This window comes from Talpa europaea (assembly GCF_964194135.1).
Source record: "Talpa europaea genome assembly, chromosome: 12".
Classification (NCBI taxonomy): Eukaryota; Metazoa; Chordata; class Mammalia; order Eulipotyphla; family Talpidae; genus Talpa; species Talpa europaea.
The window spans coordinates 38027998-38172176 of record NC_140079.1 but is presented as its reverse complement, the minus strand read 5'-3'; the positions used below and the strand labels follow the sequence as shown (position 1 = coordinate 38172176).

At 37.9% G+C, this 144179-nt stretch overlaps 2 protein-coding genes across 3 annotated transcripts; one reads left to right on the top strand and one right to left on the bottom strand.

The window, feature by feature from the left end:
- Window positions 1-7913: 7913 nt before the first annotated feature.
- ANGPTL5 (angiopoietin like 5) lies at window positions 7914-14446 on the bottom strand (the record flags this gene model as incomplete). Its single annotated transcript, XM_084249953.1, is given in 9 exon segments — window positions 7914-8151; window positions 8154-8217; window positions 8221-8243; window positions 8246-8380; window positions 11256-11400; window positions 11403-11432; window positions 11436-11443; window positions 14337-14424; window positions 14426-14446. Coding segments are annotated over 9 exon segments (588 nt in total). The 3' UTR covers window positions 7914-8077.
- A 13940-nt stretch (window positions 14447-28386) lies between these two features.
- CEP126 (centrosomal protein 126) lies at window positions 28387-115156 on the top strand (the record flags this gene model as incomplete). Of its 2 annotated transcripts, none has more annotated exons than XM_084250577.1 (11): window positions 28387-28553; window positions 35576-35695; window positions 68828-68973; window positions 73557-73653; window positions 83606-83804; window positions 84620-86729; window positions 94397-94509; window positions 96824-96899; window positions 100629-100838; window positions 104297-104361; window positions 115094-115156. In XM_084250577.1, exons 1-11 carry the CDS (start codon window positions 28423-28425, stop codon window positions 115154-115156), a joined length of 3330 nt encoding a protein of 1109 aa, XP_084106703.1. In that variant the 5' UTR covers window positions 28387-28422. The 2 variants fall into 2 exon arrangements, with proteins under 2 accessions (XP_084106703.1, XP_084106702.1); XM_084250576.1 differs by having other exon boundaries at window positions 73542-73653.
- Window positions 115157-144179: the final 29023 nt, after the last annotated feature.

The window sequence follows — 144179 nt, the reverse complement described above, 5'->3', positions numbered from 1 at the left end:
AGTCTTCTTCTGTTCAAACCATTTTTTAAAATTAATTAATTAATTTATACAAGCACTGGGTACAGTCAGAAGCTCGGGAGGGTGAGAGAATTCACCAGAGCCAGAGTGGGGAACAGAACAGGCAGACTAACGAAGTACACTGCTGAGGGGAGCACAGCGGGGGGGGGGTTTGGGGGGGGCTGGAGATGTCTGCCCGCCATGTGGGACCCTCGCCAGCGGCTGGGGCTCAAACCAGCGCTGCAGAGGCTGCGGGCAGCTTTGCAGCCCAGTGCTCAAACACTGCGCCACCAGGGGAGGCCCCAAGCCAATTCTTGATTGTTTTGCTCATCTTCCTAGTGTAACTGACACTTGCCCCAGCCTGTTCCTTGCTGCCTTTCCCCATAGTTTTTCCTTACCTCTCCAGCTCCTGCCAACTTAGCGGGGAAAGTAGAGAGGAACACTGCTTCATACAGCTTGTACTGACTTAGAATGAGTTAAAGTGTAAATGTAGGTTTGGATGAAACTGGTCAAGATCTAAATGCACAGTATATTTATGACAAGAATAGTACTGCTAATCCTAATAAAATGTGATAGTAAGAAGGATTTTATTTTTGCAGCAAACTCATAACTCATAAAATAATGTAGAATTGTCTAGAAATCATAGGTTTTTAAATTATGTGAAGAATACATATTAATCTGTACAAAGTTATTCCTTGTAATTATCTTCAATAGAAATTATCTTTAGGGCACATAGTTAACCATTTAGAATGAATATAGAAATAAATATATTTCTGGAGCAACATGGCGGCGAGGAGACGCTGCAAGTAAGATCTCCCATTAAAAAAAGTTAATAGGGAGGAAAAGCGGCAGGTCCCAGTGAGAAGTGGGACGCGGAAGATAAACGGGTGACGCCAGCAAACTACCCGAAGAAGAAAGTTGCCATAAAAAAGGACTAGAAGGGAGGGAAGCACAGAACCCTGCTCCCCTCCCCCACCCACAGAGTCGGCACTCTCCGACCAGCAGAGAGGAGGAAAACAAACTAAAACTGTTAGGGGGAAAGGATGTCCTGAGATAATCCCATACAGGCTTTGTGGACCCCACCCGCACTTCAGACTAAAGCCATCAAGACTCTGGGAAAGACAAATCCCATCACCACCAAGGGAGGTGGCTGGGACCTGAGGGTGGAGTTGGGCAGCCAGGTTGGATATAAAAAACCAAACACGTGGGCCTTGGGCTCTCTCTGGCTCGGGATCGCTCCCCTCCTGGCTTCACCGCTCCTGGCTGGCAGCCAACTCTGAGAGCGCCATTTTGGGATTCCTGATCGGCGGATCAGGTAGGACTCATTTAAAACTTTGTCTCCCACTTTTCTCCCAGAGCTGTACATTTCCTCATTTGCCCTTCCCTTGTAAATAAACCTTTTAATAACCTTTCATGTGTGCCTGCAGTAGAGCATTGATAAGTCCTTTTAAGCGCGCGGGTGAGGACCCACAGTCAGGCACCCCGTTTTGTATCGGGGTTGCTCTACAACAAACCGACCAGCAAGAACAAACTACGCAGCAAGCAGGACTGTGAGTGGAAAGGAACTATTGCAGCCACCACACCCCGTGAACAGGAGCTGTGGAGAACCCTGCAGGATTCGCCGCAGCGGTGAGCGAATGGCTCCGGGCGCCATTAGAGAAGAACAAAGACCCCTGGAGACCCGCACACAGCCCCGGGCCAGCCGGTAAGCTTGCGCGGAAAAGCGGCTCGCTTGGCACGCTTGAAAAGCAAACGCAGACCAGATCGCGGCTGCCCAGGTCCCCGCGCCTGCGACCTAGGCTTGCGGGGAGACGCGCGGAGGCCCTCACATGGGTGAAAGTCCCTCACTGAGTAAGCAGGAACCAGGCGCCCAGGCACGGGAGCTGGGTGCAAAAGGCGCCATTCCCGCGCCACTGAACTGGGCTATAGCCCGCGTCCTGGACCTGAGGGCTTTGAACTGAGACCCAGGGCACAAAATTCTGGGCGTGGGTTCTCCACGACGGTGGGGCACAAGGCAGACACAGCACCCCAAAGCCGTTGAGGTATACCCTACCATTCTCGCTCTCTGTTCCCGGTCCCACGGGGGTGGGGGGGTTGAAAAACAGCCCCCAAGGACAATAGGAGAGATCTCTGGCGCCACCTAGCGACCAGAAAAAAAGTCACTAACACCCCATAGAACAGGGAAATTTCTTAAGACTTCTTGAAAAGGGCAGAAGGCTTCTGGAAGACCCAGTGGCCAGCTGGGAAGTTAGCCCACGCCACGCCTCTTCCAACCAGCAGTCTGAGCCCACAGAGGGAGCAGGCACCCACGACCGGGGCAGACCAGGCACGAAGAAGAGTGTGCCTGAAACCGGATGCGCAGGGACTGCGTCCCGCTTCGCCAGTTTAGGACAGGGACATTTCTTCAGTAAAGACGGCCTAAAACCAGCAGAAAGCTCCCCCAGAATCCAGAGATGGTTCCTGGAGGAGCCAGAGGGGAGCGGAGAAGTTCACGCAAGATGACGGCCAGTCCGAGCAACACAGTGTCCCAATGCATACGACAAATTAGAAAACAGACAGTAGGGAGTAGAAGAACCACACGCAACCTAACAACGCCTCAGGAAAGAAGCACACCACAAAAAGAAAACCACCCTCCAGATTTCAACGACAGTAACTTGGAAGAACTTCTGAGCCTTCCAGAAAGAGAATTTAAAATTGCCCTGATTAAAAAAGTGACAGAGGTCATAAAGGAAAACAATGATCAGAAGAAGGAAATTGAGTCCCTAAAGAGGGAAAACAATGGTCAGAAGAAAGAAATTGAGTCCCTAAAGAGGGAAAACAATGGTCAGAAGAATGAAATTGAGTCCCTAAAGAGGGAAGTAAAAGAAATGCAAGAGATCAAAGAATTAATGGAGGAACTAAAGAACTCTGGGAAAAGCAATGAAAGCAGAATAGATGAAATGGAAGAACGAATAAGTACTCTTGAAGACACAGAAATAAAAAGAACCAAAACAGAAAAGGAAAGAGAAGTACGAAGGAAAAAGAATGAAGAAAGACTTCGGGAACTATCTGACTCCATGAGGAAAGGAAATATATGAGAGTTATAGGAATTCCAGAAGGAGAGGAGAGAGATGTAGGAACAGAGAAAATATTCCAGGAGATAATTGAAGAGAACTTCCCAAATGCGAAGAAGGAGCTGAAAATTGATATACAAGAAGCAAGAAGAACACCAAACTTCCACGACGAAAGGAAAAACACAGCAAGACACATAATAGTAAAGTTCCCAAGAATCCAGGACAAGGAAAAAATAATGAAGCTGACAAGAGGGAAGAAACAGATAACATTCAAAGGAAAACCAATCAGGCTGACATCAGACTTCTCTGAAGAAACAATGTATCCATAAGATAATTCACCACGGGCAAGGAGAGAGTGGAGGGACATAGTCAACAGGCTCCAGGAAAACAGATGCCAACCAAGAATACTCTATCCCGCAAAGCTCTCCTTCCTCTATGAAGAAAGAATATGGACCTTCCCAGACAAAGAGAAACTCTGGAATTTCATTACAACTAAACCCCCACTCCAAAAAATACTACAAGGAATCCTAAAGCCAGAACCTCATAGGGACGAATAACAACGAAAGAAGACCAAAAAAAAAAAAAAAGTTATTAAAAGAATAAATAAAATCAAAGGAAAGACAAACACAATGGCAAATACAGATGCTAACATATCAATATTAACTCTAAATGTAAGTGGACTAAACTCTCCAATAAAAAGACACAGAGTTGCAGCCTGGATTAAGAAACAAAATCCAACCTTTTGCTGTCTCCAGGAAACACATTTAGCTACAAAAGATAAAAATAGGCTCAAAGTTAAAGGATGGAAAACAATCCTACAAGCAAATGGACCAAAAAAGAAAGCAGAAACAGGTATACTTATATCAGATAAAACAGACTTCAAACTCAAAAAAATAAAAAGAGACCCCAATGATCACTACATTATGATCAAGGGGACAATACTTCAAGAAGAAATAACACTCATTAACATATACTCACCAAACGAAGGAGCACCAAAATATATCAGACAACTGTTGTCCTCTCTGAAAACAGACATCAGAGAAAACACATACGTAGTGGGAGACTTCAACAGACCACTATCAACAATGGATAGATCAACAAGACAAAAAATAAGTAAAGAAACTAAAGCTCTAAATAAGGACCTAGAGCATTTGGGCTTAACAAACATCTATAGAACACTAAACCCCCAAAAAATGGAGTACACATTTTTCTCAAGCGCACATGGATCATTCTCCAGGATCGATCACATACTGGGGCACAAGACAAACATCAACAGATACACCAAGATTGAAATCATACCAACCATTTTTTCTGACCATGAAGGCATCAAACTAGAAATAAACCATAAAAAGAAGGCAACGAACTATCCTACCTCATGGAGATTAAAAACCACACTACTGGAAGACCACTGGACTAACGAGGAGATCAAAGAAGAAATTAAAAAATCCTTTGAATTGAATGACAAGGAGGACACTAATATCCTAAATGTATGGGATGCAGCAAAAGCAGTAATAAGAGGAAAATATATAGCAATAGACGCTCACATCAAAAAACAAGAAAGAACTCAAAGAAACAACCTAATCTCGAAGCTCAGAGATCTAGAAAAAGAACAACAAAAAAACCCCAAAACCAGTAGAAGAAAAGAAATAATAAAAACCAAAGCAGAAATAAATGAAATTGAAACTAAAAAAACAATCCAAAAGATCAATGAAACCAAGAGCTGGTTCTTTGAAAAAATCAATAAAATAGACAAACCCCTAGCCATACTCACAAAGGAAAAAAGGGAGAAAGCACAAATAAACAGGATCATAAATGAAAGAGGAGAAATCACAACGGACACAGCAGAAATCAAAAGAATAATCAGTAACTACTATGAACAGTTATATGGAAACAAGTTCAACAATCTACAGGAGATGGACAAATTCCTACAACTCTACAATCACCCAAAGCTAGATAAAGAAGAAATAGAACACCTAAACAGACCAGTTACAAGCAGCGAAATTGAAATGGTAATCAAAAACCTTCCCAAAAACAAAAGCCCAGAACCTGATGGATTTACAAATGAATTCTACCAAAGATTCAGAGAAGAATTAGTGCCTATCCTTCATAAACTCTTCCAAAAAATTAAGAAGGAAGGGACAATACCAAACACGTTCTATGAAGCCAACATTACACTAATACCAAAACCAAATAAGGACAACACAAAAAAGGAAAACTACAGGCCAATCTCCCTAATGAACACTGATGCAAAAATCCTCAATAAAATTTTAGCTATCAGAATCCAACAATGTATCCATAAGATAATTCACCATGACCAAGTAGGATTCATTCCAGGGACACAAGGATGGTTTAACATCCGAAAATCAATCAACGTTATCCAACACATCAACAAAAAGAAATATAAAAACCATATGATAATATCAATAGATGCTGAGAAAGCTTTCGACAAAGTGCAACACCCATTCATGATAAAAGCCCTTGAAATTCTTGGGATACAAGGAACATACCTCAACATCATAAAGGCCATCTATGACAAGCCAACAGCCAGTATCATCCTCAATGGTGAAAAGCTGAAAGCAATTCCATTAAGATCTGGAACAAGACAAGGATGTCCACTCTCACCACTGCTTTTCAATATAATACTGGAAGTCCTAGCCAGAGCAATAAGACAAGAGAAGGACATACAAGTAATCCAAATAGGAAAAGAAGAAGTCAAACTATCACTATTTGCAGATGATATGATAATATACTTAGAGAACCCCAAAAACTCCACAGAAAAACTAATTCAACTTATCAATCATTTCAGTAAAGTGGCAGGATACAAAATCAACACACGGAAGTCAGTAGCCTTCCTATACACAAACAATAAATCTGAAGAAGAAATAAAAAAAAAATCCCTTTTATTATCGAAACAAAAAAATCAAATATTTGGGAATAAATCTAACAAAAGAGGTAAAGGACCTATACAAAGAAAATTATAAAACACTGTTAAAAGAAATAGAAGTAGACACAAAGAAATGGAAAGACATCCCCTGCTCATGGATTGTTAGAATAAACATTATTAAAATGGCCATCCTACCAAAAGCAATATACCAATTCAATGCTATTCCAATCAAAATCTCAATGTCATTCTTCAAAGAAATAGAACAATTATTGATGAAATTCATATGGAATCACCAAAAACCCCAAAGAGCCAAAGCTCTACTGAAAAAAAAGAAGGAAATGGAGGCATCACACTCCCAGACTTCAAACTATACTACAAAGCCATAATCATCAAAACTGCATGGTATTGGAACAAGAACAGACATACAGACCAATGGAATCTAATAGAAAATCCAGAAATAAACCCACAGATTTATGGTCAACTAATCTTTGACAAAGGAGCAAAGACTATGCATTGGAGCAAAGAAAGTTTGTTCAATAAATGGTGCTGGGAAAACTGGGTCGCTACATGCAAAAGAATGAAGCTTGACCACTACCTCACACCATACACAAAAATCAACTCAAAATGGATTAAAGAACTAGACATAAGACCTGAAACCATAAAATACATAGAAGGAAATACAGGCGAAACACTACGTGATTTGCATATCAAAGACACCTTTACAGACACATCACCCAAAGCAGTGATAGTGAAGGCAAAGATAAACAGCTGGGACTACATCAAATTAAAGAGCTTCTGCACAGCAAAAGAGACAATAACAAAAACAAAGAGAAACCCCACCAACTGGGAGAACATTTTTGCACCCAACACTAATGATAAAGGACTGATCACAAAAATCTGCAAAGGGCTGATGAGACTCAACAACAACAAAGAAAATAACCCAGTCAAAAAATGGGCAGAAGAGCTAAAAAGAAACTTCTCTGAAGAGGAAATGCAAATGGCCAACAGACATATGAAAAAATGTTCAACATCACTTGTAATCAGGGAAATGCAAATCAAAACTACCATGAAATACCATCTTACACCAGTGAGAATGGCACATATTAAAAAAACTAGCAACAACAAATGTTGGCGAGGTTGTGGAGAAAAAGGAACTCTCCTGCACTGTTGGTGGGAATGCAAACTGGTCCAACCACTATGGAGAGCTGTGTGGAGATTTCTGGACCTACTAAACATAGAGCTTCCATATGATCCAGCAATTCCACTCCTAGGTATTTACCCAAAGGACACAGAAACATCAATTCCAAAGAACACCTGCACCCCTATGTTTATAGCAGCACTATTTACAATAGCTAAGCTTTGGAAACAGCCCAAATGCCCAAAAATAGATGACTGGATCAAGAAGATTTGGTACATATATACCATGGAATATTACTCAGCATTCAAAAAAGATAAACACATGCAATTTGCAGCAACATGGATGGCGCTGGAAAGGATCATGCTCAGCGAAATAAGCCAGAAAGAAAAAGAAAAAAACCGGATGGTCTCACTCATAGCAGGAATCTAGAAAATTTAAATAAGGGATCAGGAAAATGAATAACTATAAGAAAGTGAAAATCAAAATCAACAAAAAACTATGAGCCAGAGACACTTTTTGGGGGGTGGGTGCCCGGAGGGGAGGGATTGGGGTCAGAATGGGGCATGTGCAGTTGTATGGGGGAATATAAAAATAAAATTTATTATTTTAAAAAAAAACACTCCAAATTAAAAAAAAAATAAATATATTTCTTTCTTTAATTTTCCTAACAGTCTACTATGGTTTATATGTTCTGAAGAAAAGGGTAAGTCCTTGAATAGGATACCTGATTCCAGGAAGATAAGTTGTCAATTGTCATTTACTTAAAACAAATATTATTACAAAATGTTAATATTGTTAGTAGTAAAAACATAGTTAAGTCATATTTTCTTTTGTAAAGCTCTACAAAATTAAAGGTTTATATTTAAATACTTTACACCTAAATGTCACCTATAGTTAAATTTTGGCTAATATGTTTGAAACACTCAGGTAAAAAAGAAACTTTGTCAAGTCTTTAATGTATTATCAAAAATAACTGTGGAACATGCATTACACTTTATAATGAGGTTACTTAAAATATGGATTGTAAATTCTTCTAATTTTCATTAAAACAGATTTAATCTTGACAGGTAGGTTGTTTTGGTCCATGTGCCCGGTTGAATCCCAGTTGCAAGCAGCTTTCCAGGGAAGTTCAGATTCAGAAGACCTCACTGGTTGAACCACCAGCCAGTGAGGTACTGAGATGAGTGTAGCTCTTCACAGATGGACCACAGCCCAGGAGGGCAGGGCAGCACCCACCATTATCCACATCTGATGTGCTGAAAGGCACTGCATTCTTATCTTCTTTTCTGAAGCCCTGGAATGCATCACCTGAGAAATGACTAGCTGTGAAGGCAATTTTTGTAATTTTTTAAAATATTTATTCATGCATATAAGAACCAGGGTACAGGCCAGATGTGTGGGAGGGTGAGAGGATTCACCAGAGACAGAGCAGGGAACAGAACAGGAAGACTGAGTGAAACACACTGCTTAGGGGAGCAGTGGGCGAGATAGGAGATGTCTGCCACACCATGTGGGTATCTTCCAGGCCAGCTGGGATTGAAGTCGTGCTGTGGAGGCTATGGACAGCTTCACAGCGCTGTGTTCAACCATCTGCGCCACCAGGGAGGCCCCAGTTTTTGTAATTTTAATCGACCTTTACCAGACATTTTGCAAAATCATTGCATCTAGAAATAAGGAATGAATTCTTTTCTACCATGTATCAGACTAAGATCTCTCTTCCAGACTACAATACACCAAAACATGGTGATGAGTTTCTGAATGTGCTAGGCAATTTAGGGTGATCACCTGATATAAAATTCACATCCAAAATAGAAGTTTGGTTGTGTAAGCAAAATCAGTTAGTTTTAGGCCAGAAAACTGGCCTAAAAGTGGCAAAAAATGGTGTGTAGACCTGACATACTTTGGGTAAGATTAATGTGGCAGTTGGTCGTTTAGGAGAAGAGAAGAATTTACAGCAAATGCATCCTGCCATTTTACATCACTTCAGAGAGAGAGAGGTCTGATGAAGTTGAAATGTCTAACTTCAAGAAACTTCAATTCACACATGCAAAAGTTGTTTGATTTTATTTATGGCCACCAAATTTATATGAATGCCCAATTAAAAACATCAGCTATATTCCTAAAGCATTTCTTTTCTTCATTGTTCTCCAAAGATATATGGACTAACAGGAACAGTAGTTAATGCCAATTTTAAAGGGCTAACATTAGACGTTTTACATGCCATATCCCTGATATTTACCATCCCTTTCAAAGATTAAGTACTTTGGTGAATGCAATCCAGTGATCTAAGTGACAGGAATAGTTCTGTTTTGTAAAACCAGAAATACTGAGAGTGAAGCTGTAAAATTTTTAGAAAAAAAAAATCAAAGCCCCCACCTGTTTTCACTATGCTCCCACATACCTCTACCCCAGAGCTTCTGACTCTGAACTTCATGAGAAAAAAAGTGCTTGTAGAGAAGACTTACGTTCAAATCCCACAGTGCAGTAACTTCCAGAGTTTCATAAAGACACCACACTTCTAGAGCATTGCCTCCACTTTGTGATTCCTCCACAGATAGTTTCCTGGATAAACTCTTACCAACTGGGAGGGTTGTATATCAAATCAGCTCTACACCAAATTATATTTAATAAATTATTTTAATAAAATGCATAGATCCGGGCCTCCCTGGTGGTGCAAGGGGTTAAGATGCAACCTATGAAGCTGTCCACAGCTGTTCGATCCCCGACCAGGGAGATACCCTCATGACGCAGCAGACCTTTCCTGACTCGCCTGCTGCTCCCCTCAGCAGTGTGTTTCAGTAAATCTCCCTGTTGTGTTTCCTGCTCTGTCTCTGGTGAATCCTCTCATCTCCCACACCTCTGGCCACCAAGACCCCAGTTCTTATATGCATAAATAAATAAATCTTTAAAAAAATAATAAAAATAACAAAATGCATAGGTCTACTTTTAAGAAATAGTCCATTACAACTCAAAATCATATTTTCTAAGAGGGGGGCAGTTAAATAAGACACTTGGTTTTCTGAGAGAACCCAGGAGAATTTCTGTCAAATCTTAGAATCAGGGGTATCTGTCCTCATGGAATAGCTGTGTGGCTCAAGTTTATTGAAATGTGTGCGTGTGTGTTGAGGTTAGTGAGCTCATGAATTGAGTTCTTTTGACCACAGAAGTTTGGAGAAAGCCCCTGGATCCTTTTGCTCACAGACCAGTTCAGTCCCATGGAGAGAAGAGTGATGTTTCAGCCTTTTCACACTTGTCTTTTATTGCTTCAAAATTTCCTGCACAGGCTGGTGCATTTTTGAAAGTTCGGTTTCATATTTTTATTTTTGCTCTGAACTCAAAATCAAAATGGCCTCCCACCTCTACCACACACCTGATCCCGCTTAACACCCTGATTTTATCTATGTGTCTATCTTTACAGTCTATAGACACTTTTTTTATCTTGATTATATTATGTGATCAGCAGTTGAAGTTACTTAACTATTTTACTGGGAAAATGTAGCATAGGGAATAGCAATCTTGATGGCTCTGTAATAAAAAAACTGTTGGCATTATAGATCTTATTATCTAAATTAGATCCTAATTATCTTTCTGAGAAGCCCTACATTAGTTTTTCCTAACATAGCATGTTCTGTATTTTAGATTGCTATACTTTTAGAGAGAAGGCATTAAAAATAATATGTTCCCTCTATATCAAAATTTGAATTTCAGACATTCACCCAATGTCTCAAAACTGAACCACGTCAGCAGTCATAGATTCCAACCATACCAGATAACTTTGTGACTGGTAATATTCCTCCCTCTGTGCCTTGACACAAACTGCTCTCTTTGCCAGCATTCATTTGCCAAAAGCTTGCCCATTCCTCCAAGTACAGGTCAGTGGTTCTCGACTATACAGACACCAATATGTCACCCCCCCCCCCCGGCAAAAGCAAATATCTGGACTTACACTTAATCAGATTCTGTAGGAATGACTACTTTCTAAAATCTCCCCAGCTTGATTCTAACTTTAATCCCTTGTTGAAAACTATTCTCCCATGAAGAGTTTCTGGATGCAATCAGTTGGAATCATTTTCTCCCTCTCTTTAATCCCTGAAGCTCCATCACATAAATACCAAGAGATTGAATTACTTTTATCTTCACCTGCTAGTGAGTTTTCTGGATAATTTAAGAATAAAAAACTTACCAGCATTTCCTGGATACTGTCCTAAGTGCATTTTTAAAAATCTCGCTTCATCCTCTAGCCAAAAATTATCATATGATGCATAAGAGAATGTGTCATCTTCAGAATTCAGTGCCATATACAGCATAAAACTGGTTTTTTTTTTTTTTTTACTATATGAAAGGTCTTTTTTAGTCCTAGTCAAAATTCACCTGTAAAAATATGCTTTTAAAAATATATTTTAATACAAATTAGAATAACCCTTTAATATAACAAATCCTTTTTTGTGTGTGTGTTTCAGCAATTGAGATAGTTCACATAAATCATTTGAGGAACTTACAGCCCCAGCTCAGTTTATCAAAAGTATCACACACAAAAACACATCTTCCCACTTGTTTTCCCTAGATTGGGGATAGTTAATCTCTGTTTTGTTCTTAATCTCCCCAAATGAAATTTTTAAATTCACTTAAACATTAATTAAGAAAAGAAACAAGATTTAGGACCTCCCTGGTGATGTAGGGGTTAAAGTTTCAGCACTATCAAGCTATTGCCAGACACTTGTATGAGTTGGATCCCTAGCCAGGGAGCTACCCACATGGTGCAGCAGACCTCTACTGTCTCTCTCCCACTGCTCCCCTCAGCAGTGTATTTCAGTAGATCTGCCTGTTCTGCTCCCCACTCTGTCTCTGATGAGTCCTCTCACCCCCTGCACCTCTGGCCTACACCCCAGTTCTTGTATACAAAAATAAATAAAAATAAATCTTTAAAAAAAAACAAGATTTACATTAAAACATATCAACAATAAACAACAATAATAAAACAGTTGAAACATTATGACAGGTAAGCAAATTATGTATTCTGATGTAGTTAAGAGATTTAACCTCCAAAACAGCAGTTCCTCATGTAATGTTTTCTGAAAATGCTCAGTTGAAATTATTTTGTTCCATCTCTCAGACTTATGCTTTGTGGGGAAAAAAATATTCTGTTATAATGCAGCTGGCCAATTACTGACGAATGGAATCATAATGGAGCAACACTGGAGTATTCTCAGGTTTGGGGTCAATATTTCCAAGACAAGTGTAGATCCAGGAACAATTATTAAGCCCCACATTCAGACCAAATACTTCATACATGCATATTCTAGCCAATGCCTTTCTGCCTTGCTCCACCCATGTAGCACAGCCTAAATCTGTATACCCTGCTCTAGCACAGACCCCTCTACCTGAATCATGAAATTGCTGAACGAGGAGGTAAAGTTCTAGTCAAAATCTCAAGAGTTGGGGAACCCTGTGACAATTTTCAAACTATGAAAACTATAGCCAAGGTAGAATGTCCTCTCCAAGGCATTCACTGACATTTTAGCTACATGCCCAATTAGAAATGAAAAGTTTTCTGAAAATGTACAAAAAGAAAGGGGGCACAGGAAGTGAACTGGTCCCCCAGGGTCTACTTAATATCTCACAGCCTATGACTCTCCAATTCAGTGTCCCTGCCTAACACCAAATTTAAGAGTTAACAATATGTTTTTCTTAATCTCAAATCTATTTTTTAATATACCAAATAGAGAGCAATCTGTTTATGTGACAGATACCTGCCTGAACACCTTTTTACCATAACACATAATTTCCCCATAGAAATAGGCATAAAATAAGAAAGATAATAATTAACCACCTATTGATTTATGATTACTTAATTTCTGAGGAAGCACTGACTGAATTAATGATGAAAACTACAAGTATATTAACTGTATTCCATAATATACCATTTATTTGGCCTCATTCCTAACATTTTATTACATTTCCTGCCCCTCCTAAAATCACTGGCGTGCAGTAGCATTTTTAGTAGCAGGACTAACACCACTACTTACTGAATCCATAGGTGACATTATTAATGGGATGTTAAAGATTTTAATTATAAACACATTAAAATAATAGCATAAAAATCTTCAAAATCACCCAGAGATGTTCCAACTAATGCAAAATTCAATATTTTTCTGTCCAACCAGCAAAAGTGATGTTACCATGTAACAATAACATAAGAGAATTTTACAATTCTAAGGTTTACAATTCCTAAGGTTTACATTTTTCAAATTTTGAACATTGTGGTTTTTATTAATATTTTCAAAAAATGCTACTTCTAGTTCACATAATTTGAATTTGTACAGTCATGTACCTCAGTTTCCCATTTCCCTTGCTTGTGTACACACAGCACATGTCTCAGGAACCTCAGGGTCTGTGACAACCCTGCCCAACCAGCTTTTCGTTCTACAGATACTTGCTGAGTCCCTGGCAGAACCCTGCCAGGTGCACAGGAGACACTTTTGAATTTTCGCCGAAAGTGCATTCCAACAGGTATTGACAAAAGACTTCCAGATCCCAGCTGAGAGATCTGTTTATTTTAAATAATTTGACATATAAAGAGAGTTATTCAACTTATATTTGAAATCCACAAGGATTTGCTATTTTTACTAATGATTTGACTAATAGAGATATAATCTATATTTCACTGAGCATGATCCCTTCCAGCTCCATCCATGTTGCTGCAAATTGCATGAGTTTATCTTTTTTGATTGTTGAGTAATATTCCATTGTGTATATGTACCACATCTTCTTGGTCCAGTCATCTATTCTGGGGCATTTAGGTTGTTTCCATAGCTTAGCTATTGTAAACAGTGCTGCTATAAACATAAGGGTGCAGGTGCCCTTTTGAATTAATGTTTCTGTGTCCTTTGGGTAAATACCTAGGAGTGGAATTGCTGTATCATATGAAAGAAATAGAAAAATACCAGATGGTCTCACTCATAGCAGGAATTTAGAAAACCTAAATAAGGGACCAGGAAAAAGACTAATTAAAATAAAGTAAAAATAAAAATCAACAAGCAACTACACTACAGGGTGGGGAGGAGGGTGTAGGATCAAAACAAGGGGGCGGTGGGAATTGTATGGGGACTATAACCAAGATGAAAATGCACACATTGTGCAAAAATGAAAAATGATGTAAAATATATAAAATAATATAATATAATAAATAAATAAGAGAGATATAATCTATAGGTATAATACCAAAAAGAAGAAAAAAGATAGGGGACAAATAAATGAATTTAACTTGAAAGTTCACCAAATCCACCCAGATAGTCCGACCACAGTATTTGGAAATCAGAGACCCCATCTATTCTTTTCTGTATCATCATCCCATCCACTTCCTCTGTAATCCATATAAAACTTTATTTTCTTCTTTGATATAAAATTCACATTTCACCCTAAAGCCTAGAGAAAAAGAAGATAATTCCACTGAAAGTTGCAGTAAAATTATATATCGTTTATATATTCAAATTTTTTAATCTCCAGAAATATTATTATAACACAAACATATTGTTAGCATAATTATAGCCCCTGTATCAGTCATTTTTTTTAAATGCACACCGTGTGTAGCATTTTAATGTTATCTTTTTATTTTTCAACTCTACTTTTCAGTTGAGTAATATCAGTACTGATTAGATAAAGCAGATTGATATGTTTATTTACAAATTAACTATTTCTTTGAATTAAGGAAAAATTTCTTTGATTTTTTTTTTAAGTATTAAATATGCCTATGTGCCTGCTCCTGATTGCTCTTTCCCCCTGGAGCATGGAAGACCTGTGTTCAGACTGCAATTGCGCAGACAGGCATGCCTTGTGCATCGTCTCAACAGGAGCTGACATGTAAATTGTCCATAAGAAGACAGCCCCAGGGGCTCCCTACATGTGACAGAGGGAGAAACAGAGCAGTCCTCTCCGTCAGAAACTTCCTGCACAGAGACAGAGAAAGGCAGTGGGAAGGATCTAGGGAGCCAACACTTTCCCACAAAAGAGGCGATTATGCATCCCACTCATCACAAAATTAGAAGCCTTCCCCTTCCACATCTGTTCTGGTCCATTTTTGAATGTGTAGGTGAAATAATTTAGATAATTTTAAAATTATTTCCCACCTAATTCCCAATTTTTTGACATTTTGTCAATGGGCACCAAAAGATAATGTTAGTAACTCTGAGAAACTGATAGTATCTACTTAGAAAAAAATTATATTATAGTTTAGTAAGGACTATCAATAAGGTATAATATCAGTATCATAAACTTTTATATGCACAAAAAACTACCCAGAAAAATTACATACATAATTTTATATTGCTATATATAATATTAATTACATTGACATATAATATATTCTGTCAATGACACATAATTTCCAGTAGGAATTTCTTCTCAAAATCCTATTAAAGATAGACGTAAAACTAATTTGTTTCATTCAGTTTAAAAATGTATCAGCTTATCAACAGATTTTTTGCTTTAGTGAAAGTTATTTTTAAATTATTAATATCCTATACAATCACAAAAGATTACTTGTCACTCAAAGAAATGGCCATGGAAAGGAAGGGAAATCAAAAGTATTTTTAGTAGGCTTCAAGGCAGAGAACACTATTATTTTCTAATGTCCATCAGCTGATTAAAGCAGACAAGTTTGGTGCTTAGCTCTGCCTACTCTAAAGATAATATAAGCCCTTGCACCAAAGGGATTTACTTTAAAGAGCATAGAAGATTGAAAAACTCTAGTTCTTTTACTGGTTTATCATTTGAGCAAAGATTCCCAGACAAACAAAGTTATGAAACTGGAACTCTTACCAGTTTATTTTAAAATTTTAAATTAAAACATCTAAACATAAAACAATTGAAATTTTAAGTATAAAGTTGGTTGGATGCTTTTCCTATTTCATATAAGAGAAAACTTTACCTCAAATGAGTAACTAGATCCTTCTGGGTGGATAATATATAAACCACTTGGTGTTTTGGTGACAAAGTCAATGGTATCTTTAATATAGTACAATCTAAACCTAGAAAAGTAAAAACAGTTATTTAGGATATTTTCAAGTGTACGTTTATGACTTAATCATTATTTTACTATAGAGAACTGACAGTGCTATCTGAAATTGTTATAGTTTCCACTAAACGATACAGTGATTTTATTAACTTTTAGAAAGGAAAAAAATCTCAATTTTAGAGCTAAGGAGAAAATACATGGAAGAACTGGTATTAAGGAATTTATACTGCAAAAAACTTTTACTAATAACATATTCATGATTAGTATTCTATACTATTGAAAAGTTTCATTTGGGACCAACATTTATTTAACATTTTATAATTATGCATCTTCTTGCCCAGAAAATAATGCTTTTCAGAATTTAGCTTCTCTTAGGGGCATAATATGTAAAGGAAATCTATGAATGAGAAGAATGAATGAGAAGAAAACCCAAAGAAGTAGATTAACTGCAATGGACACATCCTTGACTACTCTCTTTGAGTAGTGGAATCACTATTATCAAGGAGAAAGGACTGGAAACCTGTCACCAAGAAGGAAGTATGCAACACGAGAGCCTGCTCTGGTGGCAATACATACAACTGTGCACCCTATAATCGCCTCTCCAAAACGTGCACTTCCCAAGGGATTGTAGACAGATTGTGTGGATATGGACATTACATTTTACTCTAAGTTGCTTTACTTTGCATTGTATTTATAAATGTAATATATCAATTCAACCCTTACAACATCAATTACCCAGAGAGACAAAATCATGACAGTTTGGGTCTGAGTCAAGTTCTACCCTTCCTAAGGGAGAACCATTAGCTAAGAGACTTCATGTGTAATATCATTATAATAATACACCTATCATTAACACAATGACTATGTACATCATAGTGTTATGCTGACAGCTTATGTGGTAAGGCATATATATGCAAAGAAAAAGTGTCTAGGGCCTCCCTGGTGGCACTGGGGTGAAAGACAGCACTATCAAGCTATCACCAGCCACTGCAGCATGACTTCGATTCCCAGCCGGCCAGGGAGCAGCCCACATGGCACAGCAGACCTCTCCTGTCTTGCCCGCTGCTCCCGTCAGCAGTGTATTTCAGTCAGTCTGCCTGTTCTGCTCCCCAATCTGTCTCTGGTGAATCCTTTCACCCCCACCCCCTGCATCTCTGGCCTGCACCCCAGCTCTTGTATCCATAAATAAATAAATCTTAAAAAAAAACTGATTTCCAAAAAAAGTTTATAAAAAAGAAAAAGAAAAAGAAAAAGAAAAAGTGTCTACCACACAGCAAAATACAGATGGTCTCTACAAAAGTTTGGCTTGCCCCTTGGTTTCCGGAAGACTTAGATTTGTTGCCTTTGTTCTGAATTGCTGAGACAGGCTTGAAATAACTTTATGCTCAGAGCTGTGACAGAAGTTTACAGTGAAGCACTTATCTGGGCTGGAACATGTGCTTTACCATCAGCATCTATATAACTGTGAACAGATTTAGATTGTTCTGGGCTATGTAATCTCCTCTGAGGATGATGATCATCAGAGCAAACCCTTATAATGCTCTTATTATGTGTCAGGTAATATTTTAAGAGCTGTATGCTTGTTTACTCATTTAATACTCATAAGAACGCACATGTTACCATGTGAGGTAGGTGCCCTAGGTGAGGAAACTGACATCAAGAAAATGGCGGATCAGGGACTTGAAGGCAGGTGGTCTAAGGTCAGAGTCTATCCTTTAATCACCATGTTATACCACCTCCCTAAGGGTGGTTATGGGAAATAAATGAGACATACTAAAATGATAAAAACACAAAATAACATGTGAAGGTGCTTGTCTTAGTCCCTGACACATAGGAGATTCTCTGTAACACCTTATACCCTTTCTTTTGCAAGGAAAAAGAAAGATCATAGACTAGGTCCTCAATAATACTTATTTGCTGGAGGCTTTCAGGTATTAGTTCACATTTGTAAAATTTATAGGGCATTTTTCTCAGAGACCCAATTTCCTATTAATTACACCACATTTTAGTACCAAAACTGCTCAATTCCAAATGATTCTGTCTTGTTTCTTTTTCTTTTCAAATTTTATATCCCAATTTAAAACATTTCAAACATGTCAAAGATGCTTTTTATAGGTGAGAGGAATTCTGAAGCTTTATTTTCTTCTAACTGGAGACTAATTCTTAGTAAGTGGTAAAAGGGAACCCAGAATGCAGTTATATAAAGTCATGCTATTTTCAACACATCCAGTTCTTCTGCAACAGCCATAGCTTTCAAAGAGCAGGAAAAACTTCCTGATTTAGGAAAGCGCACATTGTCTGGGTGGAAAACTGCTCCCTGGCATGCCTCCGGTAGGCTCCTCCAGCTTCCTAGATAAGAGTGCATTATGTTTTTAAACAGAACTTTCAAATGTACCACCTGCTCAGGAAAATTTGAAGCAATAAAAGACAAGAATGAAAAGGCTGAAACACTACACTTCTCACTATGGGACTAAACTAGTCTGTGAGCAAAAGACCTGGTCTGCTTTCTCCAAACTCCTGTGGTCAAAATGAGAACTCGATTCCTGAGCTCACTAACTTCAACACACACACACACACACACACACACACACACACACACACACACACACACACACACACACGAGGGGCTCCCTGGTGGTGCAGGGGTTAAATTCTCAGCATTATCAAGCTATTGGCAGCCACTGTGGCAAGAGTTGGACCCCTGGTGAGGGAGCTAAAGCACATATGGTGCAGCAGACCTCTCCTGTCTCACCTGCTGCTCCCCTCTGCAGTGTTTTTGAATAGATCTGACTGTTCTGCGCCCCACTCTGTCTCTGGTGAATCCTCTCATCCCCCATCCCTGCACCTCTGACCTACACCCCAGTTTTTGTCTGTATAAATAAATTTAAGTCAGTTTCCTTACACTTGACTTCACTGGCCACTCTCCACTGCCAGCCCCCTACCCCTAAACCTCTGCCCCCACCAAATCCAAATAGTTCCTCAGAACCAGGTGTCCTATCCTTCTTCCCTGACCTTTGCCACTTTTGCAGCATATATTCATCTTTCATGACTCATCCCTTGGGCCTTTATCATCTGTGAATTTCTTGGATGTCAGATCTCAAGTCTCAAATTTCTCTTTTGTGTATTATAACAGCATTCATAGTATATTTTTTCAATACCTTCTCTTTTTGCTCCCCTAGACCATATGCTCCTCAAATGAGGTGTTCTTTTTTCCTTTCTGTTTGCCTGGTGTTTACTATGATGCCTCTAACATATAGGTATTAAATAGATGTCTAGGTAGGACTGCATTAAAAAATTAAAAGACTGTCTCTCTAGCTAATTATATCACCTTATGTCAGTGTACACATGCACTGTTAAACATCCATATCTGGTTAGATAAATAATCCAAGGAAATCATATGTTCATCCATCAAATTTCTTAGTAGTTTTTTGGTACTTCTTGTATAAGAAACAATTGAATTTTGTAAATTTCCTTAAATCACAATAAAAAGTATTTGCTAAATATTGTATTGTTATTAAAAATAACTATAGTGAAAAACCATGAATATATGATCTTGAATAAATATTCAAGTAAACATATTAATATTTCATTCTGTCTAAAGACTCAGAGTTGTATATTCTAGTTAGTATTATTATGACTTAGGAATAACCAAGAAAATATGTTGTCAACATTTCTTAATGAAAATTTGCCTCGTAATAATTTATAGTATCCCAAATAATTTAATCTGAAATAACTGAGAGACAGTATCCTCAGTATCAGTTCTCATTTTAGAAGATGAGAGATATTGAAACAGGAAGCATAAAGAAAGAATTATACTAAGTGAAATAAATCAGAAGGAAAAGACATATATATAGGATGATTTCACTCACATGTGGAATATAGAGAAACAAAACAAAAGACCTGACAACACTAAACCAAAACAAATCCTACACATATGAATGCAGAATTGAGGCTACCAGAGGAGGGGGTACGGGTGTGGAAACAAAGTGGGTAGGGGGCCCAATGATCTACTGTGAAGAACTATTGGTACTTTATGGTGGCCATGGTGTGGTGACATAAATCTGATATAGGTGTGAACCTATATCCCTAAATCATATACAGTGTTGTAAACCAATGTTACCTCAATTTAAAAAAAAATCAATAAAACATTATACCATTATAAGGGTGTCCCTGGCGCCCCAGGGGTGAGCTCTCAGTGCTATCACCTAAGTTCGATCCCCTGCCAGGAAGCAAACACACATGTCACAGCAGACCTCTCCTGTCTCACCACTACTCCCCTTAGCATTGTATTTCAGTAAATCTGCCTGCTCTGCTTCACACTCTGTCTCTGGTGAATCCTTTCACTGGCCCCTCTTCTCACCCCGCACCAGGTCTACATTATAAAGAAAAATTAACATTATAAACAAACATTTACATATATGGAATTTAAAACCACATCTTCTCATGGTATTGAATGCATTACATTAGCTCTCACTCTGACATTGTTTTGAATAAAATGTTCTAATTCATATAGCTACTTTGAAATATGAAGTTTCTAGAACAGTTCCTTTTAAAACAAGTGAAATTTTTATTACCTACCAGATATTTCTTTAAAAATTTGTAATTTCTAGTTTTTATAATTTCTTTAAAAATTTGTAATTTCTTCATAAATTTTCCACAAGAAATGTGTTATAAGTAAATCCTCAGTTTATGGTCTCCACAGTTCAAAATTATTATCATTTAAGGAGAGCCTCAGCATTTCTAGTAAATACTTTTTCCATATTTGTGAGTATAATCAATCTCTCAGACTTCTAATATATATCTTGAAAACTGTATCATTATGCTTTCTTGATGCTAAGATAATATTGCTAAAATTCTTACCATAGAATGATGTATGTATGGCTTTTCCTCAAAGCAAAATGCATATATTTAAGAACACAAGTGAGGCCTGGGAAAGATACTTTTATTTTTCTTGGAGAAATGAAAAACTTCAATTATCAGTAAGCTCTCTGTGGAAAGAACTACAATGCAGAGTTTGGAAAGTGTACAAAAAACCCCCAGAAGCCAATACTTACTAGTTTCCATGCCCTTGTTTAAAGTAACACCTTTCATATGAAAAACAAGGTGGGCCTCCCTGGTAGCACAAGGGATTAAGACACAGCACTATGAAACAATCCACAGTCACATGGTGCAGCAGACCTCTCCTATCTCACCCGCTGCTCCCCTCAACAGTGTATTGCAGTACATCTGCCTGTTATGCTCCCCACTTGGTCTCTGGTGAATTCTCTCACCACCCCCCTGCATCTCTGGCCTTCACCCCAGCTCTTGTATGCATAAACAAATCTTTAAAAAAAATGCAAAACAAGGTGACCTCTAGAGATCCTGACATTTCAAGTTATATGAAATCTTTTTAATCACTACTTGCCTGATTTATAAATCCAGGCTTTGGGCATATAGGCAATAGCTAGATGATGAGATACAGAGATGACACATAGATAGATAGATAGATAGATAGATAGATAGATAGATAGATAGATAGATAGATAGATAGATAGACAGGTAATGAACTTGTAAAATCATAGTTTTATGAGTGCATTTTTTATGGTCTTGGAAAAATGCTTTTGATAAGACAGATATACCTCAATAATCAGGTTACATAAAAACAGGAAGGAAGGAGATATGAGAGATGTAGTAGGAAGAATATTAAATGAAACTATTTCTACAAAATACTAAGCAGAATTTAGTCAATGTGGACATCCAGAGCAGATAACTCAGATATAAAATATACTTCTAATTGAACTTAGTTTATCGATTATGATGATATTAACCACATCATTGCCAAATTTCTGGGACCCTTACTTGTATGTGTTAAATCTATAATGTTGAAATTTCAGAAATTTTGAACACAAAGGAACAATTGCTACTGAAAATGACAACTCTCTGATGATCAATGTCTGTGATGAGTCTTCAAATTCTACCTTACCTTGGCTCCTTCTCTTCTTTATATAATCATTACCTGAAAATTAAGAAGCAAAGGCAAACATGTTTCTGAGTCTTGTTTTCTCCATCTCCTTTCTTAGCCTAAGAATTACAGGGCAGTGAATAGACCATAGTTTCCACAATACTAGCAAAGTGACTGTACACAAGAGGCACTCAAATATTAATAAAGTGAAATTTTAAGCAAATTATCTATTCTCCTCAACTATTTTTTTGTTTTTTTTATAATAAGTTTTTGTTTATTTATCATACTTCAGACTTAATCTTAAGTGAGACTTTCTTTAAAAATTGCATTAATGAGCAAGAACCATATGGCTTGAGATGGAGATATTGCAAGAGTGGCATAAATCCAGCTGTCCATTTCCAGCACATAAGCATGTTTTATTTGCTGCTTAATTGTTTTTTGTAAAGGAATTTGCTTATGTGCTAAGTACACATAAAATATTTTATATTCTTTATGTATAGTTAATAAGAGATATTCCATCATCATTATTATTTCACGGGTACACAGTAACTTTCCTTTGAGTAATTCATATAATTTATAACCAAATCACAAGACCATTTATGTAAATATTTTGCATGCTTACTTAACAACCTTAAAGCTTGCCATGTGTTCACATTCATGGAGTCAAAAATAATTTATATGGGTCAGTTGTAATGAAATGGATTTTATTGATTTAATTTTCTGTTTATTCAAGCTGTGGAATTGGGAAGTGGAAGCACAAGAGGCTAAATCAGGAGAAAATATATATATGTCAACCTCAATTATCAATTATTTTTTGCCAATTGTATGAAATATATCTGTTGGGGGGGCAAAATGAAGCAAACTAAGGAAACTGGAGGAAAAATGTGCTCTGAGTGAATATGTGAATTAATATAATGCATTTCTTACTTTTAAAATGTCCTAATGTTTTAAATGATTTTTCTAATTACCTTTTTTTCTAAAATAATAAATTTTATTTTTATATTCCCCATACAATTGCAACCCCCCCCCATTCTGACCCCAATCCCTCCCCTCCCACCCCCCACCCCCCAAAAAGTGTCTCTGGTTCATAGTTTTTTGTTGATTTTGATTTTCACTTTCTTATAGTTATTCATTTTCCTGGTCCATTATCTAAGTTCTCTAGATTCCTGCCATGAGTGAGACCATCCGGTATCTTTCTTTTTCTTTCTGGCTTATTTCGCTGAGCATGATCCCTTCCAGCGCCATCCATGTTGCTGCAAATTGCATGAGTTTATCTTTTTTGAATGCTGAGTAATATTCCATGGTGTATATGTACCACATCTTCTTGATCCAGTCATCTATTTTTGGGCATTTGGGCTGTTTCCAAAGCTTAGCTATTGTAAACAGTGCTGCTATAAACATAGGGGTGCAGGTGTTCTTTGGAATTGATGTTTCTGTGTCCTTTGGGTAAATACCTAGGAGTGGAATTGCTGGATCATATGGAAGCTCTATGTTTAGTAGGTCCAGAAATCTCCACACAACTACGACTATTTAAACCAAACATTCTTACCTTTCATTCCACTGAAACTCTCAGAGTTTCTCCAATAAGCACTATGGGAGGGTTGGAAGTCTGGGATAGAAGGCCTGCATTTGAGGGGCCTACCTAGTGGCACAAGGAGTTAAGACCCAGCACTGTGAAGCTACCCGCTGCATCACAAATTCGATCCCCGGCCAGGGAGGTGATCCACGTGGCACAGCAGACCTCTCCTGACTCGCCCGTTGCTCCCCTCAGCATTGTATTTCAGTGATCTGCCTGTTCTGTTCCCCAGTCTGTCTCTGGTGAATCCTCTCAGCCCCCTGATACACCTTTGGCCTGTACCCCAGTCCTTGTATGCATATATAAATAAATCTTTTAAAAAAAAAAAAAAGGCCTGCATTTGAATCTCGATCCTTTACTCCTTTGCTCTGGGACATTGGCTATATGAGCTAATAACTTAATTACCTTTTTGTAGAATGGAGGATTGTTGTGTGAAGCCAGTAATTTACTGTGCACTAAGTTCTTTGCACACGCATATAAGGCAACAAGTACTTAGATGTGGTGATGCCATCATCATCATCATCATCATTTGACTCATCTATAATTCTAACATTGCTGGTATTATTGATGACCTTTATAATCTACATTATACATTACGAGTAGGGGCATATATTTTCTTTTCTTTTCTTTTAAAGATTTATTTATTCATTTATACAAGCACTGGGTACAGTCAGAAGCACGGGAGGGTGAGAGAATTCACCAGAGCCAGACCAGGGAGCAGAACAGGCAGAAGGACTGAAGTATACTGCTGAGGGGAGCAGCGGGTGGCAGGAGAGGTCTGTGTGCCATGTGGGACCCTCATCCGTCTGCTGGGGATCGAACCGGCAGTGCAGAGGCTGCAGGCAGCTTCACAACCCAGTGCTCAACCGCTGCGCCACCGGGGAGGCCCAGGGCATATATTTTCTTTAACCATAAATTTCTAGTTGAATTCTTGTGAAAATGGCAAGATTTTAGCAATTTGAAAGCATCCAGATGTTAAAATTCTTCGTTCTTTCACAGCTTGCCCAGACACAAATTTAGGAAAAATTTGAGCAAGAAAATACTTCAGCAGAAAATGGAAAAAACAGCCTCAGCCAAGATGAAAATGAAAGCTCACCACAGCTGCCTCACATGAATCAACAGTTCTAACAAGCACCCAATCAGGTAGTGTGTGAACATGCCATGTAACCATAAAGGGGTTATAACTAGTTTCCTTTATAAATAGAAGATAATTAATAATTTATAACATCATGTTAATAAAGTTGGCGCCTCACATGCAAGATGTTTGAAAGTCCACTATTCCTCTTCCCACTCAGAACCAATTTCTTCCATTTCAGTAAGTGGCAATACCCTTTATTCACTCCCAAGTCTGAGAATGATATTTGATTCTTTCTGGTGTTTTTTTGTTTTTGTTTTTTTTTCATTCTTATGCAAGGGCCATTCATCAGCACATCCTATTAACTCAAGTTAAAATGTTGAACACTTCTTAGGCCTCCCTGGTGGTGCAAGGGGTTGAGCACAGCCCTATGGGGTGGTCCGCAGCCTCCGTAGCAAGGGTTCGATCCCCGGCCAGCCAGGACGCAATCCACATGGTGTAGCAGACCTCTCCTGACCCGCCCGCTGCACCCCTCAGCAGTGTATTTCAGTCAGTCTGCCTGTTCTGTTCCCCACTCTGTCTCTAGTGAATCCTCTCACCCCACCCCCACCTCCTACCCCACATCTCTGTCCTGTATCCCAGCTCTTGTATGCATGGATAGGTAAATCTTAAAAAAAAAAAAAAAAGTTGAACACTTTGCTTGCCTCCATTGCTACATTCGTAGCCTAGATCTCCACAATCTCTCCCTTAACCTAAAATAACAACATTTGTTTTTGTTTCTAGTCCTGTCCCTTATAATCTAGTTTCCCTACAGCAGCTAGAGTGATTCTTTATTTAAAGGTTAATTAGATATTACTTTCCTACTCTAAGTTCTCCAGTGGCTTTCACTCCATTGGAAGATATATTTTATATTAATCCCTTCCATATTAGATAAGTCCCAGTGAATCTGAAGTAGTTCTCCAATCTCATGTCCTAGCACAGTCCTCTAGTTCACTGCTCTGGAACCACTGTTCTGGTCTTGCTCTTTGAACATATCAAATATAATTCTGCCCTCAAAGCATCCTCTGTCTGTAATATATTCTTCATCCAGATATTTGGATGAAGGTTAGCCTCCTTTCTATATTCAGACCTCTGTCCTAATTTCCCCTCCTTAGAGGCCTTCCCTGAGTATCCTATCAAAAATAGAACTGACACCAATTTCTATCCCCCTACATTACTCCATTTTTCTTCATAGCATTTTTGCTACCTAATATATTCTAGTGAATAAGAAACAATAAGTACAAGCTTTATGAGTACAGGGTCTTTGCCATTTTGCTCACCACTGTATCTCAGCACCTAGGAAGTGCTTCACACTTAGAAAATACTCAATATATAATAAAAGAATGAATTGTTTTCTGGTCCTGAAGTAGGGAAGAATTAAGCAGTATGTTTAATTCAGCTATTTCTTCTAACAAAATGTATTGACTTTAGTATATTATTCTTTTATTGCTGAAATCATACTTCTTTCCTGTTGAGAAAAAATTATGTCTTAAAGTTATCTATTTTCCAAATATCTAAAGGGCTTGTTTATAGACTACAGGATATACAACTTTTTAAAATGTGGGATGCTGATTTTTTGAAGAAAGAAGTAATATAAAGGTCAAAAATAGATTCTGATTAAAAAATTTAGCAATATTGTGTTTAAAATTTCTATTCTTCATGATTATATTGTAAAGCAATATTTAAATGAAGAATGATTACATGAGCAAGCATTTGTGGGCAACTGAGAAACCTAGTCACATTTCTTAATGCTAATATACCATGCAAGAAAGTAATGAGATACCTACACATTACAAGATGCCAAACTAATAGCAAAATTTATATTGCAAATAGCAGCCACAATCTTCTCACTTTTATTTGTACTTCATACTGCCCCACTTGGCTTACTGTTCCTAAATGTGCCCTGGAGAAACACACTTGTGATGCTAGCAATGGGAAATGAATCAAGGTCAACACCCGTGGCTAGGCCAGTTTAAAACTTGCCAAGATAGTTAATTGTCCATATGACCATATCTAACCTTCCTTTGCCAAGATTACATATTCGGCTCTGCAGCATGGTTCTGAAGAGGGCTTATTATGCCTTTTGAGTTTCAAATCAAAACTGGATTTGTTGTGGCACTTAAAATCTTAACCAGAGCACATTCCAATTTGAGTCATTGCATTCAATTTTGCAAACTGTTTTAAATAACTTCAACTGGAAAATTTTGTTATTTGAACTCTGAAAATGAGCAAATTGATTCTTAAGGACAAGGCATTTGGATAGTGGGTGAGTGATTTTTATTCAGTTTGTACATTCTGCTTCCAATCTGGGTTTTTTTCCCACCAAAAAAAAACAAAAAAAGACCTGGCTGTAACACTGTCGTTTGTATGTACTTTTACAGTGGAACCCAACAAATTGTTTCAGCTTATTTTCAAATTTTCATTTGCATAGTTACTATAATTATGACTCAAAAACCGATTCAATTTTCCATACCTCTTGAAACAATTTCAAAAGGATGATCTCTTTTTGGCGTATCATCCCAGGAGATTGCTAGATTAAATCTGGCTTTCTTTCTTTCCAGGACTTCTATGCCTTGATGGTCTATTTCCCGAATCTGGCAGCAAGGCATGCACCAATTGGAGTCTTAGAAACGCTGGCCTTATTAGTAGGGATGCAGCTATTGTGGAGTGGATGGGAAAATTCAGAGAAAGGAAATTTCCACTTTACAAAGCTTTTTCCTTTTTTAAAAGAGATGATGTTTCAGAATAGTGATGCCCCGGAAAGGTTCGCAACTGAAACCCCACAGCAGGATTCGGTAGTTAGCAAGCCCTACACCGAACGATGCCCCAGGCAATCATTTCTGAATCCCCTGTTGGCCTGCATCTGGGGATTTCATATCTCACTGTCTTTCATCGCTCGCAATACACCCACAAAAACATCCTCTCAAAAGAGAAGAGAGAGGGCCTCCCAGGTGGCGCAGTGGGTTGAGCACCGCACTGTGAGGCTGTTCGCAGCCTCTGGAGCGCGGGTTCGATTCCCGGCCAGCCAGGGAGCAACCCACATGGCGCGCAGACCTCTCCTGCCGCCCGCTGCTCCCCTCAGCAGTGTACTTCGGTCCTTCTGCCTGTTCTGCTCCCCAGTCTGTCTCTGGTGGATTCTCTCACCCTCCCGCGCCTCTGACTGTACCCCAGTTCTTGTATAAATAAAAAATTCTTTAAAAAAAAAAAGACACCTAAGCTTAAAAAAAATAATAAAATAAAAAGAGGAGAGAGAACCGAGGCAGGATCCAGCGCGCAGCTCAAGCCCTCCCCTCCCGCAGGGACGCGGGTCCCCGCGGACGCAGGTTCCCACCATCGCAGCCCCCGGGCGGAGGCCGCCGGCGCCTCCTATTGGTTACGTCAGCAGACGCCACGCCCCTCGCGCCCGACGCCCTGGTTTCCGTCGCGAAGGACGCGGCGTCGGTTGGTTGTCAAGATGGCGGCGGCGGCGGTGGGGTCGCTGCCGCCACCTCTCCCATCGCCGAGCAAGGTCGTCGCCGCCGCCGCTGCCGCCACTACAGTCGCCGGCGCCGCTGCGCGGGAACCAGAGCTGTCGCGACCAACGCTTCCGCGCCCGTGACGCGGGCCCTGAGGGACGGAGTGCGGGGAGGGGCTGGGGGGAGGAGGAAGCGGGGCTGCCATGACGGAGGCGCTGGGGGCGAGCCCGGAGGCGGCGCTGAGGTGAAGGATGCTGGCCGGGAGGCCGGGGGCCCGGAGCGCCGTCGCGGGGCTGGCCGCTGAATCCTCCTCGGACCCCCGCGACCGAGCCCTCCTCATCCCTCGTTTGAGCGGCGGGCGGCAGCGACCTGGCGCTTATCTGTATCCTTCCAAGCCGCGGCTGCCGGGGTAGCGAGCGGTGTGGGGCGCGGGGCCCTTCTTTCCCCCCATCAGATTCCCTTTTCACTGACGCAGGGGGTAGAAACGAGCCAGTCATCTTAGTGCATGTATTTGCTTCAGCGACTTTGCTCCCCTAGTCCTGAGATTATACCATTTTCTACTAGTTGATGACCGCTTTCCCCGCCACCGTGTTGTCCTGTCCTAATTCATCAACTTTGGTGTAAACGTCCTTTGCAAATTTAAAATAACACCAGTCATATGTTCTGTGGGGATTGTTTCCTTGCCTTGTGGAATGATAGTCTTTACTTCCTATTATCTATCTCCTGATTAATCACGCAGCTCGCGGGGAATCCACGCATAAGTAAAGTGTTTTTTGCTGTCCTGAACGGGTCCGTTTTTATACTCAACCTAATACACCCCTAATTCGTTTACCAGAGCTGCTAAAGCCTAGCATAGTTGGGTAATTTGTTTTGTTTTCCATCCTTTGCCCAGTCTGTTGTCAGAGCGACAGCGGAGAGGAAAGCAGAAGCGCTTGTGGACCTGGAATCCCATACGCCGGATTCTGACTTTTTCCTAAAAAGTGGTGGAGACCAGCTTTGATGTTGCTGTGGGTTGCATTCTAGAAAATTGACAGTACAAGAGTTTTGTTCCTTCAGCGAATGATATGATGATTAGAATTTAACTTTTGTACTGTCAAAGGACTTGGTTTACAGCGATGGTGCCATATAATCAGGAAACGGGGTATCATCTCTTTCCAAGTTAACCCCTTCATTTTCCTATCTTCGTCTTACCCTTTTTCTGGGATGTTGCCATTTTAACAACAAATCAACTGACAATATTAATTGAGTGCCTGCTTTTCGGCTTTACTGGTCTCCGAGCTCAGAATAGGATACTAGTGAGGAAGAAAGGTATGTACAGAGCTTCCCTAGTGGCAAAATATCCCTTATCTAATCATGCTTTCCTCAAGCTTCCATCCCTTTTGTCTTTTCCTTTTTTTGGCCAAGTTCTTAAAATGATAACCTGTAATAACAGCTACATCATTATCAACATGAACTTTGCCTTCTGCCCTTTCTTCTCCCCACAACTGAACTCTTAAAAGCCTACTGTGAGGTGGGCCTCCCCGGTGGCGCTGCGGTTGAGCGCTGGGTTGCGAAGCTGCCCGCAGCCTCTGCGGTGCCGGTTCCATTCCTGGCTGCTTCCCGGCCACCGGAGGAGGGTCCCGCATGGCGCGCAGACCTCTCCTGCCGCCCACTGCTCCCCTCAGCAGTGTACTTTGTCAGTCTGCCTGCTCTGCTCTCCGCTCTGACTCTGGTGAATTCTCTCACGTTCCCATGCTTCTGACTGTACCCAATGCTTGTATAAAATAAATAAATAAATCTTTAAAAAAAAAAAGAGTTTAAATGTTTAAAAAAAAAAAAGCCTACTGTGAGGCAAATTGGATTATTTTCCGTGTGGATTTGATTCTCTTCCCTTGACATTGTATTTTTCTGGACATTGAATTCCTGTCACACTGACCCTGATTTATCTCTAAATCAGAAATTAAGGAAGCACTGTAAGTGGCTCACTGACAAGTAGTGTCATTCCATCATTTTCATTAATGAAATAGTAGTAGATTTAATATTTTTAGTTTATGTGGTGTGAACATTGATACAAAGAAAATGTTTGTAGGTAGAATGTAGCTGTATGTTAAATGAACAGAACCAAATGGACTTAATTCCAGAATTATGACAATTTCCTGTAAAGAAATATATTACTAAAACATTTAAATACTAACTGTGGTTAAATATAAATAATATATTACTAAAAATATACTTCAATAATAATATGATTAAATATGAAAATTTGGTTAAATTTAAGAAAGTCGTAAATGATCATTTCAATAGATGTCCAAGAGGCTTTGATAAGATCCAACAACTTTTGCTGGTGTGTGTGTATATGTATGTGTGTATGTATATATATATATATATACACATACACATATATATATATACATACACATTTATAGACTATCCATATATATCTTTTTTTCTAGTTTATGTATATTTTGCTAGCATATCGTATATATATTAATTTATGCATTTTTTAGATCATTGTTCATTTTTGTACAATATTTGCTTTCTCTTCTCAGGTGTAGACCCCATAAAATTCCCACCACCAAATCACTCATGAACCATCACTATAGTCCCTTGTGCTTTCCCCTCCCCTTTTCATCCTTCTCTTTCCCCCTCCCCTGCAGAATGTCTCAGATTTATAGTTGCCTGTTAATTTTGTATTTTCATGTATTTTTTTTTCTGATCCCTTATTTGGTTCTCCTATATTCCTCCTATAAGTGAAACCATCCAGTATTTTTCTTTTTCTTCTGACTTATTTCACTGAGCATAATCCCTACCAGGTCCATCTATATTGCTGTGAATGGCATCTTTTTTGATTGCTGAATTGCTGGAGACCAGCTCCAGCTAGATGTCGTGTCAGGGATCTCAGAAAGGAGAGGACGGCGTCGGGGGGAAGTGGAGTGAGGTAGGAGTGAGGTAGACACAGACACCTTATTTTGTGCAAGTATCTCCTACTGAGGGTCTCAGCAGGTCTTTATTTATACCTTAAGGTGAGTGGTGAGATTACATCAGCATAAGCATCAAAGCAGAACAGAAACAATCATTACATATTTTCTCATGAATATACAAAGACCCTCTTGATCTCATACTACAAAAGGACACTTCTTTAATCTGATGAAGAAAATCAACAGGGACAATTACTCTCCTAGGTACAACTCATTTTCTAACATAATCAATTGTCTAAGACAGTACAATGTTCAGTAACAAGCAATCATCCTGTCAAGCCTTCCTAATTTTGGAGTAGACATGAAAGTTCATTGTTATGCTATATTACTAAAATCAACCCATTCTCTAGTACTCAATTCATCTAGCCTATTTATCAATTACTTCAAAGTGATCTAAAGTAGCTCATCAATACTGTCTAGTTCTACAGAAATCTAACTTTTAACTAGAAATACCTAACCTCCACACACCCTGCGAACCGTTGGCCTTTTGCATACACCAGATGTATTGTTGCTACAAACAGGTACCCCCCAGGTTAGGCTATGGTTTCCAAGCACAGCTGGTTCAGGGCAGCTTGTTCTCCATAGTTCTCAGGGCCAAAACATTTCTTTCCTAACTATATTTTTAACAATTTTTACTTCTTTTGTGATAGTTCATGCGTAAGAACAATAAGCCAATTGTCACCTGGGTCCAAGTTAGGTTTTCACATGCCAATTAATAACTAACTTACTTCAGCATTAACCAAGAACAAAGAGGAGAGCATTAGCAGGCGTTGCCATGGAGACTCCCTAGTTCAGATCTTCTTTGGGAAGTGCAAGAACTCCCCTCTTCTGGGAAGTACAACTTTCCCTCTTGGGGGAGCACAGGAACTCCCCGCTTCTCGGGAGTCTCCCCCAATGCCCTGACCATGTCAAGAGACAGCATGGGAGGCACAGCCTGCCGCACTGAATAATATTCCATTGTGTATATAGACCACATCTTCTTGATCCAGTCATCTATTTTTGGGCATTTGGGTTGTTTCCATATCTTACCAATTGTAAATAGTGCTGCAGTAAACATAGGGGTGCAGGTATCCTTTTGAATTAATGTTTTTATTTCCTTTGGGCAGATTCCTAGAAGTGGAATTGCTGGGTCATGTGGTAGCTCCATTTTTAGTAGTTTGAGGAACCTCTACACAGCTAGCCATTGTAGTTGGACCAGTTTGCACTCCCACCAGGAATGTAAGAGAGTTCCTTTTTTTCTACATCCTCGCCAACATTTGTTGTTGCTAATTTTTTAAGTATGTGCCATTCTCATTGGTGTAAAGTGGTATCTCATTGTAGTTTTGATTTGCGTCTCCCTGATTATAAGGGGTATTGAATATTTTTTCATATACCTGTTGGTCAGTTCCATTTTCTCTTTGGAGAGGTGTCTGTTTAGTTCTTCTGCTCATTTTTTAACTGGATTGCTACTTTGTTTTTGTTGAATCCTGTGAGCTCTTTGTAGATCTTTCCCATCAATCCCTTATCAGTTGTATGGCATGCAAAAATTTTCTCCCAGTCAGTAGGCTGCCCCTTTGTTTTGGTTAATGTCTCTTTTGTTGCACAGAAGTTTTTTAGTTTGATGTAATCCCAGCTGTTTATCTTTTTGTTCACTTTCTTTACTTTTGGGGATCAGTCTTTAAAGATGTTACTGAGATGCATGTCATGTTTATATTGGGATAAGGGAATTCTTCTGAACATGATAAAAAGACTAAATCAACAGTATCATTATGTTACTAGGTGAAAAAAGCACTTTTTATGAGATTTATTTTGAATGATCTTGGTGTTTGTTAACCATTGTATACCTGTTACAAAGTAGATGCTCGAATTTACTGAATGAGTGACTGAATGGAGAAACACAAAACAAACAAAAGAAAGAACTGTAGTTTTGAAATAAGCAAGTGACTTGATGAAATTTCTACACGTGATTTCCTAATATGAATTCAGTACTCAGGGACCTTCCAGTTTTCTGTTGAAACTTTTTATCACTTGAATTAGAATTTCCTGATTCTAAAAAATATAAAAGAATCAAATTGTATAAAGTTCATCTGATTAAAACTAGCTAAAGTTCTATCATTCTGATCTCTTAGAATTCAAGATAAAAATAGGATGGTTTAAAAAAAGTGAAAGCTCATGTCCCCTTCATACAATGTCTTTTTGTCTCATAAATATCTCCAGTCTTTCCCTCCTTTTTATCCTAGCACACACACATGCCTCCCTTTCTTTATAGTCAGTTTATAATCTATTCTTATTATCTGTTATACATTTTACTATACATCTCTCTCCACTCCAGCATCCTTGGTTCTTTGCATATGTTTTCTTCTGCCTCAACTACACAGTAACTAATATAGCCCTACTTCTCTACTTTTTCCCTCTAATAATAAAAATACTGTCAGAAAAATCACAAAGCTAGACAGACCCCACAACAGAGTGATGGTTTCCATCTTCACACAAACAAGAGCTGGATTCTCATTCTTCCTAATGCCTGTATATGCCAGATCTTTATCACCTCTCCCTCCTAACACCTCCCCGCCCCCCACTCTGATTAGCCGGTCTTAACTACTTCAGATTGCAGTGGAGGCCATAAATTCCTTCAGGTCCCTCCCAACAAACAAACTCTTTTTTTTTTCCAGGTTCATTGATGGCATATCACTTTTATGATAGGAGTGAGTCCATTCATCTGCCCTATTATGTTTATCACCTGCCTCTTTTAGTAGCCCTGGCTTATAAATTATCCTACCTTTCTTACACAGGTCGCTTCCACTATCCAAAAATAGAACATTCCTACTTGATATGATTTGGTATGCTACTTTTTGAGTCTGGGAACCCTATTACCATTAATTTATATGGAAAAAATTTGAGTATTACCAAACCCTCAAAATACACTACCAAATCATGCCAAGTAGCAACATTCTGCTTCTCATATCTAGGGAAACCTGTTGTTTATTTTCAACTGTCTTCTTTCCAGATAGCCTTAACATGTTTACGTATGACATCTTTAAAGTTAACAGTAAGAACCCTTTTAACTATGTTCTAAAACCTCCTATCTCCAAAACCTCTAAGCAGTAGTCTAAATTCATTGACACTACTTTGAGTTACACTTTGTACTACTTCCAAAATAAACTTGAGCTGATTAAAATGGCATACTTATAAAATGTAAATTAGAACTGTCAAAATAAAATTTCACAATTTTCATGTGTTTGGAAGTATAGTAAATTTGCTTTTTGAAATATAAGAAAATAAAGTAAACCAACATCACCTCATTAAAAAGTATAATTTAATATATTGGAAACCATAAAAAACAAATTTCAAATGAAAATATTTCAAAGATTATTCTTTTAAAAATTTATCTAAGGACAATATCTGCACTACCATAGAAGCTTAGTATTTATGCTTTTCTATGTATTGAATTTATTGAAATTAATTCAGTAGTTCTCAATACATGAATGTCCAGTGACTATGAACTATGACTATGAACTATGCCAAAAAGTAGTCAAACATAGAAAATATCCTATTTTTGTACTAATATATAATAAAACATTTTCTACCTGGTCTTTCTTTAAAAAAAGGGTGGGGGAGCTGGGAGGGTAAAGTACTGTCCTCCACTCAGGAGGTTTTAAAATTTGTGTATGTATATTTCTAATGACAGAAATTTTCATGACCCTCTTAAAAATCAATGTGTCTACATGGCACTAGAAGTTATAAAAATATATACACTTTTCAGTATCTCTACTGAGCGTTTTCTCCAAATAAATGATTCAGCAAGTTTTTACTAAGTCGTTACTATATAGATCACCATGCCAGCCACTGGAGTTAGGGAAATGTAGAAGAGATACTGATGACACTCCTGAAGATGTCAACTCCTCCCATGGGGGTTGAAGAGGCTTCTAATGGGAGAACACTTGAGGTAGCCCTAAACAAATGAGTAGTTAGCTATGCATGTGCTGAGAGATAATGACATGCTACATAATGGTTCTGTTCATAAGTATCTCAGAGATATGTTGAGAAATGAAATTGAAAAAATTATAAAATGCTTGGGATACTAGACCAAGAATTTTGGAATTTGCTATGTAAATTTAGGGTGTTTTTTGAGAATAGCAAAGACTGAAAAATCTAGTCATGTGCATTTCATTGGTTTTGGCAAGTTTCATAATAAAGAAAAGTTAAGTAGTCTTGACCAAGTTCATAATGTTTAAAAGTAACGTTTTTTTTTTCCCCCAGGAAAAGTGAATTATTTCTTCAGTTCTAATACCAAGTCATTTTTTTTTTAATATAAAACATTTGCCAGTCATATGCTACCATGAATGTGTACACATACTCGTTCCACAAAAATTCATTACATCATTTATATGGGGCAGTGATAATATCAATTAACAATGGCAGTCATCCACTAAAGACCTTTAAAGTCCTTAACTTTATGTAATATTAGAGATATGAAAATCCACCTGAACAAAAATTTAGAAGAAGAACGCCAGATATTATTGCAGCAACAAAAAATATGTCGAAATCGAGCACGTAAATATTTTGTGGAGTCAAACCGGAGGAAAAAGTAAGTGTATTTTGTTCAGAAGTGAATAAATACAAAATCATTAGAAATTAATAATTGCTCAACTTTGGAACATTTTACTAACTTAAGTCAGGACAGTGCTTTATCTATAAACACTGTTCAAGATTTGTGTGACTTTGTAAATGTTGTTATTGCTTTTCTGCCTAAAGCACAAAGATTGTGGTGTGTTTAATATCTAATTCCACCAACTGTGATAATATTAGTCTTTTTTTGTCATAGAACTTATTATAATGTCATAAAGACATCTTAAAATGATGAAAATGTTATATTCTTTGTTTTTCAATCATTCCATGATAAATTTAAAAATTACCGATTAGTGTTTAGTATACTTTGATTTTAATTTATAGTTCACTTATATGTAATTTTTGTATATGTCCTACCCTCATACATCTGATCAGAAAAGTGGGGTGAAATATGAATAATGGGAATGTGATTTTTAAAAGTCTAAAAATTACTGTCATTAAGAGCTTTCTCATTTAAAATGGAAATAAAAAATGAAAACTGCTTGATATTTTTCAAGATATGTTTGAATTACCAGACTTAAGAAAGAAGTTGTGTCATTTTTTTATTGTTATTTCTGCTATGTTGTCCATATTTCTACAATACATGAATAGAAGAAAATCCCTAGAGTTTATTAACTACATCATTGGGCATATGTTGAAAATCCCATTTGGGGAATACAAAATTGTTTACCTGTAATTTTTCTCTGGCATTATATCTCTCTTTAGATTAACTCTTTCATTGACTGGCATAGTTGAAATTTTTTTAATGAAGCTTGTTTTTGTTTCGTATTTGTATATTCCTGTTTTTCTTCTACCTTTTAGTTCCTAAAGTGAATAATAGGTATGTAATAGGTGATGAATAACAATAAATAATCATGTTGTAAAGCTTATGAGCTTTAAAGTCAGAGATTTAGGTTTAAATCCTACCTCCATAATTTAGAGTAAGTAATTTAATCTCTTTGGGTCTTAGTTTCTCATCTGTGATTGGAATTAATATTTATTTCAAAGTTCTTACCTGTCTTCTTGACAGAATTCTGATCTAGAAAATACAGAAAAGAGATTTTGGTTTGAAATTCTAGGACGAAGAACATTTTCCACTATAAGCTTATGTTTTATTTTTCTGTTACCCTACAGTGCTAAGACACAAAATGTTCTTTTTAAATACTAATAATATCTATGAGAGTAATATGTGCACTTCTGAATTTCAGAATATGTATCATGGCCTTTTTTTGGTCTTGCCATTATCTATCCATTTGCTTTACATCATCTCAGTTTATGCTTTCCACTCACATAATGAACACAGAGTTGTATTTTTTTTCCTACAAGTGGAAACAGTCTTCTTAGACTAATATGGAAGCAGTCTCCTTCCACTGTTTCTCAGTTATACATTGTCAGTGCTGTGTCCTAAGTAGAACTCAAAGGAAAATATCGGTAGCACTAAGTGCTCTTTATTTCCATAAATAGCTTAAAATGACATACTTTTTTTTTTTTTAAAGATTTATTTATTTATTTATTTATACACGCACTGGGTATAGTCAGAAGTGCGGGAGGGTGAGAGAATGAGCCAGAGCCAGAGCAGGGAGCAGAGCAGGCAGAAGGACTGAAGTACACTGCTGAGGGGAGCAGCAGGCGGCAGGAGAGGTCTGCGCGCCATGAGGGACCCTCCTCCAGTGTCCAGGGAGCAGCCGGGGATTGAACCAGCGCTGCAGAGGCTGCAGGCAGCTTCACAACCCAGCGCTCAACCACTGCGCCATGGGGTGGCCCAAAAATGACATACATTTTTAATACATTCATGGTTATTAAGTATGGCTGTCCTCTAATACTGTCTTAAAGGAATATTTTTGTGCCAGAATTGGTCAGTTCTGCAATAAATTTGAAGCACTAGAATATTGATTTAGTCTTTATAACAGCAATCACACTATTACCTACTATATATTTTAGCACCTTGATGGGCTGGTCATTGTACTGGATGCTTTACATAGTTCCCACCACCATCTCTTACATTCCCTTGTCCTTTCCTTCTCCCTTCTCTCAACCATAGAGCCTTAACAGTGTTTATTGATGTCCACTAATTTTTAAGGTATTTTACATTTTGAATCCTCTGCCATGTAAAAGTCTAGTATTTGTTTTTTATCATTCTGACTCACTTTACTACACGTAATTATCTCAAACACCCTTCATTTTGTTGAAATTGGCTGTATCTCATCTTTCCTGTGACTGAAAAGTATTTACTATGGCATAGTGTAGCTAGACCACATCTTCTTGGTCCATTTATCTGTTGATGGACATTTAATCTGCTTCTCTGTCCTAGCTATTATAAATAGTGCTGCAATAAATATTGTTAAGCATATAATTTCTTGTATTTATGGTTTTATGTTCTTTGGATAGATGTCCAAGAGTGGGATTTTGGGGTTGTATGGTATTTCCATTTTTAGTGTTTTAAAGTAAATCCAGATTGCTTTTCATAAAGGTTGCACTCTTTACATTCCCACCAACAGTGTAATAGTTTATTAACATCCTCTCCAGCACTTGTTGTTGGGTGTCTTTTAAATACGTGTCATTCTCACAGATGTGAAATCGTATCTCATTGTGATTTTAACCTGCATCTCTCCTATTGGAAGCAGTGATGAACTTTTTTTTTCAATGGCTTTTGGGTATCCTCTTTGGTGAATTATCTTCTTGTATTTTCTTTCCTGTGCAGAAGCTTTTTGACTTGTTTATTTTTGTTTTTCCTTTGCTAGAGTTGAGTCATCAAAAACATCTTTTGTTGATATTGTGGAGTATTTCACCAATGTTTTCTTCTATATATTTTATTGTTGCAGGCCTTATGTCTAACTCTTTATTTCATCTGGAGTTTATTTTTGTGTATGGGATTAGCAACTGACCCAACTTAATTCTTTTATGTGTTACTTTCCAATTATCCCAGCACCATGTATACCCTCTCCCCATTGTATGATAATAGCTACTTTGTCATCATATAAGGTACTGATATGTATACTTAGATTTATTTCTGGGCTTTCAATTCTGTCCTGTTGATCCATTGTATCTGTTTTTTGTACCAAATCCATATTGGTTTTAGTACTCTTGCTTTGTAGTAAAGTTTGATATCAGGTAACAGGATGCCTCCATTTTTCTCCTTTTTTTTCAGGGTTACTTTTGCAATTCTAGGCCTTTTGTGGTTCCATATAAATGTCAACATTTTTTATTCAATTTATTTGAAAAATATTGCTGGTATTTTGGTGGGGATTGTGTTAATTAATTTTGTTTATCACTTTAGCTAAGATAGTCAGCTTGATTATATTGATTATTCTCCCCATACACAGGCATGGGATAATCTTCCATCTCCTTGTGTTGGTATACAAGTCCTTTAATAGCATTTTGTAATTCTCATTAATAGATCTTTTACTTCCTTAGTACTGGCTTAGTTCTGAGGTATTTAGTTCTTTTTGAAGCAATTATAAATGGAGGTTTTTTTCCCTTAATCTTTTGTGTTTTGTTTGTTGTTTATAAAAAGGCATGGATTTTCATATGTTGCTTTTGTAACATGCCATTTTGCTGTATTTATTGTTTCTAATAACTTTGATGACATCTTTAGGGTTTCTATATTCAGTGTTTCACCTGTGAATAATGATCATTTCATTTCCTCTCCAACTTGGGTTTCCTTTATTTCCTGTTTTGTCTGATAATACTGATCTAAACCTCTAGTGCTAAGTTAAACAGAAATGGTGACACTTTCAGTTTTTCACCAGTAGGTATTATATTGATTTGTTTTATGCCCTTTTCTATATAGAGGTAGGTTCCTTCTATTCCCATCTTGTTTAGAGTTGTTATCATAAGTAGGTGGTGAATTTTAGAAATGCTTCTCAGCATCTGTTGATATTGTCCTGTGATTTTTAAAAAAGATTTATTTATACACCATGGAATATTACTCAGCATTCAAAAAAGATAAACACATACAATTTGCAGCAACATGGATGGAGCTGGAAGGGATCATGCTCAGCGAAATAAGCCAGAAAGAAAAAGAAAAATACCAGATGGTCTCACTCATAGCAGGAATCTAGAAAACTTAAATAAGGGACCAGGTAAAAGAATATAAGAAAGAAAATATCAAAATCAACAAACAACTATGAACCAGAGACACTCTATGAGGGGGTGAGGGGCGGGAAAAGGAGGGTTTGGGGTCAAAATAAGGGGGTTGTAATTGTATGGGGAATATAAAAATAAAATTTAAATAAAAAATATTTTAAAAAAAGATTTATTTATTTATGCATACACGAACAGGGGTACAAGTCAGAGGTGCAGGGGATGAGAGGATTCACCAGAGACAGAATGGGGAACAGAACAGGCAGACTGGCTGAAATACATTGCTAAGGGGAGCACCGGGCAAGTCAGGAGAGGTCCGCTGCACCATGTGGGTAGCTCCCTGGCCGGCAGGGGATCGAACTTATGCTGCAGAGACTGGATATCTTCACAGTGCTGTGCTTAGCCCCTTGCACCACCAGGGAGGCCCTGTCATGTGATTTTTATCTTTACTTTTGTTGTGACATACTACACTGATTGATGTATATGAAACCATCCTTGCATCCCTGGGACAAATTCCACTTAATCATGGTATATAATCCTTGCGATAAACTGTTGAATTTAATTTTTTAGTATTTCATTGAAGATTTTTTTGTCAGTGTTCATCAGAGATAATAGTCTAGAATTTTCTTGTGCTGTCTTTTTCCAGTTTAAGCGGTAGTGTAATGTTGGCATTTTAAAGTATATTGGGGAACATTAGTCTTTAGCTCTGAGTCTATGCTTGTCTTTGTTGGTATGGTGGGTTTCTTGCTAACAACAGACGGTTGAAACCCATTCATCCACTGTACACCTTTTGACTGGTGAATTCACAATTTATTCATAACATATTAAAGGAAACTGAAAGGAATATAGGATATTTGCAAATTATTTTTGACCATTTAAAATGTCATAAAGGACAGCCATTTATTCACTCAACAAAGATTTACTGGGAAACCTCAAGGTTTCAAATACTTGTGGATAAAAATTAAAATGCATGATTCCTTCCTTCAGATTACTAATAGTGAAGTAATAAAAGATGAGAGTGCTGTTCAGTAAATACTATGATAGAGTAACCAATAAAGTATTATAGAAGCACATCTCATAGTACTACAGAACAAGAAAGAATTCCTTAAAGAATAAAGTCTTATCAGATAACCAGGAGTTAGCCAGGGAACATGAAGCAGGAAGGTATTTTATACAATGAGAATAATATGTGAATGATCTTAATTTCATTAAATATAAGACAAAATTTATATGTGATTTATACTCAGGAAAACATGGAAGAGAGTCAGGAGATGAATCTATAGAGTTACTAAGAGATATTTCATGACATACTTTTGTGCTAAAGAAATCAAATCCCAATTTAGGACTGACTCTGATGCTATTAAAAGAGCAAAATCAAAGAAGTGTCATGATTAGATTTATATTTTAGCTCATTATATAGCAAAGGAATAGAGAATGAATTGGGAGCACAGACTGGAAGCAGAGAGCAGGTGGAATGCTCTTATACTGAACGAAGCAAGGGAACGAAGCAAGCATTTCCATCTACAGAAATGGAATATCTGTAGATGATGCAAACTTTAACATCTTTAGTATAAATCTTTCTAAATTACAGTGAACCTTCCTTTAATGCTTTATATAGATTTTTGATAAATGTGCTTGAGCTTCATGTAATTATGATGAGCATAATTATGGTAAGCATCAAATGTTTTGCTGTTTTATAACTCTCTTGCCCTTTATTTAGCTTACATCAGTAGGCCTTAAAAGTAAACTTGGTGAGTTTTTCTATCAAACTTTCTCTCTCACTATTAACTATAATTTCTTTTAATTATATTCTTTATTTTGAGATAATTGTAGATTTACGTGCAATTAACATAGACAATACATAGAGATCCTGTGATACCCTTTACTGTTTTCCCCAGTGGTAACATCTTGCAGAAATTATAGTTCAGTCTCAAAACCGGGATAATGACATTTATACAGTTAAGACACAGAACATTTCCATCACTACATAGGTTGCTCTTTTATAGCTAGCTACATCTACTTCCCTCCCACACCCACAGTTGAGAAATCACTAATCTCTTTTCATTGCTACAGTTTTTTTTTATTTCTGGAGTGTTACATAATTGAGATTATACTGATGTGACCTATCAGAATTGGCCTTTTTTTAGTTAACACAATTCTCTAGGTTTCATCCGGTTGTTGTTTGCACCAGTGGTTCATTTTTATTGCTGAGCATTGTCCCAGGGTTTGTTTAACCATTCACCAGTGAAGAACTTCTGGTTAATTTCAGTTTGGGATTACTGTGTTTAAAGCTGTTATAGTATTCCTGTATAGGATTTCATTTGAACATTAGCTTTTATTTTTCTGGGAGAAATGACCAATACAATTGCTGGGTCATTATGTGGTTGCATGTTTAGTGTTTTAAGAAATTTTCAAATGTTTTTCAGAGTGACTTTACCCACCAGCAATGTAAGAGTAATTCAGTTTTCCACATCCTTACTAGTGGTGGTGATGCTATTTTTATTTTAAACATTCTTACTGTTATATAGTAATGTCTCACGATGGTTTTAATTTTCATTTCTCTAATGGCAAATGATGTAGCAGTCTTTTCATGTGTTTATTTTCCATCTGCTGTCTTCTTTAATGAAATTCTCTTAATGGCCTTTATCTTAATTTTCATGAATTCCAGTTTGTCAGCTTTTCTTTTTATGGATTGTACATTTGATATCAAGTCTAAGACCTTTACTTAAACCTAGATCCTGAAGATTTTCTCTTTTCTAAAAGTGAAACAGGGTGGAGATGGCCACAAAGGAGGCCTGATAGATGGAACGGCCACCTACCTGCCCAGGCTCTGAGACCAGAAAGCCACCAAAAAGCCCTAAAGGGCAAAAAACCAAAATCAAGAGCTATAGCCTAACAAAGGACAGTGCCCAGTAAGAGGACAGGTCACTGTCTGTGGGTTCTTATCCACGTGCACAATTGCAAGAGACCTCACGCTCCAGGAACAATAACCATGGGGTTTATTTTTCAAATGGGAAACAAAGAGCTCACTATATCCTAAAGTGGCGGCTATCTCACTCAGGTAGTATCAATGATGGTCGCCACCAGTCACCAGGAGTGCTGGATAGCACCAGTCAGTAGTGATGGGCACTACTGGTCATGCCCAAGCGGTGTCAGAGACACCCAGAGTTAACAGGTCTTTGTGAGTTTCTGGGTCATCCCAACAACAAACAGCTCTTCGAGGCACTAGTCCCTGGGCCTTTGGTGCTCCTCTCAGGCAATGTCAGCGACAGGACCAAAGCCCAATTCGTGACACGGTCCTTTGGCTTCTCTTCCCTCTGCAGAGGTCAGCTCCTGGATGCATCTTATCTTCTTTCTTCAGAGTCTCTGGAACCATCTTTCTTTCTTTAGGGGCTGGAGTCGTCTTCTCCTCTTTGGGGGGTTGGGGGGAAGGAGGCTGGTGTCTTCTTTCTCTCTGCTGGGGTTGTCTCTTGTATTCTCTGGAGGCTGGTGTCACGTTGTCCCTCTCAGCTCCCTCTTACCCTGGCTTATATCCTCTTTCAGGGTGCCCCACCCACAAGTCTGATTGGACCATTTTTCGATCCTGTGGCTGATTGGACCATTTACCAATCAGCAATAGCACCAATAGCACCTGATTGGTCCATTCCGCAATCCAGGAAGTACGCTTTACTTGAAAGGGCTCTGAGGAGCAACTGCCACAGCTGACTTGTGGTGAGAGACTGGGTTCTGATAACAAAATTCTGATTGGACCATTTAGCACCAATCAGCTCCTTGCTCACACCTGATTGGTCAATTCCACAATCCTGGAAGTGCACTTTTACATAAAAGGTCTCTGAGAAGCAACTGCCACAACTGACAAAAAGGCAGTTACTAAGCTCTGAAGAGCAACTGCCACAACCGAATTGTGGTGGAGCAGCAGGTTGAAAACACCACTGCTCTTGCTGCCTCCCATGGCTGAGGCAGCTGGGTTCCAGTAACAAAAGTTTTATAGCTTTATTAACTTTTTATAATTTATGGTTTTATAAACTGGGCCTACATATGTAAGCTGTGAGACTTAGGCCAATATATTTTTGGGAAAAAAAATCCTTTCTTCATGAGTTGTTTTTTCAGCCAAAAAATGAGCATATTTGTGGTTTACTTTTGGGTTCTCTGTACTATTAGTCTATATGTCTGTCCTTCTATACTTCATATCAATACCACACAATTACACAATTTTGATTAGTATAACTATATAAGTGGTTCTGGGAGAATTGACATCTTTTCTATGAAGACTCGCCTAATAAACTCACTAGGTTTTTAAAGTTTCAGTTGTATTTTTCAGTTTTAAATTTTTTGATTTGGTCTTCTTTAGATCTTCTATTTCTTTTTTGAAATTTTCAAATTTTTTAATTTGCAAACATTAAAACAGTTGCTCAATGAAGCATTTTATCATACTGTTTTAATACCTTTTTTCAAATAGTTCTAACACTTCGGTCATCTTCATGTTGGCATCTGTGGATTGTGTTTTTCATTCAGTTTGGGATCTTCCCAGTTCTTGGAAGGCCAAGCGATTTTTTTTTAATTGAAATCTGAACATTTAAATATTATGTTGTGAGACTCAGGGACTTACTTTAACCTTCAACTTTAACTAACTCTCTGGCACTGACAGAAAAAGAGAGTAGGAAGGGGAAATATACCTCATTACTGACTGATGGAGGGGGAAGTATAGATTTGCCACTCAACCTCTGGTGACATCAGGTTTGGGGTAGGGAACCTTAACAACTAAGGAACAACATGGTGGTAAGTTTCCTGAATTTTTAATAGTTTATACATAATACACTTGGAATAGAAGAATTAGGCAACGTGAAAATGTCAACAGATTGAATAAAAATTTTAAAAAAGCCTCAAGTAAACTTGCTGTCTCTAGTCTTAGCACCTGAGAAGACAACACTTACAGACAATATCCTTGATATTTCATCCAAACATCACAGAAAACAACTGTGGTCCCTGTCCCATCCATGCCAGAAAAGGCTGAGTAGGAAGCCTAGATTTCATTTCCACCCTTGCTAGGTACCCCAACCCTCCTGCCAGAATGGGGTCAGAGAAGCTGAGTAGATTTCTGGGGTTTCATACTTATCTGGTGATAATGAGGCCCTCTTCTGCCCAAGTACTAACAGAGATTACATCATGGGGCAAGTGAACTTCTACCCACCTGGCTGCTTGGTAAGATGCTGTCTTTGGAGGCCTGTGGAGAGGGATTTTCCTCACCATCTGACATATCTATATAAAGTTGTAGCTATCTAAATTTCAACTATGTCTCTATCCGGAAAAAGGAAATATGTCACCAAAGGACTACTCTCCAGTTCTTCCTGTGTCTCCTGTGCTCCTAATACTACAGTTTGGTTTCTCTTGTTAAAGTTGTTGCCATGATGGTTATTTGTTCACTTTGTAAGTTATTTACAACAGAAGAAAGTGATACTGCATAGTTGTGGATTCCTAGGAAACCAAGACAGTTTGGCATATGATTGTTATTTGATGAAGTAGCTCACTTTGAGCCAAGGTTGTCTATATCTTTCCTGAGGCAGAATTTCACATGTTAAACAGACCCTTCAAAAAGTTGCTAAGGCTCATTATTTACAATACCCAAGACACACACATGCACACATTTTGGAATATTACTTAGCCTTAAAAAAAAAAGTAAATTCTGGAGGTAGGAGAAAAGGAGAGATTGATCAAAGGAAGGGTGCAAACTTTTTGTTATGAGTAAGTTATGAAAACCTAAAGTACAGCATGGTGACTGTGGTTAATAACAATGTATTATATACTGGAAATTTGCAAAGATCTTAGAGCCCAGTTGTTCTTACCACAAGAGAAATGGAAACTGGATCATAGTAACCATTTCATAGTGTGTACACATATCAAAACATCATACTGTATGCCTTAAATATATACTTTTTTTTTCAAAAATAATTAAATTTGAAGTTACTGCAGTAGAGCATGTTCTGTGAAAAGAACTAATTCCAGGGTTGATGGGAAGTAGCAACATACTCTTCCTACTCTGAATTCTGTAGAGATGGAGAAGGTATATTTTTCATTTTTATATTAGGAAAGAATTATACTCCTAGGGATTTACCCAAAGGACACAAAAACATTAATTCAAAAGGATACTTGCACCCCATGTTTATTGCAGCATTATTTATAATGGGCAAAACATGGAAACAACCCAAATGCCCAAAAATAGATGACTGGATCAAGAAGATGTGAGATATATATATATATATATATATATATCCATATATATATATATATATATGGAATACTATGCAGCAATCAGAAAAGATAAACTAATGCCATGTGCAGCAACATGGATGGAGCTGGAAGGGATAATGCTCAGTGAAATTAGTCAAAAGGAAGAAGAAAAACATCAGGTGGTTTCACTTATAGGAGGAATACAGGGGTACCACATGAGGGATGAAGGGAAAAAATAATAATAAAGCTAAAAAAAAAACAAGCAAACAGCAATAAAAAGACAACTACAAATCAGAAATGATTTTCAGGGGAGGGAGAGAGAAAGAGAACAGGGCAAGGACAGGAAGAGCACAGGGGACTATGGTAATGGTGCATGGGTGAATTGGTGGTGGAAATTCTATGGGACTACACCTGAGAAAAGTCAGCAAACATTGTAAAAAAATTAATTAAAAAAGTTGTTCAAAGAAATAGAACAATTATTGATGAATTTAATATGGAATCACCAAAAACCCCGAATAGCCAAAGCTTTCCTGAAAAAAAAAAGAAGGGAATGGAGGCATCACACTCCCAGATTTCAAACTATACTACAAAGCCATGATCATCAAAACTGCATGGTATTGGAACCAGAACAGACACACAGACCAATGGAATCAAATAGAAAATCCAGAAATAAATCCACAGATTTATGGTCAACTAATCTTTGACAAAGGAGCAAAGACTATGCATTGGAGCAAAGAGTTTGTTCAATAAATGGTGCTGGGAAAACTGGGTCACTACATGCAAAAGAATGAAGCTTGACCACTACCTCACACCATACACAAAAAATCAACTCAAAATGGATTAAAGAACTAGTCATAAGACCTGAAACCATAAAATACATAGAAGGAAATATAGGCGAAGCACTACATGATATTCACATCAAAGACATCTTTACAGACACATCACCCAAAGCAGTGATAGTGAAGGCAAAGATAAACAGCTGGGACTACATCAAATTAAAGAGCTTCTGCACAGCAAAAGAGACAATAACAAAAACAAAGAGAAACCCCACCAACTGGGAGAACATTTTTGCACACAACACTAATGATAAAGGACTGATCACAAAAATCTGCAAAGAGCTGATGAGACTCAACAACAACAAAGAAAATAATCCAGTCAAAAAATGGTCAGAAGAGCTAAAAAGAAACTTCTCTGAAGAGGAAATGCAAATGGCCAACAGGCATATGAAAAAATGTTCAACATCACTTGTAATCAGGGAAATGCAAATCAAAACTACCATGAGATACCATCTTATACCAGTGAGAATGGCACATATTAAAAAAACTAGCAACAACAAATGTTGGCGAGGGTGTGGAGAAAAAGGAACTCTTCTGCACTGTTGGTGGGAGTGCAAACTGGTCCAACCACTGTGGAGAGCTGTGTGGAGATTTCTGGACCTACTAAACATAGAGCTTCCATATGATCCAGCAATTCCACTCCTAGGTATTTACCCAAAGGACACAGAAACATCAATTCCAAAGAACACCTGCACCCCTATGTTTATAGCAGCACTATTTACAATAGCTAAGCTTTGGAAACAGCCCAAATGCCCAAAAATAGATGACTGGATCAAGAAGATGTGGTACATATATACCATGGAATATTACTCAGCATTCAAAAAAGATAAACACATGCAATTTGCAGCAACATGGATGGCGCTGGAAGGGATCATGCTCAGCGAAATAAGCCAGAAAGAAAAAGAAAAATACTGGATGGTCTCACTCATAGCAGGCATCTAGAAAACTTAAATAAGGGACCAGGAAAATGAATAACTATAAGAAAGTGAAAATCAAAATCAACAAAAAACTATGAACCAGAGACACTCTGTGGAGGGTAAGGGCAGGAGGGGAGGGATTGGGGTCAAAATAAGGGGGTTGCAATTGTATGGGGAATATAAAAATAAAATTTATTAAAAAAAAGACTTACCATCTTTCAATACAAAAAAAAAGTATTAATCATCACTACAATTTTTTATTACAACTTTTTATTATTGGGCCTATCATTGAGTTTGGGAGTGGAAATCTGTTTTTTTGTCACATTGCATCCCTGTTTAATTTGTTTTGATCTATAACATGCTTAAATCTCCTATCCAAGAAAATACTGTGTGAAATTATTATTTGTATACATTTAAGCCCAGAGAACAGGGCCACTATGGAACAATATTAAGTAACGGTGCTGGCAATTTGCTGTCAAATGACTTTCTGATTATATGAAGGAAAATACCGACTCCTACTTTTGGAAATTCTTCATTCCTCATTGCTAAACTTTTCTGAACTGGTAGTATTTTCTCAATTTCTTGAACATGCTAAATTTTTTTCTTTTTCCCAACTTACCTTGTGTGACTCATTCTGCCTAGAGTATTCCCCTCCCCCCATTCTTTTAATTATTGGCCTTATTAATCCAAAAATGTTAGCTTAAATGTCATGTCTTCAGAGAAATATTGCCTGTTTACCTAATTTATTTTTATTTTTTTAAAGATTTATTTATGCATATAAGAACTGGGGTACAGGCCATAGGTGTGGGGGGTGGTGAGAGAATTCACCAGAGACAAGTGGGGTGCAGAGCAGTCAGACTAACTGAAATACACTGCTGAGGGGAGCAGCGGGCAAGTCAGGAGAGGTCTGCTGTGCCATGTGGGTCACCTCCCTGGTCAGGGATCAAACTCGTGCTGCAGTGGCTGCCATTGGTCCACAGTGCTGAGACTTAACCCCTTTCACCACCAGGGAGGCCCCTCATCTTCTAGCTTCTTTTTTTTTTTTAAGATTTATTTATTTATGTATATAAGAGCTGGGGTACAGGCCAGAGATCCAGGGTGTGAGAGGATCCACCAGAGACAGAGTTGGGAGCAGAACAGGGAGACTGACTGAAACACACTGCTGAGGGGAGCAGCGGGCGAGACAGGAGAGGTCTACTTCTCCATGTGGGTTTCTCCCTGGCCGGCCGGGGATCGAACTTGTGCTGCAGAGGCTATGGATTGCCTCAAAGTGTGATGCTTAACCCCTTGCCCCATCAGGGAGGCCCCTCATCTTTAACCTCTTAAGGTAGAAATTGAAATCATTGATTTTAAGCCTTTCTGTTTTTCTGATAAATGCACTTAAAGTCATAAATTTCCCTCTGAACATTCTTATAATATATTTAACAAATTTGATATGCTGTATTTTCATTTCCATGTCATTTAATATTGACTAACCAGTGTCTTATTTAGAATTACGTTGTTCCCTTGAAAACTGACCATAGAACTGAGGCATCCCATGGTGAAGGGAGAGGAATCAGAACAGAGTGGGAGAGAGCACAACAGTCTGGTGGAGAACTATGGGTACTTTGGTGGGGGTGCACTGTGGCAACTTCACCTGAAGGGAAAACACCATAAAATACTAAGGATGTATACCAATGGTACTTCAAGTAGAAAATAATAGAATTATGTTGTTGTTAATTTCCAATTGGAACTTTTCTAGATATCATTGTTGAATTCTAAGCTAAATCTGCTTGGCTAAGACAATGTACTGTGTAAGATTTAAATATTATGAAATTCATTACATTTACTTTGTGGCCCAAAGTGAGATTTCTTGTGTACTTGAAAAGAATATGTATTACAATTTGGGGGTGTAAATAACTGATGTTCTTTAAGTATCAACAAGGTCAAGGTAATTGATAGTATTGTTCACATACCTATTTTTACCATTATTTTTATCTGGTGTTTCTGTCAATTATTAGAGAGGGATGTTATAATATGAAACTATGGCTATGGATTTGTCCATTTCTCCCTTTCAGTTCTGTGTTTGCTTCATATATCTTTAAGTTCTGCTAATAGGTGCATACACATTTGTGATTTTTATGTCTTCCTTTTAATTTGACCCTTCTATCATTATGAAATCTCTGATATACTCCTCTTTAAGCCTAGTTTATCTGATATTAATATAATCGTGTAAGTACCCTCTGCTTTTCCATCCTTTGTTTTCATCCTGTCTGTATTTGCAGTGGTCATCAGGGTCTTACTTTATATCCTATCTACCAAGTGCTAAGTCAGAAACTGAAAAACTTTGAAGAGTCTAAGGTTTTTTTGGGCTTTTTTGGTTCTTTTTTTAAATTTTTTTTTAAAAAATAAATTTTTTACATCATTGTTCATTATTAAACAATATTTGCTTCCTCCCTCCCCCAGGTGTAGTCCCCATAGAATTTCCTTCACCAGTGCACCCATGCACCATCACCTCAGTACCCTGTGCTCCTCCCTCCCTCCCTCCCTCCCTATGATCCCTCTTCCTCCTTCTCCCCTGCAGGATGTCTCTGGTTTATAATTATCTGTTTTGCTTTGTTGTGTTTTGTGTTATTATTTTTTTACACTGATGTCTTATTTGGTTCCCCTATATTCCTGCTGTAGGTGAAACCATCCAATATTTTTCTTTTTCCTTTTGGTTATTTTACTGAGTATAATTCCTTCTAGCTCCATCCAATTGCTGCGAATGGCATGAGTCTATCTTTTTGATTGCTGAATAATATTCCATTGTGTATATATACCACATTGAAGAGCCTAAGGTTTTAACCTATTACTATCTAATGATTGAGCTTACCACAGTTTCATATATATTCAGGCAGTCTGAAAGAAAACACATATTCTCTTTCAAAGATAGAGGCTGTCACTTGTGGGGAAAGCAGCAACCAAAACAGTATCTTTTGTCAGTTCCTTATAGGTTAGGGAGGTAGAGAGGGGAGAGAAGAGAAAAGAGAAAGAACATACAGGCCTTGTCTTAAAACAAGAGACTTCCAGGGAAGGATAGGAAATATCTCTATCTTTACTAACCCAGAATGCCTTATCTCCAAGGGGGACCTCTCTAAGCTTTCTGCCCTGGAATGTCTCCCTATATAAACATTTGTAACTTGGCTATGAATGCCTTCAGAGGACCTGGACTGTGCAAAAACATGACTTTTCAAAAAGAATTGTCACCCTTTTAAATGGGAGTGTTCAGTTCATTTATATTTAGTAATTATTGAAGAAGTTTGACTTAGGTCTATCATTTAACTGTTTTCTGTAAATTCTTTTTTTTTTTTTTGAAGATTTATTTATTTATTTATTTATTTTGTATTCCTTTGTCACCTTTATTCTTTTTTTTTAATATTAAATTTTATTTTTATATTCCCCCATACAATTGCAAACGCCCCATTCTGACCCCAATCCTTCCCCTCCCGCCCCCCACCCCCCAAAAAGTGTCTCTGGTTCATAGTTTTTTGTTGATTTTGATTGTCACTTTCTTATATTCATTTTCCTGGTCCCTTATTTAAGTTTTCTAGATTCCTGCTATGAGTGAGACCATCCGGTATTTTTCTTTTTCTTTTTGGCTTATTTCGCTGAGCATGATCCCTTCCACCGCCATCCATGTTGCTGCAAATTGCATGTGTTTATCTTTTTTGAATGCTGAGTAATATTCCATGGTATATATGTACCACATCTTCTTGATCCAGTCATCTATTTTTGGGCATTTGGGCTGTTTCCAAAGCTTAGCTATTGTAAACAGTGCTGCTATAAACATAGGGGTGCAGGTGCTCTTTGGAATGGATGTTTCTGTGTCCTTTGGGTAAATATGTAGGAGTGGAATTGCTGGATCATATGGAAGCTCTATGTTTAGTAGGTCCAGAAATCTCCACACAGCTCTCCATAGTGGTTGGACAAGTTTGCACTCCCACCAACAGTGCAGAAGAGTTCCTTTTTCTCCACACCCTCGCCAACATTTGTTGTTGCTAGTTTTTTTAATATGTGCCATTCTCACTGGTGTGAGATGGTATCTCATGGTAGGTTTTTTTTTTTTTTATAAATTTTATTGTTATATTCCCCATACAATTGCAGCCCCCCCATTCTGACCCCAGTCCCTCCCCTCCCGCCCCCGCCCCCCTAAAAGTGTCTCTGGTTCATAGTTTTTTGTTGATTTTGATTTTCACTTTCTTATATTCATTTTCCTGGTCCCTTATTTAAGTTTTCTAGATGCCTGCTATGAGTGAGACCATCCGGTATTTTTCTTTTTCTTTTTGGCTTATTTCGCTGAGCATGATCCCTTCCAGCGCCATCCATGTTGCTGCGAATTGCATGTGTTTATCTTTTTTGAATGCTGAGTAATATTCCATGGTATATATGTACCACATCTTCTTGATCCAGTCATCTATTTTTGGGCATTTGGGCTGTTTCCAAAGCTTAGCTATTGTAAACAGTGCTGCTATAAACATAGGGGTGCAGGTGTTCTTTGGAATTGATGTTTCTGTGTCCTTTGGGTAAATACCTAGGAGTGGAATTGCTGGATCATATGGAAGCTCTATGTTTAGTAGGTCCAGAAATCTCCACACAGCTTTCCACAGTGGTTGGACCAGTTTGCACTCCCACCAACAGTGCAGAAGAGTTCCTTTTTCTCCACACCCTCGCCAACATTTGTTGTTGCTAGTTTTTTTAATATGTGCCATTCTCACTGGTGTAAGATGGTATCTCATGGTAGTTTTGATTTGCATTTCCCTGATGACAAGTGATGTTGAACATTTTTTCATATGTCTGTTGGCCATTTGCATTTCCTCTTCAGAGAAGTTTCTTTTTAGCTCTTCTGACCATTTTTTGACTGGATTATTTTCTTTGTTGTTGTTGAGTCTCATCAGCTCTTTGCAGATTTTTGTGATCAGTCCTTTATCATTAGTGTTGTGTGCAAAAATGTTCTCCCAGTTGGTGGGGTTTCTCTTTGTTTTTGTTATTGTCTCTTTTGCTGTGCAGAAGCTCTTTAATTTGATGTAGTCCCAGCTGTTTATCTTTGCCTTCACTATCACTGCTTTGGGTGATGTGTCTATAAAGATGTCTTTGATGTGCAAATCACGTAGTGTTTTGCCTATATTTCCTTCTATATATTTTATGGTTTCAGGTCTTATGTCTAGTTCTTTAATCCATTTTGAGTTGATTTTTGTGTATGGTGTGAGGTAGTGGTCAAGCTTCATTCTTTTGCATGTAGCCACCCAGTTTTCCCAGCACCATTTATTGAACAAACTTTCTTTGCTCCAATGCATATTCTTTGCTCCTTTGTCAAAGATTAGTTGACCATAAATCTGTGGGTTTATTTCTGGATTTTCTATTCAATTCCATTGGTCTGTAAGTCTGTTCTTGTTCCAATACCATGCAGTTTTGATGATTATGGCTTTGTAGTATAGTTTGAAGTCTGGGAGTGTGATGCCTCCATTCCCTTCTTTTTTTTTCAGGAGAGCTTTGGCTATTCGGGGTTTTTTGTGATTCCATATGAATTTCATCAATAATTGTTCTATTTCTTTGAAGAATGACATTGAAATTTTGATTCGAATAGCATTGAATCTGTATATTGCTTTTGGAAGGATGGCCATTTTAATAATGTTTATTCTTCCAATCCATGAGCAGGGGATGTCTCTCCATTTCTTTGTGTCTTCTTCTATTTCTTTTAACAGTGTTTTATAGTTTTCTTTGTATAGGTCCTTTACCTCTTTTGTTAGATATATTCCCAAATATTTGATTTTTTTTTGTTTCAATAACAAAAGGGATGGTTTTTTTGATTTCTTCTTCTTCAGATTTATTGTTTGTGTATAGGAAGGCTACTGACTTTTGCGTGTTGATTTTGTATCCTGCCACTTTACTGAACTGATTGATGAGTTGAATTAGCTTTTCTGTGGAGTTTTTGGGGTTCTCTATGTATAATATCATATCGTCTGCAAATAGTGATAGTTTGACTTCTTCTTTTCCTATTTGGATTCCTTGGATGTCTTTCTCTTGTCTTATTGCCCTGGCTAGGACTTCCAGTATTATATTGAAAAGCAGTGGTGAGAGTGGACATCCTTGTCTTGTTCCAGATCTTAATGGAATAGCTTTCAGCTTTTCACCATTGAGAATGATACTGGCTCTTGGCTTGTCATAGATGGCCTTTATGATGTTGAGGTATGTTCCTTGTATCCCCAGAATTTCAAGGGCTTTTATCATGAATGGGTGTTGCACTTTGTCGAAAGCTTTCTCAGCATCTATTGATATTATCATATGGTTTTTATATTTCTTTTTGTTGATGTGTTGGATAACGTTGATTGATTTTCGGATGTTAAACCATCCTTGTGTCCCTGGAATGAATCCTACTTGGTCGTGGTGAATTATATTATGGATACATTGTTGGATTCTGATAGCTAAAATTTTATTGAGGATTTTTGCATCAGTGTTCATTAAGGAGATTGGCCTGTAGTTTTCCTTTTTTGTGTTGTCCTTGTTCGGTTTTGGTATTAGTGTAATGTTGGCTTCATAAAACGTGTTTGGTATTGTCCCTTCCTTCTCAATTTTTTGGAAGAGTTTGTGAAGGATAGGCACTAATTCGTCTCTGAATGTTTGGTAGAATTCATTTGTAAATCCATCAGGTCCTGGGCTTTTGTTTTTGGGGAGGTTTTTGATTACCATTTCAATTTCGCTAATTGTAATTGGTCTGTTTAGGTGTTCTATTTCTTCTTTATCTAGCTTTGGGTGATTGTAGAGTTGTAGGAATTTGTCCATCTCCTCTAGATTGTTAAACTTGTTTCCGTATAACTGTTCATAGTAGTTACTGATTATTCTTTTGATTTCTGCTGTGTCCGTTGTGATTTCTCCTCTTTCATTGATGATCCTGTTTATTTGTGCTTTCTCCCTTTTTTCCTTTGTGAGCCTGGCTAGGGGTTTGTCTATTTTATTGATTTTTTCAAAGAACCAGCTCTTGGTTTCATTGATCTTTTGGATTGTTTTTTTAGTTTCAATTTCATTTATTTCTGCTTTGTTTTTTATTATTTCTTTTCTTCTACTGGTTTTGGGGTTTTTTTGTTGTTCTTTTTCTAGATCTTTGAGCTTCGAGATTAGGTTGTTTCTTTGCGTTCTTTCTTGTTTCTTGATGTGAGCTTCTGTTGCTATATATTTTCCTCTTATTACTGCTTTTGCTGCATCCCATACATTTAGGATATTGGTGTCCTCCTTGTCGTTCAATTCAAAAAATTTTTTAATTTCTTCTTTGATCTCCTCATTAGTCCAATGGTCTTCCAGTAGTTTGGCTTTTAATCTCCATGAGGTAGGAAAGTTCCTTGCCTTCTTTTTATGGTTTATTTCTAGTTTGATGCCTTCATGGTCAGAAAAGATGGTTGATATGATTTCAATCTTGGTGTATCTGTTGATGTTTGTCTTGTGCCCCAGTATGTGATCGATCCTGGAGAATGATCCGTGTGCGCTTGAGAAAAATGTGTACTCCGTTTTTTTGGGGTTTAGTGTTCTATAGATGTCTGTTAAGCCCAATTGCTCTAGGTCCTTATTTAGAGCTTTAGTTTCTTTACTTATTTTTTGTCTTGTTGATCTATCCATTGTTGGTAGTGGTGTGTTGAAGTCTCCCACTACGTATGTGTTTTCTCTGATGTCTGTTTTCAGAGAGGACAACAGTTGTCTGATATATTTTGGTGCTTCTTCGTTTGGTGAGTATATGTTAATGAGTGTTATTTCTTCTTGAAGTATTGTCCCCTTGATCATAATGTAGTGACCATTGGGGTCTCTTTTTATCTTTTTGAGTTTGAAATCTGTTTTATCTGATATAAGTATAGCTGTTCCTGCTTTCTTTTTTGGTCCATTTGCTTGTAGGATTGTTTTCCATCCTTTAACTTTGAGCCTATTTTTATCTTTTGTAGCTAAATGTGTTTCCTGGAGACAGCAAAAGGTTGGGTTTTGTTTCTTAATCCAGGCTGCAACTCTGTGTCTTTTTATTGAAGAGTTTAGTCCATTTACATTTAGAGTTAATATTGATATGTTAACATCTGTATTTGCCATTGTGTTTGTCTTTCCTTTGATTTTATTTATTTATTCTTTTAATAACTTTTTTTTTTTTGGCCTTCTTTCATTGTTATTCGTCCCTCTGAGGTTCTGGCTTTAGGACTCCTTGTAGTATTTTTTGGAGTGGGGGTTCAGTTGCAATGAAATTCCGGAGTTTCTCTTTGTCTGGGAAGGTCCATATTCTTTCTTCAAAGAGGAAGGAGAGCTTTGCGGGATAGAGTATTCTTGGTTGGCATCTGTTTTCTTGGAGTCTGTTGACTATGTCCCTCCACTCTCTCCTTGCCCGTAGTGTTTCTTCGGAGAAGTCTGATGTCAGCCTGATTGGTTTTCCTTTGAATGTTATCTGTTTCTTCCCTCTTGCCAGCTTCATTATTTTTTCCTTGTCCTGGATTCTTGGGAGCTTTACTATTATGTGTCTTGCTGTATTTTTCCTTTCGTCGTGGAAGTTTGGTGTTCTTCTTTCTTCTTGTATATCAACTTTCAGTTCCTTCTTCACATTTGGGAAGTTCTCTTCAATTATCTCTTTGAATATTTTCTCTGTTCCTACATCTCCCTCCTCTCCTTCTGGTATTCCTATAACTCTTATATTTCCTTTCCTCATGGAGTCAGATAGTTCCCTAAGTCTTTCTTCGTTCTTTTTCCTTCGTACTTCTCTTTCCTTTTCTGTTTTGGTTCTTTTTATTTCTGTGTCTTCAAGATTACTTATTCGTTCTTCCATTTCATCTATTCTGCTTTCATTGCTTTTCCCAGAATTCTTTAGTTCTTCCATTAATTATTTGATCTCCTGCATTTCTTTTACTTCCCTCTTTAGGGACTCAATTTCTTTCTTCTGACCATTGTTTTCCCTCTCTAGGGACTCAATTGCATTCTTCTGATCGTTGATTATTTTTCCCTTATCATTGTTTTCCTTTATGACTTCTGTCAGTTTTTTAATCATGGCAATTTTAAATTCTCTTTCTGGAAGGCTCAGAAATTCTTCCAAGTTATTGTCGTTGCAATCTGGGGACTGGTTTTCTTTTTGTGGTCTGCTTTTTCTCTGGAGAGTTGCTAGGTTGCGTGTGGTTCTTCTCCTCCCTACTGTCTGTTTTCTAATTTGCCGTATGCGTTGGGACACTGTGTTGTTGGGACTGGCCGGCATCATGGGTGGGCTTCTCTGCTCCCCTCTGGTTCCTCCAGGAGTCATCTGTCAGTTTCAAGCAGTCTTTACTGGAGAAGGGTCCCTGTTCTAAAATGCCAATGTGGGGACACACTCCCCTGTGCGCCTGGTCTGCCCCGGCTGTGGGTGCTCGCTCTCCCTGTGGGCTCAGACTACTTGTTCGGAAGGGGCCCGGTGTGGGCTAACTCCCCAGCTGGCCACTAGCTCCTTCAGGAGCCTCTTCTGGTTTCAAGTCGCTAGGTGGCACCAGAGATCTCTCCTAGAGCCCTTGGGGAGCTGATTTTCCACCCCGTGGGACAGGGAGCAGAGCGGGGATGGTAGGGTACACCTCACCGGCTTTGGGGTGCTGTGTCTGCCTTGTGCCCCACCATCGTGGGGAACCCACGCCCCTAATTTCGTGCCCTGGGTCTCAGTTCCAAAGCCCTCAGTTCCAGGACGCGGGCTGTAGCCCAGATCAGTGGCGCGGGAATGGCGCCTTTTGAATCCCACTTCCCTGCCTGGGCGCCTTGTTCCTGCTCACTCAGGGAGGGCCTCCGCGGTCTCCCCGCAAGCCTAGGTAGCAGGCGCGGGGACCTGGGCAGCTGTGATCCGATCTGGATCAGCGTGCCGCTTTCTGCGCAAGCTTACCGGGCGGCCGGGGCTGTGTGCTGGTGCTGGTCTCCTCCTGGGGGGCGGGGCTCTCTTTAATGGCGCCTGGAGCTCACCTCCGCGGCGGATCCTGCAGGGTTCTCCACAGCTCCCGTTCACGGGGTGTGGTGGCTGAAATAGTTCCTTTCCACTCACAGTCCCACTTGCTGCGTCCTTTTTTCTTGTTGGCCGTTTTGGTTTGTTGTTTCCCTCCTCTCTGCCGTTCGGAGAGTGCCGACTTTGTGGGCGGGGGAGGGGAGCAGGGTTCTGCGCTTCCCTCCCTTCTTCATAGATGCTAATTCTTGCCTGTTTTCTGTTAATTCTATGATTTTTTTTGTATTGTTTATCTCTTCCTTTCCTACCTTTCTTTGGGCTATTAAAAAACTTTTAATGAAAACAATTTCACTTTTTTTAATGGCTCCTCTGGAGATTACAATATTCAGACTATACTATTGAGCATTAATAGTGGACCATTTGTAAAGATCTTTCAACATTTTTAGTTTGTTTACCTGCATCCCTGACAGCCTATTTGCTATTGTTTTCATTTCTCTTAGATCTACTAGTTAAAAACCTCAAATTACAATGTTGCAATATTTGCATTGAATCCACAATTATCTTTTTAACAGTAAAAGAAGAGGGAACATACTCTTTTCCCATTTATCTATGTACTTACTGTTTCTAGTGTTCTCCTTTCCTTTGTATACATCTAAGTTTCCATCTGGTATAATTTCCCTTCACTCTGAAGAACTTCCTCTAGCATGTCTTAGGTGGGACTTCTACAATAAATACTCTCAACTTCTGTTTATCTAAGGATAACTTTATTTTAGTTTCATCTTTGAAAGATAGTTGTACCGAATATAGAATTCAACATTCATTTATGATAAAAAACTCAGGATAGGTGGAGCATTTTTCAACAGAGTAAAGGCCATATATGACAGACCCACAGCCAACATCATACTCAGTGGTGAAAGATTGAAAACTTTTCTTCTAAGATCTGGTACAAGATAAGGAAGTCCACTGTCAATACTACTATCCAACATCATTTTGTAAGTCCTAACTAGAGCAATCAGGCAAGATAAAGATATAAAAGAATCCAAACTGGAAAAGAAGAAATGAAACTATGACATGATAATATATAATATACATGGAAAACCCTAAAGACTCCACTAAAAAACTAACTGAAATAATAATTCAATAAAGGAGCAGGGTACCAAAATTAATCTGCAATAATCAGTTCTATATGCAAGCAACAAGTTAGAAGAGGAAGAATAAAACAATCCTATTCACAATTAAAATAAAAAGAATGAAATACCTCACAGAAAATTTATCAAAAGAGGTGAAGGACCTACACAATCAAAACTATAAGATATTGTTAAAAGAAATAGAAGACACACAAAATGGAAAGATATTTATTATCATTGCTAAAATGGCCATCCCACCCAAAGCAATGTATAGATTCAATGCAATCCCTATTAAGGTTCTAATGGCATTCTTTGAAGAAAGAAACAATACTGAAATTCATTTGGAACTACTAAAGACCCTGAGTAACAAAACATTCCTGGCAAAAAAAGAGGACGAGTGATTGTATAACACACCCAGGCTTCAAACAATATAAAAAGCTATGATAAGAAAAACAATATGATACTGGAACGAAAACACAAACGCAGACTAATACAATAGAGTTGAAAGTCCAGAAGTAAACCCACACATCCATGGACAATTAATTTGACAAAAGAACCAGTAGTATACAATGGAGAAAGGATAGTCTCTTCAACAAATTGGTTTTGGGAAAACTGTACAGCCTGAAAGTAGATTACTACCTCACACCTTAGATAACTAAAGATAGATTAAAACATGATGTAAGACCCAAACTATAAAATACATTGACGGGAACAAATAGAAAAAAAAAACAAAACAAACCACTCCATTACTACTATTTTAAGTCTTCCAATCCATAACCATGTGATATCTTTCCATTTATTTGTCTTAAAATTTCTTTATAGTTTTGCCTCCTTGGTTAAGTTATTCCTAGGTATTTTCTCCTTTTTGATGGTATTGAAAATGCAATGGTCTTCTTAATTTTCTTTCCAGACTGTACATTGTTGATGTATATAAATGCTGCTGATTTTTGTGTATTGATTTTTAATTCTAAACTTGGCTGAAGTGATTAGTGATATGAGTGTTTATGGAATCCTTGAGGTTGTCTCCATATAGTATGTCATCTGTGAAATAATTTTACTTTTTCCTTTCCAATTTTGATCTTTTAATTTCTTGTTATTTTGTAATTACTCTGAGTAGTCCTTCGAGTACTATGTTAAATCAAGATTATTTTATATTTGTTTGTATGTATGTATTTATGCATACAAGAGCTGGGGCTTAGGCAAGAGGTGTTGGATGGGATGAGAGGATTTACTAGAGACAAGGTGGGGGCAGAACAGGCAGATCTACTGAAATACACTGCTGAGGGGAGCAGTGGGTGAAACAGAAGAGGTCTGCTGTCCCATGTGGGCTAGCACCCTGGCCAGGGTTGAAAATCATGCTGCTGATAGCTTCATAGAGCTTACACTCAACACCTTGCGCCACCAGGGAGGTCCAAGTACTATATTAAATCAAGTTGTAAAAGCAGGCCTCCCTGTCTTGACCTGAGGGATTCTTGAAGGGAATTATTTTGGGAGTTAAAGATCTTGTCTACCACTATCACACCACACCACTTCCTCACACCTACCATGTGAAGCTTGACCACCTGACAGATGTAGCCCTGCTGCCCAAAAATACAGTTCCCTAAATCTTAGTTATGTTGACTAGAAAATATTCCAATCAAAGGAGGGTTTTATTTTTAAGATTTATTTATTTATACAAGAACCAGGGTACAGGCCAGATGTGTGGAAGGGTAAGAGGATTCACCAGAGGCAGAGCAGGGAACAGAATAGACAGACTGGCTGAAATACACTGCTGAGGGGAGCAGCGAGTGAGACAGGAGAGATCTGCCGCGCCATGTGGATTGCTCCGTGGCTGGCGGGGATCAAACCGGCACTGCAGAGGCTGTGGACAGCTTCACAGTGCTGAGTTCAATTGCCTGTGCCACCAGGGAGGCCCCGAAGACAGGAGGCCCCAAAGATGGGTTTTGGAAGGATGGTTAATAGTAACCTATAGCACAAGAATTCTAACCAACCACCTCCCAACCACATGCACTCCAGAGGTCACTTGGAGTTTTCTGTACAGAGATGCAGGCTTGCCTTTTCATCTTTTTATTGTCCAGATAATTATTGAATCTCTCTCTCTCTCTCTCTTTCTCTCTCTCTCTCACACACACACACACATACACACACACACACATTTCCCACAGACAAAATTAATTCTTTGAAAGTTTTTTTTCAAATATAATTTTTTTATTGAAGTAACATTGCATTGTAGCATCACAGAATCAACATGTGTATATATTTCACATGTCTAAAAGCATGTTAGAAATAAATAAAACAGGAAATTAAGAAAAATAGGAAATTGGAGAGATAAACAGCAGGTGTTTGTAGTCATGTATGAATAACTGTCCAGGGTTACCAATCTTACACATTTTTAAGAAAAGTTAGAAATAAAGATTTTTATGTAAATTGTCTGGATTTATAGCACAGTTCAGATTTAATAAAATGCTTAGTCTACAAAAGAAAACATATTTTCCTGACTTCCCCATAAATATTCAAGACTGTTTCTTTCACAGATGAATTAATTGTTCATCTACAGAAAGAAATTAGTGTAACTTCTTAGAATTTTTTCCAAAGGAGGGCTTAGAAGGTGGGAACACCTATGCAGGTCTGTGAGAAATTAGAAGAGCTTTGTTATACAGCCTTTTCTTAGTCATAAAGACCTAAATGATGTTCTGAATTTAAAACTTACAGAGATAACTAAATTTTTTTTTTTTGGTATTTCAGGTAAATGTTTTATTAATGAGTTTCTCACACCAGTTCTTGATGCACTGCATATTTTTTTGCTTATTATAATTTTTATATTAATTTTTTAAATTTTACACATCAATGTTCATTATTAAACAATATTTGCTTTCCCCCACCCCCTGAGGTGTAGTCCCCATAGAGTTTCCTTCAACAATGCACCCATGTACCATCACCTCAGTCCCCTGTGCTTCTCCCTCCCTCTGATCCCTCTCCCTCCTCCTCCCTGCAGTATGTCTCTGAAATCAGATTTTTTTCGGACAAATCATAATTGTCCATTTTGGCTTTGTTGTGTTTTGTGCTTTTATTATTTTTTACATTGATACCACCTTATTTGTTTTCCCTATATTCCTGCTATAAGTGAAACCATCCAATATTTTTCTTTTTCCTTTTGGCTTATTTCACTGAGCATAATTCCTTCTGGCTCCATCCACATTGCTGCGAATGGCATGAGTTTATCTGTTTTGATTGCTGAATAATATTCCGTTGTGTATATATGCCACATCTTCTTGATCCAGTCATCTATTTTTGGGCATTTGGGTTGTTTCCAGGTTTTACCTATGGTGAATAGTGCTGTGATAAACATAGGTGTACAGGTGTTCTTTTGAATCAATGTTTTTGTGTCCTTTGGGTAGATCCCTAGGAGTAGAATTGTCGGGTCATATGGGAGCTCCATTTTCAGTAGACTGAGGAACCTCCAGACAGCTTTCCATAGTGGTTGGAGCAGTTTGCACTCCCGCCAGCAATGTAGGAGAGTTCCTTTTTCACCACATCCTCGCCAACATTTGTTGTTGCTTGTTTTTTTGATATGTGCCATTCTTACTAGTGTAAGGTGGTATCTCAATGTGGTTTTAATTAGCATTTTCCCTAATCATAAGGGATGTTGAACATTTTTCCATATGCCTGTTGACCATTTGCATTTCCTCTTTGGAGAAATGTCTTTTAAGTTCTTCTGCCCATTTCTTTTTTCTTTTTTTTTTTTCTTTTTAAAGATTTATTTTTTATTTATTTATACAAGAACCAGGGTATAGGTCAGATGCACGGGAAGATGAGAGGATTCACCAGAGAAAGAGCGGGGAACAGAACAGGCAGACTGCCGAAATACACTGCTGAGTAGAGCAGCGGTTGCGACAGGAGAGGTCTGCCGCAACACGTGGGACCCTCGCCAGCCGGCTGGGATCAAGCGGTGCTGCTGAGGCTGTGGACAGCTTCACAGCACTGTGCTCAACTGCCTGAGCCACCAGGGGAGTCCCTCTTCTGCCCATTTCTTGACTGGATTGTTTTTGTTGAGTCTTGTGAGTTCTTTGTATATCTTTGTGATCAGTCCCTTTTCAGTTGACTGAAGTGCAAAGTTTTTTTCCCAGTCAGTGGGGTATCTCTCTGTTTTGGTTAATGTCTCTTTTGCTGTACAGAAGCTTTTCAGTTTGATGTAATCCTAGGTGTTTATCTTTTCCTTGACTATCTTTGCTTTGGATGATGAGTCTTTAAAGATGTTATTGTGATGTATGACTTATAGTGTTTTACCTATATTTTCTTCTATATATTTTATGGTTTCAGGTCTTATGTCCAATTCTTTTATCCATTTTGAGTTGATTTTTGTGCACGGTGAAAGGTAGTGGTCTAGTTTATATTTTTTTGCATGTGGTGGTACAGTTTTCCCAGCACCATTTATTGAACAAACTGTCCATGTTTCATTGCATATTCTTTGCTCCTTTGTCAAAGATCAGTTGTCCATATAAATGTAGTTTTATTTCTGGGCTCTCTATTCAGTTCCATTGGTCTGTATGTCTGTTTTTGTTCCAATACCAAACTGTTTTTTTAATTTTTTAAAATATTTTATATAATTCTTATATCATTTTCATTTTTGCACAATGTATGCATTTTCATTTTGGTTATATTCCCCATACAATTGCACCCACCCTTATTTAGACCCTAATCCTTCCTCTCCCCGCTCCCCTGCCCCCACCATAGTGTGTCTCTGGTTTATAGTTGCTTGTTGATTTTGATTTTTACTTTGTATTAATTAGTCTTTTTCCTGGTCCCTTACTTAGGTTTTCTAAATCCTTGCTATGAGTGAGACCATCCAGTATTTTTCTTTTTCTTTCTGACTTATTTAGCTGAACAAGATTCCTTTTAGCTCCCTCCATGTTGCTGCAAACAGCATGTGTTTATCTTTTTTGATTGCTGAGTAATATTCCATTGTGTATATATACCACATCTTCTTGATCCAGTCATCTATTTTTGGGCATTTGGGTTGTTTCCTTAGCTTAGCTATTGTAAATAGTGCTGCTATAAACATAGGGGTGCAGGTACCCTTTTGAATTAATGTTTCTGTGTCCTTTGGGTAAATACGTAGGAGTGGAATTGCTGGATCATATGGAAGCTGTATCTTTTAGTAGTTCAAGAAATCTCCACACAGCTCTCCATAGTGGTTGGACCAGTTTGCACTCCCACCAGCAGTGCGGGAGTGTTACTTTTTCTCCACAACCTCGCCAACATTTGCTGTTGCTAGTTTTTTTAATATGTGCCATTCTCACTGGTATATGATGATATCTCATTGTAGTTTTGATTTGCATTTCCCTGATTACAAGTGATGTTGAACATTTTTTCATATGCCTGTTGGCCATTTGCATTTCCTCTTCAGAGAAGTTTCTTTTTAGCTCTTCTGCCCATTTTTGACTGGGTTATATTCTTTGTTTTTATTGAGTCTCATCAGCTCTTTGTAGATTTTTGTGATCAGACCTTTATCATTAGTGTTGTGTGCAAAAATGTTCTCCCAGTTGGTGGGGTTTCTCTTTGTTTTTGTTATTGTCTCTTTTGCTGGCTCTTTAATTTGATGTAGTCCCAACTGTTTATCTTTGCCTTCACTATCACTCCTTTGGGTGATGTGTCTCCCCTGCTCATGGATTGGAAGAATTAACCTGATCAAAATGGCCATCCTACCAAAAGCAGTTTACAGATTCAATGCTATTCCAATAAAAATTTCAATGACATTCTTCAAAGAAATACAATAAATATTGATGAAATTCCTATGGAGCCACCAAAAACCCCAAATAGCCAAAACTCTCCTGAAAGAAAAGAAGGGAATGGAGGCATCACACTCCCAGATTTCAAACTGTACTACAAGCCATAATAACCAAACCTGAATGGTATTGGAACAAGAACAGACACATGGACCAATGGAACTGAATAGAAAATCCAGAAATAAACCCACAGATTTATGGTTAACTAATCTTTGACAAAGGAGCAAAGAATATGCACTGGAGCAAAGAAAGTTTGTTCAATAAACGGTGTGGGGAAAACTGGGTTGCTACATGCAAAAGAATGAAGCTTGACTACTACCTCACACCTTGCACAAAAACCAACTCAAAACGGATTAAAGAACTAGACATAAGACCTGAAACCATAAAATATATAGAAGGAAATATAGGCTAAACACTCCCTGAAATGCACCTCAAAGACATTTTGTTTTTTTAATTATTATGGCTTTGTAATATAGCTTGAAGTTTGGAAGCGTGATACCTCCTTTCTCCTTTGTTTTCATCAGTAGGGCTTTGGCTATTCATGATTTTTTGTGGTTCCATATGAAATTTCATCAGTATTTGTTCTATTTCTTTGAAGAATGTCATTGAGATTTTTATTGGAATAGCATTGAATTTGTATATTGCTTCTGGTAGGATAGACATTTTAATAATGTTAATTCTTCCACTCCATGAGCAGGGGATGTCTTTCCATTTCTTTGTGCCTTCTATTATTTTAACAGTGTTTTATAGTTTTCTTTGTAAAGGTTTTTCACCTCTTTTGTTAGGTTTATTGCCAAGTATTTGATTTTTGTTGTTGTTGTTTCAATTATAAAAGGGATGGTTTTCTTGATTTCTTCTTCAGATTTATTGTTTGTGTGTAGGAAGGCTACTGATTTTTGCATGTTGATTTTGTATCCTCCTACTTTACTGAACTGGCGAATATTTTGAGTAGTTTTTCTGTGAAGTTTTTAGGGTTCTCTATGTATATCATCATATCATATGCAAATAGTGATAGTTTTACTTCTTCTGTCCCTATCTGGATTCCTTGTATGTCTTTTCTTATCTTATTGCCCTGGCTAGGACCTCCAGTATTATATGAAGAGCAGTGGGGAGAGAGGACATCCTTGTCTTGTGCCTGATCTTAAAGGAAATGCCTTCAGCTTTTCACCATTGAGAATAATGTTGGCGGTGGGTTTGTCATATATGGCTTTTATCATGTTAAGGTATGTTCCTTCTATCCTGAAAATTTCAAGGGCTTTCAACATAAATTGGTGTTGGACTTTGTCGAATGCTTTCTCAGCATCTATTTTTTTTTTTAAAGATTTATTTATTTATTATTTTATACAAGCACTGGGTACAGTCAGAAATGCAGGAGGGTGAGAGGATTCACCAGAGCCAGAGTGGGGAGCAGAACAGGCAGAAGGACCGAAGCACACTGCTGAGGGGAGCAGCGGGCGGCAGGAGAGGTCTGCGCGCCATGTGGGATCCTTGCCGGCGGCTGGGGATCGAACCAGTGCTGCAGAGGCTGCGGGCAGCTTCACAGCCCAGCGCTCAACCGCTGCGCCACCAGGGAGGCCCTTTCAGCATCTATTGATATGATCATATGTTTTTTTTTTTTCTTTTTGTTGATGTGTTGGATTACACTGGTCGATTTTTGTATGTTGAACCATCCTTGTGCCCCTGGGATGAATCCCACTTGGTTGTTGTGTATTATCCCTTTGATGCATTGTTGGATTCTGTTGTTGGCAAGGATTTTGTTGAGGAATTTTGCATCACTGTTCATTAGGGAGATTGGCCTGTAATTTTCTTTCTTTTTGCTGTCTTTCTTTGGTTTTGGTATTAGTGTAATGTTGGCTTCGTAGAACATATTTGGTAGTATTCCTTCTTTTTCAATTTTTTGAAAGAGTTTGTGTAGGATAGGCACTAGTTCACTGCTGAACGTTTGGTAGAATTCATTTGTAAAGCCTTCTGGGCCTGGGCTTTTGTTTTTGGGGAGTGCTTTGATTACTGCCTAATTTCACTGCTTGTAATTGTTCTATTTAGGTGTTCTGTTTCTTCTTTGTCAGCTTTGGATGATTATACCATTCTAGGAATTTGTCCATCTCTTCTAGTTTGTTGAATTTCTTTGCATATAAGTGTACATGGTAATCTCTGATTATTCTTTTGATTTCTACTGATTCGGTTCTGATTTCTCCTCTTTCATTTATAATCCTATTTATACGTGTTTTCTCACATTTTTTTCTTTGTGAGCCTGGCTGGAAGTTTGTCTATTTTGTTTATTTTTTCAAAGAACCAACTTTTGGTTTCATTGATATTTGGGATTTTTTTTTTAATTTCCGATTTGTTTATTTCAGCTTTGATTTTTATTATTTCCTTTCTTCTAATGGCTTTAGGGTTTTTTTGTTGTTCTTTTTCTAGCTCTTTGAGATGTGAGATTAGGTTGTTTCTTTGAGTTCTTTCTTGTTTGTTGATGTGAGCCAGTATTGCTATATATTTTCCTCTTATTACTGCTTTTGCTGCATCCCATACATTCTGGAAAGTGGTATCCTCCTTGTCATCCAACTCAAAGTATTTTTTAATTTTTTCCTTGATCTCCTCATTAGTCCAGTGGTCTTCCAGTAGTGTGGATTTCAATCTCCATGAAGTGGGATTGTTCCTTTTTTTCTTTTCATGATTTATTTCTAGTTTGATGCCTTTATGATCAGCAAAGATAGTTGGAATGATTTTGACATTCATGTATCTGTTGATGTTTGTCTTGTGGCCCAGTATGTGATTGATTCTGGAGAATGATCCGTGTGCACTGAGAAAAATGTGTACTCAGATTTTTTGGGGTGCAGTGTCTTATAGATGTCTCTTAAGTCCATGAGTTCTATGCCTTTATTTAGGACTCTAGTGTCTTTATATATTTTTCATCTCGTTGATCTGTCCATTAGTGAAAGTGGAATGCTGAAGTCTCCCGCTATATATGTGTTTTCTTTAATGTCCGTTTTCAGAGCTCATAATAATTGTCTAATATATTTTGGTGCTCCTTCATTTGGTGAGTATATGTTGATGAGTGTTTTATCTTCCTAATATATTGTCCCCTTGATCATGATGTAAAGTCCGTCTATGTCTTTCTATTTTTTTTAATTTGAAGTCTATTTCATCTGATATATGTATAGCTGTTCCTGCCTTTCTTTTGGTCCATTTGCTTGTGGGGTTGTTTTCCAACCTTTTACTTTCAGTCTATGTTTATCTTTTGTGGTTAAATGTGTTTCCTGGTGGTAGCTCCATTTTTAGTAGACTGGAGGAACCTCCAGACAGCTTTCCATAGTGGTTGGACCCATTTGCACTTCCACCAGCAATGTCGGAAAAGCACACTTACATGGACAACTGATCTTTGACAAAGGAGCAAAGAATGTGCAATGGAACACAGACAGTTTGTTCAATAAATGGTGCTGGGAAAATTGGACCACCACATGCAAAAAAGTATAAACTAGACCACTACCTTTCACCGTGCAGAAAAATCAACTCAAAATGGATAAAAGAACTGGACATAAGACCTGAAACCATAAAATATATAGAAGAAAATATAGGTAAAACACTACAAGACATACATCGCAATAACATCTTTAAAGACATATCACCCAAAGCAAAGAAAGTCAAGGAAAAGATAAACACCTAGGATTACATCAAACTAAAAAGCTTCTGTACAGCAAAAGAGACATTAACCAAAACAGAGAGACAACCCACTGATTGGGAAAAAAATCTTTGCACTTCAGTCAACTGAAAAGGGACTGATCACAAAGATATCCAAAGAACTCAAAAGGCTCAACAAAAACAAAATAAACAGTCCAGTCAAGAAATGGGAAGAAGAACTTAAAAGACATTTCTCCAAAGCAGAAATGGAAATGGCCAACAGGCTTATGGAAAAATGTTCAACAGCCGTTATAATCAGGGAAATGCAAATTAAAACCACATTGAGATACCACCTAACACCAGTAAGAATGGCACATATCAAAAAAACAAGCAACAACAAATGTGGGCGAGGATGTGATAACTAAATTCTTAACCATGACTTTTTTAAATTTAAAATTTATTGTTTCTAAGTACAATTCTGAAATATGAAAATAATGTTCTATAATATATGCATTGTTTTGAAACTTCTCTGTGCTAAAATTTTTCACACATATTTCCTAATTCTGTTATCTACTTTATGCTTTAAATATAGAGCTTTTGAAGAGAAACGGAAAGAGCAAGAAGAAAGAGAGCACCAAATCAGAGAACAAATACTTCAACAAAGAAAGCAAAAGTTTGAAGAAGTTACTGAAAAATTCCAGCGTGCTCATATTCCCCTTTCACAGCGGAGAAGAGCAGGTGTGTTTCTTTCTAGAACAATATAAGAACAAAAATGAATGTTATAGTCATATTTGTCTTGAGTGACAATAAAATCAGTTAAGAAACAAAGTAAAAATTCAAATTCAAAAAATCAGTAATCCTTTTCACTAGGGGAACTTATTCATGTGAAAAATAATAATTTGGGTTTAGCTTGAATATTTGGTTGCCTCTAATAGTAAATTTTGAAAGCTTGCAAGCTTGCTTCTACTTCACAATGGCTTACAATGTTTCCTTCTTAAAACTGATTTTTAAGAGTAGTAAAAACAGGGCCTCCCCGGTGGCGCAGCGGTTGAGCGCTGGGTTGCGAAGCTGCCTGCAGCCTCTGCGGCCCCGGTTCGATCCCCCGGCTGCTCTGCTGCCCGCTGCTCCCCTCAGCAGTGTACTTCGGTCCTCTCCCCGCTCTGGATCTGGTGAATTCTCTCACCCTCCCGCGCTTCTGACTGTACCCAGTGCATGTATAAACAAAACAAACAAATAAATAAATAAAAACATGCTTCTATTTTTAAAAAAAAGAGTAGTAAAAACAAAACTTAGCATTTAATTTTAGTAAATTAGTATCACAAATCATTCCAAAGTGTATAAGTTTTATATTCTCACACCTGGGTGAGCATTCCTATATTCTCATAACCTGAGTCAATCCCTGATTTCCATGAAATATTGTTAAGTATACAAACAAGGTCAATATCATTATACATAATATTCTGCCATCTGTGTGAGAAAAGGGGAAAATTAGAATTTATATTGTTTGTATTTGCACAGACAGGGGACGAATACACAAATAACTGATGATAACAAAACTTCAAAATGTGTATCATATTTTTATTTCTGAGCCATATGCTTATTTATACTACCTATATTAAATGTTGAATTAATAGTTTAAGAAAATTTAATGCTATGAGTGACAAGCATGAACAAAGCTAAGAAAAACTACAGACAACTGCTTGTTTAATGGTCTTTTTAGTTTATTCTGAAATTTATGAGAATTAAACAAAGGGATCACCAGGTATGCATGATAGCTGTCTTTTTCCCTGGCTTTAGAGGACAACAGATTGGGAGTTTCAGATAGGATTGGAGCTAGTAGATTAAATGATATGGATAAACCTTATTACACAATAAGTACTTATAAAATGTAGGCTTATATTATGTTACTGAACAAAAGGTGGTGACCAGGAGATTGCTAGATAACAATGACAAGCAATATAATGGGTAGTTGTGAGTTGACCTAAGTTAGTTTTGACATAGTTCTTTCTTTGATAGATAACAAGTGGTGAGGGTTAATAAGGGCGAGTCTTAAACTATAATCTAGCAGAACTAGGCATTCATTAGCAAGGCAAACACAAAGCAATTCATGCAACCTAGTGGCATAGGGGTTAAAGTCTCAGTACCGTCAAGCTATTGCCAGCCATCCTCCACTGGGCATGAGTTCAATCCCCAGCCAAGGAGCTAACGCACATGATGCTGCAGACCTCTCCTGTGTCTCCCGCTGCTCCCCCCAGCAATGTATTTCAGCAGATACACTTATTCTGCTCCCCACTCTGCCACTGGTGAATCCTCTCATCCCCTACACCCCTTGTCTACATACACCTCAGTTCTTGTATGCATAAATAAATAAATCTTTAAAAGAAAAGAAAAAAGAACAACTTGTATAGTAAACAATAAAGTCATAGATCTTTGTCCTTTTAGCTGCTCTGACTATACCTTACATATAAGGGCCACTCAAAAATCAATAAGCGCACAGAGAACTCTGTGCATTCTCCCACTGGACAATCAGAAATATTCATACATTAATCACTGAATCTGAGTGATTGGAGATCAATTCTCAAATGCCATCCATAAGTTTCTTATTTTCTATTCTTGCTATTGTAGCGAGTGATTAAAATGTGTTCAGGAAAGTTCACTTGTCTTGAATGCCTTTAATTTCAACAAAAGAAAGCCATTTTTTACACCAATAAAAACCCAATTGGACATTGAGTATGCTAATTAGAAAAATAGTCACTGTAGTCAATTTAAGTTGATAGTATTTGACTCAAGAGGATTGGTCCTTAATAATCTGCATATCCAGTAAACTACCCCACAACTGTGCATTGTTTACTTGTATATCACCCCTCTGGGATTTGGGAAATGGACTGTCTCTACAGTTCAAGTTTCAAATAATCCATACATAATAATATCCTGGATTTCCTTAAACATTTAAAATAAACCACAAATTTTTTAATACTCCAAAAGTGTGATAACATGGATTTTTTATTTTATTTTATTTTATTTTAATTTTATTTTTATATTCCCCATACAATTACAACCCCCTTATTTGACCCCCATCCCTCCTTTCCCCACCCGCCACCCCCCATAGAGTGTCTCTAGTTCATAGTTGTTTGTTGATTTTGATATTTTCTTTCTTATAGTTATTCTTTTTCCTGGTCTCTTATTTAAGTTTTCTAGATTCCTGCTATGAGTGAGACCATCTGGTATTTTTCTTTTTCTTTCTGGCTTATTTCGCTGAGCATGATCCCTTCCAGCGCCATCCATGTTGCTGCAAATTGCATGTGTTTATCTTTTTGGAATGCTGAGTAATATTCCATGGTATATATGTATCACATCTTCTTGATCCAGTCATCTATTTTGGGCATTTGGGTTGTTTCCATAGCTTAGCTATTGTAAATAGTGCTGCTATAAACATAGGGGTGCAGGTGCTCTTTGGAATTGATGTTTCTGTGTCCTTTGGGTAAATACCTAGGAGTGGAATTGCTGGATCATATGGAAGCTCTATGTTTAATAGGTCAAGAAATCTCCACACAGCTCTCCATAGTGGCTGGACCAGTTTGCACTCCCACCAACAGTGCAGGAGAGTTCCTTTTTCTCCACACCCTCGCCAACATTTGTTGTTGCTGGTTTTTTTAATATGTGCCATTCTCACTGGTGTAAGATGGTATCTCATTGTAGTTTTGATTTGCATTTCCCTGATTACAAGTGATGTTGAACATTTTTTCATATGCCTGTTGGCCATTTGCATTTCTTCTTCAGAGAAGTTTCTTTTTAGCTCTTCTGTCCATTTTTCGACTGGATTATTTTCTTTGTTTTCGTTGAGTCTCATCAGCTCTTTGTAGATTTTTGTGATCAGTCCTTTATCATTAGTGTTATGTGCAAAAATGTTCTCCCAGTCAGTGGGGTTTCTCTTTGTTTTTGTTATTGTCTCTTTTGCTGTGCAGAAGCTCTTTAATTTGATGTAGTCCCAACTGTTTATCTTTGCCTTCACTATCACTGCTTTGGGTGATGTGTCTGTAAAGATGTCTTTGAGGTGCATGTAATGTAGTGTTTCGCCTATATTTCCTTCTATATATTTTATGGTTTCAGGTCTTATGTCTAGTTCTTTAATCAACATGGCTTTTTTTTTAAGGAGAGAGGAGGAAAGATGATTTGGAGGTGTCATTGAAAAGCTAGAAAATTACCTTTTCTATCTCCAAACTCCAAACCTTGAGTTATTTATAGTATGCAATTGGAGAAAAACAAAGTCTCCACTCAACAAGACCACAGGGAAAGTGATACTCATAAAAGACACCTACATTTGTACTCAAAGAAGGAGAAAAGAGTATTTCAAGAAGTATGAGAAGCTGAATATGGTTGAGTACCAAAGGTGCAGTGGAAAACTGAGACAGGGAGTCCGCATGGGAAGTAGAGTAGAATTAAAGGTTGTGCAGAGTAACGCGTAGATGATTGTCAACGTGATATATGACTTTGAACAAATTACCTTCTCTGTGCCTCTGTTTCCTCAGTTGCAAAATGGAGATTCAAATGGCCTCTGCCTCGTAGGTTATATTCAGCATGAAATTAGTTAACACTGATAAAATGCTTCAAAGTAATGTCTGTAACAATGAGTAACAATAAGTGCTCAATAACATTAGTTGGTGTTTTTATATCTTTTCTTAATAAGGATATTTGGATATTTGTGAATTTCAAAAGAAATTTATGGAACTGGGCTTCCCGTGGTGGCGCAGGTGGTTGAGCGCAGCTCTATGAAGCTGTCCGCAGCCTCTGCAGTGCCGGTTTGATCCCTGTCTCCCGGCGAGGGTCCCACATGGTGCAGCAGACCTCTCTGTCAAGCCTGCTGCTCCCCTCAGCAGTGTTTTTCAGTCATTCTGCCTGTTCTGCTCCCTGCTCTGTCTCTGGTGAAACCTCTCACCTTCTGGCGCATCTGGCCTGTACCCCAGTTCTTGCATGCATGAATAAATCTTTAGGGAAAAAAAAGAAATTTATGGAACTATGAAATCAAATATAGATGGGTTTACATGCCAGAATAAAGCACCTGGGTAATTCTCAAAGTTTCTTTTTTCAAGATAAATATTCTTAAAATTGGTGATGAGACTTTTGAGGTAAGTTTCTCTTTGAGAATTAGATATCTAAATTTAAAACATGATATTCTACACTAATTTCTTTTTAAAAAGTTTTAAAGTAATATTTTGTATCATTGACCAGTTAAATTGCATATATGAGGAGACCATTGAAGAGGAAGTGATTCTGTATTATTTGACCTTTCTTTATTATCCCCCTAGTTTTTCAAAAACCAGTTCCTCCTTTAGAAGAGGCCCTCAAACAAATCCAGGAATCCACCTTAAAATCAGAAGTAAACCTTCCCTCTTCCCACAGACCAACAATAAATTGGAGGTAAGTAATTTATCATTATTATGTGTAATTATTAATATGTAATATTTATAGCTTTCTTGTTGGTGAGTGTCTATACTTTTCATGAATTATCATCTCAGTTTTAGAATTTACTGTTTTATTTTCACATATTAAATTGAGGGGAATGTAAATTGCTTGAAGTATAAGGCACAATTCTAATTTATAGTCTTTGCCATTACAATGTAGTATTTTTGTTGAATAATTTCCTTGCAAACTATATAAAACCATTTGATAATATTGGTTAGTCATCTTTACCCAGAAGAAAACCTTGTGTTGGATTGTAGTCATATAAACTTAGATAAAAGGAGTAACTCTATGGTAGAAAGGGGTTTTTGGTCACTGAAAATACTTCCTTATGTCTTGAAAAATCTTCAGGATCTCCTGGTTCTTCTCTAGGTTAGCTTAAATGAATCATCTAGAAGCAACAGGTTGGGCCAGTCAATCACAGGTTATCCCCTGACATTTTTATTTTCCATTTATTTATTCAAAATGTTTATTGAAAGTGCTACCTGTATAGTAGTACATCAGGCATATCCCCACAATAAAGGGGATATGGAGAAATAAGATATTGTAAAATACTATCCCAAGTTCATAATATAAAAGAGAAGTAAAATAATGGCCCAAAAAGTATAACCAAAGGAGTGGTGATAATAATACTTAATACTTATTTATATAAAGATTTCTACAATTCAAATAATAAATTATATTAAGATTTTGCCTGTATATAATGTTATTTACTAAGTTATGTGTTTAGAATTCCTGTGACTAATAGTTCTCTTAGGACTATTAGTTAAAAGCTAAGAACAATTTCATCCCCTCAATTTTCATTGAAGTTCCGGAAAGGCCTTCAGCAAAGCTTTGAAGAAAATAGGAGTTGATCATGGAACAAGTGGGTAGATGCTTTTTAAACAGAGAGATGAGCATGTGCAAAGGCCAAGTGTAATCAAAAGGGTGCTGTATTCTGGAAGGAAAAGTATAGCTGAATCAGAGAATGCAAAATAACAATAGCTTGGCTAGATATGAGATTAGAGGGGTAAATATAAACTTTACTGTGAGAGTTTAAGAAGAGTTAGTAAAAGATTTTAAGCAGATGGGTAATGAGATCAACATTTCTATTTCAGTATCTCATTCCAATCTATTGTGAACAAGTGTGAATAATGGATTAAATAATGGACAAAACAGGGGCCATTTCTGTCAAAACTGAACTGGGGTTGAACACTGAAGAATAGAAACATTTATGGAAGTGGGGCAAAAATAAGAGGAAGAGTTAGAGTGGTTGATATAGGACTACGCAAGGTTAGTGTATGGAAATGAATGAAGGACAGAGTTCCTGGGACAAAAGTGTTGTACAGATATCAAATGGCTCCTGGGGAATAAGTAACATAAAAAGTTGTATTAGGATACTGGCAAGATAAAAGTGACAAATTTAAAAGGCCTAACTGAGAAGAAGTTGATAAAGGGACCGGGAAGCCAACAAAGATGGTGAATTACCCCCAGACTGGCAGCACAGTAAGCATTACTACCACAGACGTGCGCTGAATAGTGCTGTAGTGGTAGAGGAGGGATGCTAGGCAAGCAGTGGACCTGCACAGAGGCACAGTGCCACTGCTGGACAAGCCCTGCAGAGAGGAAGCCAGAGGAATAACGAGCAAAATCTCTCTCCTCTCTCAATCCCATTTCTTGCTACTGCCTGCCATAAATCCAAAGGCAAGAGATCATTTTGTTACTGCTGAGCAGAAAGACAAGTGGAGAGAAGTGTGGAAAGTGAATCTGGAAGGGCAGAGAGCATACCCAATAGCATGTGAGCTATGTTTCACAACCAAAAAGTCATATTGGCACCTTTTGTAAGAGGAATTTGAGTGGAGGGGTGAAGACAGAAAAGAGATTGCAATGAATTGAAAAGAATTAAAAAACAAGAAAGAAAAGATAACAATAACCAGAGGGATGTAGGGCTAAGATACAGCCTTTTTTTTTTTTTTTTTTTTTGCTTTAAGATGGGAGAGATCTTATCTTCTTTTATATGGATGTCAAACTGATAAATTGTAATCTAGAGAGGTAAGGAGGCTAGAAGGAAAGTGGTAGGTACCTACTGTGTGCTGGGCATTGATTAGCATGGTTTACATATGAGTGAGGTGTGGTGCTCTGCTTAAGAAGGTTTTGCAGTTACATTGTAATATTGTGGAATGGCAGTTGCATTGTAATACACATGTAATAAGCATAATGTGGGTGTTACAAATATTAGCAAAGTGACAAAGTACAAAATTTGAAGTTGGAAAAATACAACTTCAAGGATGAATACAAGTTGCTTAATAAGGAAGCATAGTTTGGGTTTAGGCATGTTCACGCCTACAGTATTGTAGCAGACACAGACCCCAAAGAATGGCAGACTGTCAGATGTGTTGCTGGAAGTACAGGAGATGATTTAGAAATGTCGATTAAGATCAGATGTGAAATGCTTATCCATCTAGCTAGGAAGTTTGAACTTTATTCTAGTACTAGTAGAGAGCCAGTGGAGAATTTTAAGCAGAGTGATATAATTTTCTCTATTTAGATAGATAATTGATGGGAATGTTGGAGAATGAAAGGGACAGAGGGGCCTCCCTGGTGGTGCAAGGGGTTAAGACGCAACCTATGAAGCTGTCCGCAGCACGAATTTGATCCCCCGGCCGGCCAGGGAGCAACCCACATGACGCAGCAGACCTCTCCTGACTCACCCACTGGTCCCCTCAGCAGTGTACTTCAGTCATTCTGCCTGTTCTGTTCCCCACTCTGTCTCTGCTGCATCCTCTCACCCCCAACACCTCTGTCCTGTATCTCAGCTCTTGTATGCATAAAAGAAAAAAAAGAATTAAAAAAAGAAAGGGACAGAAAAGTTGGAGGCAAGACTAGAGAAAATAAGTAGGATAATCTAAAGGATAGCTCATGACTGCCTAACTGGAGTAGTACTATTTTATATAATGAGAAAAAGCTATATCTGAACCACCATTTTGAGTGGTTAAGAGGAAAGGATGAGAGAGAAGAATGAATGAAAATGCCTTTCACACTGTAGAGAAATGGCACTGCAGAGAAATTGGAGTTTAAGAAAGTTGATCAAATAAAATATTGGAGTATGGAGAGATGAGTGGTAGGAAAATCAGGAGGAGCCAGTCATCAGTTTAAAAGGACTTTTGTTAGGGCCTCCCCAGTGGCGCAGTGGTGGAGCGCTGGGTTGCAAAGCTGCCCGCAGCCTTTTCAGCGCCGGTTCGATCCCCAGCCACCAGGCGAGGGTCCCACATGGCGTGCAGACCTCTCCTGCCGCCTGCTGCTCCCCTCAGCAGTGTACTTCGTTGGTCTGCCTATTCTGTTCTCCCCTCTGGCTCTGGTGAATTCTCTCACCCTCCCACACTTCTGACTGTACCCACTACTTGTATAAATAAATAAATAAATCTTTAAAGGGACTTCTGTTAGAAGGGTGGTAGTACAGTAAAAAAGAACGATAGAAAATAGAAAGATTTCAGGGAAAGAAGATATTATAAATTTAGTATATGATGGAATAAAGAAAATGAAAAGAAGAAAAAAATCTAAAGGAGCTGAAATTTTAAGTGTTGATTGAGAGAATCTGATGACTTTTTTTTTTAAAGATATATTTATTTATTTATACAAGCACTGGGTACAGTCAGAAGCGCGGGAGGGTGAGAGAATTCACCAGAGCCAGAGTGGGAAGCAGAACAGGCAGAGTGACGAAATATACTGCTGAGGGGAGCAGTGGGCACAGCAGGAGAGGTCTGCATGCCATGTGGGACCCTCGCTGGTGGCCGGGGATCGAACTGGTGGTGCAGAGGCTGCAGGCAGCTTTGCAGCCCAGTGTTCAACCGCTGCGCCACTAGGGGAGGCCCTGGCATCTGATGACTTTAAAAATAAAAAGTAACATGACAAAAGGGTACAGGTTTGGCAAGTTCATACTAAATTTCATTTGAATCTTTGGAGTTGAAGGGATAAATATCCAAGCAGAAGTGTATAAAAACAATTTGACCTAAGATAAAGTGGGAGGTCAAAGCTATAGAAATAAATTTGAAAATTATGGCTGTATATGTTGTTTGGTTTTTAAGTATGTCTCCCAACCAGACTTTAATATTCTAAAGAACAATGGTCCAATCTTATACATGCAGATAATTTCCTATAGTGCTTAGCTCAGTGCTCTGCATTTTGGAGGTTTTCAATAAATATTTTGAATAGAGAAATATCACTGATGTAAGTGAATATGTGACCTTAAACTTAATAGATGAGGACATTCATCAGAGACAACATTGAGAAGGAACTCCAGACAGAGGTAATAAGTAGTATGTGAAAAGGCATGAGGGGACATGATGTGTTAAGGGAGCTGAAAATGATTTGATTTGGCTAGTGTGTACAATGAGAAGAGAAGTTGGGAGCAGATCAGTGGGTTGGAAAGGAGGCCATAAGTTAAATCATGAAGAGCCTTTAGCAGTTTGTCCTAAAAACACATACTGAAAGATTTGAAGCAAGCATACAGTATTCAAATCTTGGAAATATTGCCAGAATCAGAAACATTAAATGTGGAAAAATCAGGTAAAGTGATATTTCAGTTCATGAAAATGAAAACTTGAGAGCTATTTAGGAGAAATAATCAGCATGGTTTAACTGTTTAAGAACTAGAGGGTGATTGGGAAGAGTCAAGCATAACTTCGGAGATTGGCTTTAGTCAGTGACTGGATAGTAAAACTATTGCTCAAAATAAGGTCTGTTAAGGAAGAATAGGTTTAGGAGAGGGAGTAACTGAAAGGAGCTTAAGTTGTGAGTCAGAGACACTTAAGGGATGTTCAGGAGCCAGTTCTTGTGGTAAGAAATCTGGTCCATGAATATAAATGTGATAGTGGCTGATGAATGAAGTTAAATCTGTGATTCAGTCTCAACCAATGATGGTCCTTAGTTCAGCCAATCAATCAATCTTCCATGACAGTAGGCAGGACAGAAAACACTACTTGCCAACAGACAATGATCTTTAATAAGAGGAGCCCTTGTGGCAGACCTCAGAGCAGTTAAGAGTTAATCTTTGCTATATCCCTCTCCCTACAATTGATAGTTCCGCTGTAAAGAAATAAGATCACGATGGATGAGAAACCTTATGTTGTAATGGTTCCATATGAATAACATTCAGGTCCATGGAAACACATTCAGTTATAAAAATAATCATATTCACAACAACCCAAAGCTTCCTAATAGATATTTGTGATTTATTTACAATCCTTTCAGTCCTGATGCAATTTACTATTGAAGGATCATTTTACCATAAGTAACTCAAATCCTACTAACAATCCAGGGGAAAAGATTTAGAAAGTTAACCCAAAGTTGAATTGATTCACAGAGAAGAACAGAATTGGTAACTCTTTACTCATACAAATGTAGATGAGAGCACACAGACAGTACAAATAAGATTACTCAGAGTATGTAGAGCAAGCAAAGAAGAGGGTCATTTAACTTTTTAAAATTCCAGCCTATAAATGATAAACAAAGAAAGATAAATTCAAGAAATACCCTGAAAGGGAACATCGTCGGGAAAGCCTGATGGTATGGAAATCAAAGGAATTAAAGTCAAGAAAGATGGTGGTCAAGAAGTGGTCAGTTACTGGACAGTGAGCTGATTGCTAGCAAGAGCTGTACACTGATGTGGTAGAGGGGGAAGCCAGGTAGAGTGAGTTAACGAGCTAGTGGAAGTTGAGGCAGAAAGGCAACTAATTCTAGAGTACTTATAGAAAAGCTTGTCTGAAAAAGAAAAATGACAGATGGGGGCCCTAGGAGGAATTTAGAGTGATTAAAAAAAAAAAGTCACAACATTTAGTATAAAAGTAACATGCATCTTTGAATGCAGGTTCTTTTTACTCTCACTTTTCTGTTTCTGTACACCAGTTGTTATCTTTTGTGCTATCACATATTTTCAATTTAAAAAAATCTCCTCTGTGCTATGAATTAAAGGATAGACTTGTTTTGTTCAACAGTGTTCCTTAAAGTCTTAGAAGAAAGAGACAGAACCACTTTGATTTTCCCTTAGCAAATAGTTACCACTAGACCAGATCTGTGGTAGAGCCATTGAGTAATACACATCATCTTTGTTTTATGAGAAATCCTCCATTCTAAATTAGAATAGTTTTCATGTCATTATTGTAATATACCATTATAACTACAACTTCACGATACCTTTATCTATATATGTACATGCAGATGTTATGTATTTGGTAGACAGCAAATATATATAATTTATAGAGAACACTATTGTTTACTTATTAAAAAGTTGAACTTCTGTCCATAGGTAACAGTATTAAATAATTTGTGTGACTGTGCTACATAAATTATCAAATGCTATATAAGTAAGATGTCTTAGAATATTAAGGCTCAGGTGTTATTAGAAATACTTATATATACTAAAAAAAGAAATATTTATAGCAAATATAATTAAGCTACAAATATTAAGTTGCTGACATATTAAAAATACAGAGTGTATTTTATACAAATGTAGAATATCAAGTTAAAATGTGTTGAGGGTAAAGTAATGCCAAGAAACAGGGAGCTTCCAAAGAGTGGAGTTATATCAGTACTCATAACAATTGCTCTAATGTGGAAAATATTGGTGATAGATTAAAATAATTTAAGGTGATGGTAATGTAATAATCTAAAGGAGAAAAGAATGTATGAAAAAATGGAGGGTATTCAATGTTCAAGCCTCATGAAAAATCAGAGAATATGTCTATAGGAAAATCGAAGCTTCTTCAGGAAATAATGAGATATAAGAATATTAATACATTAAATTAAATTAAAACATTAAAAATATAAATAATAGGGCCTCCCTTGGTGGTGCAGGTGGTTGAGCACCACTCTGGGAAGCTGTCCGCAGCCTCTGCAGTGCTGGTTCGATCCCAGCCAGCTGGGGAGGGTCCCACATGGCTCAGCAGACCTCTCCTGTCTCGCCTGCTGCTCCCCTCAGCAGTGTATTTTGTCAGTCTGCCTGTTCTGTTCCCTGCTCTGTCTCTGGTGAATCTTATCACCCTCCCGCTCATCTGGCCTGTACCCTGGCTCTTGTATAAATAAATAAAATAAATCTTTAAAAAATATATATATAAATAATAAGTCTTCCATTACAGCCAAACTCTAATCACAAAGATATTATACTTGCCATTCTGGTAGATATAGAGCAAAAGATGCTATGTTTTCCCCCATATTACATTTTTGTACTTTAAAATGATGTTAGATATCTATCTCCAATATCCATATATTTGTGGTGAGACAGTCAACTCTGAACTACATGCTGTCCTGAAAAATCTGGCTAGAACTGAACAGTGGTCTGTTTGACCTCTGTTTGCCCTTTGTACCAGTACTTTAAACCAGACTGTCCAGCTTGTAGTTGTTATCTCTATGGCTGTCAGAGTTCTGTGAGGTGAAAGTGTTCAAGAGCAAGGAATGAGAAAAGGGGAACCTGAATAAACTATGTACATTTCTCTCAGCCCGTGCGAGAGAACATTGGTTGATTCAAAGATTATTCATGGACCCTGAGAACAAAACATAATATGTATCAAAAGCCTAGAGGCAGCCCAATAAATAAGAAAAACCATCTTAATAAGGTTATCTCTCTACCTGCCTGTCCAAATGCTTTTCCACCTGTGCAGATCCATTCCTGCCTGTCCAGCTGTCTCCACACCTGATCCCTACTTACCTGATCAGCTGTCTCCTTCTCGGGCCCCATTGCTATCCCACTATTCCCAAATTCTACCTAGTTATCCAACTGTTTCTTCAACACGCCAACTCAATACCTTGCCTGTCTGTCCGTCTGACCCCTCCACACGGCCAAAGGCCTTTTTACCAGCCCCACTGCTGTCCAACCCAATCAAATATCTTCCTCGCCCTCCAGCCCCAGTTACTCCCAGCTTTTCTAGTGGTTTCCCTCGTCTACCAGCCCCAATTCTTTCTCGCCCACCTGACCACCTACCCCACCCACCCCAAAATTCTCCAATTCCTGATCCCGACTCACAAAATAAGTTATTTTACAAAACATTCAGACCCAAGAATGTCCTTCCAACACAGCGTTCTACCCCAGCCACTCTAACGCCTGCCCTTGTTCGCCGTTCCCTTCCAGCTCGACTGGTTGCTTCCCCATCCCCTTTGGAAGCTCTTCCTGTTTTGAAACCTTCCTGTTTGTCCAGTCATCCCCCTCATCAATCAGTCCCTACTCTTTCTTATATTGCTCCGTTACCTGAACATTTTGCTAGCTTAGATTCTTTCCAGCCAGTCCAACAGTCTATTCCACAAACCACAACATTGTCAAATCTGCCCCAGGCCTTTGTAGACCATCCACCTGCCTCAGTGCTCTCCCTTCCACCTCCCTGTCATTCTCCAGCCTCTTCTTTGTCTTCATCTCCTTCCTCCACGTCATCTTCTCCTTCTATGCAGTTTTCTTCCTCTTCATCCAGCCTTTCCTCTCCTTCACTTTCCTCTTCTACCTCTCCATCTTTGCCTCTACCTGTCCCTCTTTTTTCCTCTCCATTGCATTCATCTCCCTCTCCACATTTGCCTCTAACTTATTTAGATTTTCCCTCTCCAATTCCTCCTTGTTCTTCTTCCTTTATGATTTCTTCTTCCTTTCCCCCCATGCTTCAGTCTCCCTCTCTTTCTGTCTGCCCATCTCCTTTCATTCCTATCCATCCCTTCAATCCTCCTCACTGGGGGAAGAAAGTAGAGAAGAGAAGAGAAGAAAGTGGAGTAGAGAAGAAAGAAATAGAGAAGAAAAAGTTGAGAGACGACAACTTTAAAGGTAAATAAATCGAGTTCATTAGATATTTTGTAGATTTAGCTTTATTTCGTTTGGGAAGGGCGATTGAAGGGGATTATATGAGCACAGGAAAGCCTAAAATGAAGAGATGAATAATCTCTCAATGTCCAGGAACTATTGTTGAATACCTTCTTGCTCTCCCTGCTCTCTCTGTGGTCACAGAAGGATAGTCAGCAATTTGGTAACTGATTATTCCAGTCTGTCCAAATAAAGATATATATGGGTATTGGAGATAGGTCTCTGTTGCAGGTGGCCATGGGTCACCTTTCAAAACATTTGTATCCTCATTGAATTGGATAATTGAATTAAACTGAATCAGGGAAAAACGCCCTTGAGATTCACATGACTGGTCTAGTGCAGCAGTAATCAGCTATTTAATACACCTCATCCTCAAATAAGAGACCCCACATCTTCCTTTGTTCTTTGTCTTTCACTTTTACATGTACTGAGATGTATCATGCTATAACATTTCAGAAGATGCAAAATTCTAGTAGAAAATGATGTAATCCATAAATAATTTTTTGGTGATACCCCTTAGTAGTGGCACTAAAAGTAAACTCTACATTAAGAGTACCCTTCTGTAGCATGAAAAACATGCTTATATGTGTGATACAACTGAAAAGAAATGTCTGGATATCCTCTATTTCACCTAGTAAAACAGAATGGAAATTCCTGCCTACTCTAAGATTAGAGGAACAGCTACCAGTCATGACATTAACTTAGAACTAAGAGTAATGCATTATATTACTATCCAGTGAGGAATCCTCTTAAATAATTGAGGACCTACTTTACAAAGCTACAGAAATTCCTTCTATATCTATCCCAAGCAATAGAGAAATAGGATTTCTTAACCAAAGCCATGAATAACTGGGCATTCCTACATGAAGGGGAAGTACTTTATTGGCACTGTAATCCCACATACATTTTTATTCTACAATTGACTGCCTGGAATTCCTGTCCTACTAGGCCTGTATATTTCTCCAATATCCTTATATGTGATTATCTGGACACACACACCATACACACCCATATTACATAAGTGTGTTTTTTATGTGCATATAGAAAGAAATTAATTTCATTGAAATGTACTAAACCTCTTTTATGTGTGGTTCACAGAGTTATAAATAATGCCTTGCCTTCATCATTGTTAAAATGTGACTACAAGCATCAGAAACATCACTCATTCAAAATCAATTGTGATAAAGAAATGAAGGAAAACAGCAGGACAGACTTGTCCATGAACAAAGATGTATTCCAGCTTAAACTAGAGGAAACTCAGAAACTCCTAGAAGATCAACATCTGAGCAGTTTGCAAGTATGAAATTATAAATATGTGACTAACATTTTAACATCTAATAATAATTCTGTCCCATTTTTTCAGTGTTCTCCACTAAAGAAATGTATGTCATTCGTCAATGGTAGGCTATTAGAGAGAGTGTGGGTCGATCCACATAAATTCATCATGAATGTTAGGGTAATAATTTTTTTAATTTTTTCCTTACCTTTCACTCATTTTAATCTCTGTTTCCTCTGTCACTTTTTCCTTCTCTTATATTTAGAAAAATATACTTTATAAAGGTGGTTTCTGACAAACATGAACTCTATTTGAAAGTATAATGTAATATTCTAATATGCAGTCAGCATGAGAGCTCTACCACATGGACCATGAGATAATTTCAATAAAAAGATGCAGCTCTACCAGCAGGAAGCCCACACTGGCCTCATTCAATTCCAGTGATGGCTTCAGAAAAAAATACCACTTGTAAATAATTGTTTTTTCAGAATTGCACATGCTATTTGAAACTTTTAAGAAACTCCCTACTTTGAGTGGAATAGAAACAGCAAAATTTTTTTCCAAGCTATAACCATGGTAGAGTATTTGGGTAGTTACTTTCAGCATAGAAGTTAAGGCCAACACACTTTATTACAAGTCTTTACTAGCTCCCTCTTTTTCACTCTGAGACCCCTCTAGGAATATTGAGTATTTACATACCTACACTGTCCGTAGTCATTTTACTCTATTTTGTGTGCCAGAGAAAATTGGACTCTGCTCAATGGTGTGTTGTGTCATTAATTTGAGCAATTAAAGGTTTCTAAGCTATAAAAAAGTTTGTTTGCTTGCTTTTTCAGAAATTTTGTGATGAAGTTAATCAGATAACAAATTCTGAAACCCTCTCAAGTATAGACAGTCTTGAGGCTGGGGAACATGAAAAAATATATTTAACAATTAATAAGGAGCCTTCTCCATCAATCCAGCAGAATTCCTTCCAATCAGCAAATCTGCAATCAACTGATCTAAGCTGCTTTGATGAAGATAAACTGTCATTCTCTAAAACTCAACATATAAATAATTGGCTTGTCAAATTAGATGATCCAAAGACTCAGACTTTCACACCTTTCTCAGATGTTTTAAGTAAACCTTCATGTGAACGTTTTAATACTAAACAGCAAAATTCATCTGCCCTGAGTAGTACTATGCAAGGAGCCACAAATACCACTAATAATTCAGGAGCCTCTGTAGATAATCCACCCATATTTGTACAAGATAAAAATATGGAAAAGATCTCTGAAACTAGCACAGTAAGGACAACTGACTTCACTTCCGGAGCACTCAAAAGGGAAAGACCATTAGTTACTGAAAGCCCAATCTTTAAATGCAGCAAAGGCTGGACCACTCCACATTCTCTACCCCAGGAAATGACTTCATTTTCAGACCAAGAGAAATATCCTGAATTAACTCGAGAAGATGGAACTACTTCAGCTCCTACTTCATTTGTACCCGCAGCAACACTTTTAGCTTTGCCATCTAGTACACAATCAGCTAGGCCTTTACCAAAGAACAGTAGACGTATAAAAGAAATGAACCCAGTGCAGTGTTCTGATAAATTAAGGGAATTGAAAGATGTTAAAGATGAAAATATAAAATATCTTAACTGTAATAAACAAGAGTTTTTTTTATTTTCAGACAATTTTGAAGCCACTTGTATACCTCACAACTCTGAGTCAAAAGATAAAAAACAAAAAATATTGGAAACATCAACATCATTATCTAATTGTGACTTATTTGGTGAGCACAAGAAATTGGAATACAACATTCATGCGAGAGATGATGTGAGGTTTCTTAAAAGTATTTTAAAGAAAGACTCTAAATATGAACATGATTGTTTTAAGGCACTACTTATAAACCAAGGCTTTAAGTTAGGAAATCAGAAAGCAGCAACTATCAGAGATAGTATTGAATTAACAAAAGAAAAAGGGAAATTTGAAGAAATCCCAAAGACTATTAAAAAACTGAGGTGGTTTGATGAAACTGGAGATATAGGAAAAAATGCTGAAGAAAATCATTCGCTGAAAAATAGAATAGGAATATCACAACAGTGGTCTCAACCATTCCACATTCAAAGTGAAAGTGGTGTTGCCAGCAACATGATTGCAGTTCCTGCTTGTGCTGTAACTTCTGCTGATAGGAAAAAGCCCACAGATGATTCTGTCTCTGAAAATGTCAGTACTTTAGGAGAATCTGGAACAGACCTTGTGCCTTGGAACACTTTTATACCTTCAGGTTATAATATTGCTAAACAAGCCTGGTCAGCTTCACAAAAGGAGGAAAGTCAAGCCCCTAGTGGTGACTCTAAAACTGAGAAAACTCTACAAAACTGTGGAGCAAAAGTAATTAGAAGAACAAGATCTGCTAAGGTCCAACCAGGCTTTATATACACAAACAGAAAAGGCACTGTTATTCAACCACAGTCTGCAAACAAAGCCAACACATTTTTACAAGCTCAGGGTAAGATAATTGTACCTCATCCTCCTCCTAAATCTCCTTCAAATATTAGGAGTGCTAAAAAGATACAGGTGTCTCAGTGTCAATCAGTAAAGTCTGAAAATTCTCTGAATTTTATTACACCTGACTGTTTTAATTCAAAACATGTGCATCCAACAGAACCTGAACTGAATCAGTGGAATCAAGAAATTGATCTTCCATTCTCAGATGTCTGTTCTGACTTAGTCAATGTGATGCCATCTCTACCATATCATTCTTCTGAGTGCCAAACTTTAGCAAAAACAAATCATCCAAGTAGCACTCAAATGGTTGCCCATCAAGATAGGACATTATGTTGTACCCAAAGGTGTCCTGATCATGACAAAAGCCATCACTCTGTGGCTCTTAGATCTAAAGAATCCATTACCTTGTGGAAAAGACGGCATAATGCTTTAGGTCAAAATGAAAAGACTGCCGGTAAGAATAAATGTATGTATTTTTATAGATAAAATGCAACTCTTTGAATTAATGTGAAATGTTTCTTACTAAAGTATGACAGTGTGTACTTTATAGATACTAATGTTGAATAATGACTTACCCTTATAGAAATAATTTACTTCCCTTATTATATAGGTAGAATAAAAAATTGATTATGAGAAAGGACTAAAGATACAGCTGATTTTAAACCCCCCTATTTTATGGATGAGAAAACTGGCACACATAATGAAAGTATATAACCCAGGATCACACAGCTGGTTCAAAACAGAGTCAGGATTTTGTATTATAGCTCCAGTGTTCTTACCCTTAGAAAAAAAATCTAATTTTCCAGTATGGAGGTTTCTCAAAATATTAAAAACTCCTAGTTTTATACCCAAAGAATGCCAATACAGTAATTTGAAGAGATATTTGCACTCCTATGTTCATTGCAGCCTTATTTACAAAAGTTAAGTTATAGAAACAACCTAAGTACCCCAGGACAGAGGAGTGGATTAGAAAAATGTGGTGTATATACACAATGGAATACTGTTCACCTATAAAATAAAGATGAACTCTTCCCATTTGCAACAATATGGATGGAACTAGAAGGAATAATGCTTAGTGAAATGTCAGAAGGAAAAAGACAATTATGAGATAGTTTCATTTGCATGTGTAATATAGAGAAACAGAAAGTCAGATAAAACCAAACCAATAACAAATCCTAGAAAACTGTGGAATCACGGCTACAAGAGGTGAAAGGGGAAAACACAGCAGAGAGTGCACAGGACTGTGGGTGCCTAGCGGTAGGTGTAGTGTGAAGACGTGCATCTGGAGAGGTGTGATCCTATATATGAGTCACCTACAGTGTTATAAACCAATGTTACCTCAATAAAATAAAAGTAGAAAAGAAAAGATGAAATAGTGGCATTTGGGACAAAATGGATGGACCTTGAGGTGATTATGTTGAGTGAAATTAGTCAAATGAAAAACAGATTTTTGATGGTTTTGCTCATCTGAGGATATAAATACCAAAAAAAAAAAATGCACAAAAACAGTAGAAGAAATAAATATTTGAACTCCGCAAAAAGAAGATAATGGCAATCAGAAGGAATGAGAAGGGGTGGAGGGGTAGGGGAAGGAGGCAGAGGGAGTATGGGCACAGGTGATTTGGTGGAGAGACTAAATAAATAAAAACATAAATAAGTTAAATTTAAATACTAAAATGTGACTAGTTGTGGACTTCTAGTGAGTCCGAACCTGGGACACAACGGGGAGGGAAATCAGGCATGGGGGACTGTTGTGTCCAACATGCAGTAAATCTTTATTGTCTGAGTGCTCATTATATACTATTTTAATTGCAGCAGATGTAACATCAAAGCATACCATATAATGATAACATGTATGAATGATTAGTCTATTTTCTTACTATTATCTATTTACTTCAGACAGTAGGGTACCAGGTGGTTAGTTCTCACACACATAATCTTATCGCCCCCTAGCCAGAGCCTGGGAAGTTCGCTCATTATTTTTGTTATTCTCAAACTGTGGAGATGTACACAGGTCACTTCCAGGCTCTCAACACCAAGTCCTGTCACCAAGAGGTTTTCCTCCGAGATGCATGTGTTTTCACATGCCTTAAAGACTTGGGTCAAGGCCCTTCTGCTCACTGCGCAGGGTCTCTCCATTTTGTTATTCTCAGACTGTGGAGATGTAGAAGCCTGACTCCACGCAGGTCACTTTCCAGTCTCTCAACACCAAGTCCTGTCACTCAGAGGTTTTCCTCCGAGACACATGTGTTTTCACATGCCTTAGGGACTTGGGTCAAGGCCCCTCTGCTCACTACACGGTGTGGCCGCCTCCAACAACTAGTGGCTACTTATTGGACAGTGCATCTCCAGGATTCAGTTTTCTCATCTATAAATTAAAATGATGATTAAAAAAAATCTTATTTCATGGAAGCAAATTATTCTAGGTAAAGATTTGTATTACTGTGTGTTAGTTACTATTCTAAGCACATTTCACATATGGAAAAATGTAATTCTTCCAATAACTCTGTGAGGTAAATAATATTACTTCCATGTTATACATCAGGAAACTGAGGCACTTAGAGGGTTAATCATTTGTACAAGTCACATAGTATAAGTGGCATGGCAAGGAGACAGTGTATCTCTGGTAGCTATGTTAGCTACCTGGCTGTCTAAAAAAACACAATAAAACTATGTGAGGGGATTGAGATGTTAGCTAACCTTATTGTGGTAATCATTTTGCAATATGTATGTATGTCTTCACATTATACACCTTAAACTTACCTATGTTATGTATCAATATCTCAAGCTGGAAATAAAAAAAATTATAAAATGAAAAATGAATAACCACAGATTTTTCAGTGATATGTATGAAAAAGAAATAGCACATTGATCAATACAGTGTGTGGAGAGCACAAAATTACAAAGGAAGATGGGAATCAATTTTCAAAATCATCTTTACTAGCTGAAATGTAAACCAAAACTAATAAGGTTTTCAGTTTAACAGATATAATCATGATGCCATGTATTTGCTTTCAATTTACTTTTTAAAGTTTTTTTGCCATTTTAAAAGTATATCTTAATACAAAAGAATGTATGTAATATCTAAGAACAAGTTAAAAACTTAATAAGGACCTTGTACCTGTTGCCGAGTTTTAGAAATAAAAGATCACTAGAATCATTGAAATCCCATGATTCGCCCCAACTGCATCCTCTCCCTCTCTTATAGAAGCCATCAGTAGAATTGTGTTAGTGGTTCTGTGCTTTTCTTTATAATTTTACTGTAATTTTATGAATATATCCCAAGCAATATTATTTAATTTTTTAGCACATAGGTGCAATTATTTCATTTATAATTTGCTTTTTCAACCAATTTGGTTTTTTAGATGTATTACTGATTAATTTAGCAATACTTCATATTTCATTATTCTACCACATTACATTATATGAATATACAAAAAAATTTTGCCCTTTATTGGACATTTGGGTTGCTCTGGTTTCTTACTTTTATGAGTAATGATTCTGGGGACAGTTTTATTTGTCTGATACACATGTGGCTGGATCATAGGGTATATGTAGTTTCAACTTTATTAGGTAATGTGAAATACTTTTCTAGAGCAATGTGTGAAAGTTCCCTTTACTACAGGCTCACCAGAGCTCTGTCAGATTTTTTAATGTTTTCAATCTACCTGGGTCAGAAGTGGTATCTAATTATAACAATTCTGTTGCTCCAGTTACTAATGAACTGAGCGTTGTATGTTTATGGGCTATTTGCATTTCCTCTTCTTGAAATGTCTGATCTTGGGTTTTTTTGTTTTATTAGATTTTGTTTTGTTTTGTTTTTTGAATAGAAATTCTTTATATAGTCCAGGATTCTGTCAGTTATACGTGTTGCAATTATTTTCTGCCAATTTGTAATATGTAGTTTCACTTTCTTGGTGAATAAATGTTCATTTTAATGTGGTCTTTTCCTTTTCAGTTTGATTGTATGTATTTGTGGCTTTATTCTTTTTTCATTTTACATTTCTAAGAAGAGAGATACCCATCTTGACAACTGTTTTTTTTTAAATACAAAACTAAATCAAAGAAAAAGAATAATAGGAGCTTACTCCTATTATTACCCTTAGCTCTTATAAAACTAACATAATTTTAGCCAATAATAACTGAATCTGTGGAAGCATAGCTGTGTGCCACATTATTCTAGGCTGTACAGGCTTGGGTCTGAAGACCAATTAAAGTGGTACAAGCCTAAAAGACATAGTAACTGTGTCTCAAAAATAGTAGCTGTGTCCTCAAAAATGTGAGGGATTATGTGGAGAAAAAAAATAATTTAATGGGCAAAAATTACATAAGAGAGGATTTGAGCTACAACCACCACCTATGAAAGATAAAGCCCATTTGGGATAATAGCTCCCCATTCTATACTATTCAGGCAGAGATTGAATGTCCAGATCCTTGAATAAGAGATTGAACTAGTTAACTTCTTAGATCTGCAATTATTCTGTGAATGTTTTCAGAGTTTTCCCTTTGGTTTATAGTTGAGAATACTACAAATTTAAAAGCATATAATACTTATTGAAAATTACTTGCTTTATTTTGAGTTTTGGTAGTAACACTGCCATATCTAGAATTTCTACATCAGACTAGAAATTGACCAGAGATGCTAGTGCAAACTATATTATATTTGCAAAAATACCAAGGTTCTCATCTATTGTACTAACTATTAGATAGCATTGTTTATGTGTGTGAGTGGAACCATACACAAATAGTTTTAAACATATACTGTGTCTTTTCTTGTTCTCGATCTACAATCAACAAAATTGAACATCTACACAAAGAACAATGAAACACAAATGATTATAGTATAAATGACACTCTAATACAGAGTGTTGCTAGATCTTGACTCCAAAAGAATTACAAATAGGCTGAAGGAAAGGAAATATCTTGACTCTGCAGTTATATGGCCAAAGAAATTTTCATTTTAGGTATTTTTACAAGTTCTTCAAAGAAAGAAAAGAGGAACTTTGTAAGATTTAGGGGACAACAATTCCAAGCTTATAAAACTATTGATATATAGAAATTTTATTGCTACCCAAATGATCTTACTAGAAACTATAGCATAAAGCACATTTAGCATATGGGTGGTAATAAACATAATGCAGTGCTTTTTATTTTTTTTTATATACAAGAATATAATGTTTATCTGAAATATTTACAGGTTGGTTAAAGCAGTATTTTTACAACTTTTTAAAGGTCAACTACTATGTATATTACAGGTCAGCTACAATGGTTTACTTTGCAAAATTAAGTAAAAATGGTTTCAACAAAGCTTAAAGTACTGAGGTCAATTATAAAATTTGTCGGCTTTGCCCTTTATTCAAAGAAATCAAGCTATGGTGCTTAATGGTGCACTTTATAAAAATGGAAGTTCTCGATCTGGAAATGCAGTACATGCTAGGGTTGGAACTTCCCAAGAGGGTGTAGAATGACAGCGAACTGTCCTAAGACTTAGGCGCCTAGTCAGTCTGGAACTGAGGGTGATGTTGAGATAACAGCCAGCTCTATCTCAACCGGGTTTGCAACCTGAACACTTTGGGCCACATAGAAAAATGAAGCGATTTGTACATGATCGCAACCTCAGCGGAAAGTGAAAATCAGTTGACCCAAATCAAACCGAAGGAAAAAAGCCAAATCAGACCCAAGTCACAGTTGCCTCTATTAAAAACTATCTTTAAAGTGAACTATTTTAAAACTTCATAAAAATATTTATTAGTTTGGACATTTCTACAAGATTTGAGTGTATTTTTCCTTTATGTGAAAACAGCTATCCATTCCTGAGGCCTCCTACGGCCATATAACTCAGGAAATGCTGGGGTGCAAACGTGCAAAAGGCAGGGAAACTGCTCCCAGCTGGGGCTGGCGCTGCGGAGACTGTGCTCGGGAAAGGAGCGCTGAGGTCCGGGAGAGGAGGCAGAGGTGAGGTGCCAGGAGCAGCCGGAACTAGCACTAATGCAGTGCTTTTTAAACTATAGGTCACGACTTATTAAAGATTTATGAAGTTAGTGAACGGTGACTAGCACTTTTTTAAATAAAAGATAATTTTAGAATCAGAATGTTCTAGAGTAGAAACTTCCAGTGGGCATCAGATTTTAAGTGTAAATAAGTTTGACAAAGCTGTCTATGCATCTTGAATCCCAGTGCAAAATACCTTTCTTTCAGTGTAACGCGATCAACTCAGAATGAAAATTATTTGTATAGAGGGTAAGAACTTGAATTTCAGATTTTAGAGTCCAGCTGCTTGAAACTAAATCCCAGCTTTGTTCTTTACTGGCTTTGTGACCTTGGGCAATTATTCTCTCCTGTGGCTTAATTTCTTTTCTGTAAAGAAAAGTAGTGCCTTTAGCTCTTGGAACAATGCCTCGGCAATTACGAATGCGCTAACAAATTAGCTAGAATTATTATCCTTACTCTAAAAGATTGGATGTTTTATTACTAGCCAGCTTTCTTTTGGGGGGGCGGGATCTTTGTGGTTTTAGGTATATAGTTATATATAGTTTTATATGTTTAGTTATATGCATATAACTATATACGCATATCTCTGTTAGGTAAAGATATATGAAGCTATGTATGTATACTTATATAGAGAGTAGCAATAGTACTATGATTCAATATTCAAGCCCATGTTTTCTAGCACATAATTTCAGAGCTCCAAATTCTTCCATTTTTTACTCCTACCTGAACTCTTATAACGAAGCATACACACACACACACACTCCCATGTTCTTCACAAGATGTGTGCATGCTCACACACATACTTGCATGCTATGTCCCAGACTAATTGAATTTTCTACACTTTGGTTCCAAGGAAATTCTTAACTATACATCATTGTTTCTTTGTGCCTTTGCACATAATGTCCTTTATGACTCAGAGTCTTTTTCCTTGGACACTTTACTGCTATTCTAAAGTGGACCTCAGGCATAACCTTCTCTGTGAAACCTCTCAGGATTCTCAGACACTTGACTTACTGTGTTTTCACTTAACTCTGTTTATGGCTTTACAGCCAATCTAAGTACTTTAGTGTAATTTATATCCATTCTAGACCAATGCACTGCAGGTTTTATATTGTATCACTACATTTTATGTATTAGCTATATAACATTACTTTTCTCTCATTAATAATCCTAATGCTTAATATTAAATGTCTTATCAATTACAATGACTTCATTCCACATGCTGTCATCATTACCTAATTTCTCAAGGCACAATGTGCATTTAAGATAAAGTTTACTGTTAACAATTTTTTGTTAATCTTTGAATTTGTGATAAAATTTGTAACTATAATTATACTGTCATTATTATGTGGCAAAAAGTTTATGAGACTACAAGTTTATGTATCTGCTCTGCCTTTTTATACCTGCACTTGCATTTCTAGTATGATCTTTGTGATTTTGCAAGAATGTTTTTAATTATACAAAAAAAATATAAATAACTGATAGTCATATACACACCACTCACCTTAAATAATATAGGACCACACACACAATACATACCCTACAAAAGCCTTTTTAAAGTTTCTTTCCCATTTTGATACTCATTCAGGTACTACAATGTATCTGTTAATCCACAAAGCATAATTTAGTACATTGCAGGAAGTGAAAAAGCTTCCTGCCAACCCTCATACTTCCTACAAGATTATTTTGTGTACTGTATGCAGTATTTGACCCTTTACCTGTCAATCCTACCAGGGTCCCAATGCCAACTGCTTATTAATCATAATAAAATTTAATTTCTAACTTGTAGATAATGAATGTAAAATGGAAATTGATATGTCCTTCCCGCATAGGAGTGATTTATTTTGCATATCCTGGTGTTCCAGCACCATACTTTGAAAGTCACTGCTCTAAACTGTAAACCCCTCAGAAACAGAAATTGCCTAAAATTGCCTAAATCCCTCAGAAACAGAAATTTTGTTCAATCTATTATTTGTAACTCATGCATAGTACATATAAGAGAAGCTCAATAAAATTTGCTGAATGAATGAGATTTAGAATTTTGCTGTAATGTTTGAAGGTAACTTGGAAGTTTATGGTGGATATATATTATCTACTCAAGTTTTGATATTATACTGGCATTTGTTTAAGATTCTACTGTTACAAGAAGAAAACGAATTGTTGAAAATAAGCAGAGAAGTCTGTTAGAGCAGAAAAGACAAAATCCTGGATCTGTAGGACAGAAGTACAGTGAACAAATGAATGTAAGTACAGTATTAGTAAAAGTTAATCTCTTCTCATAGTGAAAAATTGCCTAGAAAGGACTATGCTCTTACTATGAACTGCACTACAACATAAATATAAATACAGCCAAAGTCATCGTAAAGCAGCCTTGGAATCTAGGCAAGAAACTTACTTTTCTAATTTGTAATATTCTAATTAGCCTACGGGAACAGTACTAAGGAAGACTTTAAACCAATTTTAAGAATTCACTATTTTATTATTTGTAGTCAACTCTGGAAATGTGTCATTCACAACAGAGTTACTTAGATTATACATTAAAAATAAAAGTAAATTAGAGCAATAGGTAGAGGAAGCAAACATGCTAATCATAAACACTAATATAGTTCCATGTGTTTAGCATCCTATCTGATCTAAGTTTCCTTGAAGATGTGACCAAAAAAAAAATAGAATGAGTTATATAGCTCTCCAGGAATACTGGTAATGATATTGTTTCAAATACGCTATGTTAAAAGGCATTTCACATTGCAAAATCTTGTATAGGGTACTTTGAAGTTTATGATGGACAAAAACCTATCAGCAGTCAACAATGAATAAAGGAGTGATTTCATAAAATGGTTTGAGGTTAAGATATGCAATAAAAGTTAAACATACTAACAGCAATTCAAAAATTAATGGAGACAATTCTGTGACCTACATATGACATTTTCTAGGGGGCTAACCTCATGCAAGTATTGAATTTAAAATATTTAAAAATCTACATGAGTGAATGGCATTTTTCTTGGTAGTTTCTGCTTTAAGTATCATTTCAATAGAACTGGAGTAAAATGTCATACGAAGAATTTAAGTTCCAACTTATAGGTTGAGGGCCCTTTTGTTTGTATGTTGTAGGAACTATTTATATGGATAAGAATATTAATAAGTCATGATGTAATATTATCAACAAGCAAAACTCATTTGTACATTTATGTAAATAAGGTCCCATTTGTAACAGTCTTACTACTTAATAACATAGTACTTACAAATGTAACTTCCTAATCACAAATGCAATAATGCCAACAAGTACTTCCTTATTAGCTTTCATGTTATTCACATCAAACATCTCAAAAAATATAAATTGAATAATTTTTTCCTTTTTTATTAATATATTTTAAATTTAAAATATTGATATATAGATGGTCTAACATAAGGAATGAACAAATTAGATTTTAAATGCATTTTAGTGCCCTCTCTAAATACATCTTTAGTTTTCTGGCTCTTATTTCATGCTTGCTCCTTTCCATTCTGTCTTACAGACTTCAGAGTTCATCTTGTCTTTCTTTCCCGAAGCCCACTTACACTTTCCCATGTGCATCTTCCATTAGCCCAAAATCTTCCAAAGTCTTGGTAACTTTTAATGGGTATGCCTGAATCAAAATCAAGTTTTCAAGTTTTAATTTTTTTCCATCCCTATTGTTTTCTTCTGGTTTTTCAGTTTTGGTGTTTGTTTGTTTTCACTGAAGAGTCTAAATAAAGGGTCAGTTATTTTAGTAGTAGCCCCTGTCACCTTTATCAAGAGATGAATGGATTACAGAAAAAAAGTAGAATTGCACTTGGCATCATGGTCTCAGTCCAAGGTGCCTTAAGCCTCTCTAGAGTTTAGCCAGGATGATGGAGAGGGGCCTCAAACACCACATCCATTCCACTTCAGACCAGTACAAAGGCTAGTCAGAGCCATGTAGTTTGAGAGAAACCATAGTTTACTTCTTAAAGTGGAACAGAATGGGCATGCAGAGACAAAGTATACCCGAACCCAGAGAAGGAGAGCTGGATCCCACGGAGAGCGCTGAGTGTGTGTGCCAACTTCCAGTGCCCTGGGATTTCCTGTTTCCTACTTCTGTGCAACACTGAGGCAGCTCTTTCTGTTTGTAGTTTTGTCATCTAAGATACTTACTGTCCTTGGCATTAGCCATAATCAAAGGTTTTGGACCAGAAGTTGTGGTTCACCATATAATGATAAACCGCCAAGATTATAAACCTTAAGGTTTTTCATGTTTCCTTTAATTAGCACTTTTGTAGGTTGCCAACCCAACCTACTTCCCTCTTCCAAATACCCCAAAACATCACTATAACCTACAAAGTTTTTCAAAATCAACATTTTTTTAAAGTATCCAGTTTCCATGGGAAGGACTTAATTCCTGTAATTCTTTATTTTTCCTCTAAAATATAGAAAATACATAAATGACATGAGTAATGATAGTTGAAAATATATACAAGTGTATAAAAGTTTCAAAAATCAATGTATATGTCATGAATTTTAAATGAGTTATGTTCTGATTTAAAATTCTATTTTTATAGAATTTTGGACAAAGTGTCTGGCTAAGTTCAAATGAGCCAAAACAAACTACAAGGAGTACTTCTAATACTGAAGAAGGTATGTTTTAACTTAAACATTTTCTTCTGAGCTCTGTTCCCTGTGATTTCTTTATTTTTCTTTACTTATTTCCCCAAATGCTTAGATATTACATGACTGTTAGACCACCAATTAGAACCAGCACTCTCCTCACCTGGTACATGTAGGTTGTTGCCATGTAGGTTATTACCTTTATTTGAAATAATAACATATTGAACATCTTTCTATATCAAAATTATTCCTGACATTTTAATTATTTCCATAGGACAGATTCCCAGAATTAAAATTATAGTAGCTGGCATATAATTGCCCAGTAAATGTTTCTGGGTAAAAATGAATAATGGATCAAAGGAAATATGAACTGGTATTCCTAAAACGTTTTCCTGAAAATTTTATTCAAAATCATTCTAGGCAGCACTTCCACTGCCCTCCTGTGACTATGCAGGTGTCTCTTTTCACCAACTCTCTCCCTCTGTAGGGCAGCAGCCTCCTGCCTGCCCATGACCTGCACATGCCGGGGCTTCTCTTCACTGACCTCCTTCAGCGGAGGCAGCTTTCCTCAAGGCCACCCACCTGCGACCATGCAGGCCTCTCTTAGCAAACCTGTCTCTTTTGGGGCAGCTCTTCCTGCCCCCTTGTGTCTAAGCAAGTAACTTTTACTATCCTATCCCTTTTCTAATAAACCTGCTCTTTAAATACAAAAAAAAAAAAAAAAAACCCACAAAAAACAAAATCATTCTAGTGGTGTACACCAACTTAAAGTAGACTCAACTTGTAATATTTATATGACAGGCAAAGAAATGGTATTTTAGTAGTTTTGACATTTTATTACTACTATGCCTAATAGTATTTTTTGTTGTTGTTGTTGTTTATTTATTTATATATATTTTACATCACTGTTCACTTTTAAACAATATTTGCTTTCCCCAACCGCCTGCTCTCAGGTATAGTCTCCATAGAATTTCCTCTAACAATTCACTATACACCATCACCTCACTCCCCTGTGTTGCCCCTCCTTCCCTCCCTCCAATCCCTCTCCCTCCCCCTCCCCTGCAGGATGTCTCTGATTTATATTCTGTTTGTTTTTGTTTCATTGTGTTGTGTTTTATGTTGTTATTATTTTTTCCCCTGATGTCTTATTTGTTTCCCCTATATTCCTCCTACAAGTGAAACCTCCTACAAGTGATATTTTTCTTTTCCTTCGGACTTATTTCACTGGGCAAAATTCCTTCTAGCTCCATCCACGTTGCTACAAATGGCATGAGTTTATCTTTTTGATTGCTGAATAATATTCCATTGTGTATATATGCCATATATTCTTGATCCAGTCATCTATTTTTGGGCATTTGGGTTGTTTCCAGGTTTTATCTACTGTAAATAGTGCTGCAATAAACATAGGTGTACAGGTGTTCTTTTGAATCAATATTTTTGTGTCCTTTGGGTAGATCCCTAGTAGTGGAATTACTGGGTCGTATGGGAGCTCCATTTTTAATAGACTGAGGAACCTCCAGACAGCTTTCCATAGTGGTTGGACCAGTTTGCACTCCCACCAGCAATGTAGGAGAATTATATCCAGCTCGTATCCATTTTGAGTTGATTTTTGTGCACTGTGAGAGGTATTGGTCTAGTTTCATTTTTTTGCATATGGTGGTCCAGTTTTCCCAGCACCATTTATTGAACAAACTGCCCATGTTCCATTGCATATTCTTTGCTCCTTTGTCAAAATCAGTTGTTCATGTAAATGTGGTTTTATTTCTGGGCTTTCTATTGGTTCCATTGGTCTGTGTGTCCGTTTTTGTTCCAATACCAAACTTTTAATTATTATGGCTTTGTAGTATAACTTGAAGTTTAGAAGTGTGATACCTCCTTTCTCCTTTGTTTTCAACAGTAGGGCTTTGACTATTCCTGGTTTTTTGTGGTTCCATATGAATTTTGCCAGTATTTGTTCTATTTTTTTGAAGAATGTCATTGAGATTTTTATTGGAATAGCACTGAATCTGTATATTGCTTTTGGTAGGATAGACATTTTAATAATGTTAATTCTTCCACTCCATGAGCAGGGGATGTCTTTCCATTTCTTTGTGTCTTCTATTTCTTTTAACAGTGTTTTATAATTTTCTTTGTATAGGTCTTTCACCTCTTTTGTTAGGTTTATTCCCAAGTATTTGATTTTTTTTGTTTCAATTATAAAAGGGATGGTTTTCCTGATTTCTTCTTCTTCAGATTGATTGTGTGTAGGAAGGCTACATTTTTGCATGTTGATTTTGTATCCTGCTACTTTACTGAACTGGTTGATTATTTTGAGTAGTTTTTTGGTGGACTTTTTATCATATTGTCTGCAAATAGTGATAGTTTTACTTCTACTTTCCCTATTTGGATTCCTTGTATGTCTTTCTCTTGTTTTATCACCCTGGCTAGGACCTCCAGTATTATATTGAAAAGCAGTGGTGAGAGAGGACATCCTTGTCTCGTTCCTAATCTTAAAGGAAAGGCTTTCGGCTTTTTTCCATTGAAAATAATGTTGGCAGTGGGTTTGTCATATATGGCCTTTATGATGTTGAGGTATGTTCCTTCTATCCCAAGAATTTCAAGGGCCTTCATCATAAATGGATGTTGGACTTTGTTGAATGCTTTCTCAACATCTATTGATATGTTCCTATGGTTTTTATTTTAATGAATGATTATTGACAGTTAATTTTCTGCCTGCACCTAGATATTGGCTATATAATAACGAACAGAAGATACAGAAATCTTGCCCTTCAGAAATTTAAAGACTGGTCTTAAATAAATATTTTTTTAAGTCTTTTAGTGATATCTCCATTATTTTAAAGCTCAAAGAACCGTCTAAATATAGAATTTAGATATATTTATTTCTTTTCCTCTAGGCTGCTTTACTAGTTTGATTATTACATTTAATTCTTTAAATTTTTTGGAACTTATTATTTTTTTTTAAGTTTTTTTAATTATTTATTTATTTATATAAGAACCGGGTACAGGCCAGATACACAGGAGGGTGAGAGGATTCACCAGAGACAGAGCCGGGAACACAACAGGCAGACTGACGAAATACACTGCTAAGGGGAGCAGCGGGTGCGGCAGGAGAGGTCTGCCGCGCCATGTGGGACCCTTGCTGGCTGGGATAGAATCAGCGCTGCAGAAGCTGCAGACAGCTGCACAGCGCGGTGCTCAACTGCCTGCGCCACCAGGGGAGACCCTTTGGAACTTACTTAATTGAATGGTGTAAAGTGAACTCCAAATTGGTTATTTTGTTAGCAACTAATTTATTCAGTCCTCTTTCCTTTCTCTCTAGCCTTTGATCATCTGTTCCATTCTTCTGACTAATTGGGTCTAGTTCTAGGCTTGAGTTCTATTCAGCTGATCATCTAATTTTCTAATCTTTAAATTCCTTTTCTCTTACTCTCTTGTTTGTAACTCATCTTAACTGTTATTGGAAAGGCAATCTTCTAAATCCTTTCTGAATAACAGAACACAAAATAAATAACCTACACAATGTATGCTGTCTTTAGTTCAGGTAACACTCTAGGAATTGTTAATACCTCACTGCCACGATTTTGAATATCCCATTTTTATATATATCAGGAATAGAAAAATGCTCCATATTGATCCTAATATACAAAATGCAAACTTAAAAAAATATATCCTGGCTTTCTTCTGTTTGTGAAGTGAATAGATACAGAAATGTCAACTAAGACAAATGAGGATGAAAGAACAATTAATACGTTTCTGCAGTTTCAGATAGTACTTCTGAGTTTTTGATGGCTGAAAACCTAGTAAAAGCTTCAGTGCCTGAAGATGAAATTCTGACTGTCATAAATAGCAAGCAGCTACAGAAACCAGATATGGCTTTGAATAAGACTCAGCAGTTCACCATCTGTGCACTATCAGATGAAGAACAAAAGATTCTACAGTCCCTTAATCGTCTCAATGAAAGTTTATACTGTAAGTATGGAAGAGCATCTTTTTCTGAAAAATGCCATATTTTGTATTTAGACCATTTTAATTTAAAATTTAAAAATAAAATACAAAATTTATCCAGAATATCACCTACCAAGTACAAAACCATTCAGAATATATTTGAATAGACCATACTATTTTATGTGTACTATATTTATATCATTTATGATGGTGCCAATTTCTGTGGCAGGCTAAACTGTCTTCTAGGAACTTATGAATCGACTTCCATTTTATCATTGTGAGACAGGGTAGGTATCTTTTGTGACCACCCATCAAAAATAAATAAATTCTGGATTAAGTACTTTAAAAATATTAAATGTAGTAGTGAGCTGGTAAGACTATAAGGAATTTTTTAAATGAAGTCACAACGCATCATAACATTATATAAGTTTTCAAGTGTTCATTGTTGAGAATCAACATGTGTTTGTGTTACATTAAGTTCACTGGTACAAGTGCAAATCTGTCCTTCACCATACCGTTGGCCCCTTTCCCCAATTCTCTCATTCCCTTCCCTCCTGGTAATCAGTAATTGGTCTTACAGTCTAAAAGTTCATGTGGTTTTATTTAAGTAACTGTAACTAATAGGGCAAAGGTTATAGTGAAAAAGGTAGGTAGAGAACATGGAACCGGTAGGCAACATCTACAAAGAACAGAGAATTTCAGTAAGATGGTAACTATAGAAAGGGCCCATCAGAGATGTGAGACATAAGAACAAAATGAAAAATGTCTCCTATGGCTCACCAATGGACTCAAGTGAATCAAGGAAACAATCAGTGAACTTTGAGAGTAGGATAATAAAAATGTTTTGAACTGAAACACAAAGATAGAAAACAAATAATTAGGGGAGAGGGGCAGGGAGAAACATACAAGAGTTGTAGAAAAATGTGTGAGAAAGGGCAGGCCTTCTTGCGAGGAGAAGGAGCTACTGAGCTCACAGGAAGTTCGAGTTAGGTATAGCTTCTCTCACCTGGGCTGCAAAGCTGTTCCTGGATCCCAGCTAGCACGTTGAAAGAAGAGCTGCAGAGAACTTCTGGAGTCATTTTCAGATGAGATTTTCGTCACTCCATAATGGGTGCTACAAAATACCATTCTGAGAAATTGGTTCCAAAGTAATGAAAGATTTAATGTGAAAGAAAATATATAAAACTTTTTATGAGAAAATATAAGAAAATATTTTCTAACTTTTGGGTAAGGCAGGATTTCTTTTTTTTTATTATTTAAAGATTATTTATTTATTTATACAAGAACTGGGGTACAGGCCAGATGTGTGGGAGGGTGAGAGGATTCACCTGAGACAGAGACAGAATAGGCAGACTGACGAAATACACTGCTGAGGGGAGCAACGGGCATGACAGCAGAGCCACAGAAGAGGTCTGCTGCACCGTGTGGGACCCTCACCTGATGGCCAGGATCGAACCACCGCTACAGAGGCTGCGAACAGCTTCACAGCGTGGCGCTCAACTGCCTGCGCCACCAGGGGAGGCCCTAGGCAGGATTTCTTAAGTCAATCACAAGGAACATAATACAGGAGAACATTAATAAACTTGACTTTTTAAGCTTACAAACTTCTCTGCATAACCAAACTCATTGAAAGAATGAAAAGACAGGTCCAAAGTAGGGAAAAATAGTTATAGTACATACTATTTTCAATAGAAGTACATACTATTTTTCCATAGTATGTACTATTGTTCAAAATATAGAATAAACTATAAATCAAGAAGAAAAAAAGACAACTCATAGAAAAATGGGAAGGGAGAGGACACTTGAATAGGAATACACAACAAAGGGAATGCAAATACTGATAAACAATGATATTCAACTTCGTTAGTATTGGAAAATGCAATGGGATGGAGTTACCTACTCACACAAAGGGGTGGAGTTACCTACTCATCAGAAGCTTGAATGTCTGGCAATGCTAAGTGTTGGTAAGAAGAGCAGCGGTAGGATTTCTCACATAATGTGGGTGGGAGTTGCCTCCTTAGGAAATAGCTTGCCGCCGCCTCCTGTTAAACATGAAAATATCCTGCCACCCAGCAGACTCATACCCTGGAAGCATACTGTGGAGAAAACCTGGCATGTATATATCAGGAGACATGATTGTTTATAAAAGCCAGGAATTAAAATTTTACAGACACAGTTTATTCTGGTGGTGGAAGACACAGGAGAACAAACTGTAGCTTCATAAATCATCATGGATGAACTAAATAACATGTAATTTTGAACTGAATAAGACAAAGACAATCCAATTTCATTTATGCAAAGTTCAGAAACAGGCTAACCTAGACAATATTAAGTATTATTTGGGAGATGTATACATGTGTTCAGGTTACAAAGGAATAGCACAGTGAGTTACCTGGCAAGGAGGCATGCCTTCTACAGGGCAGCGGGGAGCCTGGGGAGCCTTTCAAAGGAGTAAAAATGTTCAAATATCTTACTGCTTTTTCTTATTAATTAAAATATGCATATGTTTTATATACTCTATGTGTGTTACTTTCAAAATTAAAATTTAAAAGTAATAATACACAAACAAAAAATGAAATAAAAGTACTATACTATTAAGAGCAAGAGGCTGCAACCACAAAGCAACACAGAACCAAGGCTATAAATTTAGGATATAAAATTACACAGTTTATCTTTTTTCTGTTAGATATTGCCATGTGATCAGTTATTTCATATAAAAGATTCTGCCTGAATATTATTCTTTTTCTCTGATGCTTGCTATTTTATAGACAAAAGCCGGAAAAATTAAAACACAAGAATTGATCAAATTACTCAATTTTTTGTGCCTCAGCAGCTAAATAAACATGTCTTCTTTCCTGAGATGCTCCAAGAATGAAGTTCATTTTTTGGTTTAAAAAACAGAAGAAAGGGAAAAAACCTAACATTTGAATAAAGATTATTATATTATATAATTAAATACTGGGAATTCCTTTTTATCAAACTTAAGTTTTATGCAATTGTTTTTTAATTAAATAGCTTCCAGTGTTGGGGATTTTTTTTTTTTAAATTTAAAGATTTTATTTATTTTTATACAAGAGCTTGGGTATAGGCCAGAGGCTCAGGAAGGTGAGAGGATTCACCAGAGACAGAGGGGGGAGCAGAACAAGCAGAAGGACCAAAGACACTGCTGAGGGGAGCAGCAGGCAAGGCAGGAGAGGTCTGCTGCGCCATGTGGGGTTCTCCCTGGCCTTCTGGGGAACGAACCTCATTGCAGAGACTGTGGACAGCTTCACAGCACTGCGCTCAACCCGGCGTGCCACCCGGGAGGCCCAGCTTCCAGTTTTTAACCTCCTATAAGTATAATGACTTTCTGGGGTCAATGAGAAAGTTTCTTACTCAATTTTGGATGTTTTGACACATCAGAATTTAATAATTGATTCTTTAGTCATTCCCTTTCAAAATATATAACTAAATTATTTTGTATCATTATATAATTATTTCAGATGTACAAGAAACCATTTGCAAAAATCCTTCCATCAAAAATGCCTTACAAATAATACCACTTCTGGTAAGTGTTTAAAGAAGATTTTTTTTCCTGGTTTTAGGAAATTTTATTATGTATAAGAATCATGTATTGACATTAATTTTTCTTCAAACTCATTTTTAGAGAGCTTTTCTCCCTAACCAACTTTCAAAAATAAGGTATTTTGTTAGAATCAAGCAAATATCCTATCATTAAAAAAACTCATAACAATTTTTACATCCATAGTATTTCAATCATAGAAGCAGAAGCAGGTGTCAGTGCCCCATTCTTCAAAGAGTCTTAGATATGTGCCTTAATTTGAAAATGGTAGGAAACTCACATGGGCAATGATTCCATCCTTGCTCATATCCCTCCCTGTCTTTAGAGTTCAAAACTAGACAGTACTACCTTGAATTTTTTTCTTTTTTTTCTTTTATTTTATATATTTTTACATCATTTTTCATTTTTGCACAATGTATGCATTTTCATCTTGGTTATAGTCTCCATACAATTCCCACCTCCCTTGTTTTGATCCTACTCCCTTCTCCCCCTGCCCCACTACCACCACCACCACCACCCCCCCCCCCCCCGGAGTGTGTCTCTGGTTTATAGTTGCTTGTTGATTTTGATTTTTACTTTATATAATTATAATTAGCCTTTTTCCTGGTCCCTTACGTAGGTTTTCATTTGGGCACTGAATTCTAGGGGAGAGGAAGAGAAAGGGAGAGAGGAGGAAGTTAGCTAGGTAAGTAGACAGAGACAGACAGACAGACATATAGATATAAAGAAACAGTCATTATGTTCAGAAACCTTCAGCCTAAGTAACTAATCCAAGGTCAGATAAGGAAATCACAGAAATTAGGTCTATGAGATGGAAACTTCCTCAAACTAAGCTACTTCCCAGCCTCTCACAATCCTTAGCTGAGGTGTTCAACAAAGAAAATCCTATTAGAGAATTCACTAGGTGCTTGCTCGTGTGTTTTCATCACACGTCCTCAGTTCTGAAATCCTGACTAGAGAAAGGGAAGACCCTGCAAGTGTCTTAATTATGATTTACTTTTACGTAAATGATATAAAACATTTCTTACCCATGTTTCAGCTCTTTGCTACACTCTGTACAGTAGTGAATAATACTTAGAAAGCAGCTGTCCTTACCTCTCAAAGCTTATTATTTACCTCTGGGAACATGGTTCTTGAAGTCAGTGTTCTGATGTGGCATTGTTATACTGTGATTTTTAGATCCAGCTATTTTGGCAAGTGTGGCTCCTGCTGTTTTTTGTTTTTTTTTTTTTTATGGAAACTTTTTTTTACATGCTTGTTTGGTTTTTTCCTTCAATTTTTCATGTCTGCCAGTTCAGCTATTTAAGTAATTTTTAAGGTGGTAATTTCTCTATGTCTGAATTTTGAATATAATGATTTGTTGGTTACAGCAATTATGATTCTTATTTCACTTCAGTGAGATAATACCCAACTGAGATCCCTCTTGCATATATTTCAGCTCTACTTGAAAACAGTATGTAACCTCAGACAACTAACTGGGCATGAATAGTAAATACTACCCTGCAGGGAGAAAAAGTTATCTAATCAGCAAATTACTCTGTCTGGCATATTGGTATCCTCTGTCTTTATATTGCTAGAGTATCTGACTAATAGCTAAAAAGTTAATGATATGGATTAGGGGTAGGCTTGAAATATTATCTTACATTATTTTCATTCTTTGTGAGTGTTGGCAATCATTAATCTTTTCTGTCTCTTTACCTCCAAACATACTACTCCCCCCTATTTTAGCATCACTAATATTGTCAGAAACCTTGCATTTATTTTCAGAGAAAATGGCATAAAATCACATGATTAATAAGTCCTGTTTAAACAATTGTCATCAGACTTACCCCAACAGAAGTGCCATATCTTGCATGGAGATTTGGGGATTTGTTTGCCATTTTGTGGGTTATTTTTATTCTGTGTTATTTTACTCTTCATTTGGATTTATCAATTGGTCACATGCTGCTTTATCAAATAGATGGATGGGTGAATAGGTGGGTGGGTGGATGAATGGATGGATGGATGGACAGATGGAATGAAGGAATAGGAAGGAATGGATGGAAGGATGGAGGGAAGGAGGGATGGAAGGTTAGGTAAAGCGAAGGAATAAAGACACATGTGCACACACACACACACATTTTTGAATTGTTTGAAAGTTAATTACAGACATGATAATACTTCCCTCCTAAACACTTTAGCATACATACTCAGCTAAGAAGAATCTCCTACTTAAGCACATACCATTGTTACACCCATGAAATTTAATATTTTTTATTAATATATTTTATATAATTCTTACATCATTTTTCATTTTTGCACAATGTATGCATTTTCATTTTGGTTATATTCCCCATACCATTCTGCCCCCCTTATTTTGACCCTAATCATTCCTCTCCTCCCATTTCCAACGTAGTGTGTCTCTGGTTTATAGTTGCTTGTTGATTTTGATTTTTTCTTTATTATGATTAGTCTTTTTCCTGGTCCCTTATTTAGGTTTTCTAAATTCCTGCTATGAGTGAGACCATCCAGTATTTTTCTTTCTCTTTCTGGCTTATTTTGCGGAGCGTGATCCCTTTTAGCTCCATCCATGCTGCTGGATATTGCATGAGTTTATCCTTTTTGATTGCTGAGTAATATTCCATTGTGTATATATACCACATCTTCTTGATCCAGTCATCTATTTTGGGGCATTTGAGTTGTTTCCATAGCTTAGCTATTGTAAATAGTGCTGCTATAAGCATAAGGGTGCAGATGCCCTTTTGAATTAATGTTTCTGTGTCCTTTGGGTAAATACCTAGGAGTGGAATTGCTGGATCACATGGAAGCTCTATCTTTAGTAGGTTGAGGAATCTCCACACAGCTTTCCATAGTGGTTGGACCAGTTTGCACTCCCACCAGCAGTGCAGGAGAGTTACTTTTTCTCCACAACCTCCCCAACATTTGTTGTTGCTAGTTTTTTTTTTTTTTAATATGTGCCTTTCTCACTGGTGTAAGATGGTATCTCATTGTAGTTTTGATTTGCATTTCCCTGATTACAGGTGATGTTGAACATTTTTTCATATGCCTGTTGGCCATTTGCATTTCCTCTTTGGAGAAGTTTCTTTTTAGCTCTTCTGTCCATTTTTTGATGGATTATTTTCTTCGTTTTTGTTGAGTCTCATCAGCTATTTGTAGATTTTTGCAATCAGTCCTTTATCAGTGTTGTGTGCAAAAATTTTCTCCCAGTAGATGGGATTTCTCTTTGTTTTGGTTATTGTCTCTTTTGCTGTGCAAAAGCTCTTTAACTTGATGTAGTCCCAGCTACACTATCACTGCTTTGGGTGATGTGTCTGTAAAGACATTTTTTGAGGTGCATGTCATGTAGTGTTTCGCCTGTATTTCCTTCTATATATTTTATGGTTTCAGGTCTTATGTCTCGTTCTTTAATCCATTTTGAGTTGGTTTTTGTGCATGGTGTGAGGTAGTGGTCTAGTTTATATTTTTTTGCATGTGGCAACCCAGTTTCCCAGCACCATTTATTGAACAAACTTTCTTTGCTCCATTGCATATTCTTTGCTCCTTTGTCAAAGATTAGTTGACTATAAATCTGTGGGTTTATTTCTGGATTTTCTATTCAGTTCCATTGGTCCATGTGTCTGTTCTTGTTCCAATACCATTCAGGTTTGATTATTATGGCTTGTAGTACAGTTTGAAATCTGGTAGTGTGATGCCTCCATTCCCTTCTTTTCTTTCAGGAGAGTTTTGGCTATTTGGGGTTTTTGGTGGCTCCATATGAATTTCATCAATATTTGTTGTATTTCTTTGAAGAATGTCATTGAAATTTTTACTGGAATAACATTGAATCTGTAAACTGCTTTTGGTAGGATGGCCATTTTGATCATGTTAATTCTTCCAATCCATGAGCAGGGGATGTCTTTCCATTTCTTTGTGTCTTCTATTTCTTTTAACAGAGTTTTATAGTTTTCTTTGTATAGGTCCTTTACCTCTCTTGTTAGGTTTATTCCCAAGTATTTGATTCTTTTTGTTTCAGTAATAAAAGGGGTGGTTTTCTTGATTTTGTCTTCAGATTTATTGTTTGTGTATAGAAGGCTACTGATTTTTGTGTGTTGATTTTGTATCCTGCCACTTTACTAAACTGATTGATTAGGTTAGTTTTTCTGCAGAGTTTTTGGGGTTCCCTATGTATATTATCAGATCATCTGCAAATAGTGATAGTTTGATTTCTTCCTTGCCTATTTGGACTCCTTGTATGTCTTTCTCTTGTCTTATTGCTCTGGCTAGGACTTCCAGTATTATACTGAAAAGCAGTGGTGAGAGTGGATATCCTTATCTTGTTCCAGGTCTTAATGGAAATGCTTTCAGCTTTTCACCATTCAGAATGATACTGGCTATGGGCTTGTCATATGTGACCTTTATGATGTTGAGGTATGTTCCTTGTATCCCAAGAATTTCAAAGGGCTTTATCATAAATGGTTGTTGTACTTTGTCAAAGGCTTTCTCAGCATCTATTGATATTATATGGTTTTTATATTTCTTTTTGTTGGTGTGTCGGATCACATTGATTGATTTTCGGATGTTGAACCATCCTTGTGTCCCTGGAATAAATCCTACTTGGTCGTGGTGAATTATCTTATGGATACATTGTTGGATTCTGATAGCTAAAATTTTATTGAGGATTTTTGCATCTGTGTTCATTAGAGAGATTTTGGTATTAGTTTGGTTTTGGTATTAGTGTAATGTTGGCTTCATAGAACGTATTTGGTATTATCCCTTCCTTCACAATTTTTGAAAGAGTTTGCGAAAGATAGGCACTAATTCGTTTCTGAATGCTTGGTAGAATTCATTTATAAATCCATCAGATCCTGGGATTTTGTTTTTGGGGAGGTTTTTGATTACCATTTCATTTTCGCTGCTTGTAATTGGTCTGTTTAGGTGTTCTATTTCTTCTTTATCTAGCTTTGGGTGATTGTAGAGTTGTAGGAATTTGTCCATCTCTTCTAGATTGTTGTACTTGTTTGCATATAACTGTTCATAGTAGTTTCTGATTATTCTTTTTATTTCTGCTGTGTCTGTTGTGATTTCTCCTCTTTCATTTGTGATCCTATTTATTTGTGCTTTCTCCCATTTTTCCTTTGTGAGCCTGGCTAGGGGTTTGTCTATTTATTTTTTCAAAGAACCAACTTTTGGTTTCATTGATCTTTGGGATTGTTTTTTTTATTTTCGATTTCATTTATTTCTGCTTTGATTTTTATTCTTTCTTTTCTTCTACTGGATTTAGAGTTTTGTTGTTCTTTTTCTAGTTCTTTAAGCTGTGAGATTAGGTTGTTTCTTTAAGTTCTTTCTTGTTAGTTGCTGTGAACCTGTATTGCTATATACTGCTTTTGCTGCATCCCATACATTTAGGAAATTGGTGTCCTCCTTGTCATTCAACTCAAAGTATTTTTTTAATTTCTTCTTTGATCTCCTCATTAGTCCAGTGGTCTTCCAATAGTGTGGGTTTCAATCTCCATGAGGTAGGAGTGTTCCTTGCCTTCTTTTTATGGTTTATTTCTAGTTTGATGCCTTCATGGTCAGCGAAGATGGTTGGTATGATTTCAACTTGGTGTATCTGTTGTTGTTTGTCTTCTGTCCCAGTATGTGATCAATACTGGAGAATGATCCATGTGCGCTTGAGAAAAATGTGTACTCAGATTTTTTGGCTTTAGTGTTCTATAGATGTCTGTTAAGCCCATGAGGTCTACATCCTTATTTAGAGCTTTAATGTCCTTACTTATTTTTTGTCTCATTGATCTATCCATTGTTGATAGTGGTGTGTTGAAGTCTCCTACTACATATGTGTTTTCTCTGATGTTTGTTTTCAGAGATGATAATAGTTGTCTGATATATTTTGGTGCTCCTTCATTTCGTGAGTATATGTTAATGAGTGTTATTTCTTCTTGAAGTATTGTCCCCTTAAACATAATGTATTGACTGTCTGGGTCTCTTTTTACCTTTTTGAGTTTGAAATCTTTTTTATCTGATATAAATATAGCTGTTCCTGCCTTCTTTTTTGGTCCATTTGCTCGTAGGATTGTTTTCCATCCTTTTACTTTCAGTCTATTTTTATCTTTTGTAGTTAAGTGAGTCTCCTGGAGAGAGCAAAAGGTTGGGTTTTGTTTCTTAATCCAGCCTGCAACTCTGTGTCTTTTTATTGAAGAGTTTATTTAGTCCATTTACATTGAGGTAATATTGATATGTTAGTGTCTGTATATGCCATTTTGTTTGTCTTTTCTCCGGTTTTATTTATTTTTTTAATAATTTTTTTTTGTGGTCTTGTTTCACTCTTATTCATCCCTCTGTTGGTTCTGGCTTTAGGATTCCATATAGTATTTTTTGGAGTAGGGGTTTAATTGTGATGAAATTCCGGAGTTTCTCTTTGTCTGGGAAGGTCCTTATTCTTTCTTCATAGAGGAAGGACAGCTTTGCAGGATAGAGTATTCTTGGTTGGCATTTGTTGTCATGGAGTCTGTTTGTTATAGGGCAGCCCCAATACAAAACGGGTTGCCTGACTGTGGGTCCTCACCCGCGCGCTTAAAAGGACTTATCAATACTCTACCTCAGGCACACACGAAAGGTTAATAAAAGGTTTATTTACAAGGGAAGGGCAAATGAGGAAATGTACAACTCAGGGAGAAAAGTGGGAGACAAAGTTTTAAATGCATCCTACCCTATCCACCGATTTGGAATCCCAAATGGCACTCTGAGAGCTGGCCGCAAGCCAGGAGGCGTGAAGCCAGGAGGCGAGTGAGAGAGCAAGCCCTCCAAGGCCCACGTGTTTGGTTTTTATACCAAACCTGGCTGCTTAACTCCACCCTCGGGTCCCAGCCACCTTCCCTTTGGTTGTGACGGATTTGTCTTTCCCAATGTCTTGATGGCTTTGGTCTGGAGTGGGGGTGGAGTCCACAAAGCCTGCATGGAATTAGCTCAGGACATCCTTTCCCCCTTACATGTTGACTGTGTCCCTCCACTCTCTCCTTGCCCATAGTGTTTCTTCAGAGAAGTCTGATGTCAGCCTGATTGGTTTTCCTTTGAATGTTATCTCTTTCTTCCCTCTTGTCAGCTTCATTATTTTTTTCCTTGTCTTGGATTCTTGGGAGCTTTACTATTATATGTCTTGCTGTATTTTTCCTTTCATCACGGAAGTCTGGTGTTCTTTTTGCTTCTTGTATGTCTATTTTCAACTCCTTCTTCATGTTTGGGAAGTTCTCTTCAATTATTTCCTTGAATATTTTCTCTGTTCCTGTCTCTCTCCTCTCCTTCTGGGATTCCTATAACTCCTATATTTCCTTTCCTATGGAGTCAGATAGTTCCCGAAGTCTTTCTTCATTCTTTTTCATTTGTACTTCTCTTTCCTTTTCTGTTTTGGTTCTTCTTATTTCTGTGTCTTTGAGAGTACTTATTCATTCTTCCATTTCATCTATTCTGCTATCACTGCTTTTCCCAGAGTCCTTTAGCTCCTCCATTAATCCTTTGATCTCCTGCATTTCTTTCACTTCCCTCTTTAGGGACTCAATTTCATCTTCTGATTGTTGATTATTTTTCCCTTATCGTTGTTTTCCTTTATGACTTCTGTCAGTTTTTCAATCATGACAATTTTAAACTCTCTTTCTGGAAGGTTCAGGAGTTCTTCCAAGTCACTGATGTTGCAATCTGATGGGTGATTTTCTTTTTGTGGTATGTCTTTTCCCTGAGGACTTGCTTGGTTGCTTGTAGTTTTTCTTCTCCCTGCTGCTTGTTTTCTAATTTGTCCTATGCATTGGGACACTGTGTCGCTGGTACTGGCTAGCATCTCTTTGGTGTACTCTTTCTGGGATGTTGGAAACTGGTGGTCCAATCGAGTCAAATACTGTTATGCCAGAAGTCCAGTAGGGCAGTGATACTATGAATATGTTAATGGTCGCTGTCACAGAATATCTCCTCCTGCTGTGTTTGTTTGATTCCCAAGCTGTGTTGAGGTCCCACAGACTGCCCTGGAGGTGGAGTGAATGGATTGCTCTCTGGGCTTCAAATTGCTGGATCCCCCTCTGGGCTCCCACTCCCTGCCAGGTGGGGCCTGGCTTGTGGGGGCCTTCAGCTTACCTCTGGCTGTGGGGGCAGTTCCAAGCAGTCTCAGTTGGAGGAAAGATCCCTATTCTAAAATGGCGAGTCCAAAGAGCACTTCTTTGTGCCTGCAGTCTGCCCTGGAGGCCAGCCCGATCCCCCCTGGGCTCTGACAACTGGTGGCCAGAGGGGACCTGGCATTTGGGGGCTCATGAAATTTCATATTAATAGAACATCTGTTATAGACTCTCCCAGTTGTCTGGGAGAAAAATATCCTCTGTGTCTATTTTATTTCCTTGATACAGGATCGAACTCAGGAATTTACATTGCATTTGGTTGCTGTGTAAATCTGGAAAAACGGTTTTTTTAAAATATCTGTCTATCCATGCATACAAGAGCTGGGACACAGGCCAGAGATGTGGGGGCGGGGGGGGGGGGTTGGTGGTGAGAGGATCCACCAGAGACAGAGCAGGGAACAGAACAGGCAGACTGACCAAAATACACTGCTGAGGGGAGCAGTGAGCCAGACAGGAGAGGTCTGCCTCACCATGTGGATTTCCCCCTGGCTGCCCAGGGTTCAAACGTGTGCTGCAGAGGCTGCAGACTGCCCCATACTGTGGTGCTTAACCCCTTGCACCACCAGGGTGGCCCTGGTAAAAGTCTTTTTGTTCTTTTTCCGTCTTTTGTACACATTGACACTCTTGAAGAGTCCAGGCCAGTTGTCTTGTTGTTTGATAAATGTTCTGTGATCTGGATTTTCCTATTGTTTTTTCATTATTACATTCAGGTTAGCATTTATGATAGATGCAAAGTTTCAGATTATGTCTTTATCCCCTGTTTTCTTTTTATCACTTGGGCTTATTTCAAACTGTATCTTGCCTTCCAGTCTGTTTATCTGCTTATAATCTATTTTGAGTACAGAAAATAGAAGTCCAAACTTCTGGAGTTCTTTCAAAACAAGAATAAATAGCAGCTTAGTGCTCTGCTGGGAATAAAATAGTTGGGCTTTAGATATATTTTTGTCTTTTAAAAGCTTTCATAATATGTTCTTGCATCTCCTGCATTTCAAATAAATAAAATGATTTGGTATGTAAATTTTAGAAAGACAATATATAATCATATGCCTATACATTATATATGACACAAGTAACCTCCAAAACTGTATTGTATATGCACTAGGACAGTTGCTAGCCTCATTCAAATTAGTAGGGAGTTTTCTTAAAGGTTTCCATCACTCCACATATGGGCACATATGGGAGTATTTGTTGTTTCATAGATGTTGCACCTAAGTTTCTATTATTGTTTTATTTTGTTTACTATTTGAGTGCCACTGTTTTCATACTCACATGAACTTAAAAGAATCTTGTTTTGAATGTATAAAGTCATATGTCTAACTTTATAATTTATATGTATTATATAGCTGATTCAAGAATTAGGTTTTTTCAGCCTTGCACCATTAATTACATAATAAATCCATTTTACTTCAAAACCAAAAAGTGAAAGGACATTCATTTAAGATTTGAAAATTGAGTCTTAATTTCCAGAAGTTATCTCTCTCCCTAGAAAACTCATGACCTAGGTGAACTTTATACATTCATCTACCTCCCACCTCACGCATGAATTTTGTTGCTGTTTTTTGTAGAAGTTATCCATTTGGTCTTTTTTTGTTCATTGAACAGACCTTGCCTTAGTTCTTACCAGGTAGAAGGCATTCTGCTAGGGCTGGGAGTAGAAGAAGGAAAATGCTTTCCTGTCTTCAAGTAGCTTTCATGTGACAGGAGACAAAAGCACACAAGAGTGTGGCAGGGTTACTATAGGACACCCTCCAGATACCTGCCATTGCTTAGTTACAATTTTTTTTAAGATTTATTTTATTTATTTATGCATACAAGAACTGGGGTGTAGGCCAGAGGTGCAGGGAGGGGGGAGGTTAGAGAAGATTCACCAGAGACAGAGTGGGGAGCAGAGCCACTGAAATACACTGCTGAGGGGAGCAGCAGGTGAGACAGGAGAGGTCTGCTGTGCCATGTGGGTAGCTCCCTGTCCAGGGATGGAACTCATGCTGCAGTAAATGGCGATAGCTTGATAGTGCTGAAACTTAACCTCTTGAACCACCAGGGAGGCCCTGCTTAGTTACAATTTTTCAATGTAAAAACTATGTCTGAGAGCAGAATTTTTGTTTTATGGCATGTTATTTGCTTTCTAAACTAAAAGTAATGAATTTTTAACAATAATCTTCCCAAACAACTTAGGTTTTTTTGCCCAATATATGTGGTTAAACTACCTATTCGATATTTGAGTTCCATGTGCTTCCTGTAGGAAATAAAATTATTAAGTTTTGACTATTTACATAGCAGGTTCTGATAAAACGCACTTCTTAAGAACATTTACCAATAGCAAAGAGTAAGGGCTGTGAATTATAATTAGCATGATGCCCTTACATAAACTAATTCTTGGTTATGTTGAAATTGATGTATCTGTTGCATTTGAGAACTGGAATTTTGAGTTTAGTGTTAGTAAAATATCTAATATTTTATAGTAAAAATCTAACATTTTATAGTAAAATCTCTAATATTTAATTTATATCTAAATTAAAATCTATAAGATTAAAGTCTATGAGTATACTATAAAAGAATATCCTGAAATTATGTTCCAGAGCGGCCAACCAAGGACCAGTCTATCTCCTGATGTTGGGTACAGACTGCAGAGAAAATACTGATGAAGTGTAACAGTAACTATTGAATCATTATTTTTAAGAATTATCTGTAAATATATTATATAATTCTGCATTTTGTTAATGATTTAAAACACTATAACCATACAAGAAAGTTAATCATAATATGGATAACATATAAATTGACTGGTTTACATTTATGCTACAAATTATACTTTATTATGTATTTTTATTGATAAATGCATTTTTAATGAATGGAATTATTTCATTGTTTTTAATGAGCATGTTATTGGAAATAAATCATTATATTTAAACAAAACAAAGGATTTTTTATTCAAATTATGTATTAGCTATAGTTGTGAAGTTTTATTTTGCTGAAATTCCTAATAAATTCTTCTAAATTTTTTCACAGTGGTGTAAACAGTTTATAGTTAATAATATCTCATGTAAGTGGTCTGCATGTACTTTTGCTTGATCACTTTATCCAGGTGCAAGTGGTCTTTAAAGAACTAACCACACTAGCAAAGTTCACAAGGAACTGAATGGTAAGTAGGAAAAATAAACTGCAACCCTTATTGGGTTACTTGAATTGCCTGATCAGTGTGACCTTTTCTCAATAAAAATTCTACTGGGAAAACCACATTTATATATTAGAAGTTACTTTTTAAAGTACAGAAGCCAAACCAAAAGATGTATTATGTTAAATTTTTCATAGGATTATGATAGTCACAGCCATTCATTCATTCTCCCTCAACTATTTCTAAGTCACCCTCATCGCCTCTCATCTAACCTATTTCAAGCTGAATTTTTCACTTCTGGTACCAATAGGATTGCTAGAATGCCCCTTCTAAAGTGTGAGTGAAAAGACCAGAATGAAAATCTTTTAGATCTATCCCATTTTAAAAGCTTTCACAGCTTCTGCTTCAGCTACTAGAGAAAATTTGCACCCTACACATGGTATATGGTATGTAAATGTTTCGTTTTCTGAGGTCCCCTGCTTACCTTGCATCATATTCACTACTACCTTTCCTACCACCATTTACTCCATAATTCTCCCAAATACAACCTGCTAGTTCATGGCCTCTCTTCCAGTATACACACTATCACTTGAGGCCCTTCCTTCTCACTCTTCTTACACCTACCTGATAAACTTTTAAAACTGCTTCTAAATTCTGCTTAGGATGAACTGTCTCCAATTCTTCCTTGTAGTCCACTCTCCTACCTCCTCTGTACAAATAATAACCCTCGTATCTTCTGTATGGCAGAGATTGTCATTCATTTCTGTGCCCCCAAGAGTTAAAATCTGGCAAATAGTGTCAAATCAAAATAATGGATCAAGGCAAAAATATTCATTTATTCAATATATCAAGCCATTTCTATATTTTAGGTACTGCTCTATGAGTTAGGGATACCAACAAAAGAAAAACTAATTACCACAAAGTTAATGGTTTAACACAATTTTTTTTATCTTATAATTCTGGAGCTGAGAAGTCTGACACTGATGTCACTCAACTAAAATCTAGGTATCAGAAGAGCTGTTTCCTTCTCAAAGCTCCAGGAGAGCATTCATTTCCTTGTCTTTTGGGCTTCTATAGACCACCTGCATTCCTTGGCTCATGGCCTCCTTCCTCCATCTTCAAACCAGCAAGGGTGGGTCAAGTCTTAATGTTGCATCCCTTTGACCTCCTCTTCTGCCCCCATCTGCCACTTTTAAGGTGACTTACTTTTAAGGTGATTCACTTTTAAGGTGACTTACTGTTACATTGGGTCTTCCTGCATTATCCTAGATATATACCTGAAAGTCAGTTGATAAGCAAATTTAATTTTATCAGCAACCTTAACTGCCCTTCCCATGTAACTTAACATATTCATAGATTTGGGGACTTCTTACCACAGGAATGTAAAGTTAAGAGAAGGTTTGAGGAACAAAGACTACCAGTTCTAATGTTGAATCCTCCCTTTCTTATTTAGTAGTTTGTTTTACAGGTACCTGGCCTTCATCATAACACCAATGTCACCCACCTCTTTTGCTGCTAAAAACAGTCATGTGACTAAGTCTTGAGCTGTATGCACAGGAGGCCTGTGCCCTTTCTACCACTTCCCTCTCCATGCTGGCTGGAAGACAGACTAGAGGCATAACAGTGTGCAGGGCAGATGTGGCTTAATCCAAGGTGGTGGTGGAGTTGAAGAGCATGGTCATAAGCTTGGATATTTATGTGAGCATGAAATAAACATCTGTCATGTGTAAGCCATGTTATTTTGAGGCCCGTTGAAACAGTCTAACTGAAATTCTAGCAAGCACATTTTTTTAAGGTAGAAGGTGTTAAAGTGTTTAAACCATTCTTTAGCAGCAGATGGACTTCCACTCAACATTTGATTCATCTGTGGAGACTGCTGATTGCTACACACATACCCGGAGGGTACAAAAAGTATACTTGGTACATAATTGAGGTCTCTGGAGAAAGCAGGCCAAGCTTCTCCAGCAGGTATGAGATAGCATGGTGGCTTGATCGAACTAGGAATGGAGACTGGCTTGTTGGGGGGTGTTTGTCATGGTTAGGGGGTGGGCTGGGCTGAGGGTACCCTGCTCAGGCTGAATCTCCTGCTGGAACCAGAGGCAAAGGCACTCTGGCTCATGGGCTTGCTTAGATGTGGAGCAGAGAGGAAAAGAGAGGATGAAGCTTGAAAGCCGAATCCTCTCATAGAAGGATTCAGACTCTAGAACAGAGCATAAATGCATACAGTTCAGAATGACTCAAGAAGACATCTATAGGAGCAGTACCCTTGGAAAGCAATTAGGCTCAAATGCAAAGACAGAAGTTGGTCTTCCATGGAACCACTGTCCAAATATGATGATGTTCTCTCTGACAGCTTTTACATGCTGTTAAATACGTTAACCCATCAATTGAGTAAGAAAATAGAGGTTGAACAGGTGACTTGGTAAGAGAGAGAGATGCAGGAAAGTTGTCTCACAGACCTTGAAAATGAATGGTGATAGAGAAATTTGAGGTGTATGGTCATCAACTTAAAGGGTGACTGTTCATCACAAAACTTTGTTCATCTGGAAGAGTGGTTGCTTGAGGCAATAGACTGAATTACTATTATTGATGGGACAAGGGCATGAGTAGGGAAGGAGGTAAAAAGCCATCTGAGGACATGTCATATTCATGTGATCATATTCATAGTCTTTAAGAGGTTAAGATTGGGTAAGAAGAGGAGGCCAAGATGCTGAGGCACCAGGATACTGATGGACCAAATGTAAAGAGAAAATAAGCTAGGTGATAGAATCTTCATAGGTGGGGACTTTCTAGGATGAAGGTGGGTGAATCGACCAGAGTAGTAGAAAATATAAGATTTTATACTTTCAAAGCATATACTAAAGAAGTTGGGTAGCAAGAAGAGAGGTATAATGGTGGGTACAGCACTTCTCAAACTTTGGTGAACTTCCCACTCAGGGTCTTGGTAAAACATGTTTTCTAATTTAATAGGTCTGTGGCAGGACCCAGCTGGAACCTGTGCCCCGGTCCACGGACAACAGTTATAAAAATGAGGATCTGAAACATAACCTTGGGAGACACGTGGAGATCTTTAAAAAAACATCCATGTCTGGGTTACACGAGGGTGCAGCTTGGCATTTGGATTTTTAAAACTACCCGAAAGAATTCCAATGAGCAGCCCAGGTTGAGAAACACTGGTCGAGAAGCAAAAATGAGAACAAAGAAGGTCGAGTCCAACAAGACAAGAGCTGGAGAATCAAAACGTAGCCTACACCAATGGAGAGTGCAGTGAAGCAGTCAGCCTGGGCGCCCTCCCATGGACAGTACTGAAAATACAAGGACAGATTCTTTGGACTTTGTTTTTCTGAATTTCCCTTAGTCCCACCCATCAACAGAACACCAGTACCACATAAATGTTTAACTTATTAGAGATCTTCAAGCATATTCAAGGAGATTTGTGAAATATTCAGGAGCGAATTTTGTTTTGCTTCTCATTTGCAGTATCTGAATGAACTTCCCACTGACCTCAGGATCTTGGTAAAACACATTTTCTAACTTAATAGGTCTGTGGCAGGCCTGTCTTAATTGTTAAATATTAAGTACTATTTATGTGGCAAAAACATTCTCAAGATACATCATGACCATGACATAACCCTTGTAAAATTAGCTAAGGCTAGGATCCACACTTTCAGATTAGAAGTGGCCAAAAGAGGGCCTCCCCTCGTGGTGCAGGCGGTTGAGTGCAGTGCTGTGAAGCTGTCCGCAGCCTCTGCAACATGGGTTCAATTCCGGCCGGCCAGTGAGATTCCCACATGGCGCAGCAGGCCTCTCCTGTCTCGCCCGCTGCTCCCCTCAGCAGTGTATTTCTGTCAGGATGCCTGTTCTGTTCCCCACTCTGTCTCTGGTGAATCCTCTCACCTTCCCGGGCATCTGGCCTGTACCCCGGTTCTTGTATGCATGAAATAAATAAATCTTAAAAAAAAAAGTGGCCAAAAGAGAAAGGCGGATGTGACCAGAGCTTTGTTCTGAGGTCACCCTGATCAGTCACAAGGACTGGCAGGCACAGAGGTCCCCAACAGGGCCCAGCTTGCCTCATTTTTCTCCACTACCCAGGCTCCTCCCAACTGTGGGGGCTGCTGCAGTCCCCAGCCCACCATCAGGCATTGGGCTGCAGCCCCACAGAGATAGCACCACACCAGCAGGTTTCTCCTGTCAGGCTACCTCTCATATTACCTTCACATCTAGGCTCAGGTTACGGGATTTCCCCCGCAGGCTTCTACTTGCCCACCCACTGCAGCGCCTCAATACTGCAGTAGCCTCAATACTGACTTACTCTAGTCCACTAGCATTGTTCATTCTTGCAGGCTAGATTTTGATCCCCTACTGCAAGCACTCAGGTCCCTCAGTTCTTCCTCCTAACCTTCATTTTCTCAGCTCCTTCTATAGCAGGTAAAATGTCATTCTTGTAATAAAGCTTTTAGTACCCCTAATTCTTTTTTTTTTAAGATTTTTATTTATTTATCTATTTATTTATCTATCTATTTATTTATTTATTTATTTATATAAGCACTGGATACAGTCAGAAGCGCGGGAGGGTGAGAGAATTCACCAGAGCCAGAGCGGGGAGCAGAGCAGGCAGAAGGACCGAAGTACACTGCTGAGGGGAGCAGCGGGCGGCAGGAGAGGTCTGCGCACCATGTGGGACCCTCCTCTGGTGGCCGGGGAGCAGCCGGGGATCGAACCGGCACTGCAGAGGCCGCGGGCAGCTTCGCAAGCCAGCGCTCAACCGCTGCGCCACCGGGGAGGCCCAGTACCCCTAATTCTTAAGATGACTTTGTTTCCTGATAGAGGAGACACAAATGTGCAGGTGCTTGGAAATCAGTGTAAACTGTGCTGATTTCACAAGCTGTGAAGACATGAAGTGGATGACATGCTGATTTCCAAAAAGCCTTCTGAGTTAGTCAACTGAATATTCTTTCTGAAAATGAAATGAAGAGCTCTACCTCCCAGAACTGGAATGTGTTACTGGAATCTAGCCGCCTCAGTGGTGGGATCCAGAAGCAGCAATGGTATTCTTTTCACTCTGCTGCTCCACCATAAGGCTGTTGTGGCAGTTGCACCTCAGAGCCCTTTTATGTAACAGCCTACTTCCTGGATTGTGGAATGGATCAATCAGGTGCAAGCTATGAGCTGATTGGTGCTAAATTGTCCAATTAACCACAGGATTGAAAAGTGGTCCAATCAGACTTATGGGTGGAGCACCCTGAAAGAGGATAGAAGCCAGAATTGGAGGAAGCTGAGAGGAGAGATGATACCAGCTGTGGAACAGAAGAGATGACTTCAGCCCCTGAACAGGACAGACGGTTCCAGCCTCTGAAGAAGGAAAGACGACAGTTCCAGCCTCCAAAAGAAGAAGAAAGAAAGGGAAGACTCCACTCCTGGCCTCCAAAGAAAGAAGTAAAGTAGCCTCAGTTCTATCTCTAACATTGCCTGAAAGGAGCACCAAAGGCCCTGGGCCTGATGTCTCAAAGAGCTGTTTGTTGTTGGTATGGTCCAGCAATTCACAAAGAGCTGTTAACACTTGATGTCTCTGACACCACCTCTGATGGACCAGTAGTGACCATGACTACTGGCCAGTGCTGTCCAGCACTCCTAGTGACCATTGGCGACCATCACTGATGCTATCTGGGTGAGATAGCCAGCTACTTGTGGCTACAGTAACTCTTTGTTTCTCCTGTTTGTAAAATAAACCCCATGGTGGTTGTTCCTGGAGCCTGAGATTTCTTGCAATTGTGTGTGCAGGTGAGAACCCACAGACGACCTGTCCTCTATCAGACACTGTCCTTTGTTTAGCTATAGCCCAAAGACCCCTATTGTGTGCATATTGTATTGCCCGGGCAGGTGGGTGGCCATTCCTTCCTTCCATCTGGCCTCCTGCCCTCCTGCCCTGTCCGCCCCTGTTTCAAATGGACGGAGCCAGGAAAGAGTGAGGGAGGAAATGCAGAAGGACACCTGCAGGTCTCTTCCCAAACACCCTGGCTCTGTGGGTTCCTGGCCTTTCTTCTTTAGCTCACCTGTAGTGCCACAGGTTCACCTCCAGAACTTCCCTTTCAGCTATAGAGATTGCTTAGTACTATCTAAAAAGGAATTTTTAAGTAAATAATTTTAAATATAAATGCAACCCTGAATCTCTAATGAAATTATAAAGTGAACATTTCTAAAGTAGGAAAATTTTAGCATTTGGAATAGAAATGCACTGATGAAAATAACTTGAGGATGGGGGTAAAGGATCAGTAAAGTTCCCTCCAATCTTAAAATCATTACCAGGGAGAGTCACAGCAGGATTCAAAGACTTATGTATTTCAGCAGCCACCCTGGTTTGTAGTTGCAGGGTTTTTGCATGTGTTTGCATGTTTCTTCCTTCCCATTTCTAGAAGAAAAGAGCAAAGAGAGAAGCACACTGATGGCAGCAGAGATGAGAGAGTTCCAGCCAAATCAGTGTAAGGGTTCTTTGCATGGGCTTCTTCAGCAATGGACGCTGACAATTTGTGGACCCAATCTTAAGAAAGCAGGTGAGTGATCCACCTGAACATCTGTCCTAATTTGGATCTGGAGAGCAGGGAAGGTGTAGCAGAGCTCTGAATATGCTGCAAAAGATGCATGCTGCCGGAACGAAAGGCAGACACCACTGTCCTGGGTGAGCCCCCCAATAATGCTTGTTAGGGGAGCAGATGGGCATTTCCCCCAAGAATTCTCAGTGCTTCATAGTTGCAGGTTCAATGATTGAAGTATATCTCAAGTAGACATTTATATTTATTCAACCTCTTAATCTAAGTCAGAAAATTTTATAAAGAATGGCATTTGGGAGTTTATTGCCCATTTCAGTATAATATATGTTTCCAAAGTCAGCACATCCCACCAAATGGCCCTTGGCAGCAGCAGCAGAGCAGAGGTTGTCTTTCTGTGTGGTAAAGTTCCTTCCAGAACCCTGGGGCTCCCTCATATCTTCCAAATTTCTTTAAAAGGTGATGAATTGGGGGCCTCCCCAGTGGCACAGCGGTTGAGTACTGGTTTGTGAAGCTGCGGGCAGCCTCTGCAGCGCCAGTTCAATCCCCTGCCACCAGGCGAGGGTCCCACATGGCACGCAGACCTCTCCTGCCGCTGACTGCTCCCCTCAGCAGTGTACTTCGGTCCTTCTGCTTGTTTTGTTCCCTGCTCTGGCTCTGGTGAATTCTCTCACCCTCCCGCACTTGTGACTGTACCCAGTGCTTGTATAAATAAATAAATCTTAAAAAAAAAAAGTGATGAATTGAAATCATAAATTAAATTTTTATGAAAACAAAATGATTGTGGCCCATTGTTAATGACTGTGCTGAATTCTGGTTTGCAATGCTTGAGGCAGTGGGAAGTGAATCATCATACACTGAACACCTACCACACTGTGGGGTATTTTTCTTTAATCCAGCCAGGCAGCCAAAACATGGAAGTTCTGTCCTCAGTTCACTGCTGGGAGATCAGCAGCTCGGAAATGCTAAACCCATCCAAGGTCTCAGAGCTCGTCAATGGCAGCTGAACGAAATGACAAAGAAAAGGAAACAAAAAGGTGACGAAAACTTGTTTTTAAAAATGACTAATGGCGGAAGCATTTAGAGGCCATAGGAGTAACATTTAAGAAGACAACAGAAAATTGAAAGCTCATATTTTTAAAAATAGAAAATTGCATGCCTCTACTAGTAAATATTTTAGGTGTATTTTATGCATCAAGATAGATTTGTGAGTTAGGATGTCACCTATAAAATGACATTCAGTTGGGTGAGTAGGCCAAAGGGATGTGTCATGAGCCATGCTAAGCGCCTCAAGTGAAACTCATTTTTATCAAAACAAAAGATAAGGCTCCATATTTATATGCTACTATAGGTGTTTTCAGCAGCAGCCTCCATGCCAAACCAACCTCACAGTGATAATCCCCTAGTTGAATAGTTTTTACTTCTATACCAAAGAACATCTCTCTAAACAAAGGACAGTTAAACATTGTTAAAATCCAAAGTCAGCCTAGGCCAGGGAAGACCTTAACTGGTTTAAAAGTACAAAATTTGTGTTTTACTAGAACTTGTACATTATTGCATTATTCTTTTATGGAACTGATACAGCCAGAATCTGGAATAGCATAACTATTCCAGAAACAGATGTTAGACTTTTAGTAAATTCAGAGTAGATTCATGAAAAGTGACAAAAGCAGAAAATAGAGTAGCAATTCCTTGTGACTTAAAGTGGAAGAGAATGTCATTTTTAAGCTATCAAAATGAAGGCCAAGTGAGACTGTGATAAAATGTTTATATATAAATAACATTTTTTTTTAAAGAAAGCAACCCTGAGAACACTGATTTTATTTTTGTATTTTTTTAAAGATTTGTTTATGTATGCATACAAGAACTGGGGTACAGACCAGAGGTGTAGGGGGTGAGAGGATTCACCAGAGACAGAGAGGGGACTGGAACAGGCAAACTGACTGAAATACACTGCTGAGGGGAGCAGTGGGCGAGACAGAAGAGGTCTGCTGTGCTCTGTGGGTAGCTTCCTGGCCGGCTGGGGATGGAACTCGTGCTGCAGAGGCTGTGGATAGCTACATAGGTTGTGTCTTAACTGCTTGCACCACCACGGAGGCCCAATAACATTTTTTAACTAAGAAAGAAAATTGCCTTCTAGACTGAGTTTTAAGTTCTAGAAGAAAAAAAAAACCTCCATTCAAATTGAGAAGGTAAATTTAGAGAAAAATCAAGGAATGCATCACTTCTCTCAGTGTATAAACTTAGTCATTACAAAAGATAACAATCTCTCGGGAAAAGTATTATCACAAATCTAAACAAAAGTTTGAATACAGGGCCTCCCCGGTAGCGCAGCGGTTGAGCGCTGGGTTGCAAAGCTGCCCGCAGCCTCTGCAGCGCCGGTTCAATCCCCGGCTGCTCCCCGGCCACCAGAGGAGGGTCCCACATGGTGCGCAGACCTCTCCTGCCACCAGAGGAGGGTCCCACATGGTGCGCAGACCTCTCCTGCCGCCCGCTGCTCCCCTCAGCAGTGTACTTCGGTCCTTCTGCCTGCTCTGCTCCCCGCTCTGGCTCTGGTGAATTCTCTCACCTTCCTGCACTTCTGACTGTACCCAGTGCTTGTATAAATAAATAAATAAATCTTTAAAAAAAAAAAAAGTTTGAATATATTTGTGAGAGATAGAGCTTCTAATGTCGGATGGTGTCCCGACCCGCGGGATTCGTAGGCACGAAAAGAGAAGGACTGAGGATGAAATGAGGGGCTTGAGACAACTTGACGCTAGCGCACGCTTCTTTATTTTTCCTTTTCCTTCTCTTACTTTTCCATGTCTTTCTTTTCCCTGGCTTTCTTAGTTCCCTGGCCTTCTCTCTGCTCCTCTCGCAGCACTCTCCTCTCTGGTGGCTCTCCTCCTAAGTCTCTTTTCTTCTCTCCCTCTCGCTCCCGCATTCTCCTCTTGTATCCTGGTAGCTCCTCCCCACGTACCTCCCAGTCTCATGTGATTTACAGGAAAAACCTGTGGTTCTCCGAAAGTGAAACGGTAAAGCGAAACTTAACTCATGGCACGCATACGCAACACGGCGCATGCTCCGGACGGCTCCGGACAGGATGGGAGAAATTTAGACAGGATATCTTAAAAATTGGCATAACAGAGAATTACTTATGAGAACATGGAGACACTTTTGAGTGTTTTAGCTAAGGATGTATTGGGAAATTCATTAAGTAAATGTTTTGATTAAAATATAACATATATATAAGGTGGATAGATAACCTGCATACATGACTTGATACCATTTTATGAAGTCAACACACCTGTGTAACCACCTCCCAGATAGAGATAGGGAACACAATTTGCACCCCAGAAAGATTACCCATCTCCCCCCAATAAATGACTATTCTGACTTCTAGCAGCAGAAATCTGATTTGTCCATTTTAGACCTTTATAAAAATGAAATCATAGTGGGAGAATATAAACATAATAATAATATAAACATCAGGGAGGACTGAAGTCACCTCATTTTAAATCCATGTTGGCAATAAAATGTACCAACACCACTCAATAAAAGAAAGAGACAACTTTTTAATTGTTTCTAAGAAGAACAAAATCTCATTAGTTTGAGCCAGAATGACAATAACTGTGTTCCTGTAAATATTGATACTTTTAGAGAAAAATACATCTTGTATATACATAAACCTACATATGCTTGTATAAATTTTGATAGCTTTTTGCAGGCTTTCATTTTCTTTTTAATATAATTAAAATTAGATAATTTCTCATTTTAATATAATTATCCTTTACAATAAATCTTCTTTAAGTGTATAATGAAATGTGACTTTTATTTTTTTTAAAGATTTATTTATTTATTTGTTTGTTTGTTTATATAAGAACTGGGGTACAGGCCAGATGTGTGGGAGGGTGAGAGGATTCACCAGAGACAGAGTGGGGAACAGAACAGGTGGACTGACTGAAATACACTGCTGAGGGGAACAGTGGGAGAGACAGGAGAGGTCTGCCACACCATGTGGGACCCTCACCAGCTGGCCAGGATCAAACAGGCGCTGCAGAGGCTGCGGACAGCTTTGCAGCGCTGCGCTCAACCGCCTGCGCCACCAGGGGAGGCCCGAAATCTGACTTTTATATCTATATAAATCTCATATAAAAATTCCAAAAATATTTCTTTCTTCTTTCTTTGACATTGAGAAATCTGGCTATCACGATCCACAATATGGCACTAATTTTCTTAACCCTAGTATAAATCAAAAGTAGTTTTAGGATTACTAGCCTACACACCTATGAGAAATAAATTTACCAACTCCAGTGTTTATGCCATGTTTGTCTTCTCAGCCTTTCTGATTCATTCAATACATTTGCCCTGGAACAATGCACGGGTTAAGGAAGCTGACCACACACACACACACACACACACACACACACACACTTGAAAATATGCATATTACTTTTGACTCACCCAAAATCTTAAGCACTAACAGTCTGCTGTTGACCAGAAACCTTACCCGTAGGTCAATTAACACGTATTTTGTTTGTTACATATTTGATGCCCTGTATTATTATGATTAAAGTAAGTTAGAGAAAAGAAAATCATGAGAGGAAATGTATTACGATACTATATTCATCAATATCACATATCATCTGTTTACAAGAAAAGTGGATCCATGCAGTTCACACCTAGGTTGCTCAAGTATCCACCGTATGCTGTCTTCCCAAGTTCCTATGGTCAGCCCCAAGATGCCACACTCTTTGGTGTGGTTATATCATTACTTTTTTTATTAAATATATTTATTTAAATATATGTGTTTTACATTGTTGTTCATTTTTGTATAATGTTTGATTTTTTTCCTCTTAGGTGTAATCCTCATAAAACTCCCACCACCAAGTCACCTGTGAACAATCACCATAGTCTCTTGTGCTTTTTCCTCCCCTGTTTGATCCCTCTCCCTCCTCCTCCCCTGCTGTGTGTCTCTGATTTGTAGTTTGCCTGCTAGTTTTGCCTCTCTCTCTCTCTCTCTCTCTCTCTCTCTCTCTCTCTAAATGCAGTTAGATTTATTTATCATGGTCTGCAGTCCCTGTTAGTTCTTTCAACCCCCTGCCTCATGTTTTCTTAAATTTATATGTAGTCAAATTCAAACTTACTTTTTGTGGTATACAACCCTGTGGGTATTGACAAATGCATAGTTACATATCCACCCTCTCTGAACCATAAGACCAACCACAGCAAGTCAAAAATCTCTTGAACAGCCCTGAATAACCATTGATGTGTTTTTCGTTCTTACAGTGTTATCTTTTTTCCCCCAAAAGGCAGAAAGCCAGGATAAAACCTGTGGTGTTGGACTGGAATCAGAGGCATCATCATGAGTTGATGCTTTTTAAATATATGTGTACAGATAGATGCATCCAATGCAGAGTGTGTGTATCGGTGGGTTAGTAGATGCACATGTCTTCCTTGCTTTGTCTTCCAAGAGGACCTTGCACTCACACCTTGGTTTCTAAACACCATTCTGTATAAGAGGAGCAAGGGCTTTAGGGTAAATGATGGATTCTAGGCTGCTGCAGGGAAAACGCAAGCCAGGCATACAGTAAGCACTGCCAACATCTGAAACTGAAACACTGATACTAGAAGAAGAAAAAGCTCACTCTCACCAGCATATGGAAGAGCCTTAGGGTGCTAGAGAAGGAGGCCACGTGTCCCACCCATCTGCAGGGGCTGCAAAGGTAAGAAGTCTGTGGATGGGAAATGCCATGGGAGACTGGGGGCCCACAGTGGCCCTGGGCTGTCACACCCACAGAAAGAGGTTTCCCTTCACCTCCAATGAGGTTCTCAATGACCATAGCCCTCACCTGCTAAGGACACACATCTTATCTGCTTTAGTTAATTAAGGAGTATGGTTATTTGAAAGAAAAAGAAAAGTCTACGTGCCAAGAAAAAAATAGCTTTTATCTTTCACAACAGGACTGTGAAAGTAGCTCATACTCATTGAAAGCTTACAATGTGCCAAATATGTACACAGCTCTTTCTTTGTAGGATCCCACCTAAACCTGCCACCAGTACTCTGTTTTGTCCATGTTTCAAATGAGGGGACTGAGTTACAGTGAGGTGGGGCCACGTGGCCAAGGTCACCAAGCTAGGAAAACACAAACAGGAGTCAAACCAGTCTGCCTGACCTAACAGTACTTTTTTTCAACTTTGTGCAAACATCTAAAGTGGACATATAACAAAACTTCAATAACCAAATACATAGACCACTTGGATAGAGGATGGTTTAATTTGCTGCACGAGTACATAGGCCATGTTGAAACTGGATTCAAATTCCTTGCGCTTTTGCAGACCACAAGGAAATACATGAGGCCCTGTCTCCCTAAGGCTAAAGGTGTTGGGATGTTACCTGCTAGCCAAGTGCCAAACAAAACTGCTTTACCTACTTGACTAAGTAAATATTGTTAATATAAGGTAGGGATGAGAGAAAAAGGATTACTTTGTCTCAGCTGCCTACTACTAAGATGAAATCTCCTCCAGGGAATCATGAGGGAAACCTGAATTATCCTCCAAAATTCCCTCTCCCTTTTATATTTGGCAACTCATAACTACCTTCAGTGCCAACACGTCAGAATAGCCTGCCTCAGATTCGCTCTGGAGTATGGAGAGCTCCCTTTTAGTGGAATATACAGAAGGAGCAGGTGGAAGAATCAACAGGGAGATTGTGTATAATATGATCTCATAGCACCCATTCACTGCACTTTTATTTGTGTGTTTATCAAATATGCGCTTTAAGGTCTGTCTATGTGCCAGCTCAGTAAGAGAAACAAAGCTGAATGGCATATCCTACACTCAGTAACAGAGACATAAACAATCAATTAGTAATAGTAATAATAGAACTAAAGCTGGCCTGAATGAGTGGAGTAGAAAAGCATTTACTTACACTTTGCCTGCAAAATCAGAATACTGAGCTAGAGCTGTAAGTCAGATTCAGCAGGCAGAGAAAAGAATGACAATATTTCAGAAAGAGAGAACAGCCTGTTGAGGGCAGCCACTAGCTGCCACTACAACTCAGGTGTGAGTCAGGGAGTAGCAGGATATAAGGTTAGGAAGGTAAACAAAAGCCAAAACAGCATGGATCACCTTGTGTTATCACATCTGTCTTCTTACTCCATGAAAAACATTTCTTTTTTTAATATAATTTATTTATTTATGTATATTTTACATCATTGTCCTCTTGTTACGGAGCAACCCTGATATAAAACGAGTTGCCTGGCTGTGGGTCCTCACCCACGCACTTACAAGGGACTTATTAATACTCCACTACAGGCACACACAAGGTTAATAAAAGGTTTATTTACAAGGAAAAGGGAATTAAGGAAATGTACAACTCAGGGAGAAAATAGGGAAATAAAGTCTTCAATGCGTCCTACCTGATGCGCGGACCTGGAAACCCAAAGGCACTCTCAGAGCTGGCCGAATGCGGGAAGAGCCAAAAATGGGGGCTCCTCTCCAAAGCCCACGTGTCCGTTTTACCAAACCTGGCTGCTTAACCTCAGATGCCAGGAACCTTCCCTTGGGTGGTGATGGGATTTGGAGTTCCCAGTATCTTTTGGCTTTGGTCTGGAGTGGGGGGTGGAGTCCACAAAGCCTATATGGAATTAGCTTTAGGACATCCTTTTCCCCCTAACACTCTCAGGTGTAGTCCCCATAGAATTCCCACCACCAAGTCATCCATGCACCATCACCATAGTCCCCTGTTCTTCCCTCCCCTGTTCTGATAACTCTTCCTCATCCCTCCCCTGCAGAATGTCTCTGATTTATAGTTGCCTGCCACCATTTTCTCTGTTTGTAAATAAAAACCAGCCACGTTAGTGGGGTTGGGCACACTTGGCTCGTGCTCTTGGCCAGGCAGATTTGGTCTCTGCGGGTTATTTGGGATTCCAGGTCTGTGGAACAGGTAGGACACATTTTAAGAATCTATCTCTCTTTTCTCCCTGAGTTGTTCATTTCTTCATTCCCCTTCCCTTGAAAACAAACCTTTTGTTACCCTTTAAAATATATATATAGTTGCCTGCCAATTTTTTGTTATTATTTTTTTCTCCTGATTCGTTATTTGGTTCCCTTATAAGTGAAACCATCTGATATTTTTCTTTTTCCTTCTGACTTATTTCACTGAGCATAATCCTTTCTAGCTCCATCCATGTTATTCCAAATGGCATGAGTTTGTCTTTTTTGATTGTTAAATAGTATTCCATTTTGTATCTATCCATATCTTCTTGATCCAGTCATCTGTTTTTGGCACTTGGATTATTTCCATACTTATCTATTATAAATTGTGCTGCAATAAACATAGGGGTGCAGGAATACTTTTGAATTAGGGTGTGACAGAGCATTTCTTACTCATTAATATATCCCTTACTTAAAACCACATAGTAGGTCCTCATATAGCATTAAATTTATGTCTATCGTAATCAGTTGTAAACTTGTATTGAGCTGTTATGGTTGAGATATTTTTAACAATTGATGTAATGTACTGCCCCTCCAGTGGTTATAAAACACTGAAATTTTCTATCACAGTCAATGCCAGTAGATTTCACTCTTTAAAAACAATGCTGGCGTCTGTCTGCTGGGGGGGTGGGGTGGGAACCTAGGTGAGAGCTGTAGAATCTCCTGCCCACCAGTGCCAGTGGTTCATACACCCAACAAGACTGCCCACACTGGTAAGAGTGCCTGGAAGTCCCACTCATTGGCACCAGTGGACCAAAGGACCCATGCCTAGAACAAACTCAAAAGCAAACAATGGGGAGAAAGAAAAATACAATAGCCAAGCAAGCCCTCCTGGGAGCAATACACCACAGAAAGAAAATCAACTGCCAGGTATAATGAACCCAATGACACTGTCACAGAAGAGTCTTTATGCTCAACACATTCAAAATTGCCATAATTAAAAATTTCAGGTATAAGAGAATATGCAGAAAAGGAAAACAATGCTATGAGAATCATAATCAAAGAAAAGAACAAGATTAAAACTTTAAATAAGTAAAGGAACTTCAGGATATTAAAAAAAAATCAATGGAGGAGCTAAAAAATTCTGGGGAGAGCCATGAAAATAGAATAGATGATATGGAGGAATGAATCAGTACTCTGAAGATACAGATAAATAAAGGACCAAAAAGAAAAGGAGGTTACAAAGGGAAAAGAATGAAAAATACTTTGAGAATTATCTGACACCATGAGGAAAGGAAATATATGAGTCATAGGAATTTCAGAAGGAGAAGAAAGAGACAAGGAAACTGAAAAACTATTCAAGGAAATATATCATTTTTCATTTTTGCACAATGTATGCATGTTCATCTTGGTTAGAGTCCCCATACAATTCCCACCCCTTTGTAGTGTGTCTCTGGTTTATAGTTGCTTGTTGATTCTGAAAAATGATGTAAAAAATATATAAAATAAACACATACACACACATATAAAACAACTAATATGATAACACCCTATTATGCCTATTTTGAAGTGGTATTTCAAAAAATCAAAAAAAAAGTATGCAAGGAAATAATTGAAGAAAACTTCACAAATTTGAAGAAGGAAATGAAAGAAGACATACAGGAAGCTAGAATTATGCCAAACTGTCACAATGAAAGGAAAACTACAGCAAAATACATAATAATAAAGTTTCTAAGAATCCAAGCAAAGTAAAAAATAATGAAGTGATGAGGGGGAAGAAACAAATAAGTTGTAAAGGAAAACTGACTAGACTGACATCAGACATCTCCAAAGATTTATTTATATGGACAAGAAAAGATTGGAGCAATATATTTTTAAAAACCCAAGACAAAAAATGCCAGCCAAGAATATTTTACCCTGCAAAGCTCTCCTGTCTGTTTGAGAGAGAAATAAGAGTGTTCTCAGACAAACAAAATTGTCAGAGATTCACTACCATTATATCCTCACTGCAAGATATTTTACAAGAGGTGGTGGGAACTTTATGGGGAAATCACAATGATGTAAAAGATATAAATTAAAAAAGTAATTTAATTAAATTTTTAAAAAGTCTTAAAATCCAAACCAACAGTGAGATGAATAGGAAGAATGGAACAAGGTATTGATTAGAACCACAAAGTGAAGAACAAAATAGCAATAACAGACTTCCTTGTATCAATAATCATCCTAAATTTAAATAGATTAAACTTACAATTAAAATGACACAGAATAGCATATGAGATAAGAAAATTGATCCAAACTTCTGCTGTCTGTAGGAAACATATTTAAGTTCTAAAGATAAATATAGATTGAAAGTAAAGGGTTGGAAAACAGTTCTACAAGCACAAGGCCCCCAAAGAAAGCAGGGGTAGCCATACTTATATCAGATAAAATAGACTTCAAACTGAAAAAAGTGACAAGAGATACCAATGGATACTATACAATGATCAAGGGGGCAATACACCAGGAAGACATAACATTCATCATATATATTCACCAAATGAGGGAGCACCAAAATACATTAGACAATTACTATCATTTCTGAAAACAGACATTAGAGAAAATACATATGTGGTAGGAGACTTCAACATCCCACTCTCACCAATGAGCAGATTAATGAAACAAAAAATTTTAAAAAGGACACAGTAGCCCTAAATAAAGGTATAGACAGACATTGATAGGACACTACACCACAACCCCCCAAAATACACATTTTTCCCAAGACACAGAAATTATTCCTCAGGATCAACCATAAACTGGGTCACAAGAAAAGCAATAAGTGCAAGATCAAAATCAAACCAAGTATCCTCTCTGGCCACGAAGGCATCAAACTAGAAATCAACTACAAAAAGAAAGCAAGGAACCCACCACCACCATTACATGGACACCGAACAACACACTACTGAAAGACCACTGGGTTAATAAAGAAATCAAAGAAGAAATTTAAAAAAAAACCTTGAGGTAGGGAAAGGAGGGATTGGGGTCAAAATAAAGGGGTTGCAATTGTATGGGGAATATAAAAATAAAACAAAAACAAAAAATAAATAAATAAATAAACAAACCTTGAGGAGGATAAGAATGAGGACACCATCTTTCAGAATATATGGATGCAACAAAATCAGTAGTAAGAAGAGAGTATATAACAATACAGGCCCACCTCAAGAAACAAGAAAGAACTCAAAGAAATAACATAATCACACAATCTCAAGGAACTAGAAAATGAAGAACAAAAATCCCAAAAGCCAGTAAAAAAAAAAGAAATAATAAAAGTTAAAACAGAAATAAATGAAATAGAAATTAAAAAGACAATGAAACCAAAAGCTGGTTCACTGAAAAAAAAAGCAAAATAGACAAACTTCTAATGGAGGTTCACAAAAAAGGGTGGGGGGAACTCAAATAAATAGGACAATAATTGAAAGAGGAGAAATTACAATGGACACAGCAAAAATCCTGAGAAAAATTAGAGATTACAATGAACACTTGTATGCAGAAAAATTCAACAATCTAGATGAGATGGACAAATTCCTAAAGCTATACAATCACCCCCAAATGAATAAAGAAGAAATAAGAAACTCAAACAAACCAATTAAAAACAGTAGAAATGAAACAGTAATCAAAACATTCCCCAGAAACAAAAGCCCAGGACCAGATACTTTCACAAGCAAGTTCTACCAAACATTCAAAGCTGAACTAATGCCTTTCCTACAAAAACTCTTTCAAAAAATCAAGAAAGGGGAGGGATTGGGGTCAAATTAAGGGGGTCGCAATTGTATGGGGAATATAAAAATAAAATTTATAAAAAATAAAAATAAAAAAATAAAATAAAACAAAAAAAAAGTAATATGACCTTTCTTCAAAAAAGTGACAATTGAGGTGTCAACCTACACCCCTAAATCATAGAGTGTTGTAAACCAATGTTAGCTCAGTAAAAAGGCATGCAATCAAAAAAATAAATAAAAGTTTAAAAAACAAAACAAAAAAAAAATCAAGAAAGAAGGAACACTATCAAAGACATTTTATGAGGCAAACATTACACTAATATGAAAACCAAAGATAACACACAAAAAAGAAAACAACAGACCAAACTCCCTAATGAACACAGATGCAAAAATCCTCAATAAAACCTTAGAGATTCACCAGAGCCAGAGCGGGGAGCAGAGCAGGCAGAAGGACCAAAGTACACTGCTGCGGGGAGCAGCGGGCGGCAGGAGAGGTCTGCGCGCCATGTGGGACCCTCCTCCGGTGGTTGGGGAGCAGCCGGGGATCGAACTGGCGCCGCAGAGGCTGCGGGCAGCTTCACAACCCAGCACTCAACCGCTGCGCCACCGGGGAGGCCCTGCATTTCCTTTTTAAAGAACAGTGAAAAAACAATTTCACATAAAAATTTTGAAAGAAGGGGGCGGAGCAATATGGCCGCGAGGAGACGCAGCGAGTAAGATCTCCCATTTAAAAAAAAAAGTTAATAGGGAGGAAAAGCGGCAGGTCCCAGTGAGAAGTGGGACACGGAAGATAAACAGACGACTCCAGCAAACTAACCGAAGAAGAAAGTTGCCATAAAAGAGGACTAGAAGGGAGGAAAGCGCAGAACCCTGCTCGCCTCCCCCACCCACAGAGTCGGCACTCTCCGACCAGCAGAGAGGAGGAAAACAACAAACTAAAACGACCAACAAGAACAAACTACGCATCAAGCGGGACTGGGAGTGGAAAGGAACTATTGCAGCCACCACACCCGGCGAACGGGAGCTGCGGAGAACCCTGCAGGATTTGCCAAGGAGGTGAGCGAACAGCTCCAGGCGCCATTAGAGAACAACAGAGACTCTGGAGACCCGCACTCAGCCCCAGGCCGCCGGTAAGCTTGCGCGAAAAGCAAACGCGGATCGCAGCTGCCCAGGTCCCCGCGCCTGGGACCTAGGCTTGCGGGGAGACGCGCGGGGGCCCTCACTCAGGTGAAAGTCCCTCACTGAGTAATCAGAAACCAGGCGCCCGGACACGGGAGCGGGGTGCAAAAGGCACCATTCCTGTGGCCACTAAACTGGGCTACAGCCCGCGTCCTGGACCTGAGGGCTTTGGAACTGAGACCCGGGGCGCGAAATTCGGGGCGTGGGTCCTCCACGTCGGTGGGGAACAAGGCAGACACAGCACCCCAAAGCCGTTGAGGTTTTCCCTACCATTCCCATTCTGTTCCCTGTCCCACAGGGTGAAAAAAAGAGCTCCCAAGAACAATAGGAGAGATCTCTGGCACCACCTAGTGCCTGGGGTGGGCTAACTTCCCAGCTGGCCACGGGCTCCTCCAGGAGCCTTCTGCCCCTTTCAAGCAGTTTTTTCTGAAGAAAGGTGTTAGTGACTTTTTTTCTGGTCGCTCCCCTCTGGCTCCTCCAGGAACCATCTATCGGTTTCAAGCAGTCTTTACTGAAAAAGGTCCCCTTTCTAAAATGCCGATGTGGGGACACAATCCCCTGTGCGCTTGGTCTGCCCCGCTGGTGGGCTCCCCTCTGGGTTTGGACTGCAGGCCAGAAGGGGCCTGTTAAAAGAAATAGAAGAAGACACAAAGAAATGGAAAGACATCCCTTGCTCATGGATTGGAAGAATAAACATTATTAAAATGGCCATCCTACCAAAAGCAATATACAGATTCAATGCTATTCCAATCAAAATTTCAATGTCATTCTTCAAAGAAATACAGCAATTATTGATGAAATTCATATGGAATCACAAAAAAACCCGAATAGCCAAAGCTCTCCTGAAAAAAAAAGAAGGGAATGGAGGCATCACACTCCCAGACTTCAAACTATACTACAAAGCCATAATCATCAAAACTGCATGGTATTGGAACAAGAACAGACATACAGACCAATGGAATCGAATAGAAAATCCAGAAATAAACCCACAGATTTATGATCAACTAATCTTTGACAAAGGAGCAAAGACTATGCAATGGAGCAAAGAAAGTTTGTTCAATAAATGGTGCTGGGAAAACTGGGTTGCTACTTGCAAAAGAATGAAGCTTGACCACTACCTCACACCATACACAAAAATCAACTCAAAATGGATTAAAGAACTAGACATAAGACCAGAAACCATAAAATACATACAAGGAAATATAGGCCAAACACTATGTGATATTCACATCAAAGACATCTTTACAGACATAACACCCAAAGCAGTGATAGTGAAGGCAAAGATCAACAGCTGGGACTACATCAAATTAAAGAGCTTCTGCACAGAAAAAGAGACAATAACAAAAACTAAGAGAAACCCCACCAACTGGGAGAACATTTTTGCACACAACACTAATGATTAAGGACTGATCACAAAAATCTGCAAAGAGCTGATGAGACTCAACAACAACAAAAAAAATAATCCAGTCAAAAAATGGGCAGAAGACCAAAAAAGAAACTTCTCTGAAGAGGAAATGCAAATGGCCAACAGGCATATGAAAAATGTTCAACATCACTTGTAATCAGGGAAATGCAAATCAAAACTACCATGAGAACCATCTTACACCAGTGAGAATGGCACATATTAAAAAAACTAGCAACAACAAATGTTGATGAGGGTGTGGAGAAAAAGGAACTCTCCTGCACTGCTGGTGGGAGTGCAAACTGGTCCAACCACTATGGAGAGCTGTGTGGAGATTTCTGGACCAACTAAACATAGAGCTTCCATATGATCCAGCAATTCCACTCCTAGGTATTTACCCAAAGGACACAGAAACATCAATTCCAAAGAACACCTGCACCCCTATGTTTATAGCAGCACTATTTACAATAGCTAAGCTTTGGAAACAGCCCAAATGCCCAAAAATAGATGACTGGATCAAGAAGATGTGGTACATATATACCATGGAATATTACTCAGCATTCAAAAAAGATAAACACATGCAATTTGCAGCAACATGGATGGCGCTGGAAGGGATCATGCTCAGCAAAATAAGCCAAAAAGAAAAAGAAAAATACCGGATGGTCTCACTCATAGCAGGAATCTAGAAAACTTAAATAAGGGACCAGGAAAATGAATAACCATAAGAAAGTGAAAATCAAAATCAACAAAAAACTATGAACCAGAGACACTTTTTGGGGGGTGGGGGGCGGGAGGGGAGGAATTGGGGTCAGAATGGGGGGGTTGCAATTGTATGGGGAATATAAAAATAATATTTATTATTTAAAAAAAAAAATAAAACCTTAGCAAGCCAAATCCAGCAGTGCATCAAAAGGATTATACAGGGCCTCCTTGATGGTGCAAGGGGGTAAGACACAACCTATGAAGCTATCCATGGCCTCTGCAGCAGGAATTTGATCCCCAGCCAGCCAGGAAGCTACCCACATAGTACAGTAGACCTCTCCTGTCTTGCCCGCTGCTCCCCTCAGCAGTGTATTTCAGTCAGTCTGCCTGTTCTATTCCCCACTCTGTCTCTGGTGAATCCTCTCACCCCACACACTCTGGCCTGTACCCCATTTCTTGTATGCATAAATGAATAAATCTTTTTTAAAATTTAAAAAAAAAAAGAATTAAACACCATGACCAAGTGGGATTCATTCCAGGGATATAAGGTTGGTTCAACATCTGAAAATCAATTAATTTAATTCAACATATCAACAAAAAGAAAAATAAAAGTGATGTGATCATATCAATAGATGCTCAGAAAGCATTTGATAAAGTTCAACATTCATGTATAATGAAAGCCCTCAAAATACTTGGGATAAAAGGAAATATCTTAACTTTTGCACAATATGTGCATTTTCATTTTGGTTATATTCCCATACAATTCCCACCCCCCTCCCTTAATTTGAACCTAATCCCTCCTCTCCTACCCACCCCCATAATGTGTCTGGTTTATAGTTGCTTGTTGATTTTGATTTTTTCTTTATTATGATTAGTCTTTTTCCTGGTCCCCTATTTAGGTTTTCTAAATTCCTACTATAAGTGAGACTATTGGTATTTTTCTTTTTCTTTCTGGTTTATTTCGCTGAGCATGATCCCTTCTAGCTCCATCCATGTTGCTGCAAATTGCATGAGTTTATCTTTTTTGATTGCTGAGTAATACTCCATGGTGTATATGTACCACATCTTCTTGATCCAGTCATCTATTTTGGGGTATTTGGGTTGTTTCCATAGCTTAGCTATTGTAAATAGTACTGCTATAAACATAGGGGTGCAGATGCCCTTTTGAATTAATGTTTCTGTGTCCTTTGGATAAATACCTACGAGTGGGATTGCTGAATCATATGGAAGCTCTATCTTTAGTAGGTCAAGAAATCTCCACATAGCTCTCCATAGTGGTTGGACCAGTTTGCACTCCCACCAGCAGTGCAGGAGAGTTACTTTTTCTCCACATCCTCACCAACATTTGTTGTTGCTAGTTTTTTTTTTATATATGTTCCATTCTCACTGGTGTAAGATGGTATCTCATTGTAGTTTTGATTTGCATTTCCCTGATTTGGTGATGTTGAACATTTTTTCATATGCCTGTTGACCATTTGCATTTCTTCTTGGAGAAGTTTCTTTTTTGGTCTTCTGTCCATTTTTTGACTGGATTATTTTCTTTGTTGTTGTTGAGTCTCATCAGCTCTTTGTAATTTTTGAGATCAATCCTTTATCAATGTTGTGTGCAAAAATTTTCTCCCAGTAGGTGGGGTTTCTCTTTGTTTTGGTTATTGTCTCTTTTGCTGTGCAGAAGCTCTTTAATTTGATGTAGTCCCAGCTGTTGATCTTTGCCTTCACTATCACTGCTTTGGGTGATGTGTCTGTAAAGATGTTTTTGAGGTGCATGTCATGTAGTGTTTCACCTGTATTTCCTTCTATATATTTTATGGTTTCAGGTCTTATGTCTCGTTCTTTAATCCATTTTGAGTTGGTTTTTGTGCATGGTGTGAGGTAATAGTCAAGTTTCATTCTTTTGCATGTAGTGACCCAGTTTTCCCCGCACCATTTATTGAACAAACTTTCTTTGCTCCATTGCATATTCTTATCTCCTTTGCCAATGATTAGTTGACTATAAATCTGTGGGTTTATTTCTGGATTTTCTTAGTCAGTTCCATTGGTCCATGTGTCTGTTCTTGTTCCAATACATACCTCAACATCATAAAGGCCATATATGACAAGCCCATAGACAATATCATTCTCAGTGGTGAAAAGCTGAAAGCATTTCCATTAAGATCTGGAACAAGACAAGGATGTCCACTCTATCCACTGCTTTTCAATATAGTACTGGAAGTTCTAGCCAGAGCAATAAGACAAAAGAAAGACATACAAGGAATCCAAATTGGCAAGGAAGAAGTCAAACTATTACTATTTGCAGATGATATGAAAATATACATAGAGAACCCCAAAAACTCCACAGAAAAACTAATTATTCAATCAGTTTAGTAAAGAGGCAGGATACAAAATCAACACACAAAAATCAGTAGCCTTCCTATACACAAACAATAACTCCGAAGAAGAAGAGATTAAGATTATTATTGAAACAAAATAATGAAATACTTGGGAATAAACCTAACAAGAGAGGTAAAGGTCCTATACAAAGAAAACTATAAAACACTGTTCAAGGAGATAGAAGAAGACACAAAGAAATGGAAAGACATCCCTTGCTCATGGATTGGATTATCAAAATGGGCATTCACTATTAGAGTTTTTGGCCATTAGATAATGACCCATTATCAAAATGGGCATCCTACCAAAAGCAATTTACAGATTCAATGCTATTCCAATAAAAATTTCAATGACATTCTTCAAAGAAAAAGAACAAATATTGATGAAAATCGTATGGAGCCACCAAAAACCCCGAGTAGCTAAAGTTCTCCTGAAAAAAAAAATGAAGAGAATGGAGGCATCACACTCTCAGATTTCAAACTATACTACAAAGCCATAATAATCAAAAATTCATTCTTAATGGTGAAAAAGTAAAAACCTTTCCTTTAAGATCTGGAACAAAAAAAGAATGTCCACTCTCACCCCTGCTTTTCAATATAATACTGCAAGTCCTAGCTAGGGCAATAAGGCAAGAGAAAGACATAAAAGCATCCAGATTGGGAGGGAAATAAAACTATCATTATTTACAGATGATATGATAATCTATACAAAGAACACTAAAAAAATACACAGAAAAATTAAGACAATAAACCAGTTTTTAAAGTAACTTGTAACAAAATCTATACACAAAAACCAGTAGCCTTCCTATATGTAAATAGTCTGAAGAAAGAAATTAAGAAAATCATTCCATTTACAATTGTACACCTGGGAATAAACCTAACAAAGGAGGTGAAAGACCTATACAAGGAAAATTACAAACACTGTTGAAAGAAATAGAAGACACAAAGAAATGGAAAGACATTTCCTGCTCATGGATTGGCAGAATTAACATCATCAAAATGGCCCTCCTACCAAAAGCAATTTATAGATTCAATGCAATTCCAATAAAAACCTCAATGGCATTCTTCAAGGAAATGCAATATATACTTCTGAAATTCATACAGAATCACAAAAAATAATAGAGAATGTTTTCATGCCCAAAGGGGGAAGAATAGAGCTATTACACTCCCAGACTTCAAGCTATACTACAAAAGCCATAATAATAAAAATAGTATGGTACAGGAACAAAAACACACAGAACAATGGAAACAAATTGAAAGCCCACAAATAAAAACCACGCATATATGATCAACTAATCTATGACAAAGGAGCAATGAATATACACTGGAACAAATATAACCTCTTCAATAAATGGTGCTGGGAAACCTGGACTGCCATATGCAAACTCATAGTCTAGTTTCGTTCTTAGTGTATACAAAAAACAACTTAAAATGGATAAAAGACTTGAATGTAAGACCTAACACCATAAAATATATAAAAGAAAGCATAGGCAAAACACTCCATGACATACATCGCAGAAAGATCTTTGAGGACTCATTTTTCTCCAGAAGGAAAATGAAGGAGAATATAAATAGCTGGGACTACATCAAACTAAAAAGCTTCTATACAGCAAAAGAGACAGTAATCAAAATGAAGAGTCATCCTAATGAATGGAAGAAAATATTTGCCACCATTCAATGGACAAAGGACTGATATCAAAGATCTACAGAGAGCTTACACAACTAAAACAAAGCAGAACTAAAAAGATATTTCTCCATAGAAAAAATGCAAATGGCCAATAGACATATGGCGAAATGTTCAATATCACTGATCATCCAGAAAATGCAAATCAAAACCACAATGAGGGCCTCCCTGGTAGCACAAGGGCTTAAGATGCAAACTATGAAGCTGTCCACAGCCGCTGCAGCAAGAGTTCGATCCCCAGCCAGGGAGAAACCCACATGGCACAGCAGACCACTCCTGGCTTGCCCGCTGCTCCCCTTAGCAGTGTATTCCATCCACCTGTTCTGTTCCCCACTCTGTCTCTGCTGAATCCTCTCGCCCCCCACACTTCTGGTCTGTACCCCAGTTCTTGTGTGCATAAATAAATCTTAAAACACACACACACAATGAGGGGCCTCCCCTGGTGGCCCAGGCGGTTGAGCACAGCGCTGTAAAACTGTCCACAGCCTCTGCAGTGCAGGTTTGATCCTGGCTGGCAGGTAAGAATCCCACATGGCGTGGCAGACCTCTCCTGTCTTGCCCACTGCTCGCCTCAGTGTATTTCAGTCAGTCTGCCTGTTCTGTTCCCCACTCTGCCTCTGGTGAATCCTCTCACCCTCCCCCACATCTGACCTGTACCCCGCTCTTGTATGCATGAATAAATAAATCTTTAAAATAAAAATAAAATGACACTGACTTTCTTTAAAAAAAAAAAAAAAAAGAAGCACAATGAGATACCATCTCACACCAGTGAGAATGGCCCACATTCAAAAAACCAGAAAGAAATGGTGGAGAGGATGTAGAGAAAAAAGAACTCTCTTACACTGCTGGTGGGAATGTAAACTGGTCCAGCCACTATAGAAAGCTGTGTGGAGTTTCCTCAGAAAACTAAAAATGGATCTACAATATGATCCAGTGATCCCACTCTTAGAAATCTATTCAAAGAACACAAGAACACAAATTCAAAGGGAAACCTGCACTCCTATGTTAATTGCAGCACTATTTGCAATGTTAATTGCAGCACTATTTACAATAGTCAAGATATGGAAACAACCCTAATGCCCCAAAACAGATTAATGGATCAAGAAGATATATATACACAATGGAATATTACTCAGTAATCAAAAAAGACAAACTTATAGCATTTACCGCAACATAGATGGAACTGGAAGGGACTATGCTAAATGAAATAAACCAGAAGAAAAGATAAATATCAGATGGTTTCACTTATATATTGAATATAAGAAAACCAAACAAAATGTCAAAAAGAAGATAAAACTAGCAAGCTGACCATAGATCTGAGACATACAGCAAGGGAGGGGACAGGAGAGGGGTCAAAACGGGAGGGAGAACAAGGGACTATGGTGATGAGTCACAGGTGCTATGATGGTGGGAGAACAATAGGACTACACCTGGGGATGAAATCAAACATTGTACAAAATGAACAATGCAAGAAAACAAATTTAAATTTTTTAAAAAATTAAAAAGCAATTTGAGTGAAATTACAGAGGATTGAAATTTTTGAAAAAAATAAAAAAACAGTGCTGGCACCAACATTATCTCAATGAAAAGTAATACAAATTAATCAAAAAATCAATCAATGAAAAACAGTGCTGATTGTTCTCATGCCTTGGCTATTATAAACAAAGTAAATAGTGGTGCAAATATCTTTTCAAGATAGTGACTTTGTTTCCTTCAGTTAAATACCCAGAAGTGGAATTGCTGGATCATATGGTAGTTCTACTTGTAATGTTTTAAATAATTTGAAAGTTGCTTAGAGGTTAAACTTAATTGTGGTAATCATTTCACAGTATATACATAGATCAAATCATTGTATTATATACCCAAAACTTAGATAATGTTTTATATCATCATATATCAATGTTTTTAAATGCTCGTTACAACAGATAAAGATCTTGACTAATAGCCTGCCATCCAGGGTGAAATCAGTGGTCTCTGACAACATTTTTTACTGTATCATATATATGATATATGTGCGTATATCATAACCATGTCTCACATAGACTATGGTTGATACTAGAATGTCAGCCATCTTGGTTTCCTTGGCCAATAAAAGGAAACAGTTTAAAGAGAAGGAAAGTAGTTTAACTTGTTGACAAATTGAGGAGGGCAGCAGATTCATGTCTGAAAGATCACCTTTCCGCTCTTTGGTAGAGTGCAGGAGTATTTATCCAGGGTTACGAGAGAGTAAGGAAGGGAATGGACAAGGGCCATTGTGACATAAGCATCTAGATATTTTGGGGGGTGGAGATTTAGGTTGGGTGCCAGCTTGCTTTTGCTATCACCTGGTGGGACAGAAAGAGAGACAAATGCTTATCTGGTGGGGCAGAGAGGGAGGCAAATGCTTCATTGCTATATCATTTTGCCCTGGCAGTTGTGATTTTCCATTCCTATGGGAGAAAGGGGCATTGTTATCATATGCTGAACTGGGCTGTCGTTGGGGGGGTTTTATTAGGAAGGATTCTAGTGGCGCTGTATCATGGTCAGCATGTAATTCGTTCAGAAAGTAGATATGGTCTAACTTTTCTTCAAATAATAAGTTGGTTAAGTTTAATAGTGCAAATAATACAGGTAACGTCCCCCCCCCACTAATATTAATGATTAACCTGCATAAATGTATTACATTTTCTAATTTATATGATTGTATATGTATTATCCTCTACTACAAACTTCAGAGTTGAGGACTGAACTTTCTCAAGGATAACAAAAGAAATTTATATTATAAAGCTTACTGTTATTACAGGAAATTTTATTAAAACACTCTATATGCCAACAGGAAATTGTTAAATTATGTACATTTCACTCTTCAATCATTAAAATCATACTTTTTACTCTAATTCAAAAGAAAGCCTGCACTCCTATGTTTATTGAAGCACTATTTACAATAGTAAGAATAGGGAAACAACCCAAATGCCCAAAATAGATGGATAAATCAAAAAGTTGTTGTAACTGGTCCAA